The sequence below is a fragment of the Sminthopsis crassicaudata genome, chromosome 1 (assembly GCF_048593235.1).
Source record: "Sminthopsis crassicaudata isolate SCR6 chromosome 1, ASM4859323v1, whole genome shotgun sequence".
Classification (NCBI taxonomy): domain Eukaryota; kingdom Metazoa; phylum Chordata; class Mammalia; order Dasyuromorphia; family Dasyuridae; genus Sminthopsis; species Sminthopsis crassicaudata.
This window is the reverse complement of record NC_133617.1, coordinates 273,713,334-273,857,512: the sequence shown is the minus strand read 5'-3', so window position 1 is coordinate 273,857,512 and position 144,179 is coordinate 273,713,334. Positions and strand designations below refer to the sequence as shown.

The following is a 144,179-nucleotide window of genomic DNA, read 5'->3' as shown; positions in this document are numbered from 1 at the left end:
TTATGAGAAGATTGGCCCGTGGCTCAGGGCCAGAGAAGCCCAATATATCCAGCTCTGTGTGCCCAGATCTTTGTGAAAATCCTAGCAGGATTTTGCCTGCTGAGAAAACTATTTCTCATTGTAATAAACCCATTCTTGCCACATACCTCGAGCCTGTATTCAGTGAGATTTGCAAATTCTTTCACAAAGCCTCTAAATTGGCCAGGGGACCCCATTGCTGTCAGGGGATCTCTCAACTCTCATTTCATGCCTCAACATTGAGTGGCCCGGTCCGGGGAACCCTGAAATTCTGGCCAACGTAAGCATTCTCTTGCTGTTGTCTGTTCTATAGCTGGGACACCAAATACCTGGGAAGATTTGGGTTGTCAGGACTTCGTGCTCCAGCAGAATTTCTGGCTGGAGGCACCTGGCTCTCGGAATTCCTGTGTTTCTGACAAGACTCTCCTTAATCAGTAAACTTCTGTCACCTCTCTCTCTCTCCCTCTCTAGGGATACCTAGGAGGAGTGGGCACTATAGAAATCCAGGAAATCTAAGACTTGTGGCAAAAGGAGACAATCTACCTCTGTCTCTATTCCTAAGGATTCCCCCTTAGGCTATTTCTTAAACAGAGACAAATTCGGCTTAAAAGATCTCAAAACTAAAAAGCTTAAATTAAAACAGCACCGCAAGATGCTGCTTAAATTTGCTGGAGGAAAATAGAAATTAGATACTAATCTATTAAATAACTTTCTCCTTTCCACTCCTCTAGGGACACCCTTTCAAAACTACCTCTTTGCCAAAGACAGGACCTTATGTCAGACAATATTTCTTTAACTTATCCCCCTCATCTGAACCAGATCCTGAGACTTCCCAGCCCCCACTCCTCAATCCTTCTGATACAAGGAGTGGGACCCCTTTTCTCCTCCTCAGGATACTGATTCTAATCTCTGCCCCCTGAGAGAAGCAGCAGACTCTCAGAGAGAGACACTCAGAGCAGAGGTGTCTTTTTTTTTTTCTTTTTTAAATAGTTTTTATTTACCAGATATATGCATGGGTAATTTTACAACACTGACAATTGCCAAACCTTTTGTTCCAATTTTTCTCCTCCTTCCCTCCACCCCCTCCCCCAGATGGCAGGTTGACCAATACATGTTAAATATATCAAAGTATAAATTAAATACAATATATATACACATGTCCAGATAGTGTTTTGCTGTACAAAAAGAATCGGACTTTGAAATAGTGTACAATTAGCCTGTGAAGGAAATAAAAAATGCAAGCAAACAAAATTAGAGGGACTAGAAATTCTATGTAGTGGTTCATAGTCATCTCCCAGAATTCTTTCGCTGGGTGTAGCTGGTTCAGTCCATTACTGCTCAATTGGAACTGATTTGGTTCCTCTCATTGTTGAAGAGGGCCATGTCCATCAAAATAGAGTTGCCTTTTTCAATGTCAAATCTCTCCCAGGCTGAGGAGAAACCTGGCTATTGCTCTGAGACCCCAGAAGGGCTAAGACTAACGCCCTCCTTGATCTTTCCTGGGGAGATGTTAATATTAAACAATTTGTCCCAGATATAAGGAGGAAGCTGCAGAAGCCAGTTTTAGGTCCTCAAACTTCTCCCACTCAGCTGTTAGAAACAGCTGTTGGAGTTCTTAATAATAGGGAACAAACTGCAGCAGAGGAAAAAGACCACAAAATTAAAGTGAGAAATGGAGAACAGTCCCATATTTTGGCTACTGACACTTCTGGGAAACTTAGGGGTTCATACTTCAGGTGTCATAGACAGGGTCTGAAACTATCCACTGAGGAAACTCCCCAGTCCTTGCCCTGAGTGCAGCCAGGAGGGGCACTGGAGGAGAGACTGCCTACAGGGGACAAGCTGCCCCCGCAATGCCCTGTCCTTTGGTAGGAGTTTGGGGGTCAAGCTCCCCCTTGCTCCGCCATGACAGCCTAACACAGGGATGTGGCCGATAAGACCAGTGAATCTCTTTTTGCTAAGGGGACTTCTTCCCTCTTGCTCCGGCATTCTGGTCTCACTTGCCTCTCCTCCCATAAAATGAGGATTGAAGGGAAACTTAAGAATTGTTTGGAGACTTTCCCTCTGCCTTACAAGTTCCATGACCTGCTATTTAAATACTTGTTTCTTACTTCCCTTCCTATCCTTCTCCGTTATTGAGGCCTGATTTAATGGTGAAATTGGGGACCCAATTTTCTCTTCTTAGACCTCCCAGATGGTTTTTTTTGTGCTGCTCTCAAAGCCCTCCCAAATTCCCTCTGAAATCTGGGATTTCCCCTATGAACAGGAGGGTGGAGCCCTTCCCAGAAGGGTTTGAGATTTCTAACCTAGGACCACCCTTCCCCCCCAAGATCTCAGTTTATATCAGACATGCTAATGTTATGGCTTAGATGTACAACTGAGGAATAGTAAGAATGGGATAGTTCTCATCATTGAATTCTACTGCTTACTGACTCACAGAATTAATAATAAATTACTACTATTGGCCAGCATTGTTTGTGGCACTCCCAAGGCTGGCTAGCCTTAGAGTTTCTCAGACCTTGCCACTTTCTCACACCTCTTCATCAGGACTCCCTTTACACTCAAAAATTACTGACAACCCTCCAAAAAGTTTTTGTTTATGTTGGTTATCAATGGATAGTTTTCATATTAGAAATGAAAACATCTTAGCATCATTGTGTAAAGTTTTGACCTCACAGACTTCCCCAAAGAGTCTCAGGGATTCCCAGATCCCACTTTGAGAACTAATGGTATAAATAATTCCAGGATGATGCAGGTTGCAGCTTCTGCTCTAATATGCTGAAAAGCTAAGTTTCTGCCCAGATTCACATGTCTTCCCTGAGTTTGAGGTGGTATTGAGGTTGGATAGGAACCCAAAAAAGTTGGGGTCACAGACCAGTGTCAAGAAGTGTCTCAAAAGAATTTGCAGGCTTGAACATATTTCTAAGTTAAGGAATAAAGTTTATGGTCATTGTTAACTCCAATTAAAGCAGTCTAAATTCCAAGAGAATTTCACAAAGAAACAGAAGCAAAGAGACACATTTATGTAGTTCTTCATGTTATAGATATGCTAATTTTATGGTCTAGAGGGAGAACCAAGGAGTGATTTCAATAATTTGGTTATCACTGACAACAATCAGTAATGTTTGTAGGACTCTTCTAAGGTCAAAAGACTTGAAATCATTGATAGATTGTTAGAACAATAATCTCAGGATCACTAATATATCTTCCCTAAAGTCTAAGGGAAGAAACATTATTATATTCCTAGGCCAGAGGACTTTTATAAGCATTGACAGAACAATAGCTCAGGATCACTGATTCCAAAGCCAGAAAATTTACAATCACTGACTTATTATTGGAATAGAAGCCCCCTAAGGTCAGGGGACCTTAGAATTATTGTTGTGTTTCCTAGAAGATGTATTATTACATCAGTGGGACTGGAATTCATAACTTATTGACTTTAAAGCCATGTCTTTCTCCATCACACCAACTTTGCCAAATCCCACTAAGTACCAGCTTCTATGTTCCTTTTCAATTTCTTTGTTGTTTTCCCCCTATTGGATCTCAAGCTCCTTGAAGGCAGGAGCTATTTTTTTGCTTTTATTTGTATTTCCATTAATCTGTAGCAGTGTTGCCACATAATAGATATTTAGTAAATGTTTATTGATTGATCAATCACTGATACTATTGATGGGAATCTGACAAGGGAAATGACTCTTTTTGGGGTTTCCAGCCTCAGTTTCCCTTGTCAGATGAGTCATATACTCTATATAATTCCTCGGAGAAGATGACCCATTATTAGAAAAATCATTCATAATTTTAAACTACCTATTGTTAGGTTCTTACTAAGTGCTAAGTCGGTACTTAACAATTCTCTAGTTCTGGCCTTTACTGGGAGTTTTACCCCTTCGCACTTCTGGGGAGGTGCTTAATGTTTAGGAGGAGCAAGTTCATTGGTTGAAGTATTTTTTCCCAGAAGCCCCTGAGTTATTCCATGCCCATTCTCTGGGAGGATAAAAGAGGGCTGCTCTCTGGAGGAAAAAGAGAGATTGAGTTGAGACAGCAGATCTCCTCCCAGAGAGCAATCGGCAGTCTCTAGAGATAACAGGACTTTACAACCTATCACTTTGGGTTCTTTCTATTCCATTTTGTGAAGTTGAATAAAATGTATTCCATATAATAATAATACTGTGTGCCAAATCATTGTTTGGGTCCTGATTGACTCAGATTGAATGTAAGCAGCAATCAGGCCAGAAACTCTGAGGGCCTTCTTCTCCCAGATTTATTTATTTATTCATTTAGTTTTTTGGGGGTTTTTTGACTAGGTGAAAGAAGAGATTCTTTGCCTCCATTGCTACCTAGCCATAATCACTGAATGGGTCTGGCCTAAGTCAAACTAAGACTTATTGAAGACCATTGCTTAAAAAGGCAGAGGTCTCCTATTGCATCCAAGGACATCTTTAGTCATCCTGATCTCTATCTGGCCATTAGGTACAGATGATTCCAGAGGAGAAAGTGAGGTAGGTGACTTTATTTTGATTCTCAAGAGAGGCAGGGCAGGAAATCCAATTTTACAGTAATAAGGAACATAGTTACATAGTCAAGGTTTACAGAAACTATTCGCCCCACCCATCTCCTGTTAATCCTTTTAAAATCATTGGCAAACTCAATCTTTATTTGTTGTCTTTAGAATACAGATTGGCTTTTTGTGGTACCAGGGTTTTGGTTAAGCAATAAATGTTTCAAAATGTTATTAAGAAAATGGGGTCTATTTTGTTTCAAAGATTATTAATCAATTAAGCAAGAGGGGTTAAAGGTTTTTAAATTACTGAGCTAGTAACTAAGGAGAATTGGTCTATTTTACTTCAGGCTTTTCTCAATCAATAGATAGAGATAGCCATTTTGGAGACTTCTCAGATATGTCCCGGCCCTTAAACAGTTGGTCAGGTTTTTTTCTTTAAGCAGTTGAACAAGGGTCAAAAGGGATTATCTCAGTTATTTTCATCTTTGCTCTTCTCCCAAGACCTTAATAATTAAACAAATCCTTAATGGTGATTTTATACTACTCAAGGTTATTATTTTAAGAAGTCTGCAGTTTTCTGTTTCACTCAACCCTGAAAAGTGCTATTACTAATGTTGGGGTTCAAGGGAACCCCAAAATGTGGGGGTTCCAGATTGGTGTCTCGAGGTATTTCAAAAGAATTGCAGGCTTGAACCCATCTCCAAGTCAAGGGACAAAGTTTATTGTAATTCTAACACCAATTGAAACAGACTAAATTCCAAAAGGATTCTGTAAAGAATCAGGAGCAAAAGCACCAATTTATAGAAAAAGACTGAGATCTGGTTCTTCTTGTCACTGATATGCTAATTTTTATGGCCCAGAGGTAGAACTGAGGAGTAGTCTGGTCTGAACTTCAGAAACCCTATTATCACCAACCAGCAGATTGTTATCTGGCACTTAGCAAAGTTTCTAGGACTATACTATAGTATTCTTAAAGCCCAGGAAACTTTAGGATCATTGACAAACAGATTGTTAGAACAGTAACACTCCTAAGGTCTGGGGGTCTCAGGATTACTGCTATATTTTCTCATCAGTTGATGATGGAGTTGAGGGGTGGTCTGGGTTCTGACTGTGCACAGATGCAATACCCATAGTTCTCTGGGCAGAGCTCAAGGGGAACGTTTTTAGTCCTGAAATGCCACTAGATCAAGTGGCAGGACACCCAATTTTATTCTGCACCTATGTCAACTTTAAGCACCTCATTATTGTTGCTCATTAGTCTCAGAAACTCTGTTATCACTGACCAACAGGCTGTTTTCTAAAGCATCCTGGTCATATAGAATTTCCTGGGTCAGGATAACCATACAGTCACTCCCAAGGCCAAGTGGCCTTAGGGTTATTGCTATATCCTTCCTGAGGACTGTACCACATCATTAGTCCTATTTTATAGAGGAGATAACTGAAGCAAACCAAGATTAAGTGGTTTGCCCAAAATCACACTGCTAATAAGTGCCTGTGGCCAAATTTGACCTCCTCTTCTTGAATCCAGACCCAGTTTTTCCCACTTTTACAATTATATAGCAGCCACAATGTGATGCTAAATAAATATAGAAAGGGTTGTTGTTGGGATCAGATGATATCTTAGTTGTAAAACACTTAAGTGTAGTCCCGGCTCACTGGGAAAAACATTAGCATAGTGGTGAGATTGTAGGCACCAAATGCTGGGTTTTGCTTATATGAAGAATATACAATGGCCATTCTCTTTGGCAAAAGGTACCTTTATTTAGGAAAAGAGATTACAGACAAAATGAAGAGATACAATAGACACAAGGAGTGATAATATGGAATAAAATTGGGATATCATATTGATGGGAGGCAGCTTCTCTGGAAAATGTGGCAGTAACTACTGGGTCTCCACAGTGCAGTAGTTCTACCGATAACCCTGGCTGCCAGATAACAATTTGTTGGACTGTGATAACAGGATTTCTGAGACAAATGGTGAGGTGCATACCAGACCTCTCCTCAGTTCTACCATAAAATTAGCATATCAGTGACATGAAGAACCAGTTCTCTCTATCCTTTTCCTCTACATTTATCTTCTTGTTCCTAGTTCTTTGCTAAATGCTTTTGAAACTTAGCCTGCTTCAAATGCCAATACAATTACAACAAACTTTGCCCCTGGATTTGGAATTAGGTTCAAGTCTGTAATTTTTTTTTTTTTTTTTTGGTGATATCTTGCAATACCAGTTTGTGACCCCAGTTTTTTGGAATCTCCTTCTGAACTTTAACATTATAGTTAGCAAGGAAAGGGGTTTTATTTTATTTTATTTATTTATTTAGATTATTAAAAAAATTATAGCTTTTTATTTACAAGATATATGTATGGGTAATTTTTCAGCATTGACAATTGCAAAACCTTTTGTTTCCTTTCCCCCACCTCTTCCCCCAGATGGCAGGTTGACCAATACATGTTAAATATGTTAAAGTATAAATTAAATACAATATATGTATACACGTCCAAACAGTTGTTTTGCTGTACAAAAAGAATCAGACTTTGAAATAGTGTACAATTAACCTGTGAAGAAAATCCAAAATGCAGGTGGACAAAAATAGAGGGATTGGAAATTCTATGTAGTGGTTCATAGTCATCTCCCAGAGTTCTTTCCTCCATCAGAACTGATCAGCATATAGTATTGTTGTTGAAGTGTATAATGATTTCCTAGTTCTGCTCATTTCACTCAGCATCAGTTCATGTAAGTCTCTCCAGGGCTTTCTGAAATCATCCTGCTGGTCATTTCTAACAGAAAAATAATATAAGGAAAGGGGTTTTAACAATTAATGATGGAAAAGACAAGTTCCCTAGTGGGAGAAAAAGAACACCCCAAGATGCTGGCAGACTAAATAGCAAAAAAGACTCAGTACCCTAGAAGAGTTAGACCTGGTTCTTAGATGATCTGACTGATGAGAGTGAAACTAGATATTGGGACTCCAAAAGTAGTGAGAAAAAGCGTACTTTCCCAGACAAACCTCTTCAATTAAGTGGAGTCATTCAATTGAAGATCTTGGTCAAATCACTCTCCATTGATCTTTTGGGGGTGCCCATCCTCTTCAGGAAATTCCAGAAGCCTTCAAAATAATTTCATTCAATAAACTGAGCTGCACCCCCTCCCCCAAATGCCAAGATTTGCTCATAAAATAAGTTTCTGTTTACACACTCTTTGCAAATTTCTTCATTAAGAATTTACCCACTAAGAGAATTCCCTCTTAGTGAACAATAAAACTTCCTTTAGCCACAGATTTCAGGGTTTGTGGAATTCTTTCCCATTTTGTATCTGTAGCTCCTAACAGAGAGGATCTCTCCCCCTTATTCCCACACCTCATCATGACTACATTTGAACTCAGATCTTCCTGATTCCAGGCCCAGGGCCTTCAAGGCCTGTTATCTTTGTCCTTTGTTCTTGAAGAGACCATGACTTTAGGGAGGTAATGACAAAACTTGCCAGTGAATTGGATTTAAGGGAGGGAAGGTTGTGCAAAGTCACCTGCCTCACTTTAACCTCCAGAGTTGTCTGGGCCCAGTGGCAAGATACAAATCAGGATGACTAGAGATGGCTCTGAATAGGGTGGGAGACCTTGGCCTTTTTAAGCTAAGATCTTTCCCAGGTCTCTGTTTAAATGAGCCAATGCCCATTCCATGGTGAATCATTGAATTAATAAAATTCTTGTATTTTGTCATCAAAGCAGGGTCACTGTATGCCCATCCATAGTAAAGTCCATTTCCTTCAGCTTGTTTCCTGAAATCCTACTGTTATAGTGTTTGTTTTCCTAATAGATCATTCCATTCAAAAACAGTGTCTTACTTTACTCCTGAACAGTTTTACTAAAAATTTAAGTTTGTGACTACTTTACCTGTCCCCCCTCTCTCTTTGTGCTGACCAGAAAATCCTTCTCCTCCCCGTACCAGAAGTCTCCTTCTGCCCTTCTAGTAAATCAGCACAACTCCATTTGGGATTTACCTCTGGTTCTGGGTAAATTGTTTGTATTTCAAAACCCCTCATTTACATATTATATAATTAATTCACTTTCACAGGCCTCTCTTATTCACAATAATAATAATAAAATAATAAACACTTTTTTTAAAAATGAAGGAATTCTTAATAAAATAATAACTGGGAGAGGTTCAATGAATTTTCCCAAGATCACCCAGAAAATAAATAGCTAAACCCAGACTCTAAAATCGATTCAATTCCACAAACAGGAAGAAGCCGGTTTGAGATGTCTGAAAGGTATTTGGAGATGCAAGATTAGAGGTCAGCAGAGTGATTGGGGCAGGAAAAATGGATTTGAGAATCATTTACATAAAGATGACATATGAATCTGTGGGAGCTGATGAGATCACAACCATGGGGGGGAGGGGCAGCGCCAGGCGAAAGGCTTCATATACCATCCACCTTTCCCATCTTAATTTTGTTACTTAGGTCTACTTCTGGGAATTTAATGTTTTCTGATTGGTCTGTCTTCTTTCTGGATTTTTCTCCTTTCTTCCTTATTTTCTTTCTCTTAACTGACCCCGATATAGAATTGAAATTTTTTAAAAATTTTCATACAGTTTTAGGTTTAGGGGTGGAAGGAAATTCCTTCACTGATGAGGAGTCAGGCCCAAGCGGCCAGGTAATGAGAAGAGGCAGAATATTTCTGTTAGAGAAAATAAAATGTAAAACTATATTCAGTTATTTTTGACTTCAACAGCCCTTGAATCACAGATTTTTTTTTTAAAGTTCCCCATCCATCTCTTCCTCTTATTAATTTAATTTAATATTTTATTTATTAATTATTTAAGTTATCATTATTATTTATTAATCATTTAATTTATTATTTACTAATCATTATCTTTATTAATCATTTATTATTTACTAATCATTATCTTTATTATTTAATTTATTATTTATTAATTATTTAATTTGTTATTGTTATTATTTATTCATTTAATTTAATATTTATTAGGGCCAGACATTGCGCTGAGTGGAAAATCAACTTGGCTTTGGGAGGGTAGGATCCAACGCGGGGCCAGCTGGCTAGCCCGGCCTACGGAGAAGGGAGAGAAAGAGGGGTTGTCCCCTGGACATTTTTCCCATCACTGGGCACCTGTTGCCATTAGATACTACCTTCCTCCCACTCCGTTGATTATGCCCTATTTATTCTGTGCTTGACTTGTTTTGTATATATTTATATGTACGCCTTCTCCCCCAATAGACTGAGGGCAGGGGACTGTCTTTTGCCTTTTTGAATCTTCAGTGCTTAGCACAGTGCCTGCACAGAGTAGACACTTAATAAATGTTGATTAAATTTATAATTTGGATTTATCTTGCAATAAAAAGTAGGGACAATGTAAATTGTAAAGTTTTTGAAACACAAAGTAAAGCTGTATTGTCAAGTACCGCTAAAAGGACGGGGAGTTTTTAAGAGTCAAAAGGGAACTGGAGAATGCGGGCATCGATCCCGCTACCTCTCGCATGCTAAGCGAGCGCTCTACCATTTGAGCTAATTCCCCTACTGGAGAAGCGGTTTTTAGCGCTTCCCCTAGGGAGTATGAACAACTGCTAGAGTTGTCAGACTTCCTCCTCTAAACTACACCACCTTTTTCTTTTTCCTCCGGAACTGGCTCTCACCAAACTTTAAAAAAAAAAAAAAAAAAAAACCTTTAAAAAAATAACAATTGAAAGCAAAAACTTGAGCCTTTCCTTCGAGCCGGAATCGAACCAGCGACCTAAGGATCACTAAGTAGCATTCGCCTCTACAGTCCTCCGCTCTACCAGCTGAGCTATCGAAGGAAGCTGCAGGGAAGGGCCCAGGACGACTCTATAAAGCAGCTCCTCGCTTTTTCCCGTTACTCTAGCTGTACCCCGTTATGTTCCGGGAGAGTAAAAGCGGCTCCTATTTCTCTCTCTTCCCTCCATTTCTTGGGCTCTCTTCCTCATCCACCTCCCTGAAGATTAGAAAGGTCCCAGAGTACCTTTCCACAAACTTCCCTTAGGCTAAATCGAGTTGATCGCCCACCCGAGGGGTCCAGGTACAGTGAGAGCAGCGGCTGGAAAGGGAAGGGTCTTTTAATTTGGAAAAGGCTCTTATTCTGGAGGGTGTGGTTTTCCAACTCGGGGTTTTAAGAAAATGGATTGAATTTTAAAAGGGCTGCTTGTGGGCCCCAGTCTCCACGTCAGGTTTAAGGGTTGTACTTTTCTCTCCAGTCCCGTATACCTATCTCTTCTCTCCATGGTTTCCTGTCTTTCTGTCTCTTTCTTTTCTCACCGTGTCTGACTTTTTGATCTACTTTTATTTTTTGACTCTTTTTTTGCTCTTTTTGTTTCCCGTTTGTCTTCTTCCTTCTCTTTTCTTTCCTTCCTTCTTTTCTTTCTCCCCTATATGTCCTTGCCTCTTTTGTCTTTCTTCTGTCGTTGCCGTCTGGTCTCTTCTTTCTATTCTCTTCGCTGTCTTTGCGCCTTTTGTCTATTTCACTCTCTCCGTCTCATGTTTTTCCCTTTTCCTCCTTTTTTTCTGTCCCTGCCTCTTTTCTCCTATCATTGCCTCTTTCTCTCTGATCATTCTTTTTTTTTTTTTTTTCCCCCTTCTTTTTCTTGTCTCTTCTATTTTTTCTTTGTCTTCTCTCTCTCCTGGTCTCTCCCAGAGAAACCTCTCTGTCTCCTCTCTTTCTGCCCTTTTCTTCTGTCTTTTCTCTCAATCTTTGCCTTTTGTTTCTTTAGTCTGTTCCGTGCCGCCTCCTCTCCCCGCTCTTTTCCCGGGGTATGCGCGTTTTCTGTTCCTCTCTGTGCCCCCCTTTCTCTCTCCTTCCCTCGGGTCTCTCAGCTTCTTTCTGTTTCTAGGTTTCCGTCTCGTTCCTGTTCCTCTCTCTGTCACTAGCCCACTCTCCTTTCTGTGTCTCTCCCTATCTTTCTGTCCCTGCCTCTCCCTATTTTCATCCCCTTTTCGTAGCGTCTTTTCTATGCTGTCTCCCTGCCTCAGTCGTTGGAGAGGTGGCCCTGATCATCCTTTTATAAATTAATGTTTTGAATGATCAATCATTCATTTTTCTCCGCTCCATCCCCCGGAAACAAAAGGGGAAAGGGGTAGGAAGTGCACCCAAGACTTGACTGACCTACAAACCGGAAAATCTCCCTGCCTTCAGGGTGCTTCTATTTTGCTGGGGAAGTATATAAATACAGTTAAATATAAGGTCACTTGAAGAATATGTAAGTTGAAAATTGTAAGTCAGGAAAGGAACGAAATCTTTCCCTTTAATTTCATATAAGAAATCTAAACTTGCATGGTGTCGAAGGGAAGAAAAAACAGTCTCCTTCGAGCCGGAGTCGAACCAGCGACCTAAGGATGTCTCACACGTGTTTCACACTACAGTCCTCCGCTCTACCAGCTGAGCTATCGAAGGGACACGGTTCGTGCGTGCGCCCCCGTGAGATTCAACAGCTAACAGCGGGGGTTGACAAGTTCCTTGTGTGCAGACGGAATTTTTATTTTGCGCCTGCGCATACCCAATTACTTACCTGCACTTTGGATTCAAAAGACCGACCTAAGCAAAGGTCCCTGAGTCCCTGCTCAAGAGCACGCTGAAAGTTCTTACCCTGATCCTCGCTCCAGTCCAACTCCAGACCACTGCGGTAATGGCGGCAGCTTGGCACACCTGCACGCCCTATCCACGCGGCAAATCTATTGGTAAATAGGGCGCGCCACCGCCCTTCTAGACTTTGTGTAGACACCCTCCCCCGCCCGATTTGCGCAGGGCCAGTGGCGCAATGGATAACGCGTCTGACTACGGATCAGAAGATTGTAGGTTCGACTCCTACCTGGCTCGTCTTTTTTCACCAAGGCTGGAACTTTTGAAATTTTAATTTTTTCTATGGAATAGGATGGCATGGTGGAATGGATTGTAAAATTGGAGAATGTGCCTGGCACATAGTAGGCGTTTTGCAAGCATTTGCGCAGCAGACAACGTTGGACTGTGTTTGGTCCAATCATTTCAGACCAAAAACAGATCTAATTGTCTCTTCTTCAAAACCCTTTTGTTTGACTTAAAGGTTTTTGGGTCCTCAAATATAATCAATCCATCCTTGAATTTACTTTTGTGTTCACTACTAACAATCTTGGCAATGGCTGAATGAATACAAGTTCTGAGTTTTTCTACATTATGCACTTTATCTTAATTTTGTAATAAGTGACATGAATTATATGTTAAGGGTCAGTTTCTTTTCCTTAAAACTTTTTTTTTTTTTTGAGGGCAATTATTTGAATTTGGAACGAAATCTTCCATGTGTTTAAAATGCACATATTTAAAAGTAATTTTTTTAAATCTTGTCTATTAAAAATCACAATTTAAATTTTTCCATTTTTCTGTAAATTGATCCTAATGAACATTGTCTTCGATTTTTAAAAGCAGAGTTGGTAAATCTGGCTTCTTTTTTCAAGACCAAAAACATCACTAAACTTCAACTGATCTTTCTGTGTCAGAGACTCCAGGCCTTTCACCATTTTGGTTTTCTGCTTTAGCATCATTTTCTTCCTGCCATTGTCCTGACTCATAGTTGACTAGGTCACTGAACTTGACCTTTGAATCCTTTGCTCTGATATTCCATCCCATTCATTCATGCCTTGCCAACCCCTACCCTTGAATTACCCACACCCTCCACCATTGGCTGCCAAGGAGGCTAGAAGTCACATTCTTCTGTACAGACTGGCTCCACTTCAGTCTTATATTCTATAAGCTAAATTTGGTCGTCCTTGCTGGGGAGCAATAAGTTTTTTCTTCCTTGATGGACACTCTCTGAAATGGCTATTCTAAACTAAGCTAAAGAAGAGAACTAATAAACCCTTCCCATCACATCCCCTTCCCCTCCTTTTTAGAAGGAAACATCTCCTGACAAAAATGAAAGCCACCTGTCATGAGTTCTCTCTTCCTCATTCCTCCTCTTGAAACCTCTCTGCACAATTCACTGTCATTCCTTGGCTTCTTTGATCCAACCTAAGAAGGAAGAAAAAATTGCCTTACTTACCAAGGCCTCATGCCTGTACTCTCATCATTTAAAAAAAAAAAAAATCTTCTCTATGACTCATATCATCTTCACTCTTTCTCATTTTCAATATTGCCTGGCTGCTTCCCACTAACTAAAAACATTATTAGGTTTCTCCTCTTTCCCAGACCTTCATTTGACCTTACACCTCTGCTAATTTGTTTATGATATACTTTTTTAATATCTAGGTCATGGATCCATTTGGAACTTATTGTGCAGTATTGTTTGGAATATTGGTCTAAATCCAATTTTAACTGTTTTTAGAATTTTTGCAATAGTTTTTATTCAATAATGAACCCTTAGCGAGGGTCTATTAATTTATGCTATGTTTTTTCACTTTGTTTGTTTCTGCTTTTTGATGTTTCCTATTTTGTAGTATATAGTTTGACATCTGGTACTGCTATAATCATAGAAAAGCTTCCTTTTTTTTTTAACCTTCCTTCTTGATTTTTTACATTTCTTTTAAGAGTCTTGAATTTTGTTATTTTTTTTAGCTTTATAAAATAAACCCTTGATAAGCTGATTAGTATTGTATTTAATACATTTAGTTATTATTGTCATATTATTGCCATTAAATTATTACAATCCAACCATGAGCAATTAATATTTCTCCAATTATTTAGGTCTGTTTTTATAAGTATATTTTTTGAACTTACATAATTCCCATATGCCTTATTGACTGTTCTCCCAAATATTTTATATATTCCCTATGATTCTCCCTCTTCTTGCCAGATTTAATTGATAATATAAAAAGATTAAGATTGTGGGTTTATTTTGTGTATTGCTATTTTGTTGAGATTCTTAATTGTCTTAATTAATTTTAGTTGAATCTCTAAGTTCTCTAAGTAAACTATGACATCATCTATAAAGAACAATAAATTTGTTTCTTCTTTGCCTGTATTTATTCCCTCAATTTTGCTTTTTATCCTTGTTGGAAAGGTCGCTGGCATTCCCCACAGAAAATGCTAGTGTGTGATTTTAGACACTGTTAATTATAGTAAGGAAAGGTCCATTTTTTCTGATGCATTTAAGTTATGTGCTTTTTAAACAGGATTTCTAGTTTGACAAAAATCTCTTTACCATCTATCAATTCGTGTAATTTCTGTCTTTGTTATTAATTTAGCCTATTATATATTATATTTAAAAAAACATTAAACCAACCTTACATTCCCTATCATATAAATCCAACCAAATTATGTTTTATTATAGTTTAAGATGTTTCTTCAGGGTTTTTGCTAGTATTTTACTCAGTTTTTTGCATGATATTCATTAATAATATTGCTTTAAAGTTTTCTTTATTTTGTTTCTCCCTTACTAATAAGATCCCTTCTTTTTCTACTCTTGCAAAAAGTTTAATATTATGCATATACTATGTGTTTATGTGTGTATACATAAATATACACTTATATTGGGTTATAATATGAAAATAATTAAATTTTTTGGAGATTATCTTATCTAAATTTTATTATATTTACCTGAGTGTTTTGCATTTTTCTAAATTTCCATCCATTTAAATGATAGTTGAATTGGCACATAACAGGATGAAGTATTTTCTAGTAATTTCTTTATTGCCTTATAATTGTTATAAATTCTCTTTCATGTTTTCACGTTTTTCTCACACACCCCATTTTTTTGAGGGCAAGTTCCTTCTTCTTTCTCACATTTTCCTAGTGTTCCTTTTCTCCCTTCCCTTTTATTTCTTTACTTAACACAAAACAAAAAATATTTTTCTTAATTCCTCTCTTACTTAAATATTTTAGGATTATGAAGATAATTGTCATTTCCCTCACTAGTAGAATGTAATCACTTCATTGTGGGATAATTTTCCCCCAACCTCTAGGAGAGGCCTACCTACTGACTGGACTAAAGAAAGAAAGTCAAACTGAAAATAGGGCTTTATTAGCATGCTAAGAGATATGCTAATTAGGAAATTCAGATTCCTGGTGTACAGATAGGATTTTCTTACCCTTTTAGGCCTGCATGGAGCCCACAAGCCATTAGAAGCATTTTGCAACAATTTAGGATTAAAAAGTAAACTATTTCATAAGAAAGAAAGGGGGATAATCCAAGGTAGAAAAGGAGAGTACTTGAAAAGCTAGGGCTATGCTTTATTTTCTGAAAAGAAAATATTTTTTGTTCAAGAGCAAGAAACAAGGAGAAGAGACCAGATACTTTCCCAGTTAGGAAACTGCTTTCACTTATGGTAAATTCCCATTTATGTTAAATAGCACTGAACTTTAAAGCATTGAAACAAGTAGATTTTTTTTTTTTTTTTTTACTAAAGTAGTATTGTGGTTAGGGCTGTCCCCCATTGCAACATGGGGGTGTCATGGCTCTAAGGAAGACAAAATAGACATTTCTAACCTCTTCTCCTCCTCCCCACCCTTCAAGGAGAATCTCATTCCTTCCAGGAGGGGAAGGAGATGGAAGGCTGAAGCTGGTTGCCCTGCTTTCCTCAATCCAAGGGAGTACCAGGCTAGAATTATATCATAAACATATGTATATCATATTTATATATAAATATACATGATATGTTTATATCATGTATAAATACATGACATATATTTATATCATAAATTATATCATTATATCTTAGCCAAGTACTAGTCTAGAATTATGTCTATCTACTCCCTTAAATATTATTTATCTGAAGGAGCAAAGTTTTCAGGTTCAGTCTAACTTCTGATCACTTTCATTATTGGGAGAAGCTGGGACCCCCAAGCTTCCCATCCCAAACTTGACCCCTTTCCAGCCAAGTATCACTTCCACAATGAACCCTCATATAGCAATTAGCCAAGAAACACATCTCTCCAAATCATGGCAATGAAGAAATTGGAGGAAGTATGCACATAGAATATATATCAGAAAATACAAAATGAAGACACTCATCGGAAGCAAGCCCCCTCAGCCCAACCAAGAGTGTCCTACATCTTACCCACCAAGAAATTATTTCTATCAACCGGATCTTTCCCCCCCCCCCCCCAAGTCTGAAGAGACAGTGACTCAAAGGAAGTTTGAATAAAATTGGAGAGATTGCTCTCTCTAATCTTGGTAACTCTAGTCCACCCCTGAACTCTACCAATAAGGAGAGAGCTCCACACCACTGGATTTTAGGACTAAGGTTTCATTATATAATTAAAATAAAGCACTAGTTTTAGACAAAACTCAGTCCAAGGACAGCAAGTCGTTGTTACTATAGTGAATGAGTCCATCTGTTTTACATCTTGCATAGAATTTTAAGACTTTATAGTATTAGGCCACATGGTAATTGGGAGATTTCTATATTGTTAAGTCATTAGATGTAGAGAAATGACTATCCTTGGGCTTCCTAGTTCCTTCTTCCCCTCCCCACTTCTATTGCTATTTAGCTCTAACCAATTGAACAAATCTATTTACTATAATAGGTTTCTCATAATTCTATTGATTTCATTGCAAGGTTTTTATTCAGCTCTAGCCTTTTCATAAGGATGCTTAAAGTCCTTTATTACAATCAATTTTTCCACTCTAAAATCGTATCCAATCTTGCAGGATAAGTTATTCTTTGTAATAAAGATTTATCTTTTGCCTCTTGTAGAATATTATAATTCAAGATTTAATCTTCTTTATAGCAGATAGTGCTAAATTTTATGTGAACTTGACTGTGGTACTGATTCCTCTGTACTTGAACTTTTTCTGGATGCTTTGCAATATTTTTGTCTTTGACATGGAAGTTTTAGATTTGGGCTACAATATCCCTATTTTTAATTTGAAATTTTTCTCAAGAAGTGATCAATGGATTTTCACTTTATCCTCTAATTCTAATAAACATTTTTCTTCTGTGATTATTTTGAAATATATATATATATATATGTATAGATAGATAGATAGATAGATAGATAGATAGATAGATACCACAGTTTTTGTTGTTTGGTTGTCATTTTTGGAGAGCCTAATGATTCTTAGGTTTTCCCTCTGCAACTCATTTTCCAAATCAAGCTAGGGACAACTTGTTAACAGATACTTTACATTTTCAATTTCTCTCATCTTTTGACTTTTGTGCTTATATTTTTTGTTGTCCCCAGGATCTGTTTGCTTCATTCTCTCTTTTGGAGAGTCTGCTACCTACGTAAGGTTTTCTACCTTCTGTTATCCAATTGTTTCTTACAGAGTATCTACTTAAAATGTAATTTACATTTTACATTATTCCTTATTTTTTATTCCTTGTATTCACAGAACTTTTTACTCCCAGAGATTTTGCTTATACTTGTAGAAAAATTCCTCTCTTATTTTGTGCTTACCTCTTGGGCATCATGTCTTCTTGTTTATTTGTATCATCAATCTAAGTTCTTAGTTATTAGGTTTTTTTTAATATCTTGAACATCTAGTGCCCTTTTTCTTTATTTTTTCTCCTAGTTTATTTCTCATTTTATTTCCTTTTTCAAATAGCAAACATTTATTTTCTCTCCTTTTGAGGCAACTGGGGAATGGTTCTCATATGTTGGAAGTGAGATATTTAACAGAGAAACTTGTTGCAAGGATTTCCCCCTCCCCTCATCCCCATGTTGTGATACATAATCTACAAAAGTTCCTCCAGTCTTCCTCAAAATAGATTAAGCCAGCTCTTTCTTCCTGAAAGAAGATAAGCTATTATCAAACCCTTCTTTTTCTAAGATTGTTTTAGTTTCAAGCTATACTTTATAGAACTTTATGGTAACTTTTGATCATATTGAAGTGAGTTCCTAGTTTATCAAAGCCATAAAAAGGTCCATATATATGGAGTTAAGCCCTTTCAGACTTGATAGATCCTCCCAAATATTGTATTGACCAGTTGTTTTTCTATATGAAGACAAGGGAAAGGGAGTTGTATCAATCTTTTTTATGCTATTGCTAAGTATTTTTTTCTGTGGATGACCTTTGAGGACTTAATTTCATTCCAACATCAAACTTAACTAAGAGTTATCAGCTTGAGTCAGACCTGTCTTAATACCAAGTTTAATTCTGACCTTTTCATTTTACTTTGTTGAATTTGTTTGTGAAAAAAGATTTCTATTTTGTTATAATCAAAATTGTCGGATCTTATGCTTTGATCAAAAACTCTTTCCATACTCATAGGTCTGAAAGGAAATGTTTTTGTTCCTCTTATTTTTTTATGATGTGACCTTTTATATTTGTCATATATCCATTTGGAATTAATCTTGGTATATGTTTGAATGTTGGTCTATACCAAATTTAAGCCAGACTTTTTCCCAGTTTTTCCAGCAGTTTTTGCTGAATGTGGAGTCCTGACCCAGTAGCTGATGTCTTTAGATATAGCAGTAAGTGATGAAAAATAAGACCAGGTAAATCTTCAAGCATTAAGTTCCAAAAAGAGAAAAGAGTTTGAATCACAAAGTTCTAATTTAGTGAGGATAAAAGACAGTGGATTCACTTTGGAAAGTACTTTGTAGTCAATAGTTAGATATGCCTACCCATCCAGAATTGTGATCAGTCAGAAAGTTAAGCAAATCTTATCTTTGAAACTAAACTAAAGGAATAGGAAGCAAAAAAATAAAGGCCGATTTATTTGCTTCTATATATTGTATTACTAATCTATTCTATAGACCCATCTGCTTTTTAACCAATATAAAATTTTGATGATCACTGCTTTATAATATAGTTTGAGATTAATTCTGCTGGGCCTGTTTCTTCCTTCTTTAGATTCTTAATCTTTTATTCTTCTAGATTTAGTAGTGTTTGATTTTCTAGTTTTATAAAGTAAATCCTTTGGTATTTTAATTGATAGTTACTGAATAAGTAAATTGAATTTGGTAATAATTTTATGTTGGCTTAGTCTACCCATCCAATTATTTAGATCAGATTTTACATAAAACAAACTGTTTCATATATTTATATGAATATAAATTCATATATTTCTTATGTCAAAATGGGTAGATTCCTAAGTGTTTTTTACATTATTTTAAATGTAATTTCTCCATCTCTTCCTCCTGAGTTTTGCTAATATGCATTAGTACTGATGATTTATATAGATTATTTTTAATCCCGTAACTCTGCTGAAATTATTGTTTCAATTAATTTTTTAGTTGACTCTCTAGGGTTTTCTTAAGTAAACAATCATTTCATCTGCAGAAAGCAATACTTTTATTTTGTCTTTGCCTATGCTCATTCTTTCAGTTTCTTTTTTCTTGTCTTATTGCTATCATTCACATTTCTATCACAATATAAAATAGTCGTGGTGATAATGTACATTCTTGCTTTCTTCATCTTTTATTGGAAAAGCTCCTAGTTCATCTCCATTGCATATAATGCTGCAGTGTCTTTTGTATAGTAGGAAAGCCAGGCTCCTCCTTTTACCTTTTAACCCAAAATAGTAGTTGTTTTTAAGATTCATAATTATTTCATTATAATCAATATCACTTATGTCCTCTTCTTTGGGAGATAAGATATTAGTCCTCTGACACTAAGTTCAGTACCCTTGAACAATGATGCTTCAAAAGGACAAGTCATATGGGAAGGAGGAAAGATAACGGATGGACAATCTGAACTGGGTACTGCTCCTCAGCCTCCAAAAAGGTTAACTTTCTGGAACATTGAATAAATTTCTTACAGAATAGTTATGGAAAAATGTGGATAAAAACCATACAGCAGAAGAAAGTGTGGCAGTATTATTATCTGAATTAGTAGCTTAAATATAAATTAAATCATGAATTTGCTGAAATACCATTTGTAGGTGTAAAGAGAGAAAACCAGGATTCCTGGCAAATGGTGGGGAAATAGACATCTACTTTTCTGATTTCATCATCTAATGTAAGGTAAATAGGTTGACAGTAAGCTGGAGGGAAAGAGGCTTCTCACACAGTCATCATCATCCTCACCACTAATTAGTAGTTATTAAATGTCACAATCCAAGGGTGTTATTTGAGCATTACTCATATGTGTTAATGAATAACTCTCTTTGACTTCATCCAATAGTTCAAGCAAATGAACAGTCTAGTACACAGCCAGGCATGGAAATTATCTGTTGCCTCAAAGACTGGCCATTTGACTGCTTGACTGTTCCCTGAGTGGACTTAGTGGAATATACAAAGACAGAGAAAGGAACTGGAGTTCTTACACAGAGGCAGCCTTTATTAGCAGCATTTATCAACAACAATAAACGTTGATTATACAAGTATATTTAAAACATACAGAAGGCCTTCAGCAACTGGCCAGAGACAAACATTTGAAGTGTTTATTTATATCAGGTATTTAACACTACAGTGCTCAGCTGAACAGGCATCCTTCTTACAGTCTCCCTCCCCCAAACTACAAAACCATCACCATCACCACCACACTTCTCCAGGCAAAGAAAGTCATTATCCCTCAGCTGACAGTGTGGCCCTTCATCCCACCTGCACCCTAGCAGAATTCCCAGCTAGGCCTGCAGAATCTCCAGGAAAGAAAAATGGAGCTACTGTTCCATCTTCAAATTTAGGGAATTAAAATCAGATTAATTTACATTTAAACGATGATTTAAGTTTTACTAGTACCTTACCGTCTTGCCTACTTCTGCATAAATCTACCAAAGCCTTCCAGAATTAGACTAGTTCCATAAGGCAATAGAAGAACTTCAGAAGGATGGGTGTTTAATGTTTGACTGACTGACTTCATTGCACCAGAAATAAACTGTTAAGTGGAAGCTAGGGCAACTTGGGCCTGGAGTCAGAAATCTTCCCGCTTTCAAATTTGGCCTCTGAAAGTAGGCTGTGTGACCCTACACAAGTCAATTAACCCTACTTATCTCTGGCTCCTTGCCTGCAAAATAAGCTGGAGAAAGAAATGGCAAACCACTGAAGTATCTTTGCCAAGAAAACCCCAAATGGGGTCACTGAAAAATGACTAAAAGCAGTAAGTAGAAGTCATGGTCTACCTCATTCCTGGAAGCAGGACCACCTTTATGCTTTAATTTGTGGGTCAAATTTTCCTCTCCGCCTACCATTCTGTCTTCCTACTCTGTGCGCAGAGAGAGAGAAGGATCTGTCTACAGCAGAGATACCCAGATGAGATGTAACGCAAGAGCTTGAGTTACATTTACCAGCAGGGGGCAACATGTAACCAAATTGCTAACTGGCCTTTATTCTTTCCCTAGAGACAGAGTGGAAGGGCTGTGAGTAGCCGAAATGACCGGGAATTAGGCAGCCTATATAACCTTGTGAGCCAACAATAGGAGGAACTAGCCACTTGTTTACTTGGAAGGTCAGCAATGAATTGTACTTCTGATGGACCTGCAGCACTTGCAGGAGCTGTGAAAGCAGTATGATTCAAGGGTATAATGTGCTTTTAAGGGATTTTTGTATTTTTCCAGGTAGATTTCATGTTACACAAGAAGTATGTGTTTGTAAAATCTCATTACATTTATGGATAGTAGCTCTATATACAGATATAAGAAGATATGCTATGCTTAGATAAGACCACTAATTTTCTCTTTTGTTCTGATTCTTTTTTCTCAACATGACTAATGTGGAAGTGTTTCATATAATTGTGCATGTACAACCTACATCAGATTGCTTGCCATCTTGGGGAAGGGATAAAAAATTGAAACTCAAAATCTTATAAATATGAATGTTAAAAACTGTAACATTTTCATGTCAGTGGAAGAAATAAATACTATTAAGTGAGGGGGAAAGTGTCTTGACTTGGAAAAAACGAGGTAACACCATTAATTTTCTCAGACACCAGAGGAGCAGGGCATTGGGACGGAAGGACAGAGAAGGACTGTGAATATTTGGATTTGAGTTTTGGCTTGGCCACTTAGTAACTATTGACCTTACATAAGTCAATTAGCTTAATAGGGCCAGTTTTTCATATTTATAATGGTAAACACCATGCCTTGCCTACCTAACAGGATAATTGTTAACATTGCTTTGCAAACTGCAAAGCACCACATAAAAGTGAGCTATTTCTATCTTATCTATTATCAAATCCTCACTTGATCCTGCAAGTGGGCAGAGACCTTTTGACTCCCAAGCCCAAGGGCTTTTTATATTATATACCTTACCTGAATTGAAACATTTCCCAGAACCTTATGAGCCTAGAAATGTAACAATATGTATTTAGCAATTGAATGTAGTTCCACTGGGAAATAAGAAATGATAGCAAGAGAGATAGTTAATGTTGAAAGGAACAATTTCTTTTGAGAAGAAAAAGAATGAAAAAAATTTTAAAACAATACATTTTTATTCCTGTACAATTTTTGAGATATTTTTGACCCCTACTCATTACTTCTCTCCCTCTTCTACTGAAATATGAATGAAGTAATTGAATCAGAAAATGGACCAAATTTCACCTCCCTCCTCTAATGTATGTATAGCTGAGCTTTTTTTCTTCACAATGAAACCAGTTCCAAAAAAAAAAAGAGAGGTCTGTGAAATTTAAGGCCTGAAAGTTAGTGTTTCTGGCATGTCTTTCTTATTTCTAATCCAGCTAATCTAAGATGCAAAGCCCCTGCAACATGGCCAGTAGCAGGTAATGAATTTACAGAAAATTCTGAGTTATGGCTCAAAATAATTGCCTCAACTAGGTCTAATGTAGCAAAATAATTGAAGGAGTGAGGAAGGAAAGAGAGGAGAAATCTAGCAGCAAAGAAATGTTTTGCAAATCCCAATTTTTTGAATGGTGATTTAGACCTTTCAAATTACAAATTTAAGAGGATGCTTTGTGAAGTGCCCTTTAACCTTTTCCTTATATTCTTCTGCTGCTGGAAAGTCAGTGAAAGCCAGCTATCTGCTGTGTATGTACAAGCATAAGTTGTTCCCCACCAACAATCTGCAGTGATGTTGTTAACACAATGCAACCCAAACCACTAGGAGTGAGTTGGGAAATCTATCTGTCTGCAAGGGGTCATGGGAAAATTCTCCCTGTTGATAAATGTTTCTTAAATTCTCCCCTAAATATGTTTTTTTGTTTGTTTCCTTTTTTTAAACATCAGCGATTGTTCTTGTGACTTCTTTTAGTTATTAGAGGAAAAGAGAGATGCTCCCATCACCGATTCCCATTTTTAGTATTGGGACTGGCCCATGAGGGCACATTGGTCCTTAAAATCTGCTAGGCCCTGATAGTATCTGGGGAGAGGGGAAAAGTGAGGGGGAACACAAGGTACATTCTGCAGATCTTAATTTGTCTAATTGAATCTCTTTCATTAGAAAGTCTACTCAAAGAGAATCTGCATGCTCAGAAAATTACATTGCAACCACCTGTGCCTAACCTCAAAATAAAGTGTAAATGGGAAAGGGATTCCTGGGGTTTTGCAACATCATTGGGGCTCTTTCCTTCAGGTATCCCTCCACTTGCCAGGCGCATTGCTGCTATTTCCAGAAGGATCCATGAATTTGAGCTTGCTGGTCATCTAGGAGTCTGTAGTATAGCTGCGGGATTCTCTGATTAGTTGGGTTTTCTCATTTGCACTGGTAGGCTGGAGAGTGATGGGGAAGTCTGCCTCTGAAAGAAACAAAATAACATCCTCTTCATTATATTGTCTTTTAAGAACAAATGATAGATGCACTTCAAGAAAAATGAACCAGATAAATCACTAGATATATACAAGTACATATATACATATATGTACATATAAAACACATAAAAACATGTAATATATAATACATATGCAAATATATGCACACAGAGACATACATAAATTATATAGAGGGGCAGCTGGGAGGTGCAATGGGACTGGAGTCAGAAAAATCTGAATTCAAATCTGACATTTACTTGCTGTGTGACAATCCTGTTTCTCTTAAGTTTCCTCATCACTGTAAATTAAGCAGGCTCTATCCTAGTTTCTTTGCTAAGAAAAACTCAAAAAAAGAGATCATGGAGAGTCCACAACATATTATTTATATATATCATATCATTTATTTCATATAAAATGTATGTATTTTACACTATCCATCTATCTAAAATACATTCTGGGTTTTCTTCTATTTGTTGGCTTCCTATAGGAAAAACAATATTTACTGACAATTTGTTCAACTATACAGCTCTACGTTTTCCTGTTGTTCTCATTCTCTAACCTTAAAGCTCACAGAATTTTAGAAATGGCTATATATATATAGTCTATTCCCCATGTCACCTGATGAGAAAACTGAGATTCGTAGAAAAATGACTCGCTCTAGGTGGTTAGAGTCAAGTGAACAAGCATCAATTAAGAACTTACTATGTATTTTACTAAACCCTGGAAATATAAAGAAAGGCTGAAGCAGTATCTGCCCTTAAAGAGCTCCCATTGTAATGACAGAGACAACATGCAAATAATCCTGTACATACAAGATCTGTAGGATAACTGAGGAATTCTTGAGGAAAGGTACTAGTAATGGAGTGGAGTGGGAGAGGAGAATTGAGAAAAACTTCTTAAAAAGTATGAGCTGAATTTTGAGGAGAGCTGGGGAAGTCAGGAGGCAGAGATGAATACGAAGAACAAACCAGGAATGGGGGGCAGATAAGTCAGGGAAAAAGAATGGAGTCTAGATATGGAGTGTCCTCTTCAAGAAACAGCAAAAAGTCACTGAGTAGAACCAAGTTTGGAAGAGAATTTGTCCTGAGCTATACATATTATCTTTTTAGATTCTTAACACAATTTATTTTATAATTCTTTAGTTCTTCAGTAAGAACTTCACCCCAGTCATCAGCATTTTCACTTGGGATAGAGTTTTATCCCTCCTGCTCTTCTTCTTCCAATCTTTTGGCCACTCTCCATGGTAGCTAGACTAGTTGAAGTGCAGATATTATTCTCAGTTTAAACCCTTTTTGATTAGATTTGTGAAACTGCAGGACAAACACAATTTTACCTGCCCTTATTAAGTATATTCTATCCCTGCCAAGCATCTGCCATGTATATATTTTAGTTCCTGGTCCAAAAATCCAAATTATGTTCTAGGATGCCATTTTCTCAACCAACTGCTTCTCAAATCTGCCTTTGACTTTTGAAACATTTGTTTTTGAATAGCAGCTGGGATGAAAATACCACCTGTGTCCCTAAAACCTTTAGTCTTTTTGCCTAAGACTTCATAATCCCTAACTGTGTTTTCTAGATTTCTTCTGGCAATATCATCAAGTGTGACTCACCAGAAGTTGATATTAGTCATCAGGTTTGACAAGTCTTGGGAAGCCCTGTCACATCCTGTGTAGATCACTTGAGAAGATAGCCCACTTCTGTATTGTTAATCAACAATAACAGTACCCTTAGATAAGGAATCAGCAATCACCCAGCATTTATTTCTCTTCCCCCTTAACTGAGGATTCTTAACCTGAGATCCATAAATATTTTTTAGCTCAGTAAACATATTTTACTTAAAATTGGTTTTCTTTATTTTCCTTTACATTTTATTTTATGCAATTGAAAACATCATTTTGAGGACCATAGGTTTAACCAGACAAGTCTAACAACTATTATCCCAAACTTAACTGTATGATTTCTCAATTTCTCAGGATTATTCCTTGGAATTATTATTCCAGCTGTTTACTTCCCAGAGTCTAGTTCCCTCCTCATATTTATGCAGCCTTGTCTCTTTAACTGGGGCATGGTTGGGCTTGAGGACAAGAGAAGAATGCTAAATCTGGGGAAAGAGTGAGTGAGCATGGCCAAAATGAGAGGTGACATAGTTGTTTAGTTGTGTTGAACTCTTTGTGAGACCCCCAACTTATGCTTATGCACGCTGTCTCTATCTTCATGTAAACAAAGTACCAAACCATTGTAATAACTGGTTTTTTTTCTATTCATGAAAGGCAGTCAAACTGTACATACCCTTTGATCCAGCAATACTACTCCTAAGTCTGGTTTATATCCTAAAGACATCAAAAAGGCAGGGGAAAGGCCTATTTGTACAAAAATACTTATAGCAGCTCTTTTTGTGGTGACTAAGAATTAGAAATCAAAGAGATGCCCATCCATTGGGAAATGGTTAAAGAAGCTGTGGTATATGATTGTAATGGAATATTATTATGCTATAAGAAATGATAGATAGCAGGATGATTTCAGAAAATCCTGAAAGAACTTACATAAACTGATGCAAAGTGAAGTAAACAGAACCAGAACATAGTACACAATAACAGCAATATTGTGCTTTGAAGAATGGAACTAGCTATTTTTAGCAATACAATGATCCATCAAAATCCCAAAGGACTCATGATGAAGCATATCATCATCTCCAGAGAAAGAACTGTTATTGCTTGAATAGAGCTTGAAGCATGCTATTTTTCACTTTCTTTTATTCTTTTTTTTTTATTTGAGGAGTCTTACACAAAATGGAAATGTTTTACATGATTGCACTTATATAATATTTCAAGGAGGAGGGAGGAATAAAATTTGAAACTCAGAACTTTAAAAAAACTATTAAAATTGGTTTTTTTAGCATATAATTGAGTGGAGAATTAAAATGATACCATTTCTTAAATGATTGCTTTTTCTTCTGCTGGCAAGGATCTGTTCATTTATGTCTATGCTGAATGCCAGTGGTAATATTACTAACAGCTCTCTCCTCTTCATGCAATAATAAGAGGAGGAAGTAGCAAGAACCACAAAAGAAATAGTTCTTAGTGGGTGCAACTACAAGTCCAATGGATACAAGGGATTAACCCTAGACAAAGCTCTTAAAGAATTGAAATTTATCTTTGTGGTCACACACAAACATAACAAACACACTCTTTTTTTTTTTTTTTTTTTTAAACCTCTCTACCCTCTGTTGATATTCCCACCCTAGGTCTTCTAGCACCCAGAAATTTTTCCCTCTCCCCTTCAGTTTGGTACAATGGAAAGCATACTAGTTTTGGAATCAGAAGACCTGGAGTCAAATCCTGTCCCTTGATTGCAGTGTGACCTTGGAAAGGTCACTTACCGTTTCGTAAGGAGACAAGTTTATTTATAAAATGAAGGAATTGACTTGATGGGGCTCTAAAGTACTTTGGACCTCTAGATCTATAATCCTGCTCTCAGGTCCTTCATTGATTGGAGTGAATGATGGTAGTAACCTTTAAAAATGTTGATAAAGACTTAAAGAGACAGACATAAGTTTCTTTGTGCTCTATTAAACTGGAATCCTTTGGGGAAATTTTTCCTGCATAGTTGGGAAGACCATAATGAAAAGTGACCCACCAAGCCCTCCTGATTTCTCCTAGCTGCTGATCACCTTTGTCTTTGTGAGAATGTCAGCTAATGTCTAGCTAAGACACTAGGTGAGAGCAGTGAATCAGTTTGCTCAACATAGCTTTTACTAGATTTTCATGAGCTGATAAGTCCTCACAGATGTTCCCCCAGACAGCTGAAAGCCAACATGAGGTTCTTTCCATTTCTGACCCATTTGAGCCTCCAAGAACTCAGACCAGAGTTCTGATTTTGTCATTTTATTAGCACTTCTCAGTTTTTTCTTTTTACAATTACTTGGAATTGAATAACTCTTTGTCCTCTTAGTTTCCAGGGGCAAATAATAGAGGATGCTGGAGAGGCATAAGGAAAAGAACACTAGATTTGGATCTGAATTTTAATTCTGGCTTTGAACTTCCCAGGTATATGACCTTGGAGAAATAATTCTGTTTCTATGGGCATCAGTTTTTGTTTCTGCAGGATGAAGAGTGGGACTAGATGATCTTTGAAGTTCCTAAAATTCTAGCTCTAAATCCTCTCATTTATGACCTATGATTGGTTCTATAATGCTAAATGTTGGGATTTTTGCCAAGACTTTCCTAAAGTGTGAAAACTTTGGGTAGATGTGGATATGGCAATAGAAAGGGAATAATTGGCAAAATGGGAATGGAAAAGGATTTTCTAACCAAGGTAGCTTCCATCTTTGAATATGCACTGCTCTCCCAGTAAGCCAGGGGTGATCAATAGTAAGAAGACAGATCTTCAGGTCTTCTTTCCAGTGTTTTGGGAAATGCTTCCTTAAGCTTAAAAGTCGTACTTTCTCTGAATTCTGAGTATATGGGGGACAAGTTCAGACTCCTATCTTATTCTCAGAGCAATAAAATGTCATGATGAGCCTCAAATATAAAATATAGAGAGAACTTAGTATCTTGGCCAAGAGCAGGAGTCTAATTACACACCATACGGCATGACCTCAGTTTGGGTTCTTTCCAGGGGGAAAGGCAAGAGTGAGTAAGCTGTTAACATATTTCCGTGTGCTGCAGCTGACATCTTGGGTACAAGGTCACACTACAACTGCTTCTCCATTAGAGACCATATTTAAAAAGTAGGGAGAGAGGGAGTAGAGTAGAGAGGGGAGGGTAGTGACTCCAAAAAAATAGTATTTTATTGAACTTTGAGCATTTTTGTTGTCTGATACTTTCCCCTTTGGAAGCTCAATTCAATTCTACATTTATTAAATACCTTCTGTGTGGAAAGGACTGTTCTGGATGTTGGAGATTCAAGGATAAAAAGGAGGAAAAAATGGTAATATCTCAGGTTGCTTTCAAGGTTTACAAATCACTTTACATGCAGGATCTCTTGAGTCTCATTAACAAGCCTGTGGAGCAGTTTATCCCCGCTTTAAAAATGTTTTAAGATGTATTCCATTGATTCTGAGTCAACAAGATTCATTTTTATAAACTAATGATGGCAGGGTAAAAGATGACTGCTCCCTAAACCAAAATCCTTCTTTGTATATCTGTTGTATCCATGATAACTTAAGACTCAAATTCCTTCTCAGACACTTCTAATTGAATGACTATTGGCAAAACACTTAGTCTACTTTCCTTCAGTAATGGGGGTGGATCATCTCTAAATCATCCACTTATTATCCCTGGTCCCTTCCTATTCAACAGCATGACTTCAGCTTGGCAAGCCAAGGTAAAGGAAATAATGTGCGTTTGGTGGAAGGAGTCCCTCACTGTGTGAAGCTAGATGCTTAGTCCTGGGACTTTGCCATAGTCTTCCCCACAAAATCAATCACAAAAATGCACGCAGGCTGGTAGCACAGACACAGGACTCCTGATTCCCATTCCAGCCCACTTTCTATTATAATAAATGTGGAAGCTTAAGGAGAATCAGCTCAGGATTGCTTATGAATCCTAAAATTACTAGGCCAGTGTCCCCTACTGACCAGACTTACTGAGGTATTTAAAAAGACCACAGGAACACCTGAAGATACTTTTATAAAGAGATCATTATATTACATTACTCGCTAGGTGACACACTGTATGTCACTTAACCCTGCCTGTCTCAGGTTCCTCATTTGTAAAATGAACTAGAAAAGCGAATGGCAAACCACTCCAGTATCTTTGCCAAGAAAATCCCAACTGGGATCACAAAGAGTCAGATAAAACCGAATAACAACAAGTAGCATAAGTCTTCCTTCCCTCCCCAAACAAATTATAAATCAATTAAAATTAGAAGCTTAAGGAATCTGGAAAATATTTCCAGTTGTTTTATATAAGTCAGTGGAGGAAACATAGAATTTGATATCCAAACATTGATTTGTATGGATTGAGAAGTATGTATTACAGTATATTCCATCATGTCTTTAGCAGGAAGATGTCAAACATCAGAATTCAAATTAGAAACACCTATTTATGGTTAGCTCCTATTCAGCCTTGTATGGCATGGACAAGAACTCATCCTTTTTGGACTTTACTTTTGTAGATTGGAGTTCCGAATAACAGATAAGCTGAACACACACACACACACACACACACACACACACACACACACACATACGAACGTACATATACTGGTTGTTTTTTCTTTTTTCTTTTTTTTCAAAATTATTGCAAAGTATAGAAATGAAATTATCCATGGTCATTACAGGCAGGTAACATTTCCACAGCATAAGCAAAGTGTGATTTGTAGTTGTTATATGTACTCAAGACAAAATCCCAGGCTTCATTTGAAGTAATGAGCCAGATAAAATCACATAAAAGCATTCCAGACCTCCCTTAGGAACACTCCGTATTCTGATGGAAGTCTCTTTTCTCTGGTAATAGACATTGATTATTCTGTTCTTGTAACATCCTCACCTAATGTATATTATAAAGGAGTAGTTTGAAGGGAGAAAAAAAAAAAGTGAATTTAAAGTATTAAATTTCAAATAATAGCCCATCTGGAGAAATCTCTTTATACAGGACCTCCAAATGACCATCTAGATGTCATTTAAACTAAAAATTAAAAAAAAAAAAAAAAAAAAAAAACAATTACGGCCACCAAAATCATGCAGTGGAGAGACTGCTAAGTTTGGAGGCACCGGCCCTGCCACTTATTAGGAACTTGGAAAGTTCACATCAACTTTTTAGGCCTCAGTTTTGTCCATATATAAAGGGTACTTGTTTCTGTCTTTATGCCCACTTTGTCTAGTATAATGGTTGGCACATATACTTAATAAATGCTTACTGATTGAGTAGGTGACCTCAAAAGTCCCTTTCATCACTAAATATATGATCTCAGAATATATATGTAGTAGCTGATTGACTAGACAGATGTACTATAGAAGAAACTTCTGTACTTAGTGAGATTTTAGACTCTATGCCATCTAAATCCCTGCCAATACTCAAGAGCCTATGTTTAACCCAAAATAAAATGAAAAGAAATACTGTTAAATAGAAAATTCATGTTTTCCTGCCTTTTTCCCCCTTTCCTTTCAGAGTTACTAAAGTAAAGTTTCTCAGTCAGAATGTCAACATTTTTTGAGGGGAAGGAGTAAAGACTATTGCTCCCTATCTCATGCAGTTGGAAAATCAGTAGCCATTCAAAGGTCTAACACCCCTCTACTGAACTACTGATTGGTAGTGAAGCTTTAATGTGCTGTTTTCTAAACTGGGTCAATTTGTTCCTCCCTAGGCAGCCTCTGGCCTTCTGCAAGCAGGGACTCACCTTATTAGTTGCAGATACCCACTGGACTTTAGCTCTACTGCAACTAAGAACTACTGAGCTCCTGTGATCCAAGAATCTTAGGCTCCTTAGTAACCAGGACTACAGGGTGTGTGCCCCCAAGAACTTTCTAATGGATTCACTTTTTAATCTATTCTACTCATCACCAGTTACCAGAGGTAACATGAAAGTTGCATTCCTGATTATCCTTTTTCAAAGTCTCCTAAATGCCATCTGGCAGGATTCATCTGATACTATTTCTATAATGTGATCCTGAGCAAGTCACTTAACTCTGCCTCAGTTTCCTCATCTGTAAAATAAGAAGGAGATGGACAACCAATCCAATATCTTGGCCAAGAAAACCCCAAATGGGGTCATGAATAGTTGGATATGACAAACTGTTTAACATTGTGGTCATCCACCTTCTGTTTTCAATATTCTAGTGAAGAAGGAACTATTAACCCTTCCAGTTTTACTTGAAGAAAGCTCAACTTTCTTAGATTTTCCTAACATAAAGATTTTTTTTTTAAGTTGCTTCTTTATAATATTTATTCATTACTTTTGGTTTTGGTCTGTAGGATCAAAGGAAGTAAATCCTTCTCTTTTCTTACATTCTCTCTTTATATGATAACCCTTCTCTTCAGGGCCCTTTGCCACCTTGGTTGTCCCTTATAGATGTTCTCTGATTCATGAATATTTCCTCCTTAAGCAGCCTGCTGACCCTTTGCAACCAGAAGCTCCCCTTATTAGTATTGGACTTTAGTGCAGATAACCAATGGACTTTAAACCCCATGGCAATTTAGAACTCCTAAGCTCCTGTGATCCCCAAGCCTTAGTAACCAGGATTACTGGTGTGTGCCCACAAGCACTTTCTAATGAGTTCATTTTTTAATCTATTCTATTCATCATTAATATCTCAGCTAAATGGATTGTCTCGAAGACAAGAAGGGAAAATCTTAACTAAAGATAAAATAAAAGTTATTCACACTATATAACATAGATATTGTCAACAAAATGTCCATTTAAAAATACTTAGAAAAAGGAATGATCTTTTCCTTATGGGCAAAAATAATAACAGACAAATGGGACCTGGTTGCTCTTTCAGTCTACAATCTGACCTCTGAAACCAAATTGTGAGCATAGTTATGCTAGGTCAGAGAACAGTGAGGGGTACACAGATTAATTAATGGCTAGTCTTTCCAGTCACCCTGGAGGCAGGAAACCTGCAATGAATTTGGCTCCTGCTATGAATACCTGTTCCAGGAAGAAATCTGCCACAGGGACACTTACAGCAGGGGCCATTCAGTAACCTGGTGGAAATTTAAAAAACAAACCCACAGCAAGAAGAAACTGAACAAAAGGAAAGAACATGGCTTTTCAGAGAATTCTGTACTGCACCATTTACAATATGCAAGTTAGATTCACTGACTTTATTATCCCTACTGCTAGAGGGGAGTTTAAGGTGGGGTTTACTAGTGGATGGCAACCACCTTATTCTTCTAGAAACTATTCTTAAATATGAATCAAAGGCTGAATAGGAGTCAGATAGGCAACTGGAATGAGTCTGCTGACTTAGGTATTTCTTATGTTTGAACATATTTTAGGTTATGAGGTAATCATGTTGGAAAGAAGGAAGCAAGGGAAAGAAAGGGAGGGAAAGAAATGAAGGATGGAGGGAGGGAGGAAAAGGGGAGGGAAGAAGGAAGAAAAGGAAAGGAGTAGGGAAGAAAGAAGGAAGGGAAGAGGCAGGGAGGGAAGGAGGAAAGGAAGGGAGAAAAAATGAAAGAAGGAAGGAAAGGAATGAAGGGGAAGTAGGAAAAGAATAAAAGAAAGAAGGGAAAAAAGGAAGGGAGAAAGGGAGGAAGCAAACATTTATGAAGTCCCATCATATGCCAAGCATTTTACTCTGCACTTTAAAAAATGATCATTTGATACTCATAATAGCCCTCAAGTAGTACTGATATTGTCCCCATCTTACAATTGAAGAAATTGAGGCAGGCAGGGTATGTTAAAATTGTATGCTTGCCTTCCTTCCACTTAAGTATAATAAGGTTCTAATTAGCCAGTATAAAGGAGCAGTAGCAGAAAATAAGGGGAACCTGGCAGCCATGTATAAACCTCCCCAAAAATCAAAGAAACATAATTTACAAATTGTAATATATATTGGTCAAAAGTCACATCCTGGTAATATGTACTGAATCAACAGAAGCCATCTAGTATTGCTTGTCAAGGATCTGATCCTATAATATGTGAATTCCGGACAAAATCAATATCTCCCCAATTCCAAGGCAACAAAACATCAAAAGATACTGATAAATTTATAGATGGAATTTTGAAGTTTTATTGATAATTTTGAGATCGATTTGAGTATACTAATGAGCTAACCCCAAAGTGACCCAGATAGAAGTTGGTTCGTTTCTCTCCTCACTAAAATCTTTAAAAATGAGAACTTAAGCTCCAGCCCTCAGAAAGCACTGATGCATTGGATCCATGCTGCCAAGTGCTCCCAACTCTAAGCTATGATTTATTTTGTTGTTGTTGCTATTTAATAGTGTCCAATTCTCTGACCCCTTTGGGGATTTTTTTGGCAAAAATACTAGAGTGGTTTGCTACTTCCTTCTGTAGCTCATTTTACATCTAAGGAAACTGAGTCAAATAGTCTTAAGTGACTTGCTCAGGATCACACAGCTAGTTTAGTGTCTAAGGCTGAATTTGTCCTTAGGTTTTCTTGACTCCAAGTCCCGTGATATCTTTTTTCTGCAAGGAAAAAAGTCCTAATTATATCAATATTGTAACTGTAAGAAAAGCAGGGGTGATGAAAAACTAAGCTCATGTTGTTTATTCAATGGGGATTATCTGGGATATGTCAGGTTTTCTTAGCTTGAGTTTTTTGAGATCCTATCTAAATTTGAATGCTTTGACACTGCAAAATCTAACTGGGATGAGCCTGAATGATCAGGTTATTGATGCATGCAGGGAGAGTGGTTTAACAAAGCAATTTAAAGTTAATTAGATATATTTATTCCTGTATTCTTTTTTATTTAATTTAATGCTGGGCTAGCTCCAGGGGTGTGGATCCAGATTGAGAGAGGTCCTGGGGAGGAGTCCAGGTTCTAAGAAATCTTGCCCTCCCATGGGTTATCCTAGGAAATAAGCGTTCTGAGCCTCCTCTCTTCCTGAATATATTCTTTTACAGTCTTCATCCCCTGAACACCAGACTGTAAAGAATACAGTAGAGAAAAAGGATGGTGTCTAGATGACATAGAGAACTTCAATATCTTTCTATTTTGTACTGTTAAAGTCTGAAATGGTGCACAGTGGATAGGAAGAAGAGGGGTGAGAGAGGGAGGAGGACAGACCTGCCTTTGAAATTCCTCAGGGAAAACCATTTCAGAAACTTATACAAAAGGAAGTGCTAAATCTGGGATTTCATGAGGTCCCTCATAGTTTGGCTTCTGTGATCTAGACAGATGCCAAAATACTTTTACAGCACTTCCTGCCTTCCATGGCCAGGGACTTAGTCAGAACAACCCCAAACTGGAAACACCTCCATCAAGGTTTATGGTACCTTTTTCCATGTCACTCCTGATCTGCTCCTCCAGGTCCTCTGGGGACACGTAGACTTCTCCTTCTCCTCCCCTTGGGGACTTGGGCCGACAGCGTCCACAGCAGCAGTTACAGCAGCAGCAGAGGCAGCAGCAAAAGTAGCAGCCCGTCAAAATGCCAAAGAGTACAAACAGAGTCTGGATGAGACAAAAAGAGAGAAGGAAAAATTCCCCAAAAGATCATTGAAGAGAGCCACAGGGTCATAAGGAAAAGATTTAGAGCAGGAACTCAGAACTCAGAAGTCATCTAGTTCAATCCCTTGACTTTATAAATAAGAAAAATGAGATCTAGATAATCATCATCGATGTAGCACCTACTATGTGCCAGATATTGTGCTAAGTACTTACAAACATTCTCTCATCTCATCTTCCCAAAAACCCTAAGATAAGGGCTATTATTACCCCCATTTTACAGTGGAGGAAACTGGGGCAGACACAGATTAAGTGACTAGTCACAATTATTCCTTCCACACTGAGATCCCCTTCAATCTGGAAAATCCACATATAATTTTTGGCTTCCCTTCATGTCAGAGAAGAAGTCTGAATTATTATGGTATTAAAAGACAAAATATATTGATATTATAAAATACTGTACATACATTTTATGTATTTCTGAGCTTCTAAACTTTCTCTGTATTGTCTGCTCATCTTTAAGTTTTCATCTTTGACTTCCACAAAACTCCCCCAAAATTCCCACTTAATTGTTCATGCTTACCTGTGATATAGTGAAACCACAATGGGAAGTCACAATGTGAATGAGATAACTAGTAGTTAGCATTTACACAGGATGCCACAAAAGCTAGAGACATCCTGTTGAGCATTTTAAGGTCTTCAAAGTCCTTTACATGTTCTCTATAGGCACTATAATTATTCTTTGCATTTTACAGATAAGGCTTTGATATTCTTGACTTTTTATTCTTTCAACTGAATGTCATTATTATTTTTTCTAGTTCAGTAAATTTTTTTGGTAAATTGGTATGGCATTGAATATATAAATTAATTTAGGTTAAATTGTCATTTTTTATATTGGTCCTGCCTACCCATGAACAAGGAATATTTCATCAATCATTTAAATCTGATTTTATTTGGATAAAAAGGTTTTTTTGTAATTTTATTTATATAATTCCTAGGTTGGTTTTGTCATAAATAAATTTGAATTTTTAACAATGTAATCATAAAGAAAATCAAAAAGCCCATTTAAAAAAAATTAAAGTATGTCTTAGTCATTACAAAAATCCATAGGCTAAAATGAGTCAACCAGCCCATCCTAAAACCTTAGGATTACTTAATACTTAATATTTTTCCTCTCTTTGTTCCAGACTTGTGATTACATCTGTATTGGGAACTCTTGCTGTTCAAACTTCTTCTCCACTCAAATAGAGAATCCCTATGATTGTTGGAGAGTTGGCTGAAATGCCAATAGATTGTGACTCTTTCCCTCACACCCAAGCCCCAACTAATATGTTTTCATTAGCATCGGACTTGAAATAAGAATTTCCTGACTCCAAAGGGCTAAAAGGAAGTGGGGCAAGGAGAGGGTAGAGAAGAGAAGAAATGGGAGAGGGAAAAATCATTTATTGAATATTATCTTTAAAAACACTATGAAAATAGTTATTTTGATTGATCCTCACAATCCTAGAAAGTAGAAGTTATGATTATTCCCACTATACAGCTGAAAAAACTGAGACAGGCTTATCCACTATAGCTCTGACCAACATGTTGTCTTATTTTATTATAATTACTACTTTGGGAATCTTTCCTAAATGATGATACATTATACAATTGAACCATCTTTATTGACAATTGGTTTTTCTGATTTTATAAATTTCTCTTCCCTCCCCTAGCCCTAGAATCTTTTGAAGTATGGAAAAGGGTTGTCAAGATTCCCTTTTCTAAAGAAAGAAAAGAGGTAGAATGAATATAGTAGTGAACTGTCATTTGAAAAGAGAATAAACTTATATGTAGGGCAGAACTGGCAACAATGAAGATAGATTTATGGGGGAAAATTAAGATTGCTCCAAAATGAAATGATCTGCCTTAGAAAATATTCAATTCCAATATGCTCAAAAAGTAGTCAAACTGTGCATACCCTTTGATCCAGCAGTGTTACTATTGAACTTATATCCCAAAGAGATCTTAAGGGAAAGGGACCTGTATGTGCAAGAATGTTTGTGGCAGCCCTCTTTGTAGTGGCCAGAAACTGGAAACTGAGGGGGTGCCCATCAATTGGAGATTGGCTGAATAAATTGTGGTATGTGAATGTTATGGAATATTATTGTTCTGTAAGAAATGACCAACAGGACGATTTCAGAAAGGCCTGGAGAGACTTACATGAACTGATGGCTGAGTGAAATGAGCAGGACCAGGAGATCGTTGTACACTTCAACAACAATACTATATGATGATCAATTCTGATGGATGTGGCCATTTTCAACAATGAGACAAACCAAATCATTTCCAATAGAGCAGTAATGAACTGAACCAGTTATGCCCAGCAAAAGAATTCTGGGAGATGACTATGAACCACTATATAGAATTCCCAATCCCTCTATTTTTGTCTGCCTGCATTTTGGATTTCCTTCACAGGCTAATTGTACACTATTTCAAAGTCCGATTCTTTTTGTACAGCAAAACAACTATTTGGACATGTGTATATATTGTATTTATACTTTAACATATTTAACATGTATTGATCAACCTGCCATCTGGGGTGGGGGAGGAGGGGAAAAATTAGAACAAAAGGTTTGCCAATTGTCAATGCTGTAAAATTACCCATGCATATATTTGGTAAATTTAAACTATTATAAAAAAAGAAAGAAAGAAAATATTCAATTCCTCATCACTGGAGGTCTTCGAGTAGAGGCTAGATGACTATTTGCCAAGGATGCTGTAATTCCTGTTCAGACCCAAGCTAGAAAAATTGGCCTCTAAGGTCCCTTCCAAATAAACACAATAAGAACAGCAACAATTTTAATAGTGTTCCACAACACTGTTTTACAGCAGTGCAAAATTTATTTTTCCCCTTTTAGTGAAAGAGCACACTTACCTAACTTTTGTGATAACTTAGAAGAGATACTATAGATATCAGATTAGGTTTTAAATATTTAATGAATCTTTTAGAATGCATCAGACATGTACTCACTAAAGTACAAAAGATAACCTATTTGCCATCAAGTGTATAGAAGGATGGTGTGGTCTTGAGGCAAGAGAACTGGAGTCTATAAAAACTTGAGTTCTTATACTATTTGCTATACATATTAGTTGCTTGAGCATAAACAAGTCACTTGCCTTTTTGATGCATTAGGAAAAGTGTTCTTTACAGGGATATCAACTGGATTCGAATCCCTTTTCTGCCAACTTATCTGTGAGACTTGAGTACATATCACTTTCCTGAATCTCAAATAATGAGGGGATCGGACTTAATGACCTCAGAGGTTGGGGTTAGAATTCCATCTCTAAATCTGTAATCCTATGTTTTTAGACTGAGGAAAAATAATTAGAGGAAAGAAAATAATTAAAGATGCAAGGGAGAGAAACATGATGGAAAAGTTCCCATAGCAATCTTGAGAGAATGGGATCAGGAATACAGATTAGCCTTGCCTCTTTATGAGGCAGAAAGGAAGAAAGGAAAGACAAAGAAACAACATCTTGAGTCAGAGAAGGAAATTGAAAGCATACTGAATGGCCCCAATCTCAATCTCATTAGATTAAACCGTGAAATTAACCCATTTTCTTCATTAAACTATAAAGTCAGTCCCTAATTTACAAATCAGTTGTGTTTCAAATGTTCATTTATAAATCAAGTTGTGTGGCATGTTTCCATTCACAAGAAAAAAATATTAAAACGAGTATTTTTAGTAATGAAATAATGTATGTAATGCTTTTCAAACACTTTAAAGATCCAAATAAATGTTTTTATTATTATTCTCTACAAATCCATTTAAATTATAATTTAATAGAGCCAGAATAGTACAGATTTTGTAACATTATTCTATGTGAAACTTTATAAAATTATTGCTATGTAAAAATGAATTTAAAAGTCTACTAAGAGATGTTAAGAATTTACAGTATATGTCCCTCTGATGCAATTCCATATGTGTATACTAACCTATCCTCTCATCTTCAAACTGTATCTTCTTATTGGGACTCAACAGGTTTCACTTGCAGCAGAAGGGGAGGGTTCCAGGTATTCTCCAACTAAGACAGTAAGGGGTCTGAGATCCAGAAGCATTGGGAAAGGCATCATAACTGACATTTATATAACACTTGGAGATTTGGGAAGCATTTTACAATTATCTCATTTTCTCATAGCAATCTCATACACTAAATATTGTGGATATTATTACTATCCCTTCCCTTTTATAGAGGAAAAAATGGATTTCCTAAATGTTCATGAACCATGCCTTGCCTACGGTCATACAACTAGTAAGTGTCAGAGGCCAAGTGTTTTGAGACTCCATATTTTGTTTCTTCCACTATGTTATACTGCCTCTATGGTGCCTAGAGTGATATCCCTTCCTGGGGTGTAAAACTATTCCGTTTAGTGGGAGTTTAATAAGTCCCTTCTCATATGCCAGGCAATATGCTAAGTACTGGAGATACAAAGACCAAAATGATACAATTGCTTTTCTTCAATTGAGGGCTGTTTGAATTTCTTTAAATTAGCCTTTTATCCATTTGCTCATTTTCATTTGTGCAAGGTTTGTAGATAAAGGTAGGAATGGGAACCGCATCCAGAATGTGAAATTTGTTAAGACTCGTATCAGTTAGACTTGATCCCTGTGTGGATAAAAGCCATCAAGGACTTGACTAATAATAGTTTAGCCTACACATAAATATACCTATCATGACTGTAGCTATACCTAGATAGACAACCGTGTACATACGCAAGTATATAATGACCCAAAGCAACCATTATTACTTCTATTAAGAATACTTTGGAAATCAAACTTGGTGGCTGTGCATACAAGTGGATCCTAATGACATAAGGTTCCTAAAATGCAGATTCCCCCTCCTCCTGCTGTCTGTTTTAGTTCTCACTATACACACATATATACCTTTCACTTCCCTGTTTTTCTCTACTTCTTAATTCTTACCTTTCCTTCACTTCCTTTCTCCCATTCTCTCAAAGAGGGCTCAAGGTGAACGTATATGACACAACTACCACATACCATCTCTTTGATTATTGTTGTTTTTGTAGCCTGTGCTATATATAGCAAAGTACACAGCTAAATTTGTTCTAAAATAATTTATTAAGCAGTTGTCACACAAATGGAAATTTTTTTTTTTTTTTTTTTTGCCTTTGAGCGATGATTCACTTTTTATTTAGTCATTACTGGAGGGGAAGGGGGAGTCTGAATTAACCCAAAGCTCCAACTTCAAATATAATTAATATCTTGAAGTGTTACAAGACATGCTGTGTATTTTAATTGTTTGATCAATTAAAGCAGAAAGGAAAATTCCTCAAATAGCACCTTTTCAGGAAAGTGATACCTATGTGTGTTTTTGAGACTTGAATGACAAATATAGTTAAGCAAAAAGATTTAGAAATTAAAAAAAAAAACTATACACATCCAAGATTTTTCAGGAAAACTCTTCAAAGAAAAGAAATAGTTAGTCTCACCTTAGCCCACCAGCTGGACAGCATGAAGTAAGTGTTAACATTTTCCTCTCCAAACTGTTCTGCCACATAGAGTCCCAGGGACCCATACTTATCATAAATATTTCTCTTTGTCAAATCTGTCAATATAGTGTGAGCATTGTTGATCTCTTTAAACTTTTCAGCAGCCTCTGGATTATCAGGGTTCTTATCCGGATGGTGTTTCAGAGCCAATTTTCTTAAAAATGAAAAAAGAAAGAAGTAAAGATTCTATTTGATGAATCAACTCATAAATGGTTTATTTAATGGAAATGTTTTACATAACTAACACATGTATAACCTACATTAGACTGCTTGCCATGTCAAGAAAGGGGAAGGGAGGAAGAAAAGAAGGAAGGGATAGAACTTGGAACTCAAAACTTTTTTTTTTTTTTTTAAATGTAATGAATTGTTTTAATATGTAATTGGGGGGGGGATCCATTTTATTAAGAAAAATAAATGTATTTAAACAATGTGTTCCAAATAATTATATAGTCAAGACAGTATAGGACTACTATTGATATGTTTATCAAATATTTTACATATTATCTAATTTGAACCTCATAGCAATCTTTTAAGGAAGTGCTATTATTATTCCCGTTTTACAAATAAGGAAACAGAGCTGAGAGAATTTAAATAATTGAATAATCATAGAGCTAGAAACCATCTTAGAAGGTCATTTAGCCCAACCCCTCATTTTACATACAGGAAAACTGAGGCCCAGGGAATGAACTTGCCTGAAGTCATATAGGTAATAAGTGACAAAGCTGAAATTTGAACTCAGATCCTGTCTTTTTTGTTGTTGTTGTTATTGTTTTTAGTAGGGAAGGTGTGGGGAGAAGCATTGGAGGTGATTTCCCAGAGTCACATATCTAATAAATATCTGAGGTGAAATTTGAACTCAGATCCTCTTGATGCCAGGAAGGGTGCTCCTTCCATTGCATCACCTTATTGTCCCCTGTCAGCATTCTTTCTATTATTCTACAATCTTTCCCAGGATTACATATCTAAGAAGTGTCTAAAATGACATTTTCACTTAAGTCTTACTGATTCCTAATTCTAATGCTTTATCATTTTACCAAGATTTTTCTCTTAAAAGGAAGGAGTTAATGATTCTCTGAGGCAGAGGGCATTATCCGGCTTTGGCCCATAAAAAGCCTGGGGGAGTTAGCATGGTACATGTCCAGAATGTTACTTCTAAATCCAGACCCTTTGGGTTCATACTCTTCCTAAAACAACCTAAACCAGTCACTCAACCTTCCTTGGACCTCAGTGTCCCTTCCAGCTCTATATCCATGATTCTCTGTATTACAGGGACAGGGGGGAAGAGAACAAGGGCTACTATGTGTCCAGCATGCTAACAAATACATTTTGTAAGGTAGGTAGTTATCATCCTGATTTTACAAATGAGGAAATTTCCAGTCACAGAGCTAATATTTAAGGCTGACTATCCACTGCCTAGCCAGCTGTCTTAGCAAGAAGAGAGATCAGATTTATGGGGGATTAAAGAAGTGAGGGATAAAACTCAAATCTTTTGGCTCTCTCCTCTCACTCCCCGTACAATGGCTTCTCCCTTGATGCTCAGGGTCTCCTAAGTTCTAAGGATGGTTGAGAGCACATTTCCCTTGCTATCTCCCCATATGCTCCCCTTCATGAAAGTATTTTCTAAAAGATTAAGCAGCAGCCTAACAAAAGATCCTTCTGCTCTTCATGCAGCACAGCTGAAGTTATGTGGAGGATGTTACCTGAAATGAAGTGGCGTCCCAACAATATCATACAGACAGTTGATTCAACCATCAGTTAATTTGAGGGGAAAATATATCTATTAAACTAGGGTCTCTGCTCCTGATCCCTAGACTTTTGCCCGACCTCCCACCGTCTTGTCACTAGACCTATATGTCTCTGGAGGAGAAAGTGAGACTAGTGATTTTGCACTGTTCTCTGTCACTTAAATCCAATCTACTTCCATGTCAGGCCATTATCTCTCTGATGTCAGAGTCAGGATAAACAAAAACATCACCTTTTATTCCACAACCACTCCTACAGATTAGCAGATCTCCAGATTTTTGTTTTCCTATGAATTCAGATGCTTTCTCAAGAAGGTCAAATGAGTGACTTTTATTTCTCCTTTTCTTTCACTGGCAGCACGGTCGCTGGTACCATTCTGGTTCCTGATATTCAACATGAGGCACAATCCCATGATTTTTTGTTCTTAAAAATTTATAAATGTGCATAGAATCAAAGATAGCATATTTATTTATAAATGCAAAACACAGAATGAACAGGGCTGGTTGAGGGGGCCTATTGCTTGAAATGCATCATTTTGGTTACACTATAAAACAATCTTCTACTTTACTCATGATGAAAAATGCTTTCCAGCTGGCAAACAGCTGGGGTGAGCAATAGGGCTTCCTTTTACCTTTCCACTCTTGAGAGCACTGCTGTTGTGCTCATGGCAAGCTACTCAATCAATTTCTGTTGAAATTGAATTTGTAGAATTTTGCAGTGATTTTCCTGCATTTGAATTGATTATAATTCTTTGAAAAACACACATTGGATCCAATTATCCCTGTGTCCTTAGTTCCTCCGATTCTATTCAATACAACAAACATTAGGCATCTACTCTGAGCATAACCTGTGCTAGGAACAGGGAGAAATGCAAAGTTTAGAAAAGACAAAGTTCCTGCCTTCATGGAGTTTAGAGTTTAACATAGAAATGACATAGACACAGATAATTATAATGTAAAAAATAATGTGGACATTACATGGAAGTAAAGTAAGTCCAAGGGAGTTGACATTTTACCACTTAATCCTGAATATATTGTTGCCCCGTGGAACCAAGCAGCAACCCATATGCTATTAGTAGCTTGTCATACTGCACTTGCAGAGCATTAATTATGCTCAGAATCACAGAATTAGAAGGCACTTTAAGACCCATTTAGTTCAACCCAGACCCAAATAAGAATCTCTTTTATGATTGTCCTCTAGGTCTTGATTAGTGCTAATAATGAATCCTATTGGAAAACTGCATTATTCAGATTTGTACTTTTCAAATACATAATCATATGTAATATAAAAAGTGCTTTACATATATTATCTCATTTGATCCTTATAATATATAACATATATATAAAATATACATGATATATTTTTATAATTGGTCTCAGCCCAATGAAATATGCACTAAAATTTTTAAAAATACTTTTTAAAAGCTTCTTTATTTATGCAACAACATCAAAGGATTAAATATATATATATATATATATATATATATATATATATATATATACATTTCTGATTCAAGCTCATTACAAAAGTAATAATATTTTTAAAAATTTAAATGACTAAATATTATACTTAAAGATGATAATATAAAGGAAACATTGCTTTTGTCACTTAAATAGTTTAATAGTATAAACCAAATTGTTTTCTTTTTCTTTAAATCTTCATATGTAGGTTAAAGATAGCTTTATCTACATCCCAGCAAATTCGAATACTTACATTCTGATACAGCTCATCAAGCATAATTCGATGACCTGAGGCATTATCTAAAATCAGTAATGCTTTAAATGCAATATTGTTGTTGTTGCTATATTTTTTCAATAGATGAGCTAAAAATAAAGAAAATCATTCTTGAAAAGCAGCATTATTTGTCTGCCCAAGAACTGGAAGGGATTGGTATTGTAGCCTTTCAAAGTAAGGATTTTAAGGCAGATAAACATCAGTTTTAATTTAAAAAACTCCATTTTTCTTCTCCATTACCTCCTAATAAAAGTATTAGGTGATCTTTAGACACTTTAAATCCAGGTTGAGATTTTTTTCTTTCTTAGAAATGCAAATTCTAAAAGGAATCATTTCCCAGAGTAAACCTGTTTCATGAACATTAAAAAAAATTAATCTGTGTTTCCACCTTCCTCAATTATTTTCCTCAAAATATCAAGATATTTAGCTGCTTTACCTGAACTGGCCACCTCTGGTATATTAATGGTAGTATTTCTATCTAATCATTTTTCAGGATCTGTAGAATAAATAAGACAAATACAAGGCATAGGGCCTGTTCCTGAAAAGAATATGAATCCTTATCCAACTTCTTGATGTATATATACCTTTCCTTCTTATGCCTCTGCTATAAACTGACATGTAATTCTAAAATCTAATAGAGCATTGGTTTTCCTTTACTTTTAAACAGTTTGGATCTCTACCAGCTCAAAATGCAGAGAAAATTCAATTTTTTTCTTATGTTCTTTTAAATAAAGAATTGGAGGAGAGGAACTGATTAGCACTGTGAAATTTGGCTAACGTTCTGACTTTGGGACCTTCAGAAAGCTTTCTCATAGAAAATCATTCTAACAGAAATCCATGTTGAAGATCTGTCTCTTTATTTTTTTTAAGTTCAGGTCTACAATTTCCTTTATATGAGGAGTTCCTGATGTGAAAACTCCCTTCACCAATGCCAATCTGGAACTTAAAGTCTTAGAGAATTACTGGGGGAGCAGGGTGTATGAGGAGGGGGCAGTGAGAGTTGCCTACATAATCATATCTGTGCCTATCTGTGAAGATGGAAAATAAGTGGATATATTTAGTGAGAAAAAATGTTTTGAATCAAACTCCAAACTGACAAATTGCCATTGAGTTTTGAAGATGCTTTTTTTGTTTGTTTGTTTGTTTTTGTTTTTTGTTTGTTTGTTTGCTGAGGCAATTGGGATTAAGTGACTTGTCCAGGATCACACAGCTAGGAAATGCTTAGTGTCTGAGACAAGATTTGAACTCAGGCCTTCCTGACTTCAGGAATGGTTCTCTATCTACTGCATCACCTAGCTGCCCCTGAAGATCCCTTTTTCAACAGGGTCCCTTGTAGTCAAATCAGCAGCAAGAAAATGCTGAGACAAAAAACCGACCTTTTGCTTCCAGATTTTAAATGTTTATGCCCTTAACTACTGCACTGATCTGGGCTGGCTAAAACTGGCATCTTCTCTACCTTTACTACATACTACTACTTTTATTTCTCCTTCCGAAATTCAGAGATACTCTGAGATTACATGTGGTAACTAGTGATGTGGAGCTCAATATTGTATTGAAGGCACCATTATGACTATTTTTCTGCTGTTAAGAATGCTAGTTTTCTGAATTCCTATCTCCATTCTCACTGATTCAACTCTGAACTGTGCTTCTCCCCAACCTAGATCATATTATTTTCCCCTTGAAACAAAAGTGACAGAGACAAGATCTCTGTTTGCCATGTCCTGATTATGCTATTTTATGAGGTTCTTTGGCAATTCCTACTTCTTCCTTCCTAAATAAAGTCCCCATTTCTGCTCATCTGGTGCCATGAGGACCTTTCTTATTTCTGTTTGGTTGCTTCAAAAAGCCTGTTATTTTCTGCTAAAACTCTGATTTTTCTCAAAATTTCTCTCTTAGCAATTTGGAATTATGCCTAAACTGTGCATTTTCTTTGATCCAGCAGTGTCTCTATTGGGGCTGTATCCCAAAAAAATTTATAAAAAAGGGAAAAGGATCCACATGTGCAAAAATGTTTCTAGCATTCTTTTTTGTAGTGGCAAGGAACTGGAAACTCAGTGGATACACATCAGTTGGAATGGCTCAACAAGTTATAGAATATGAATGTTATGGAATATTATTGTTCTGTAAGAAACAATCAGCAGGATGATTTCAGAGAGGCCTGGAGAGATTTACATGAACTGATGCTAAATGAAATGAGTAGAACTAGGAGATCATTGTACAGGGCAACAGAAAAGTTTTGTGATCAACTTCAGGCCACTTCCAATGGATTTGTGATGGAGAGAGCTATCTGCACCCAAAAAGAAGACTATGGGGACTGGGGGTGGATCACAACATAGTATCTGCATCTTTTTTATTGCTGTTGGCTTGCTTTTTTTCTTTCTCATTTTTTCCCTTTTTGATCAGATTTTTCTTGTGTAGCATGATAATTGTGGAAATACGTATAAAAGAACTGCACATGTTTAACATACTGGATTACTTGCTGTCTGGGGAGAGAGGTGGGAGGGACAGAGGGAAAAAAAACTCAAAATATGAAGTTTTGCAAGGGTGAATGCTAAAAACTATCTTTGCACATATTTGAAAATTAACAACTTGTAAAAAATTAAAAACAAAAAAAATTAAAAGTTCCTTCTTTTCAAAGTTATTCTGCTACTATCTCAGGAAAACCCCTCTCTGACCTTCTTCCAAGGTCTGAAGTTTCAGGGCCTTGTGTGGAGAATCTATTAGGGAGCTCAATCAGAATGTCTATCCCATTGTGGTCATGGCCTCTGTGATTCTAGGAAGCAGTGGGAAAGGAACGTGGTAGCTGCTGCCAATAGGGGATCAAAACTGGACTTTTGATTTCATTGTTAAATGGAACTCCTAAATGAGAAACTTCCTCTGCCAATTGTTATTCAGTTTTAGTTGTGTTTTCTTAATTAGGATACTGGAATGGTTTGCCATTTCCTTCTCCAGCTCATTTTACAGATGAGGAAATTGAGGCAAATAGAGTTAAGTGACTTGTCCAAAGTCACACAATTAGTAAGTGTCTATGGCTGAATTTGAAACTCAGGTCCAGCAAATAGAGTGACTTGTTCAGAGTCACACAGTTAGTAATAAGTATCTGTGGCTAATTAGAGCACGGAAGAACTAGCAACAATTTTTGGAATATTGAGCAAAGGATTCTAGTGGCTAATTCCCAATATTAGAAGTTTTGGGGGAATTCATTTACATCAATCTTTGGGCTTAGCAGTCAATCTCCAGAACATGAAGCTGCTGGGACATCACCCCCATTACAAGAGAATACAGCTAGAATCATATTACTGAAGGCTCCCCACCTAGTTCCATTATTCTTTATGCATTTCATAACAACTTCTATGTTTCTATTAGAATATAAACCCTGTGTTATTTATAGTCTCATCCATTTATATTCTTGTCCTTATGAGAGCCCTTCATTCATCTTCCATTTGATTCTGGGCTGGACAGTGGGGAAGATGGTATGAATGGAGACCACCACCTGGAGACCACCACATTCCTTCTGTGCTTCTGATCACACATAATCAGTTGAGTAAAATTAGTGTCTGGTACTCCTTATTCCACTCATTCAATGGTCAATCAATCAACAAATATTTAATTAAAAGACAGATACTGTACTGAAGTATTGAAGACACAAAGACAAATTAAATGATTTAAACAAATTCTTAAGTCAATGAAAGGTAGTTAGGTGAACTTGTAATTAGGAACTCATCTAAATGAGTTCAAATTTAGCCTTAGATATATACTAGCAGTGTGGTCCTAGGCAAGTCACTTAACTGTTTACCTCAGTTCCTCATTTGTAAAATGAGCTGAAGAAGGAAATAGCAAACCACTCCAATAATTCTGTCAAAAAAAACACCTCTTCACCAAAAGAAAAAGAGCTGAACTATGAAGTGCTTAATAGTGATGAATCAAAATGTGTGTGTGTGTGTGTGTGTGTGTGTGTGTGTGTGTGTGTGTGTGTATAGGTGTCTAGTCTTTACTCCTGACAAAATCAGAATATTAAATGATATTTTCATTGCATCACTATAATCTGATAATTTAATAAAATCTTACTAATCTTGTATTTTATGTCAAGGTCAGTATGAAGAAAAAACAATTCAAAGCGATGCCATTAATGACTCTGTAATTGTCATAATTTTGTATCTATGTATGTGAGTTGGTTACTAACTCACACTTCTCTGTCCTTGGGATGGTAGAATACATACAATAGATATTCAATAAATGTCTTCTGAGTGGAATGGGCTTCCCTTCATATTAAGTTTTTTTAAAAAATTATTTATTTTTTAATACACATTGATTTATAAATAATGTTGTGAGAGAAAAAAAAATCAATGCAAAAGGGAAAAAACCATGGGGAACATTTTTTTAAAAAAGTGAATATATTGATTTATATTCAGTCTCCATAGTTCTTTATTCCAGATGTCCAAAGTCTATTAGGATTGTTTTGGATCACTGAACCACTGAGAAGAATCAAGTCTTTCATTCGTTACTGATCATCGAGTATTTTTGCTGTACTGTGTACAATATATTTCTGATTCTGCTTGTTTTGCTTAGCATCAGTTCATGTAAATCTTTCCAAGCCTTTCTAAAGTCAGCTTAATCATAATTTTTTATAGAACAAAAATATTTCATTATCTTCATGTTTAGTCATTCCCCAATTGATGGGCATCAACTCATTTTCCAATTCTTTGCTACCACAAAAAGATGAGCTTCCCTTCAACAACTGGTGAAATCAGTTTATAAATTAATAGAATGGGAAAGGAACCTTAGGGGCCATCCAATTCAATTCTCTCATTTTACAGATAATAAGGGCCTAGGATTGGACTGTGAAGGATGCTTAGGGATTTAGTCTGACTCCCTCCCATTACTTTTAAGGTGACTTGTCCAATAATACAAAGCTAATGAGGGAACTGGCTTTTGAACCCCTGTCCAATGAGTCCAAATTCAGTGATTTTTCTGCTACTTTGATTACTGTTTCTAAAATTCTATCTTGCAAATTATTCTTGGGATTAGGGATGGAGTACAGAGTAAGGACAACCTATTTAAGAACCAGTTTTCCCCACAGTACAGTTTAGTCATTTGAGAACTCCTCTGAATTCCTCAATAGAAAACTCACAAAAATGCATATTGTCTTAGAAGAAAGAGAAGGAAGAAAAGAGGACCCTGAACATCTCTTTCTATTCTTCTCTCTTTAGTATAGATCCATATTACATTCATTTTAGGGATAAAAAAGAACATAGGAAAGCTTCAATGTGAAGTAATAGGACTAACTCTGGGCCTTGAATAACCAGGAGATAGTTTGGTAGAGAATACCCCTTAACCCCTGAGCAAATCCACCTTTTAGTCTTTGCTCATTGTTACCCCTCCCCTTTGCCCTCAGTTTATAAAGGTTTTATTCTTTCAAAATTAAATAGAAGTTTTACCATTAAAAATCATCAAGACTGAGTTTGGAAGAAGCCTAAGAGACTCATTTATTTACAAGTTATTCCTTCCCTATTGCAACTTTCTCCATGGTGGTTTCAGCTAGTTAGCAAAATAAATTAAATGGCTATTTTTGAGGAGTTTTGTAAGATGCTGCAGACAATATGTGACAGTCAGTGGACAACATAAAAAAAAAAGTTTAGAAACTAAGAAATTTACATAAGATAGTATTATATAATATCAACATATTTTAATCTCTTAGCACCATAATAATTAAGACTTCTCTGGCACAAAGGAAAGGGCAAAAAAATTCACATTTTTTTTGGGGGGGAAGGGGTGGAAAACTGAGGGGGAGGGCAATAAGGAAGGGATGATTGTATTCAAATAGCATTTTTTTCAGCATCTTCAACTACTAAGTATTAGGGATACAAAAACAGAAGTTAAAAAAAAATTCTGCCCTACCTTGCAGTAACTTGAGACCACTGATAATATACAACACATTTACTCAGATAAGTAAATGCAAGATACTTATAAGAGTGAAAGAAAACTAAACCAGGAGCATAATATGAAGAGAAAAATGGGAGTCCAAAAGAGGTGACATGACTTGCCCACATAGATCAGCTAGTGACAGAGCTGGAGTGAAAACTTCCATTTTTTACCAGACTCATGAAAATTCCCCTTCCTCCCCAAACTGCATTGATCCCTTCCCCTGAGCTCCTTTATCAAGTATTGTCCATATTACTAACTTAGCATTAATATAGCCTGTCTTTTGTTATTATTTACTTTTGCCCATGTGGCCCATCTTCCCAACTATATCAAAGACTCCTCAAGACAGATTTTCTAGCTTTTTTCATAATTCTACACAGAGCAGACACTTCATAACATCAGTGTTGATGAAGATAGAAGGCCTGGGAAGGGAGCTTATAAGGAAATGGTTAGCCAAAACTGGGGGAAAAAATATCAGCCAAACTATAATCAGATCTGGATCTAATTCCAGTTGCACTGGGAGGAGTTCTGGTCTACTCCCTCTCTTACCTTTATAGTTTGTTATTCCAAAATTAAATCTCCCAAACTCTCATACTTATTATCTCTGACCTTGAATAAACTAAATTACTTCTCTGGTAAATGGATACTAACTGGGTAACGATGAACCTTTCACTTCATCTTTCTGAGACTCAGTCTATTGATCTGTAAAACTGAAGATTATAATAATTATAATCTCTACTTCATAGAGCTATTGTGAGGATCAAATGAGACAATCTATAAAAACTACTTTTTAAACTTAAACACTCTCTAAGTATTTGTTACTAATATTGTTATGTCATTATAGTTATTAAGGTAAGGGGATTGCACTATATAATCTCCAATTCTAATTTTATGATCTCTTTATTCTATGATAATCTATAATCTATTCACTGTATCCATAAAACTCTTAGGGTTAAACTCTTTTGCATCTCTCTGTTGTTGCCACTAGATTATGCCTTGTTTTAGCATCAATGCCTCCTGCTTTCCCTTTGCTTACCTACAAAAAAGAATTGGATTTTACAAAATGTTTTAACTAGCAACTCCATAGAAAGATATAAAAACATTACAGAGTCTCACAGAAAGGTCAGGGTACAGAGGATAGAAATATGATCCTGGGATGCTCCTAATCTCCCACAAAAGGAATAGCAAACTATTGGCTAAAGCAACCTGACCTTTGGTCTCATTCTCACATGGAGCTCTCAACAAGTTATCAAGGGATACTGCTTCGGTCAAACTCATAGTCAATACAAATCAAATTCTTTCCTCTTCTCTCTATGAAACTACCTTTAGTTTTTGCTTGATCGCTATGATAGAAGACTGCTTCCCACTTGATTTAATGAATATTGTATATAGCATAGTTTGTTCTCTATCTCTCTACCTCTCATTTCTCATGAAGAAGCAAGATTTCATTGCCCTTCTCCAGGACCACCTTTCTTTTTTTTTTTTTTTTCTTTTTGTTTTTGTTTTTTTATTTTTTAAGCCACTCAGAGTTCTTCCTCTTAATAATGATATTTGCATTTATAATGGGCAGCTAGGTGGTACAGGTGGATAGAATGCCAGGCCTGGAGTCAAGAAGACCTGAATTCAAAAACAGCTTCAGACATTTAGTAGCTATGTGATCTTGTGCTTAAGCCAGTTTGCCTCAGTTTCTTCATCTGAAAAGTGACCTGGAGAAGAAAATGCTAAAACACTCCACTATCTTTTCTAAGAAAACTCCAAATGGGATCGTGAAGAGTCAGACACAACTGAAAATGACTGAAGAACAATATTTACAATGCTGTAAATATTAACATCGATTGTTCTTAGTTGTACAAATTTTACTTATTTCACCTTGAGTCATACAACTCTTCTTGTGCCTTTTTGTATTCTTCAGAATACAGGTATCATATTGTACTGAACACATTCCATTACATTCATATGTCATCACTTTTCCAACTATTTCCCGACCAATGAATACACATTTTTTTCATACTTTGCTATACCACCCACTTTTCTAGAGTGATAGAAACTCTTTTGATATCAGAAGGATATCAGACTTAATATAGACACGCCAATTCAAAAAATTTTTAAAAACTACTTATTTTCAATAATTTAGAGATACTAAAGAAAAAAATCCCTGCCCTCAGGGAGTTAACAATTTATGAGTTTAAATTCTAAATATATCTGAAAATCGCAAGGATCCCAGTCCAGTCCTGAGTAGGGATAGGGATGTAGGAGAAGTACTAAAAAGGAAAGAATTCTTAAGGAGTCTTAGCCTAGTAAACTGCCTACTTCTAAAACCTGATTGGAACCACATCTTGATTATGATATTATATAACAAACAGATTCCACATAATCTATAAATTGAGAATCATCATGGAGCATGTAAAATATACTTCATGAGATCCTTATTGCCCACTTATTTCATCACATTTGCAAGTAGAATCCTTCAACAGTATCATCCCCAGTGATGATTAATATCGTCTCTGGGTATTGGGTGTCCATATATTTATGATTTCAGTCTGATGAGTTAAATGTGCACAACAGAAACAATTCTGTCTTTTGAAAAATTACTTTTTTCCTGATGTATTTAGTATCAACTACTGACCCCTAGTGGCAATGAAGATGACATCTCTTAATTCCATTAATTTTCTATCTCCACTTTCCCAGAAATCTACATAATCCTCTTAAAAAGTCACTTTGTTTAAAAATGTAGATTAGTATATAATAGTATCCAATGTAATCACCATTTAAAAAACCAAATTGTACTTTGATGCTTGGCTATCTTGTGATTTCATTGAGTAGGTATTCCCTCAAATGATGAGACTTAAAATTCATTCCCCCTTTCTCAACTTTAATGATTCTTGCCATGTCCTTCTATAAATCTTCCAGAAAGGGTTCACCCAGTATGCTAGAGGCATTCTTCTAGAAGTCTTGACACTGCATAGAGCACATAACCTTGATCATGCTACATGATTGGTACAACTCCTTGTCTGAATAGATATATTCCTCATGGAATTTTTTAGTCTCTTCTAAACAGTTTTTAAGTGAGTTAATATTTTGTAGTCTACTAATGCCCATCAGCATTGTAGTCTACTAATGCTCATCACCTTTTTACTTCCTTTTGGATGATGTTCAGTTTTGAGTCTGGTATTCAATGAATCACAGTATAACATAAATTGATTCTTTCTCTACTTCCTTAAGGCTAGGTCTGTTATATTTTATTCCCACTAGAGGTTATATGCAGTTCCCCAGAGAGGTTGAAAAGTCTCTTCTCTGTCATTTGGCTCAAGTCAATGATTTTCCATGGGCAAAGCCTATATTATAGTAGCCATTCAACATCCCTTGAAGAATATTGATTTTTGGATGGTAGGCATTCTACATCCAATGAGTTTTTCCAAGTGTAGATAGGTCAAACTCCTTTGAGTGATTATGTATATATTATTCCAAGCTTTGATAAAATCAGTACCATCTCATCTGTAAAAATGAGAAACTAGGGGAACAGCAATAGATAAGAGCACCAGCCCTCAAGTCAGGAGGATCTAAGTTCAAATGTAACCTCAGACACTTAACACTTATTAGCTGTGTGACCCTGGGTAAATCACTTAATTCTAATTGCCTCACCAAAAAGAGAAAGAGAGAGAGAATCATAGCCATCTGTCAAGAATCTCACTATGATATGGACCCTGTACTAAACATCTCTTAGGCTAGAGAAAAACACTATTTTTTGCCTTGTTATTTATAATCAAAGGGTCATCAAGCAAACTTATCCTTGTTGCTACAACTTACAGTGAATCAAATTATTTTAATGTGTGTATAAGAAAGTTGGAGCACAGGCCTTAAGGCACTTTGTTCCTTCTAAGCAAATACTTTTTAATAATTAATGATAACTAGAGTGGGATCATATATTTTTCAAAGCTTTTGGTCATTTGTGTATCTGTAATGATATAATATGCTATTGAATGCCATTTGAAAAAAATCCCAATTATTTCCATTCATCAAGGATGACCTTAATAAGTACATATACTGATCTTTTTAACATGTTGTAAAATTAGGAAAGTAGGTAAATGAGTTGGTGGTAATATTTCCTTGGTTCCTTTTCTTTTTGTTAATAATAAGGTTGAACATTTTATTCTAAGTCTCATATTTTCCCTTCTTTCAGATTTCTTGAGAATCATTTCCTTGAAACCTTCAAAACTGAATTATCTCTAGTACAGACTTTTGTTTTATATACTTGGCCTAGTTCAGCTGTGCTCATTTCTTTCTTCTTCTTGTTCTTGTTCTTGTTCTTGTTCTTGTTCTTGTTCTTGTTCTTGTTCTTCCTTCTTGTTCTTCCTTCTTCTTCTTCTTCTTTCTTCTTCCTTCTTCTTCTTCTTTCTTCTTCTTCTTCTTTCTTCTTCCTTCTTCTTCTTCTTTCTTCTTCTCCTTCTTCTTCTCCTTCTCCTTCTTCTTCTCCTTCTTCCTTCTCCTTCTCCTTCTCCTTCTCCTTCTCCTTCTCCTTCTCCTTCTCCTTCTCCTTCTCCTTCTCCTTCTCCTTCTCCTTCTCCTTCTCCTTCTCCTTCTCCTTCTTCCTTCTCCTTCTCCTTCTCCTTCTCCTTCTCCTTCTCCTTCTCCTTCTCCTTCTCCTTCTCCTTCTCCTTCTCCTTCTTCTTCTTCTTCTTCTTCTTCTTCTTCTTCTTCTTCTTCTTCTTCTTCTTCTTCTTCTTCTTCTTCTTCTTCTTCTTCTCCTTCTTCTTCTTCTTCTTCTTCTTCTTCTCCTTCTTCTTCTTCTTCTTCTTCTTCTTCTCCTTCTTCTTCTTCTTCTTCTTCTTCTTCTTCTTCTTCTTCTTCTTCTTCTTCTTCTTCTTCTTCTTCTTCTTCTTCTTCTTTCTTCTTCTCCTTCTTCTCCTTCTTCTTCTCCTTCTTCTTCTCCTTCTTCTTCTCCTTCTTCTTCTCCTTCTTCTCCTTCTTCTCCTTCTTCTTCTCCTTCTTCTTCTTCTTCTCCTTCTTTTCCTTCTTCTTCTTCTTCTCCTTCTTCTTTTTCTTCTTCTTCTTCTTTTCTTTATATAACACTGAAATTTTAGGGACTAAATATTTTATTTCCATTGATATTTATAAGAAACTATTGTAAAAATTTTTGTAGATCTTTTTCATTTTTTGTCTCCTCATTATTTTACTTTGTGTTTTACTCTTAAAAATCTTTGTGATAGTTGACTTAATTGACCAAAAATTCACCAAGCTTTCTATAAAATTTTCCTTCCATGCTACACCATACTTTTTTATAAGGTGATGATGCTTCTCATATTCTTTTACCACTTTTCTTCATGGAATTTTACAAATGAGTTTGTATTCAAAGGTACCATTACTCTTAATTGCTTTATCTTTCCACTTAACAAGGAGATCGAGTTTCTAGCACATATTAGGCACTTTAAAAATGTTTGTTGATTTTGACTGATGAGCAATTTCTAGGTACTTTTGGTCTTACTGTAGGAATTGACTTATATCAGTTAACTTCCTTAGGAAATGGGGCTATTACAAATTAATGAGTCTTTTTTATTGACTTCCTTTTGGGGATGGAGCATCTACAACTTGTTTAAATAGATCAAGTTGAAATTACCTTAATTAGATAGCATATGTTCTCATTTTTAGTCTTATCATTTGGCATTGATTTTGCTTTAACAAGTCTATTATCTGACTATAATCCATACAAACAGCTGTCAGAAATGATCTCACATTCATAAGTAAGCATTTTTAATTTCTTCAAATATAATCATTTTCATTTTTATTTATGATTTTGTACAATATTTATCATATCCATTGACTCCCAACTCTATTCTCAAAGAAAGTATTCATAATAATCAACTAGAAGATTTCTGCTTAGTTTATAAATAAGCATTTGGGATTCCTCATTTCCTCTCTTTGGATTATGATTTTCAGCATATCTTTCACTGTACTCTCAGTGAAATATTCACATCTGTACTGAAATCATCAAACATTTAAGTGCATTGATTGATTTAATTTAAATATTTTTACTGAGTTCCCTGCAGAATTTCTCTGCCTTCTTAGTCTGTGCAACAGATGTTGGTGCAAAAGCCACAATTATTTTCAAGGTAGTCTTTTTACAATCATATACAGTGTAAGGCAACCAAGTATCCCATGAAAGACGCTTCTTTTTCCAACACATTTTAATTTATTTTGTTAAATATTTCCCAATTAAATGCAAACGATTGTTAACATTCATTTAAAAAAAATTGGTTCCACTGGGAAATGAGTGTGAACTGTTTGCATTTTTGTTTTCCTTCTCAGGTTATTTTTACCTTCTGAATCCAATTCTTCCTGTGCAACAAGAAAACTTTTGTTTCTGCACACATATATTGTATCTAGGATATACTATAGCATATTTAACATGTATGGGACTGCCTGCCATCTAGGGGAGAGGGTGGAGGGAGGGAAAGAAAAAGTTGGAACAGAAGTGAGTGCACGGGATCATGTAAAAAATTACCCATGCATATGTACTGCCAATAAAAAGCTATCAAAAAAATTGCCCTCCTTTGAGAAGGCAAGCAATTTGATATCAGTTTTACACATGAAGTCATGTAAAACATACTTCCATATTAGTCATGGCTGAAAAAAAAAAAAAAAAACTCAGACAAAAACTCCCAAGAAAAATGAAGAAATTTAAAAGTATGTTTTAATCTGCATTTAGAGTGCATCAATTTTCTCTTTGAAGATGGCTATCATTTTTCATCATGAGTCCTTAGGAATTGTCTTGCATCATTATCTTGATCAGCATAACTAAGTCTTTTACAATTGATCAGAAAGGATGTTTCTTAATGGCTTTGGATAAAACCAACTCCACAAACTCCTTGATATGCCTCTCTAAGGAAAACTTGAGAGCCATATTTCCATTTAGCTATAGCTTTCAGTGTCTTCTTACAGCAAGAATGTCAGCATTCATGTGACTCAATTCCTCTAAGGCTATGTCCACTAGGCAAGGATCTCACACTTAAAGAGAACCAACAGCTAAGCTAATGCTTATAGAGTGCCAGGAATAGTGATTCTTATCACTTTTTTTGCCCATTTTCCTGCCATTTTGTAACTGTCACCATAAATCGTAGGAGGGTCACCTAGAACTGAGGAACATTTTGTATTTGTTTCATGGTTTGCCATAATCAGGGAATTAATCGATACTTTCTGATGAGTCTCTCTGCACTCACCTATGCTTATCTTTAGAAAGTATTAACAATTATAATAATGTATGAAAAAAGAGTGCCTCAAATGTAGGAAAGAAGACCACATGTATGGCTCAAAGGGAGGAAGAAGAGACATCTCTATTCTTTTTCTCCACCCCTACCCTTTCCAGTTTTCTCCAATGGAGACAAATTCCTGCCAGGAAAGGAAAGCGGAGGCTGCCCTGGAGAGCACCACTATGTTCTCAGAGACAAGCTGGGATTATTGGCTAGCAGTATTTCTATCTGCTTTCTCAAATGTTTTTCATTTATGGAATATGATTGAGTGGAAGGTAGGATTCCAAGCTAACCACATACCAATTCCTCCATGAACACATGTAGCAAAGAAGCCAATTTATTCAAATCATAGCAAAACAAGAAATCAGGAAACATAGGCATAGAAAATATACACCAGACAATACAAAATGAAGAAGCTCTCCCATTGGGAGCAAGATTACTCAGCTTAATCAAGAGAGATTGTCCTTCCTCTCACCGAGGAAAACTCCCCAGAGTCTCTAGAATAGCAAGTTGGAAATAGGGACATGATGAAGACTTCAAGATCCTTTCATGTCTTCCCAGATTCTTTCCTTTAGCAACTTTAAGTGGGATTAGTTACTCTATTTTCTCTCTCAAAGTTGAAAGCTGATGCCACACTTGAAGATTTTTATTTGGGGAGTCCCAAAAGGGAATTTCCTCTTGAATCACAAAAGGGGAAATGACTGAGAACTGAAATTTTTCTACCAACAAATCTGTTTTGCTTCTCACAAGGGCCAGGGCTTTTATCTCCAGCCAAGAAGTCTCATATTAATGGGCCTTAAGATAGGAATTACTTTAATAATAGCTGGCATTTACATATATTCTAAGATTTGCAAAGCACTTTGCAAATAGTACCTCATTTTATCCTCACAACAGCTCCGCAAGGTAGGTACCAATATTACCCCCATTATATCAGGAAACTGAGGCTAAGAAAAGTTAAATCCAAGACTCTATCCCACTGTAAGATGCTGCCAGGACTGTGTTTATAAACATCAGCCTGATGAATTCTGCCAAACTTTATACTTTCTATATATAACATTTGGGAAGCCAGAACCAACTCTATGACAAAATCTTTTGAAGTAGAACTTTGTGTAGACAAAAATCAACTCCAAATTTTGAAAATCTTAAATGTCAATAATGGAGGTTGATTTCAAGTAGTTTTCACCAATAGTCACTAACTAGCCCTTTGGGAATGTCCTATCCTAGATTTTATTCAACTATTCCCATAGAATTATAAGAGGGAACTATGAAGTTCCCTGAAAAAAAATGGACATTTTATTTATAGAAGCTTCATTAAAATATCCATTAATATTTCAATGAAATATAACTAATTGCATAACAAAAAGATATGTTGTAAAACTCCTCAAACCAATGAAGATTATTTCTTTGTAGAAATATAATGAATGTTATACTCAATATTTGAAACATAATTTTAATTCATTGGAGGATGGAATCCTAGGTTGGAAAGGCCATGAAGAGGTTGCCTGGTCCACCTTTTCTACACCTTATAAATGAATCCTCTCTATAGTATGCTCATATTTTGTTTTCCCATTTTGAGTAGTGGGGTCCTTTTTTTCTCACAAGATGACCTATTCCATTTTCAGATAGAATATATCCAAAGTCTAATTGATAGGGAATCTGTGCCTGGTAATGAGCTAAAATTGGGCTCCTTTTAATGTCTACTTTAGAACCTCTCTAGAACCAAGCAAAGTCTTTTTTATCTCTTTTGTTCATGAGGATGATTAGGATTTATGAGTTGTGACACTGATCTACCATAGCTATCCTTTAACAACGCCTTTTAGCAGCTCTTAAAATCTGTATCACTGGGGATTTGTCCAGCCATAAAGCTTCATTCAGGAATAAAGTGATACATATCAAGTGTCACTCTATGTGATTAAGGAGACAGCTTTTGGCCCCGCTCTGATATTTTACTGTAGAGTGGAGGTGTTACTGGAATCTCAGGTGCTATGCCATCTGAATTCAAGATCTGGTATGTTTTGCCAAAAGTGAAATGTTTCAAGTATGGGGCTGGTGGAAGATTGTGTACCTGTTATCTAAGGACCAGTCTAGCTAAGTGTAGAGAGAGCTTTACCACCAGAGGATTGGTTGGCCGTGCATTAATTTTTTTTTTTTTAATTGTGGCAACTCATGAAACATGGAGAAGCCACAATATATCCAAAAGAAAGGATATCTATAGCCCCATTCTTTCAAAATATAAATATAACAATACTTAAATGTCATATATCATGACCATTTGGTTTTAAGATTATGGACTGAGCTATTTTGCCTCATAAAACATACAAACACATATACGTGTAGAATAAAATTTCATCACAATAATAATGACAATTATAGTGATATAATAAATAGCATTTATATAATATATGGTCTGCAAAGCACTCTACAAATATCATAATTTTTTTATCCTCACAACAAATCTGGAAATATGTGCCATTTATTATTATTCCCATTTTAATTATGAAGAAACTCAGGCTAGGAAGTTAAAATATTTGTTCAGTCACACAACTAATAAATGTTTGAAGCAGGGTTTGAACTCAGGTTTTCTGGACTGATAGTCAAGTGTTCTATTCACTGTATCACCTAGCTGTCAAAAAGTCTAAGAAAGCATGCCCATTTGATATGATGTATATTTTGACTAAAATTTTGCTTCAAAATGCTACAAATCAAACATAAGATTTGTTTTATTAATTTTATAATTATAATTTTTTAACAGTACATATGCATGGGTAATTTTTTTACAACATTATCCCTTGTACTCCCTTCTGTTCCAAATTTTCTCCTCCTTCCCTCCACCCCCTCCCCTAGATGGCAGGCATTCCCATACATGTTAAATGTGTTACAGTATATCCTAGATACAATATATGTGTGTAAAACCAAATTTCTTGTTGCACGGTAAGAATTGGATTCATAAGGTAAAAGTAACCTGGGTAGAAAGACAATAGTGCAAACAGTTTTTACACTCAATTCCCAGTGTTCCTTCTCTGGGTGTAGCTGATTCTGTCTATCATAAGATTTTTAAAATAACCTAATAGATTCAATTCCAATTCTGTATCCAAAAATCTTAATTCAACTATTAATTGACTTGGACATGTATAACTTCTATAACAACCAGGAATACAAATTATGATGATGGGCTAGTAGAAGCAACTTAGAAGTTATATTAGATTTATGACCAGATGACTTTCTACATTGTCCAGTAAAATCACCAACAAGTAGAGAATTCTGTTTTATACATGGAGTAACTCACATCTGTCAGCCTCTATTCTTCCAGACACAGAAGGATGCTTAAAATCCTCCAGAAAAGTCAGTCACATACCCAGATGCTAGACCCAAGTCCCTCACTCTGGGGAATCCTTAAACACTGTTGTTGTTGTTGTTGTTGTTGTTGTTGTTGTTGTTGTTGTTGTTGTTGTTGTTGTTGTTGTTTGTGTGTGTGTGTGTGTGTGTGTGTGTGTGTGTGTGTGTGTGTGTGTGTGTGAGAGAGAGATTTGAACTTGACCCATGCCTTTACAATGTGAGTATATCCTAGTCTTGCCCAACTTGGACTTCTGAACTTTGAATCAGAATTATAGAATCTTCATTAAGACTTCAAAGCCTATCTAGTCCAAACAGAATCCTTCCTACAAAGTCAGCCCTGACAGCAAAACTTTGGCAAGAGGGAACTCTTTGATACACATATAAGATACATATGTGGCAATTAGAAGATAGTCTCACAGGAAACATGGACGATGTGGGAAAAATGGGAAAGGTCTTTTTGAAAAGAGTGGAATTTGAATTAAATCTTAGGCGAGAAAACCAAGAGGCAGTGGGGAGGAAGAAATAGGAACAGCCAGTATTGGAGTCAGAAGCCATGTGTGTTTGGGAAACCGCAAGAAGACCAGTGAATTGTGGAAGAAAATAAAGTATAACAAACCTGGAAAAGTTAGAGAAAAGATAGGTTGTAAGGAGCTTTAAAAACCAAAAATAGAATTTTATTTTGATCTTGAAGGTAATAGGGAACCATTGGAAGTTTATTGAGGGATATATGTATGTGTGTGTGTGTATGTGATAGACATAGTAGGGGTTAAATAAATATTATTTGAATGAATAAATGCAAAAATCATTGAATATATATGCTATAATCTTATAATGATATATATATATATATATATATATATATATATATATGTATATGCTATAAACTACAACTGTGCTTAATTGATAGAAAGGAATGAGAGTGGCATTGACAGGATCAAGGACTTGAACTCAACAAGACTGAGCATGTGGTACCATCCTTCCTTCCTTAATAGAAATATTTAAGATTCAGGAAACAAATTAGTGTTTGATAAAGGATTAATTAAAATTAATCTCTGAGTTTGAGTCATCATTTGATCTTGCAAATATTTACCCTTCTCCCACTGGATATGAGTCCCTCTGACACTTCTATTTTATTCATGAACAGCCTCTGACTTTACCTGTAATGACTGATAAATATGGATAAAAACACCTCAGACTACATTTATTTGGGGGCAGGGGAGGGAAGGTGCTATGATAATTGAATTTCTTCCTGCTCAGGGTAAAAGCAGAATTTTCTTCACTTTGCGTGGTTTGGAGGCACTTCAGAGAAGTTTTGTTTTGTTGTTTCCAGAAAATTCAACATGAAGCAGTGAAGAGTGATGAAATGAATTTGAAACCTTAGAAAACTGCACTTCCTACTTTAGATCAAAAAGGGAAACAGAATAGTATTTTCACCATTTTTTGGGGGGGGGTCCTTTCTTTGCTTATTTTTTTTCTCATGGATTTTTTTTCCCTATTGATCTGATTTTTCTTGCACAACATGATGAATATGGAATATCCTTAGAAGAATTGCACATGATATAAGGTTAATCTATATTAAATTGCTTGGTATCTAGGGGAGGGGGAAAAGGTGAAGGAGAAAAATTTGGAACACAAGATTTTGCAAAGGTGAATTTTGAAACTATTTTTGCTTGAATTTGGAAAAATAAAAAAATAATTAAAAATTAAAAACAATAAAAAATAAATTACAATTTAAAAAATTTTTAGTGAAAAAAATTAGCCTCATAAACAAGGTAACCTAGATGTCACTCTCTATAAACCTTTTCAATATCCTGATACCAAACAGGAAAGGGCCAAGATTTAGAACAGGAAAGGAGCTTTACAAATGAGAAAACTAGGACCCAGGAAAGGAAAGTGATTTGCTTCAAGATTCTCCTGGTAACAGAAGCAGAATTTGAGCCCTGGTCTTCTGTTTCTAAATCCATTTTTCTAACTACTATCCTATGCTGACCTAGTTGAATCCCTCTATTTTATAGATGAAACCTGAGGTAAATGGCTTAAAGTCAAGTAGCATTTCAACCATTCTTTCTATGGGAAGAGCAGCAGGCAGGCTTACCTCCTAGCTTACCCAGGACCAACATCAAAAGTCCTAACATTATGTCATACATCATAACATTATGTCATTATGTCATAAGACAAAATAAACATTTATTATCTTTTATCTCAAGTTGAAATGAAATAAAGGTCCTCCCTTAATTCCCTTATTCAATATCTCCTAAGGAACAATATGCCTAGAGTGATATGGGAGGCCATGTGTCAAAAGGGGAAAAAGCCTTGCTTTTAGTGTGGGATCTGAGTTAAAATCCTGTCTCTGACACTAATTACCTTGGTGATGTTGGCTCCTTGAGCCTTACTTGTCTTATCTATATAATGACAGAATTGGATTAGATTGTTTGTGAGGACTTTTCCTGCTTAAGAACTGTGATCCTACAAAATAAACCCACATAAATCCTCAACATTTATACATCACCAACAAAATCCAACAGCAAGAGGTACAAAGAGAAATTCCATTCAAAATAACTGTCGATAGCATAAAATATTTGGGAATCTATCTGCCAAGGGAAAGTCAGGACTTATATGAGCAAAATTATAAAACACTTTCCAACACAAATAAAGTCAGATTTAAATAATTGGAAAAATATTAAGTGCTCTTGGATAGGCACAGTGAATATAATAAAGATGACAATAGTCCCCAAACCAATCTATTTATTTGGTGCTATACCAATCAGACTCCCAAGAAACTATTTTAATGACCTAGAAAAAATAACAACAAAATTCATATGGAAGAACAAAAGATCAAGACTTTCAAGGGAACTAATGAAAAAAAAATCAAATGAAGGTGGCCTAGCTGTACCTGATCTAGAACTATATTATAAAGCAGCAGTCACCAAAACCATTTGGTATTGGCTAAGAAATAGATTAGTTGATCAGTGGAATAGGTTAGATTCACAAGACAAATAGTCAATAACTACAGCAATCTAGTGTTTGACAAATCCAAAGATCCCAACTTTTGTGATAAGAATTCATTATTTAACAAAAACTGCTGGGAAAATTGGAAATTAGTATGGCAGAAACTAGGCATAGACCCACACAACACCATATACCAAGATAAGATCAAAATGGGTCCATGATTTAGGCATAAAGAACAAAATCATAAAGAAATTAGAGGAACATGGGATAATTTACCTCTCAGACTTGTGGAGAAGGAAAGAATTTGTGATCAAAGAAGAACTAAAGATCATTATTGATCACAAAATAGAAAATTTTGATTACATCAAATTAAAAAGCCTTTGTACAAACAAAACTAATGCAAACAAGATTAGAAGGGAAGCAACAAACTGGGAAAACATTTTTACAGTTAAAGGTTCTGATAAAGGCCTCATTTCCAAAATATATAGAAAATTGACTCTAATTTATAAGAAATCAAGCCATTCTCCAATTGATAAATGGTCAAAGGATATGAACAGACAATTCTCAGATGATGAAATTGAAATTATATCCACTCAGATGAAAGAGTGCTCCAAATCACTATTGATCAGAGAAATGCAAATTAAGACAACTCTGAGATACCACTACACACCTGTCAGATTGGCTAAGATGACAGGAACAAATAACGATGAATGTTGGAGGAGCTGTGGGAAAACTGGGACATTGATGCATTGTTGGTGGAGTTGTGAAAGAATCCAACCATTCTGGAGAGAATCTGGAATTAATGCCCAAAAAGTTATCAAACTGTGCATACCCTTTGACCCAGCGGTACTACTACTGGGCTTATATCCCAAAGAGATACTAAAGAAGAGAAAGGGACCTGTATGTGCCAAAAGGTTTGTGGCAGCCCTTTTTGTAGTGGCTAGAAGCTGGAAAATGAATGGATGTCCATCAATTGGAGAATGGTTGGGTAAATTATGGTACATGAATGTTATGGAATATTATTGCTTTGTAAGAAATGACCAGCAGGATGAATACAGAGAGGCTTGGAGAGACATCAACTGATGCTGAGTGAAACGAGGAGAATCAGGAGATCATTATACACTTCAACAACAATACTGTATGAGGATGTATTCTGATGGAAGGGGATATCTTCGGCAAAGACAAGATCTAATTCAGTTCCATTTGCTCAATGATGGACAGAATCAGCCACACCCAGAAAAGGAACACTGGGAAATGAGTGTAAACTGTATGCATTTTTTTTCCTCCCAGGTTATTTTTACCTTCTGAATCCAATTCTTCCTGTGCAACAAGAGAACTGTTCGGTCCTATACACATATATTGTATCTAGGTTATATTATAACATATTTAATATGTATGGGAGTGCTTGCCATCTAGGGGAGGAGGTGGAGAGAGGGAAAGGAAAAATTGGAACAGAAGTGAGTGCTGGGGATAATGTTGTAAAGAATTACCCATGCATATGTACTGTCAATAAAAAGTTATAATTATTAAAAAAAAAACCTGTGATCGTATATGCAAAAGAAACTGAAAGGGAGAAAGGGCAGGGAAAGATAGATAAGATACCTATACAGATGAAATCCCAGATTCTTGAAAAATGAAGCAGTTTTTCTTGCTATTCACTCAATATCCTGAGCTGTCTTGGACTAAACAGTAGCAAAGGGGTATCATTGCCCTATCACTATATACAACCCAGAAAAAGATTGGAAACAAGATTTTTTGCTTTGAAATTGTGATATTCTTAGAGAAACTAGGACAAATCTCGTGATTGCTAGGTACTCAGATTCTTTCTTAGAGAAACTAGGACAAACCTAGTGACTGCTAGGTATTTAGATCTGCCTAACCAGCTTCAGCTATAATTAGGTAACAGCAGGTGGTATATATTAACAACTTACTAACTTTGGAATGAAAGCACAGCATTCCTCTCCATATGTCCTGTCATTTAACAAGTATAACAGCCATTTAATCAAATGCAGCCAAAGTGTCCGGTGATCCATATATTGCTAAAGACCTGCCAGCTGATACTAGCTTGGCTCAGATCAACTTCTTATGCTGAATCAAGTCATATGCTTGAATATTAATCACATAAATAAAATGAATTCCAAACTTTGTATGCATTGTACTGAATAATCACTATGTGATTAGCTCAAAGGCAAGTTGAAAATTGATAGCAATCAAGTCGCAATTCTTTGGTGCTTCAGTTTTGGTCTCAATATGACAGGGAAAGGGGCTAAGCAAAATTGAGAAATAAGTAAAATTATCTTTGGTGCTTTCCCACTTCCCTTTTCTTGTTCTTTTCTCATCCACTGTGTTTTCTGTCCTCCAACCTCCTGGACACTTGGTGTGCACAAAATCTCTCATTTTAACATTCTATCTTCTAGGCTTTTCAACTCTTCTTCAGGATGTTCCAGGCTTCAATATAACTTTCCTCTCTCCTATTGTCTCACCAATCAAAGATCTGAACCATAAATCATAACTCAATAATTTTAGAAGAAATCTAGTTAAACCAAGTAAAAAGTGTGAATGACTAGTGGGCCTTCATTCTCTCATAGGTGTTTGTCTTATGAAATATTTGTACATTAAGGATTCATTAACACAAATGAATTGCTACTCGGTAAAGTTTAAAACTGTCAAGTGTCAAGTGAAGAATTTCAATCAGAGAGACACTTAAAGGAATTTCTGTGTTCCCATGTCACATCCACTAAGCCCAAAAAAGGGACATGGTATCTGCTTCCACTTAATTCCACTGTTAAGAAGATTAAATGAGATGATGCTAATAATGAGATATTGGGGATCATATTAACAATGGGCTTAAGGGACTTGGAAATATAGATGAGGAATTTATTTCATAATTAAGTCTTCTAGACTATGAACTACCTAACCATCAGAGGGCACATGACATTGAGTACAAATGCAGCCTTACTGCATCTGCAATGTTGCAAAACTACAAGAGATCATAGTAATATTATACAAATCCATTCAATATCTGATAGCTGTCTTGTGCCAAGGCTCTTTAAATACATTCTCTCATTCTTTTTATTATCCCTTTGTTCTCCTCTGTGGAGAGCAAGCAGGCAGACCTTTAAAATAATGCCCCAAGAACTGATGCATTACGAGCATGATATGTTCATCTCTATAAGCTAAGCCATCTGAGGGAAGGGAAGAGATCCATGTGCATTAGATGGCTCATCAATTTAATCTTGTTTTAGATGAGGTGGAACAGAAGAGATTTTTACTCCCCTAGAAGATTCTCCGACAATAGGAGGGTTTGAGTTTGAATTCTAGATCAGGTCCTTTACCAGCTGTGCAATCTTGGGATTTTTGTTCTTCAGTTTTATCATCTGTAAACTGATAACATCTAAGATTACTTTCCCCTCCAATTCTATGAATCTATAAGAATTCTTGAGTAGATAGGCTAGCTCCCTAAAATAAATGAAAGGTAGGGACATTGTTCTCTAGCTAGGTAAATTTCCTGAAGAAAGAATAGACACGCCTTTTTCTTGTTCTGTGAAAACAGTTTATGGAGAAGGCCTTTAGAAGTTGAGGGAAAAGTAAAAGAATGGAAAAATCTCTTAAAGTAGGGAAAACTAGAATATTTGGATTCAGGGACAAAACAATCTTTCAGAGAATAAAACATATATGATATTACCTAAAAAACATTTAAAACTTTATCTTAAAAGTATACCAAAGAGGGATTATGAGATATAAAGAATAGTAGAATTTAGATTTGGACAGGAACAACCAAAATATGGATCTTTTCTACTAAAACAAACTTCTTTCAGTTAGAAATTTGAATCTCCTTTTGAATTTCTTCTATTTCTCCATTTGCTATTTTACAGAAGCCCAAACAGAGTTGTAAGGGATAATCTATGGATCAAACAGTTGGCAGTTTTATTCTATTTGCTTAGCTTTTAATTTTACTATATTGCAACTGCTTTATTCCAGATCCCTGAATGTAAGACTGATATTCTCAGTGGATTTTCAGCCCCCTCATACATTATGAATACCTGATAGAATACAAATGTGTCACTTAGGCAGATGTGAATGCCTTTGGCAGCATACTATTATCCCAATCAGTGGAAAAAATAATATTTGTGTGATATTAAAACAAAATTAATAGCAAGATGTGAGTTACATGAAAAGGCTTTATATTATAATTAATAAAACTTGTAAACAACCCAGCACAATTAGAACCTTAATTAGGAAATGACCCATAATTTTTTGATTAAAAAACAGTAAGAAAAGCTATTATAAGTCACATTCACTTGAACAAGATAGATTTTTAAAAGATATTGTTCAATAGAAGTGGTTTGCTGTTTGAAGCAAGTTGGGGACTGTTGTTGAAACATTGTCACCTACATAATGTTGCTTCTTTGGGTAGGAGTGATTTGTTGATATGAAAGGGTGGGCAAAACCAAGGATTTGGGAGTCACTTTTAATGAGTCAAGACAGGAGATTCATATCAGACAGGTAACAATACCTCCCTCTCAGTTCCTCCTCTTGCAGCTTAAGGGAATATTTGCTTTGGAAAAATATAGCAAAATACAAAGAGACAAAAATTTTGTCTTCATTAGACACTCACGTGGAACAGGAGATGAAAATCCCTTGTCATTTGGACCATCATTGCTATCGTAACAATTTTCTATAACCAAATTGGCACTTCTGTATCATGGTGGAAATCTCAGTTTGCACCATTTGTGATGGTGGGCTGAAACATCCAGTTTAGGTCAAAGACTCTTTGGAAGGAGTTTCTAAATTGTATTATATGTTTAGTTTCTTGTTTGAGTCATTTATCCCATATAATTACAGCCTAATTCATTGGTTTTTGGACTTTTGGCTAAGATAAAAGTTTTTTGGGTTTTTTCCCCCTTTGAATTGGTCAGACCAAATCAACAGATTGTTCCTTCCTTTTAAGATGTATAAAAATAGCCTGGAAGGCAGAGAATTTCCTATTTAAGACAATATGGTGTAGTGGAAAGAATACTGGTTTGAGAGTCAGAAGGTCCTGGGTTCCAAGTCTAATTCTACAACTCACTCTCTGCAACCTTCAGTAACTCATTTAACTTTCCTGTTTGTTTCCATTTTCTCTGCTATAAAATGGGGCCAGAACAGATGGCTTTTTTAGGTCCATTCCAACTATTGCACTATGATCCTTCTTTCTTAGAAGTGGAAAAAGCAAGATATAAATGGGCTAAGTTCCTCGCTTATGCCCACACAGCAGGTCAGCAGAACCATACTGCAAGAATTTTTTTTTAACAGTAGACAGACTTTTCCCCTCAGAAATGAAGCTTCTTAGATCTCCTTTGGCTAAACATGCTCGATTCTTTGTTATTTACTCTAGGTCCTTCCTTTTAAATAAACTGAAGAAAAATAAGTTTAAAATTAGTATAAGGTAATTAATGTGAATTAAATACTGAATTGTTACTTGGTGAATAAATCGGTAACTGCCAACATGAGAGTTGTAGAGAAAGTGTAGGTTTCGGACTTGAAGAAAGAAATTAACACCATCATAGAAGTTAGGTACCTCAGACATCATCAAATTCATTTAAAAAACAAAAAACTGAAAATGTTTAAAAATGCTTTATAATATTTAATAAAAAGCATGAATTGTTTTAATTTGAAAATAACCTTTCTAATTAGTATTTAATAAAATGTTGGTGCTAGAAAGAACATGAGAGTGAACCCTCCACTTTATAGAGGAAGGGCTTATCCCAGTTCACACAAGATTCACACAAAGAGACCTTGAACTTGGGTCTTCTGACTCTGACTACATTGCTTCTTCCCATGTAAATATAAATATATATATATAACTGAGCTCTGGAGCTCCCAAGCACAGAATATTGCATTCTTTGCTTAAGATAGAGCTAACTAGAAAACCAGGCAGGTGTGAGAAGATAGAGCTTTTAAAGCTTAAGAAGAGCTCTGCTATAAGATATAGGTAAAAATTATTAGTTACCAATTCTTAGATTAAATTATTAAGTACTGAATTATAGGATTGTTAATTATTTCATTGTTTGATTCTAACTTTGCATGACAAGAAACCATTCATGTTAGATAATTAGACTAAATGCTTGACTGGGACCCCAGCTCATAATTACCACAGAAAACTTCAAGAAATCCAAAGATTGATGTTGGGAAAGTTCACTAAATTTTGGTTTTCTGAGAAGCACATTTTAAATTAACCTATGTGAAGTTTAATGAACCTAAGTGCCTTATTTGGAAAACTTATTATGTTTTAACCAATCAGCTACTTTCTTTTCTCCTTTATTGTATCCTATATAATATGCAACTTGATTTGGGGTCAACAAGCCACTTTTTTTTCAGCTCTCCTCTCTGTTGGGTGACTTAACAAACTTCTTCCTAAATTACTTTTATTCAGGAATATTTTATTCTCAGCTCACACTGTCAAACAAGGCCTTCTATTCTGTGCCTTCCTCTGCCATATGCAACAGATCAAATCATGATTCCCTAGCATACTATAGAGTCTTTCTGTCTCATTGTTATACTGAAAACTTAAGATACCTATATTATTATCCTTGTCCTCTAAGCTTGAGATTATAACAGAATTCCACTGTGAGGCCAGTTCTTCTGGATAAATCAATCAATCAATCAAGGAGTACTTCATTAAATGCCCAGAACAGCAAGTATTCTACTAGATCCTGAGGATGCAAATATTAATAAAATGAAATAAACGGTCTTACTTTTATGGAGTTTATGTTCAATCTCCAAGACCTACATTTCCAAATATCTTAGAACAGATAGGTCATGAGGTCCTAAATGATCTGGTATTGGCTGGAGATGTATTTTCTTTCATCAGTGGCACCAAATCAATCACAAAATAGGAGTCACTAGCCCCACAGGAAATGCCATCACTGCACTTTATCTGTACCTGTAGGTTTTCTTAATTTCTTCTTGTGATGCCCCCTTCTGTAGACCAAGAATTTCATATAAAGCTTCTCCAGATGTCGACAAAGTCCGCTGTCTTTGGTCAGCCATCTGACTTGTATATTGCCCAGACTGCAAAACCGGAGAAAAAATAACCACAAAAGTTACACACACCGGGTTCTATGTTCTGAACAGGGATGTTTGGTTTTTTAAAATCCCTTTGCAAAATCCCCTGGAATAGATTTTGTGTGCCAGTTGCAAAGCAGCCGTTCAAAAAGCCTGGCGGGAACCTTGAAACTGCATTAAATGAAACATGTGGCTCTGCAAATTTCATCGGCCTGAGACTGCATGTAAAGTAAGAGACTGCATATGTGCAAATAAAGGCCCAGTGAGCACAGATTATAAAAAATCATTCCTAATAAATTAGGTAAAAGTAGATTTTTTGTTGTTGTAAATTTTTTTACTGGACATTGAAACAACTCCAAATTAATCAGGCATTAATTAATCCTCTACTTTATTTTGTCTGTGGCTTTAGAGATGCAGTCATTAATAAAGGGATCACTTAAAAAAAATCTATGCTTCCTTAGATAACAAGGAGAGAAAATATCCTTTAGTATAGACCTACTAGGGAGCCAGGTCAGATTTTCTCTAGAGGTTTGGAATCTCAAGATCATAGCCATAACTAGGTTGGGGTGACTGAAGCTTTGCCCCAGGTTGCTGAATTTAGAAAGTGACTATTTAACTCATATATTTAATAGGATAGTACTTACAGTAGGTCAGCAGTATAAAATGGCAGAGCTAGCTAGAACAGTTAGTTAAAACAGAAAGCTGTCAGATGACAAATTAGCAGTGAACTTCTTCACCACTTGGCATTGCCCTTTACATCCTGCCCCTTTGTGGTATCGTGATTTATCCTGGGGATACCAGGGATCTCTCTCCTTCCAAATCTTACCCAATTTTTTCTCCACCCCCTCCCTACTGAGGGCAAGCTTTTGCCCCTTTGTCCCATGCATGGATTATAATGACAATACTTGCCCAAGATGCACATGGAATTTCTAGCTGAGTCCATCTCCCCACTCCTGTCTCCATTTTACAGATGAGGAAGCTGAGGGCCAGAGAAGTGATTGCCTCAGAGGTCACACAGTAGTCACTTTCTGAGGTAGGATTTGAACCTAGTGCTTCCTGATGCTACTCTAAGCCAGCTCTGCCAGGGTGAAGAAGTGACAGAGAGGAATGACCTTGCAGGGCAGAGGGAGGAGAAAGGAAGAGGAGCCCTCTTGGGGGAGGGGAGTACCAGAATAGCTTTTCTGGGCTTACAAGTATGGGGGGGGAGGGGGACCAGGTCCTGGCAGGGGAGGTGCTGACAAGCTTGCTGTGCAACTTTGACTTTGGGTGGCTGGTGAGGGTATCAATGCTGGATGCTTGTGATCCCTGGGGAACCCTTGCTATCTGGGGATTCTTGCCATGAGGAAGCGTCCTTCCTACCAACTTCTTGGGAGGATTTGAGCACAAGCATGAGACACTGTCTTAGGCACATTGGAGATCGCCATCTCAATTGCACCCCTCGCTGCTGGCTGGAGGAGCCTTGGGTCCATCCTTTTCTCAGAGCCCTGGGATGGGGGGACTGGAGCTGTTACTCCATTCCTCAGACACAAGAGCATAGATTGGGAGCTGGAGGGAAAGCCCTCAGGTCCAATCCTTTCATTTTACAAATGAGGAAACTGAGGTCCCAAGATGTTCTCAGGGTCATTTGAGGCAGGATTCAAAGCCAGGTTTCTTGGACTGCAAGTCCAGAGCTTTTACCTGCTGCACTATGCTGTCTTAGGAACAAAAAAGGGATGCCCATGTTCCCATTCTCACCCTCTATCTCCATTCCCACTGCAGGGCTCTCCAGTAAACTGCATCTCAGACAGTTTACATAATTTTGCCCAGTGCCACATAAGTACGAATTAGCGGAGCTAAGATTCAGACACAGGCCCCTTGAAAAAAAGGGGGGGCTCTTTCCACTACATAAGGGGTTTTAGTATCTTAAAAACAAATCTATCCTTAATGAGCCCCAGCAGCTCTGATGCTGGAGCTATGGAGTTCCCTGATGTGCAGGCAATAGTCATTTTGGGGCATCTGAGATCCTGCAATGGAAAACCAAGGATTTCTCTGGGGCTCCAGGAAAGAAGACTTCTGAATTAAGGATTTAAAACTGGAGAGTTCTTCTAGTCCAGGGACTCTTTATCTTTTTCTTATTCATGGCAGTCTGCTGAAGCCTTTTTATGGTTCCTTTCTCAGAAGAATGTTTTTAAATATATAAAACAGACTCACAAAGGAAACCAATTATATTGCTTTTTGGGTTTTTTTTTTCCCTGAGGCAATTGGATAAGTGACTTGCCCAGGATCACACAGCTCAGAAGTGTTAAGTGTCTGAGGGCAAATTTGAATTCAGGTCCTCCTGACTTCAGAGCCGGTGCTCTATCCACTGTAGCACTTAGCTGCCCCAACTAATTATATTGTTGTATAGTACCAAAACATTTTTTAAAAATTAAGTTTATGGACCTCAATTAAGAAACTCAGATCTAGTCTACCTCCTTTCATTTTACAGATGAGTAAAATAAGGCTCAGTGGGTAGAGTGCTGGGCCTAGAGTCAGAAAGCTTCAAAATTCAACCTCAGATGTTTCCTAGATGCTTGACCCCACACAAATCACTTAACCTTGTCGCCTCTGTTTCCTCAGCTTTAAAATGAGCAGGAAAAGGAAATGGCAAACCACTCTGGGAGGGAGGGATCATGAAGAATTGGGCACAACTGAAAAAATGTTTGAACATAGCAAACTGAGTCTGAGAGAATTTGTGATTTTATCCATTGCTACACAAGTAGGAATTAATGGAGCCTAAGATTCAATCTCAGATTCTTTGATTTCATCTCCAGAGCTCTTTCTGCTATATTAAGTGTTTCAGTATCTTAAGGTTATATAAATATTGGGGGTCCCCCAAGCCACTGGACACCATGGCTAATTACAGCCACAGCAATGTTACCGTGCCTCCATGTCTTCAGGATTCCCCTTGTGAGCTCAGGATAAGCTGTTTAACTTCTTTCCTTTCTGCCTCCGTTTTCCTGTTCTTTACAATGAGGTTCTAGTCCTAGGAATACAGAATCACAGAACTTAGAGACAGAAGGGCCCCTCAGAGGTCAGGGGTCTCCTCTACAATAGCCTTGTTTTGGGGGGGTCATCCAGACTCCAAGAGACTTCCAGTGACAAGGAGCTGATCAAGACATTTCATTTCACTGCTAGATAAATATAATTGCAGGCAAAACAAAAATCTGTTAGATTGCAAGCTCTATTAGGGAAGGAACTGTGCCAGTTTTCTAACTCTTCAATCAAAATATTTTGCATCTAGTAGGTGTTTAAGGAAGTGGTGGTTCGTGGTGTTAGTTTTGCCTTTTGTAGTAATAATGAACATAACTGTCCTTTGAACATGATATTAGGTCTCTTCTTCCTCATCTGTAAAATGAAGTTGAACACAATGATCTATCTCCACAGTCTAGTTCATCTTTTTAAGTTCCATTACTCTGATAATGGAGCAGCTAGATAAACAGTGGAGAGAGTTAAGTCAGGAAAACTCATCTTCCTGCACCTGGGAGATTTAATGAACTGATGCTGGAGTGAAATGAGTCGAACCAGGAAAACATCGTGCACGGTAACAACAAAATTATGTGATGATCAACTGTGATACCTTAGCTCTTCTCAATACTACAAAGATTCAAAGCAATTTCAGCAGATCTGGGATGGAAAATGGCATCCACCTCCAGAGAGAATGTAGGTTGAAGCCTAGTATTTTCACTTTTTGGGGGTGTTTACTATTTTCAATCTGGCCTCAGACACTAACTGTGTGACTCTGGGTAAGTTATTTCCCTTGTGTGCCTCAGTTTCCTCATCTGTAAAATGAGTGGAGAAGGAAATGGTAAACTATATGCAGTTAACTACTGCAGTTATTTGTCAAGAAAATCCCATATGAGACCACAAAGCATATGACATGACTGCACAACACTAACAAGGTGCCTTTCAACTCTAACTTGCTATGCTTCTATGAATTTAACCTAGAGTAGAAATAACTAAGGATTATTTGATATGAGAACTGTATTCAAATATTTGAAGTATTATCAGAATTTGTTATTGTTCAATCATTTTAGTCATGTTTGATGCTTTGTGATCCCATTCGGGGTTGCCTTGGCAAAGATATTGAAGTAGGTTTGCCATTTCCTTCTCCAGTCATTTGACAGAAGAAGAAACTGAAGTAAACAGGATTAAGTGATTTGTCCAGGATCACACAGTTACTCTGAGGCCAGATTTGAACTCAGTAGAATGACTCTTCCTGAATCCAGGCCTATTGCTCTTTTTACTGCCCTGAAAGGGACCTTAGGGGTCATCCAAGTCAAATCCTAAATTTTTCAGATAAGGAAACCAAGTTTCAGAGGAGGCATCCACTTTGTCTAAGGCTATATAACTAGTGACAGAATTTCTGGACCTCATTTTGAGGTATTCCAATTTATCAATGTTTTTCTTAAAATGTGGCACCCTGAACTAATACAATACTCTAGATATGGTCTGGCCATAGACCAGATTGAGTGGTACTAACCTTAATTTGAATGCTTTATCTCAATGCATTCAAAAATTGTTAGCTTTTTAAAAGAATTTATCACAATATTGGCTCAAAATAAGTTTTTGGTTAATTAACCTCCTAATATTTACTAATGTATTTTAAATATATAATTATATCTCATTTTACATTTTTTAAAAGTGTTTTGTTTACCACCTTATGGGATCTGTAGGTCAAATATTACTTTCCTTGAGTGGATGCCCATCAATAGGGAATATCTGAATAAGTTACAGTACATGAAGATAATGAATTATTGTTCTATAAGAAATGATGAGCAGGCTGGTTCCAGAAGTCTGGAAAGATTTACATGGACTGAGGCTGAGTGAAGTGAGGAGAACATTGTATACAGTTACACCAAGTTTATGTGACCATCAGCTATGATAGACTTAGCCCTTATTAACAATACACTGATTCAAGACAATTCCAGCAGACTTGACAAATGCCATCCACTTCAGAGAGAACTATGTAGATTGAATGTGAATCAAAGCGTAGTATTTTTGCCTTTTTTTGTTTGTTATTTATTTCTCTTTTTTTTCCTTTTGGTCTATTGGGGTTTTTTACATGAAAATATATTTAATAGGAATGTACATGTATAATCTTTATCATTTTGCTTGCAGTCTTAAGGAGAGGAAAGGTGAGAGAAAGGGAAAAAATTGGGGAAACAAAGTTTTACAAAAATAAACATTGAAAACTATCTGGATTAGGAAAAATAAAATATTATTGAGAAAAAATACTATTTTTCCACTTTGTATATTTTAGAAAGCTGAGTCTCAGAGAAGATTAAATGATTCCAACAAGATCACATGGTGCTAAGTTAATAGAAAAAGAGACCATATTATCTCTTTTATATTTGAATGCCTTTTATATGAATTGCTGTTAGTCTGGTTTCACCCATCTTGTATTTTGCAACTATTATGCTGGTTTGGGCTGCATATTTCAGGCTTAAATCCTGACCCCAGATTGTTTTGAGAATGAGTTGACTGAAACTGTCCCACCACTCACCCTACACTATTTTTTTCAGGATCCTATTTTGGTGATCCAAAGTAAAATGCTATACAAACCATTCTGTAGCAAAAATTTAAAAAAATAAAAAAAAAACATTATTTGAACCAGTTTAGAATTAAGAAGGAATTTTTTTTAACCAGTTGTTGAATGATAGAGGAAAGGTATCAGAAAATAATCAGAAATCCTGATTTCTAAAAAAATATTATTTTTAATATGGTCATAAGTCTCTCCACACACATCCTTACTATCTTGGCCCTACTATTGATAAGCCAGAGTCAGCTGAATGAAGGAAAAAAAGAGATGAATTCCTGAATATGCTCCACAAAAATTAATCATCAAGAGTAGGCCATAGGTCATAGAATCAGGTAAGAGACTAAAGAAATAATCAGACAGTTCTATTCTCCCCTTTGTGGCTGAAAAGAGATGAAAATGTCATAGGATCTACATGACTCTCTCTGGTCTTCCTGATTTTTGCAAGCCAAGTGGCTCCTAGATAACAAGGGCATTCGTTAATTGTACACTGATTAATAGAATCTGATTACCTTCCCATCCCCTCCTGGAATATGGAGTAATCATGGAGAATAGCACCTAAGAGTTTCTCTGGTTTCTTTCTATCCCGTAGCTTGACTCTCCTTTTGCTTGGGGCTTTGAACCATTGATGTGGCAGAGTAGTGTTTATATCTGTCCTGGATAAAAATGTCCTTTCCTACATAAATACACACTGACTATTTATGATACACTAATCTTATTGACTCAGGGGAAAATAGGGCTGTTCTAATTTCTCAGATACTATTTAATTATATTAATAATGCTGAGCTACTGATATTCTAATTAATATGCTATTGATATGTGTACATTTTCATCTTCAGAGAGATACATTAAGCAGCTAGTTCCTTTTTTTTTTTTTTTTTTTTCAATTCCTAAAGCTTTTTCTTCATTTTAAAACCATCTTAGATGATGAGGCAGTTCTGTTAAACTGAACTTAAAAATTAATTACTGTTTTATAATGGTTTTTTTAAAATTTTATTTATTTATAATTTTTTTTCACAGTATATGTGCATGAGTAATATATAAAATGACATATTAGTACATTGGGTAGCTCCTCTACAGGAAATCTTACTCCATTTTCTGGGCATTTTTCTCTAACTATCTCCCAATTCTGGGATTGCTCTCCCTTTTCATTGTTTCTCTTGGCTTCCGAGGCATCCTTCAAGACCTACTTAATACCTCCTACCTTCAATTGGAAGCCTTTCTTAATTCTAGTCTCTTTCCTCTGTTGATTATTTCCAACTTGTCTTGGGTATGGTTTGTTGTCTCCTCCATTAGGTTGTGAGCACCTTGAGAACAGGAAGTGCCTTTTGTCTTTCTTTAGATCTCCCGTGAGTGGTAAATGCTTTGGTACATAGTAATCACTTAATAAATGCTTATTGACCTGCAGACTGGCTGAAAACCTGAATTATCTTACAGTCACTAGAAATTCTGTTTGCTGCTCATATCTAAGGATTTTTTTTGCTCTGGTTCCTAAAATGTATTTCTTTTTATTCAGATTACTTCTCCATGGAGCAATGAGTTATCTCCAAGGAAAGACATATTAAAAAACTAAAGGGCTGTCTTGTGAGTTGAATAAAGTCAACTATCTGCTGTCTTCTGTCTCCTTGGTGCTGCACTGGAAACCAGACCCTTCATTTATTATTGATTTCAATTACATTTCGTTTCAGATTCAATGGAGTAATACATTAGAATGCTATAGTTATTTCATTAAGTTATAGGAGAGAGGAATATCATCTCTGTGAGGACACAGGTACTATTCAATCATAGTTGAAAGAATCCACAAAAACCATACCTGGATGGATGTCTATTAAACTAAAAATGTAATCATACTCATTTTTAATTCCATAAGTAAAATGTATTTTTCATGAATTCTTTCTTTTTGGTCGGTCTAATCCTAGCAATCCAATGCAAAATTAAAGCCTTTATCATTTATTCATCATCAGTTATCCAGAAGCCATCTAGCCAAAATAAAATGTCGTAATTCAAAATCACCTCTTCTTATACTGGAACACAATTTTGTTTCACTGAAACATACATAGAAGCCACTTTGAAATACTTAAGGTCTTCTCTTAAATAATTTGCCATCTGTGTTGCCATGCTATTAATGAATTCTATGCCTTGGTGATATAATTGTTGATGTTAACGCTCACTTCCAAACCAGATCACACCACTCTGTCTCTAGAGGGTAATATAATTGGAAGAAGGCACAGAGCCCTGAGAGTTAGCTGCTTTGGCTTAAATCATAATTTTTAAGCCCTGGATAGTAAAAGAGTTGTCACTTCAAAGGCCCTAATGATGTTAACAAACCCTCCTCACATTTCTTTAAGGAGAAACCAAAATTTTTCTTACAAAGCAAGAGAATCCATTTTTTTTAACCTATCTGAAATATAAAAAGGCCCAAACCCAGTTTCTCTTGACAGAATCCTTTCACAACTTAAAAAAAAAAAAAAGAAAAAAAAAAAAAGCTGGGGGAGGGGAGAAATAATGAATAAAACACTTCCTAGTTCCCTTTAAGAGACGAAATTAACTTTTCCCTTTATGCAGTTATTTCTGGAAGAACCAAGACCCCTCAACTCTTGGAGTCTTTCCCAGGACAGAAAGTCACATTTGATTTCATCTATCTCCATCTTTTCTACTGAACAAAATTCTCACATTTAAATAACATTGCACCTCACAGCTAAGATCAGATAAAAACTGCTAATTTTTTGTTAAAAAAATGATTACCTTACCATCGAACAACATTATCTCTATCTTCTCTGCAATCATTTAATTTTTCCAGAATTGCATATGCACTCAGGTAAACAAATTGCAAAGACAAACACACTAAGGTGTCAACAGAGATCCACAGTACCTGTTCCTAAATACTGATGAAGGACCTTAAACCGGTAATCCAGTCTGTCAAGTGTTGCTGAGTTTTATGCTGGTATGGAAATAACCATGCCAAAGAAATGTGGGACAAGGATGATGGAAGAAAGACTTTCCATACCTGTCGCTCAGTTTCAGAACAAATGGCTGCTCTTTTCCATCCTTCCTGTTCGGGGTTAAGCAGGTCAATGGAATCAGGTTACTTTTCATTTGTTACCCTAGCAGCCAATTGGTTAAATCCCTCTGGAAAACCTAAGAAAGTCTGAATAAAACATGCAAGACCATAATGGTTGCTATTACAGGACACCCAGTGACACCAAACTGTATATCATTTCTAGTGTTCATGAATGTTCAAACCATTGTTTTACACAGTTCTGCTGCTAATGGTTGGTCAGATTTTCTCCATTGGTGTTTTCAAACACCAAAATATGCTGCATTTTACATGACTTAAATTTGAAAAGTAAGGGCTCTTTTATTTTAAAATATACATTTAATCTCTTTTTAAAACACTTAAATAGTTTCTGCAGGTGCACAGGATTTGGAAATAGAAAGCCTTAACTCAGACTCACTCTGCTACTGCAATGCACACAGAAGGATCTTGGGCAAATCATTTCACATATCAGGGTTTCAGTTTCCTTATCTGGAAAATGGGTGCACTGGAACAGATATCTACCAGCTTTAAATTTTATGATCCAAATGGAAACCAAGACTATATTATGAAAAATTCTCCTGCTATTCCTGAATGATACCCCCTGCCGATGGAATCTGGCTGCAAAAGCTGCAGGGAATCTGACCAGTTGCCAGGGTACCAAGGCCATCAGGAGGCATCAGGTTGGTTTTTCCTCCCTTTTAGTAAGAAGATAACAAAAGTAGAAGATGCTGTTTCCAACAGATAGGATCATACACTTGGAGCTTGTAGAGATCTTATGGATAATCTAATTCAACCCCTTAATTACCAAACTGAGGTTCAAAGGGTTTAAGTGATTTGCCTCAGGTCACATACCAGTAGATGACACAGCCAAAAGTCCTCTGATTCAAAATCAACCACTCTTCCCATTGCAAACAAATGAGTGTTTTTGCATTCAGTTTTTGTAAATCCTATTTTTAAAAATACACTAAGAGAGTTGGTTATTTGAAGGATTCTGCCATGAATCCTTCCCTTGACCCATTTTTCTTTTTTTTTTTTCTTTTTTTTTTTTTTTTTACAATAAACCCTATAAAGCAAATTGTTATTCTGTTGTTTGGTACTATTCTATTCTTTGTGACCCCATGAACTATTGCATATTGCATATGGCCAAAAAAATGAAGTGATTTGCCATTTCCCTCTTCAGTTCATTTTACAGATGAGGAAACTGAGGCAAACAGTGTTAAGTGACTTGCTTAGGGTCATACAGATAGTGAGTGTCAGCACATTTGAACTTGGGTCTTCCTGACTCTGGATTCAGTAATCCATTCCCTGAGCCTTGTAACTATCTCACAGGGGAAATAGCCATCTTTTCATTTGTCTGCTTTAGAAATTCAGGTTTATACTTAACTGGTTTGCAAACCACAGAAAATCATCTTTATTCTTTTAAAGAAATCAATTAAGATCTGTTTGAGTATTCCTAAATTCTGCTTTAGGACAAAACTATAATTTCGGGTACCACTGAATTCACTCAGCTATTATTGTCATGGTGGTCCTGAAATCAACTGTATATTAAAATCATGAAAAGTATTGCACTCTGGTTAGGGACATTGAGCTATGGTGGGCCCTATAACATTACAAAAGCAGGAGAAAATACAATTTCTGTTCCTAAAGACTTTACAATTTAAACAGTACACAATAAGTAAATAAATACATTTACTCTAATATATGAACACTCCTGAGATCGCACTAATGTAGGAATTCCCTCCATCCATGCCTAACTATTAAACTCAAGTTCAGAACATTAAGTCTATGCAATGTTTCAGAGATTTTCTTATTTTTTTTCCCTCTTAACACCATGTAGATATCAACAGCATCCAAGTACTATTCATTCATTGCTTTCAGCATTGACCATTTTCACCAAAACATTTTTTTGGTGACATCTTTGTAATTTTTTTATAATATGGTGGAGCCCACTGAGGCCCATTAAGTACATCTCCATGGTCCTTAGGGCTATTCTCCATTTCAATTCTTTGGCAAATGTAATTTCCTAAGGTCCTATGACCTACAGCTATATAACCCCACTTGAAGAGATAGCAGTTATTGAAATAAATACATGCCTTTGAGTCGGGAAAGTTTATATTCCTTTCAATAACTTTGCTATTTGCCAAAAGCAACGTAGTTTATTTTCTTGTTCAATTCTAAACTCAACTCACATCCATTTGCAATATCTGTGCAAGACATATACTGATGGATGAGTTCTGTAGGAGATCTATCCAACTTTGTATCATAGCCCCTACAATGGTCAGCCTTCATCCACTTAAGTTTTTCCTGAATAAAGAGTTAAGCCAAATACTTCATCATGATTGTGAATCTATTTAGGAGTGTCTGCAATGTTTCAGTGTTTAAGGCAATCAACACAAGCTAATTCATAAATAAGAGTATCTCAAGAAACTCACCTACTTCAACTCGTACTCTGATTGGATCTCATTGCTGAGAGTGTTAAATACCTTTGGCAAGTATACATCTCCCTTTTTTTTAATGCTTCCCTTGATATTAATGAACAGAGTCTTACTGTGCAAGGTATTCTATGCTTTTTCAGGAGGCGTCAGTCCACAGACTAAGGGATAACAGAGTTGAACAGCTGAGGAAGGACTCTGTTGCTTTAGCACACCAGAACTTAAAGCCATAGTGGAGTAGGGACTTTCCTCATAATTCCAAGCAGAAAAGAGTGCTTGTAGTCAATCAGACATTCTTCTCTTTACATCATACCACTTTGGAAGAGCTGAAAACTTACAGGCTCCCAGAAGGATCTCTGAAAACAGCTGCATAAAACCCCTGAAGCCTGGAACATTATACCTGCCACTCTGGAAACAAAGCCCTACTTTAACAAAGAGATAAAAGCCAATTAATAGGATGGGAAAATGAATAGACTACAGAAAAAATTTCTGACCATAGAAAGTTAATATGGCTACAAGGAATATCAAAGCACATATTCAGATGATGATAAGAAAGTCAAAGTGCCTACATCCAAAGCCTCTAGAAAAAAAAATAAGAATTGGTCTCAGGCCATGGAAAAGCTCAAAAGGGATTTTGAAAATAAAGTGAGAAAGATAAGAGGACAATTTGGGAAGAGAAATGGGAATGATACAAAAGGAAACAGAAAAAACTAATGAGAATGCCTTAAAAAGCTATATTTTCCCAGGCATTTTGTATAATTTTGATATATTCATGGAAGACAACTTATTAGGAAAGAGTTATTCAGGTAATGTTTTGTTCTTCTAAATCAAATGCATTTTAAAGCAAACAAAAAATAAATGTACTATGTTCTTGCATTGTCTTCATTTTAAATCAGATATGTGGTGATAAAGCTGTTTTCTTCTGTGGGATATCACTTGTGAAGGCTTCCTATACAACACTTTCACTAAGGATGCCCTCAAGTTTGTGGATCATGAAAAATTTATATCAATGTGCATATAGACATAAGTAATGTAGAACTATGTGCATGTATTCTTATATATTCCAGTGAAAATACAGTCATCATCCTGCAAACGATGTGATCCTAAGGGACTTATTAGTATAGCTGATCTTGGAGTCAGGAAGACCTGAGTTCAAATCCTCCCTCAGACACTCAACTACCTATGTGACCTTGAAACAGGTTTCTTAACCTCTGAGTTTCAGTTTACTTATTCGCAAAATGGTAATAATAAAAACACCTATCTCACAAAGATTGTTTTGGGAATCAAATGAGAGAATATATATAAAGCAGTGTATTCATGCCAGCTATTATTTCTACTTAATTAAGGAAAGTCTCTTAGAAAGTAGAAGGTAATACTCATGATAGTCACTTAGATAATTTTTACTTGCCATTTATTTTAAGTAAAAATAGCTAATGTACTGTAATGGGGGAAAATGTGAAAATTGAAAAGATAATATCAAGGTTAAATTCAGTTTTTTGGTTTTGTTTTTGTTTTTGTTTTTTTTTGCTTATTGGCAAGAACAGAGATCATTCAAGGAAATATAAATGTCAAACAAATTATCAATACCCAGGAATAGTACGACAATAATACTTCCATCTCTGTATGCTTTATCAGATTGCATAGATGAAACAGCATTACATATTGTTAGATGAGCTGACGAAGAGCATAGCACTAACCCCAGTGTGGCTTAAATGTATTCAGATGCTCATAGCCATGAAACATTCCTTCATTTCATGGGTTGAACACAGAAAAATGATCATGGGAAAGGCATAGCTTAGGCACTTATTGTGTCCCTTTAAAGTTTTTAGGTGGTACAAAGGATAGAGTACTAGACTTGGAGGCAGGAAAACCTGAGTTCAAATCCAGCTGCAGATATTTCCTTAGCTATGTGACCCTATGACCCATGGCAAATCCCAAATTCTTTATCTGTCAAATGATGAAAACAATTGGAGCTACCCCTCAGAGTTGTTCGGAGGATCAAATGAGGATTCAAATGAAACCTTTAAAGTTCTATATACATGTAAGTTATTATTATTGTGATGATGATGATGATGATTATCTATCTCATCTTAAAAGTCTGTTTACAATATAGTATCTGCCATCACCCCTCTCTGTCTACTATCTGTATTGGCCCAGAAAACCAGAAGGGCAGATTAAGCTATTTCAGAGTATCATTATATTAACAGGAAACTAAGAAATCATTGGAAAGTTATATACCAGAAGGCTTGGTAAACTTATTTCTGGACATGCATATAATTGAAGAAGCTCTTTCCTCACATCAGAGCATGAGCAGATATCCTGGCTATTTTTTTCTATTTGCTTACTGGGTGGTAATTAAATATTTTAATTATTTGGAGAGCTTGCATCAATTACATCTACTGATACAATTTAAAAAATAATTTTCCCATAATTTTCCCATCTGTGCAAATATACTTTAAATATAACAATGATAAGAAGATATTATTTCACTAATAAAATCTTTTCTTATATTATCTCCAGTATATGCAAATTCATTTATTGGCACAGGTTTCCCCTACAAAGTATTCTTAAATTCTTGTCCCTCAAATGACTAGGAAATTGATTATTTGTAGAAAAGGTATAAATTAACAGAAATTTCTTCCTTAGTAACCAAAAAGGCAAGAACTGATATAAGCAGTTGGGGAAAAAGGCAGCAAGACTAGTGTGAAATGGTGGAAAGAGCTCCCTCCAATACTCAGGCCCAGAAATAAGGTCACCAAACTTCCACCATAACAGGCAAGCTATATTGCACATCTTCTAAGTTCTAGATTCTCATTGGTTAGTGTCTCCCTCACTTCTACTCCAAAACATTTACTAAAGAGGTCATGGCAGTATGGAAATATGGAGCACTAGTCAAAAGGAGCTAGGTGATTTTAGAGAAATGATTTTATCTCTTTAGGCCTCAATATCCTTGTCTGTAAAATGGAAATTATACCTGTACACACTTAACGCATAAGGTCATAGTGAGAATCAGATGAACTAACCATTCTGGAAATTGTGGAGCCCTATGTAAATATCAGATTTTATTATTATAAATAAAAGCCAAACAATCAAATGGACTTTAAATAATCTGATAGCAAGGTATCTGTCAGATCAATTAATGACTTTAACCATTGAGAATAAAGAAACTATACCAAGCCTCTTCTGTTAAAAAGCAATTTATCATTGAGTGGCTGCCCATCAGTTGGGGAATGGCTGAATAAGTTATGGTATATGAATGTAATCGAATATTATCGTTCTATAAGAAATGAAGAGCAGGCTGATTGCAGAAAAGCTTGGAAAGACTTACATGAACTGATGCTGAGTGAAGTGAGCAGAACCAGGAGAACATTGTACACAGTAACAGCAAGATTTTGTGATGATCAACTGTGATGAACTTGGCTCTTCTCAGCAATACAGTCATCCAAGACAATTCCAATATATACTTGGGATGGAAAATGCCATCCGCATCCAGAGAGAACTGTGGAGACTGAATATAGATTGAAGCATACTATTTTCAACTTTTTTGTTTTTAGTTTTTTCTTTCTTGCATTTTTTCCCCTTATGGTCTGATTTTTCTGGTACAACATGACAAATATGGAAATATGTTTGAAAGAATTGCGCACATTTAACCTATATCAGATTGCTTGCTATCTTGGAGAGGGGGGAGGTAAGGGAAGGAGGGAAAAAAATTTGGAACACAAAATCTTGCAAAAATGAATGTTGATAACTGTCTTTACATGTATTCAGAAAAGTAAAATACTATTGCAGGAAAAAGCAATTTATCACATGCTAAATGAACCCCAACATAGAAAAGACAGATCTTTGCCTTGTCTTTTGGGGGGAGGTCCTAAATCAAAGGATATAATTTTTTTTTCATTTATGATAACAACTGCTTAGTTCCCTTATTCTTAGATTCTTAGTCTTTCTCATTTTATTGTCTTTTTTCTTATCAAGGAGAGCCACCTGCAACGTATCACACCATTTGAGATCACCTCTTTATATCACTCTCCACTTCCTAGATGAGAAAGTTATATTGTACCCTTTCATTAAAGCTCGTATAAAGAAAGCTCTTCTCTGGGCTTAAATTTTTCCTTTTTTTAATTTTTAAAATATTTTCTTAATTTAAGACAAGTACAAAAGAAAAAAGAAAAAAACTGTCATATTTGCAGCAGAACATAAAAGTATTCAAAATGTAAAACAATTAATTTCTATTTCAAGAAAGCCTATATAATAAATATTATATATTGTGTTCAAAGCTGTCTGTCTTGTTTTTGGTTTTTTGTAGGTTTTCTTTTATCCTTTTTTGTTCACTTTTTGCTTTATTCTTTTTTTCCCTTTCCTTCTCTCACAGGCAATTACAAATAAACCCAGATATGTTTATATATACATATACACATATATACATATACATATATATCTATAATCATACACATATATATTCATATACATCTGTGTAAAATCATACTACATTTATTTGTCCTCTGATTCTCTGAAGATAGGTACTCTTGGGCTTAATTTGAAGAACTGAATTGTATTTTTAAAGGTTGACAGATGAAACTGTAAAGACTCCTGTCCTGTACTAATGACATTATAGGATTAGCCTAGGCCATAAAATCTATATGTTATTTCCTCCTACAGAGAAGCTACAAGATACTCTTATCAGTAGCTAAAACCATATAAGGACAGGAGAAACTTTCAACCACATGATCCTATTTGGTTGACAAATGCTCAGTCTGGTTTTAAATTTTTAAATTTTTATTTAATTTTAATTTTTCCAGTGCATTTTGTGAATATATCATGTGATAGGAAGTAACTGGTTATTTCAAGAGGCAATTTCTCTGACTTGATTTAAAAAAAAAAGAATTTGTTTTATTTCTTTTATGTATAACTTACTATGTACTAGACCTGTGCTAAAATACTTAACAATTATTATCATTTGATCCTCAAAACAACCCTGAGGGCAAGATGCTATATTTATCCTCATTTTGGATGTTATTTAGTCTTTTTTAGTCATGTCCAACTCTTCACAATACTACTTAGGTTTTTCTTTGGAAAAGATATTGAAATGGTTTTTTGCCCTTTCCTTCCCCAGCTCATTTCACAGATGAAGCATAAACAGGCTTTAAGTGACTTGCTCAGGATCACACAGATAAGTGTCAAAGGTCAGATTTAAATTCATAAAGACAAGTCTTTCTGACTCAATACTCCATCCATCTTACCACCAGCTGCTCAGGCCTTATTTTGCAAATGAGAAAACTGAGGTAGATAGGAGTTGAGTGATTTTCTCAGGGTCACACATTTCTGAATGATGGCTAGCTTAGAAGTCAGATTTTCCTGGTTCTAGAGTTAAACTCTTATCCACTGAACAGCTTAGCTGCCCCTATTAAACCATACACTATCTTATGAGGGTTCAGATTTGGGTGAGATCACTTCTGAGTGTAACATGGGTGGAATCAGGGAAGGCTTTTCAGAAAGGAGGTAGCATTGAAGTTGTCTCAAAGAATGGGTAGATTTTTAGCACACAGAGTTAGGGGAGAGGGAAATTCCAGACAAAAGGAGCTATGGGATCAATGGTATGATTTGTCCAGAAAACATGTAATCTGCCTGGAAGATAAGGCACATTAGTAATTATCAATGTATGGTCTAAGGACTGAACCCTTTCAGGGGATCCTTGAGGTCAAAATTATTTTCATAATAATAAGATGTTTTAATTTGTAATAATTATTCAATATCAATAAATATCAATAACTATAACTCAGATAAAAACTCTTAGGAGAGCAGCCTTAATAATTTTTAAGAGTTTGAAAATCACTGAGGTCCATTGTGGGGCAAAGTATAAGACAAAGCTGGGAGGGCAGTTGAAGGTTAGACTCTGCAAGTTCTATGGTGGGAGGATAATGAGCTCAAGTAGCCACTGGCTTGGCAACAAGTTGGTACAGGAAATATTGTGAGCCAGGGAGTGATATGATCAAAGCCCCAAGTAAGGGAGATAAACCTATTAGTGGATTGGAGGAAGAGAAACACTAAGGTTGAAGAAACATTTTAGAGGCTGTTTTCTCTAAGCCAGTGGTAATGAGGGAGTAGATCAGAATGGTAGTCGTGGGAGGAGGAAAGCAGACACAGGAAGAAGGGACCTAGGAAGTCGAACTGAAAAGATTTGTTGACTAATTGGATGTGGGAGATGGGTAGGAGTAAAAAATGACTCAGAATCTTCAGGCCTGGGTGATTGGGAACAGTCTGCTTGGGTCAACTAAACCTGAGAGAGGGAAATACTTGATTTCTTAGCTGATGGCAAGAAAATATGTCCAATATCTGTTGTTCTTTATGGTGATGCTTTCCACTAAGCTCCTCCAGGTGGGAACTAAAGGGGAAGGAAGAGACAATAATCAAGAAGCCAACCAAATAAACATTTATTAAGGACCCACTATGTGCTGGGCTCTGTGCAAGTGTGAGGCAAAATGCTTTTAGATTAATGGGGGAGTTTTCAATCTAATGTGCAAACAAGTGAGCTATATATCAGCTAAATAGGAAAGCATTAAAAAGAGGAAAAGCACTGGAATTAAAAGGGATTGGGAAAGTGTTCTTGTAGAAAGTGGGAACCTAAAGGAAGCCAAGGAGGTCAGGAGTTGAAATGGGAAAGGGAGAATATTCCAGACCAGAGAAAATGCTCAGTCAAGAGATGGAGTATCTTGTTCATGGGACAGCAAGGAGACCATTGTCATTAGATCAAAGAGTATATATCAAGGCATGAGATGAGTTTTTTATTTGTTTCCCCAAGAGGAACCCAATGTAACATTCTCCCATTGAACTGCGTCTTCTATATGTCTAATTTTATTTCCAGAGAGAATGTGGACTATTGATATTTTAATCCCAGTGAGAATGTCACAATTGATATGATTGGGCTGCTTCAGTATGTCAACTTACTTTTTAGAAGAGGACTCATATTTATAATACTGGTGGATAATTGATAATAATGATTACTTACAATATTTAAAAAATATTATTCTTTTGTCACAAGATGGATTGTTGAAACTCTGTTTACAGAAACCGGGAGAGAAACAAAACAAAAACAAAAAACTGAGTTTGGAATCAGAGGACTGGGTGAGAATCCCAACTCTGCTATATTCTAATATTCTGATTTTGAATAAAACCAATATCATTAGAATAAAACCTTAGTAGAAATTAGGCCCCTTGAAGCAGGGACTATTTTGCTTTTGCATTGTTTCCCCAGTTTCTGGCACATAGCACTTTGCAAGTGCACTCACCTCCACAATGGTTAGTGGTTTCCATCTCTTCAAACTAACCTGTTTCTACATATCTGGGCACAGATTGAAGCCCCTGATGCTGTGAAGAGAATGCTAAATTTGAACTCTATGCTTATTTCTACCCAAGTATTGGCTATTATTCTGGACTTTCTGTGAACTCTCCCTATTTCATTACAACAAAGAAAAAAATTGTTTTAATCAACAAAAACTTTCTCTTTTTACCTAGCAGGCTTGTATGGCCACCAAGAGCAAAGCTGGGGCTAGTTTTGCCTTCCTTTGTATGCTGGGCACTTAACAACTTGAGAAGCACAGAAAATGCTTAATAAATTCTTATTGACTGGTTTTGAACATAAAGCTATTTGCAAAACACTCTGGGTGAAAGATGTAGTCAGAAAATCAATGGAGGGGAAAATAAATCTGCATAAAGTTTAACTTAAGACCCATCTACACTGGCTCATAAGGGCATTTACAGATGAAATTAAATAAACACACAAATATGAAACAAATCTGTCAACAATTTACCGAACATCATTTGGTGCAAATGAAATTTACATTCGCCATAGCTAGATTCTAATACCTTCATTCATCATGGTCATCTAGCATATGAGGGAGCAGAAGTAGTACTAATAAAGAAGACTGGAAGAATTGTTTAATCAGACGAAACAGACCCAGAAGTGTTGAAGAAGAAATTTGTAACTAGAGGTGTCACAAACTTGAATGCTCTGAGAGACAGATTTTCAACGTATTTTAAAAAGGAGAATATAATGAACCACTAGGAAGAAAAACGCATGCTAGGGTTTTTTTTTTTAAAAACCAAAATGTGGTGAGAAAACATCATTAATTACCTATTTATAACTTATTCTCTCATCTTTATAAAAATCCTTATGAAAATAAATATAAGATTCCTTGATGAATATAAGAAGGAATAAATCTACTTTAGGGAATAATTTCTACAGGAGGTCACATTCTCATACAAATGCTTGAAAAGTGTAGAGAAAACAAGAGTGTTCTATGTTTTTTGCTGGTGTTTTTTTTTTTTTAAGTATTTGGTTTAGTAGAATGAAAAATTAGTCTTAAAGGCTTTCCCCCCAAAAAATTTCTCCAATGCATAATTTAAGATAATATAAAATTGCTTAATAGGTGCAACTACAGAGATAAATTTCTTCAGCAATCATCTGATTATCAATATCAAGGGCAGCATAAAACAGATATTTTATGAACATTCCAAATCTTTTAATTCCAAGCCTTATAATGACATTATGTAGTAGTAAATAATGGAATACCATGATTTTAGTTTCATAAAACATTCACCAGTGTCACAGTGGATATCCAAATGGAAGTGGGGTTCCATGTAGACGGTGGTATCCCTCCGAATGGTCTAATTTGTCTTTATGTTAATTATATCAAGTCCCCAAGTATGATTGGATCTCTTTAATGAACATTCAAAAGAAATCAACATTTAACAATCCAAACAAAAAGAACCAAATAGATGGAGATTGTATATTATTACAACTATGACAAACAGTTCAATAGATAGCCCTTTAAGTTAGTCTATCAGCATATTTTGGACAAGTACTGCTGTAGACAAAGAAAAGAGTTCAGAACTGAACAGGAGAAAAAATTGAAATTGTTATCCATCATCATCACTCTTCTATTTTTCTCACCCTGTTGGAATGTTAGCTTCCTTAAAGCAGGGACTATCTCATTTTACTATCTCAATGTTTAATGCTTCTTCATTAGTTTGAGAATAATAAGCACTTAAATGATTTTTTTCTATTCATATATATAGTAGGGACCTCTCAAGTCTTCTGGTATGAAATGTAACTGAACAGGAGAATCTTTTATACAATACCCCAGGCAAGTAGCCATGAAGTCTCTGCCTGAAATCCTTTAGTAAAGATCTGCCAGAGATATTTAAGCATATCAAGTGATCTGAAGAGAATTGAGAGAGGAAATCTTTATTTTTTTAATTAAACTTTTTTCATTTTCAAAACATGCATGGATAATTTTTAAACATTAACCCTTGCAAAACCTTGCATTCCAATCCCTCCCCCTTCTCCCTACCCCTTACCCTAGATGGCAAGTAATCCAATATATGTTAAACATGGTAAAAAGATATGTTAAATCCAATATATGCATACATATTCAGACAATTATCTTTCTGCACAAGAACAATCAAAAAAGAAAAAAAAAAGAGAAAGAAAATGAAAGCAAACAACAACAAAGAGACTGAAAATGCTTGTGATCCACACAGTTCCCACAGCCCTCTCTCTGGGTGCATCATCAGATGGCTCTCTTCATCCCAAAATCATTGGAACTGGGAAAGGAAATCTTTAAAAGACAAGGACAACTTTCAGGTGACCTGATTTTATAAAGATCCTCTTTAGGACCTAGCCAAGAAATGTATTACAACTCACTAACGAATGTACCACAGAGCAAAGGAACTTTCAAGGCCCAAGGAGGGAATGGGCAGTATGGCAGAAGGATAGAATGCTGAAACCCCCTCATGCCATTGAATCAGGTCTCACAGAATCTTCTCTGAGGGTTATGCATTGAGGAAGAGGAAGGGAGAAGCATAGAGAGCAATGTCCGGTCCTCATGAGGACCCTCCACTTCCTGCCACTTAAAAAAATAACAGTTTGGTTGAAGTTTTTTTCCAGCTCTCCTCAATCTGTTTTTTATTCATATTCACAACTCCCACACCCTGAATTCAGACCTATTGCCTAGATTCTACTATAGCTGTTTCCTGACTGGCTTTAGTTTATTTTCTTCTCTAATCTGTATTGCATTTGTTGTTATTTAGTTAGGTCCAACTTCTTATGACTGCGTTTGGGATTTTCTTGGCAAAGACACTGGAATGATTTGCCATCTTCTTATCATTTTTCAGATGGGGATACAGAGGCAAACAGGATTAAGTGACTTGTCCAGAATCACACAGCTAGTAAGTATCCAGACCTGGCAATTTATGCACTGTGCTACCCAACCATTCCAATCTGTATTATGCAAATGTAATTTATATTTTACAGTTTAATTGGGAAGATAACAACATATATATTTTTTTAAAATACTTAAATATATAAGGTAACATAAGATGGTTTAATGAGTGATATAGTCAGTATGTTTTGAGGGGTCAAAGAAGGGAGAGATAATTTTGAGCTGGGTCACACAGAGAAGACTTCAGGAAGGAAATAGAAGGCAAAGACCCAAGACAAAGGAGAGGGCTTTCTTTGCAAATACCCATATTTTGAGATTCTTCCAGAGTTTATTTAACAGGTTAGAAGCTAGTTTTTGTTTCTCTCCAAATATCTTTCTCATATTCAGTAGAATTCTACTTTTTACTGTTTCCCATCTAAACTATCACTATAATATTCATGATCAAAACTGTTTTTAAAAATTAATCTGAGATTTAAGATCTGCCTGAAATAGGGCAGATTTGACTATTTTATATAATCTTACTGCCCTCTGGTGGTCACAAATAAATTTATTCTAAATCTAGGAGATTTGTTTTCAATTTTTCTGACTATAAAACATCCTTCAATTCAGTTTCATTCCATTAAATTTGACGATCATTTATTAAGCCCCTACTATGTTTGGGATCTTGAGTCAATCAATTATGTTAAAAAGATGTAAAATAATATGGTGCTTCCTTGATTTCTTTATTTCTGATGTTTTGATCTTAGGCTATGATGATAATGGAATTTCTAGGAAAAAATCATTTGGGATAGTTTCTTGGAAAGGGGACCATTTATTTTGTACATTCATATGGAATTGAAGTTTCACATAGTTCTAAAAGGCTGAACATACATGGTTTAAATTACATCTTTTAAAATGCTTTTTCCATACTTCTGGCTGAATCAAGAATTGGAAATAGAGCCTTCTGAGGCTGCCAATTCAGCTGGTCAATGGCTGAGCCAAGAAGTCCTCAAGAGCTTTGGATTACAAAGAGCTAGTCAAGCCTTTCCCCTATGGATGAATTTATAAATATTTATTGAGTACTTTTGTTGAAAACACTGTGCTAGATATTGCAGGGAGCACTTGCCAGGAAAGTTGTTTTGCTAAGTCATAGAACATTCATCATCAGGATGTGTCAATCTCTGAATGTCTCTTATATGTTGGAAACTCAGTTGCCAGTTTGTAATGGTGGAGAATTGTATTCATGCAGAATTTGGGCATGAAGTTCAATTAGACAACCTCTAAGTTCTTCCATCTCTAAGGTTCTGGTGATTCTAAACCTTACAATCTAGTTGGGAAGACAATAATGTATGTATTAAAAAAAATACTTGGGCATATAAGGTAATATATAGATGGATTGAATATGTGGTATAGTCAGTATGTTTTGGGGGCTCAGAGAAGGGAGAGATAATTTTGAGCTGGGTTGGTCAAAGAAGACTTCATGAAGGAAATAGGAAGGCAAAGACCAAAGAAAAAGCAGAGAGTGTCTTCCTTGCAAATAGCCATGTTTTGATTTTTTGAAAATATTTTGAAAATGCCTTTATTCAGAGATTAACAGGTTGGAGGCTGGTTTTTGTTTCTCTCCATATAGAATATCATTACCAAATCTCATCTCTATGTCTCTCTGTGGTTCAGGAAACCAGCGTCCTACTATATTCCCTTTCCCAATGTCACTATGTCCATACTTGTCCAGCTATATTCTACTAGATCCAACTTCTTGTGTGAATTGATAGGGATAAAAAATGAAAAATGACATAGAACCTGACTCCTTGATTTCATATGGATGCTGAATTTTGCTTGAGTGAGCTTCTTCTCCTACCCCACACCATGCACAAACACCCTTCTCTGTCCCCAAATGGTTTTGTTTCATTTCTGTAACACTAAAGTCTTACAAGACATTATGGAACATTATGGAGTGATTTTAGATTTTTGTTTACAGAAATACTAAGATTTTTGGTTAAAAATAAAACACTTAAAAAAGTAAAGTCATAAACGATTAGAACTGTGAAGGAAGTTATTCCAGAGCCCTGTTAATTTTATCTTCACAACCACTCTTCTGTCTCCTTTCCTTTCACACATCTGTGATCATAGATCAGGCCCCCATCATCTTTCACCTGAGTTATTACCACAGCCTCTGAATTGGTGTCCCTGCCTCAAATCTCTTCCCTGTCTAATCCATTCTTTACATCCTGCCCTATTGATATCTTAAATTACAGGTCTGACCTTGTTGCTCCCTTGCTCAAGAAGTTATGATAGCTTCCAATTGTCTCAGCAATGAAATTTGAATTCCTCAGGCCTTTAATATCCTTTACAATAGGCTTCCAACTTATTTTTTTTCCAAATTGATTCCACAATTAGTTCTCCTCAGACATTCTATATTCTAGGCATATTGTTCTACTTGATGTTCCTCTGCACCACAGTTCATTTCCCCTCCATACTTTTGCATAGTATACCCTACATACTCATAATGTTGTCCTTTCTTCCTCATAGAATCTCTAGCTTCTTCATCAGTGGCTTAGAGACCATTCCCTATAGACTATTTTTCCCAATTATAATATCAATGGTCTCTTCCCAACCTTCCCCCAAATATTTTTTATTTATTCAATATGCATTTTATGTATATTTCTCTGAGTCTATGTTTGCCCCAGGAGAATAGAAGCTCCTGGAGGAGAACAAGTACTATTTAAAAAATCTTATCTCTGTATTCCTAGGTTCCTAGCATAGTGAACATTAATATGTAATTTTAAATAAACATTGAATGTTTATATTGAATTGAATTTTACAAGTGAGGAAATTGAGTAATATAGTGTAATACCCAAATTCAGAGGATGGACAGTAGCAGAACCAGGCTTAGAACTCAGAACTCCTATCTCCCAGGCCAGTGCTCTTTCCATCATAGATCACTGCTACAAATTCTGATTCAAATTATGTAAAACAAAATAGGAATTGTGTTGCTTAACAGATTCAAAGTAATTTTCATTTAATAATAACACCTTACATTTATTTAGCACTTTATAGTTTATATATTGTCATAGATGTTGAATTTCATCAAATAACCCTGAGAATTAAGCGTTCTTTTCCTCATTTTATGATAACTATAAACTGAGCCTCAGGAAATTTAGCTCCATTGCTAGCTGTATAGCCTTGGGAAAAATCACTTATCTTTTCTGGATCTCAATTTCCTCATCTATAATAAGGTGAGGATTGGACAAGATTATTTCAATTGTCCCTTTCCATTTAAAATTAATAAATCACAGGAGCAATATAAGAACCTAATGTTTCCATTAAATTATACTTTGCTATTGGTGTTTCAGTCCAACTTTTTGTGATTCCATTTTTTCGTTTTCTTGGCAAATGCACTAGAGTAGTTTGCCATTTCTTTCTCTAGCTCCTTTTATAGAAAAGGAAACTGAGGCAGAGTGAAGTGATTTACCTAGGGTCACACAGCTAGTAAATGCCTGAGAATGAATTTGAAATCATGTCTTCCTAATTCTAGGTGCAGTTCTCTATGCACTAGAATAACTAGGTACCCCATGTTATGATACAAAGCAGAGTTTAGAGACTAAGTTTCCAAGAATTACAAAATCAAAATAGCAGTATCTCTGGAGCCTAGTTTAAAATCCTGCTTCTCCCTGTGATCTTGGGAAAGCCATCTAATTTCTTTGGGTCTCATTTTCCTTCTCTGAAAAAGAGGAGATTTTCCAAGAAGGCCTCTGGATTTAAGGCTCCAGCTGCATAATCGCATGATCTTATGTTTCATATGCCTTTTATCACTGCTCCCTTCTAGGAGTCAGCCTCAGATCTAATGGTGAAATCACTGACCCACAGTCATTGAGCTCATTAGTGGCAAACCTAGTCTAAAGAGTTCCTCCTGACTCAGTTTAATGCAGATTGTACTCCATCAGGCAACTCTTTTGTTGCTTATTCCAAGCTTGGCCTCTAGGGTGTGGTATTTTCTTAGTAATTAGTCTGACTTCGCAAGACTAAAACATTTCCTTCCAGCTCTGGGACAAAAAACACAGTGGATTAGAAATACAGAATGAGACATACATTTTCATATTTGAGCAATGAGTTGATTTGCTTGGCTCTCCTGCAATTATTTGTTTTAAGAGAGTTCTGTGATGAGCTGGAGAAGAGTCAGTAGGATATGAGTGTTTTGTGTTTGGGTTTTTTTAATACTATTAACAAATTTGTAATAAGTCTATCACCTTATTTTTGTATTTTTGTTTCCAATATCATAGCAGTTGTATTTATGACTCTTTATCTTAATTAAAGAGTAACCGAAACGAGAAAAATGGGGAAAAGACACTGTCAAGGCTTACATTTCTGATTTTTTTTTTTTTTTTTTTAGATTTTAAAATACCCCATTTTCAACATTTTAAATTTTTTTTTTTTTTAAATCGGCCTTATTAGAGTTGGGAAAGGATAGGAAATAAAAATCAGGGGAAAACCTACCTCACTGACAGCCACTCTAAGGGGGCTTAGATTTGGAAAATTCCCTTAGTGTAGCTAAAACAAATGTTAGCAAACATAGGTGTGTCTAGAGGCAATCTTATGTGAATCCCCTCCAGCTGTTGGATGGACTGGTTTTGTGGTAAACAAATTATATGAACCAAAGTTCACATCCTTCCCCTAAAAACCCAGTGAAAAGCTGCACAATACTCTTAGCACTTTCTGAAATTTGCTTGTGATTCATATTAACCTGAGTTTTTAAAAACCAAATGTAAAAATTCGTTTCTGGATTCCCCATGTTAACTAACATGTAAGGAAAGCTCACTCAGTGTCAACTTCTAAAGGTTCTCTGTATCACCTTTCACTTGTCCATTTTTCCTTTTAATATAGGATTCTTCTGAGATCATCATGTCTACTCTGCTGATAAGATCAGAGATGTTTTTCTCTCTGGGAAGATAGGACATGAAGGAAGGGAAAGCAAGTAAGGTTAAGAGAATGCAGATGTAATTTTAACTTAGAGATTCGAATTCATTTGACCACTCTACTTCAGTTTGTTTAATTTGTCAAAAGAAGCCTGCCATCCATGGAATTCCCCTACTCCACTATGAAGAAATTCTTGCTACAGCACAGAGAAATGAAGCATTCACATAGTCCCTTATATGTCAGCAGATGTTCTCACGTGTTAAAGACCTGATTTTTTAAAACTAATTTGAACCTAGGTCTTCTAAGTCCAATGTGCTATTTATTATGTCATACTGTTTTTCATGTATTTAAGAGATATAAAAAAAATGAATAAACAGCTCCAAGAACAAAAATGCTCATAGAAAGCCGCAGATTTAGAAAACCACAGAACTATTCACTTCTACCTATAATTAAACAAGAAACTCAATTATAATACCCCAATAGGAGTCATCTTCCTTTTTCTTGAGAATCCCTTGTGAAAGAAAGCCCACTATCTTCCAAAATATTCCATTTAACTCTTATATAGTTTTCATTTTCAAAAAGTATTCCTTTTCATCAAAGAAATTAGAAAATAAAGGTATCTTTATAGATATGGTTATTTATTTGTTCATTTGACTATATTAATTTGAAGAAAGAAGAGAGTCAGTTAACCTTAAGAGGATGTTATAAAAACCAAATAAAATAATGTATGCAATATGTTTTGTTAATCTTAAAATGTCATATAAATAAGAACTAATATTCTCAGCAATGCAGTGATCCAAGGCGATTACAAAGGACTCATAGAGAAGCACATTATTTGCCTCCAGAGAAAGAACTGGTATTACCCCCAAAAGATAGAAGTATGCTATTCTTTACCTCGTATTTTTTTACTTGAGTCTTCTTGCACAAAATAAGTAATATGAAAATGTTTTACATGATTGAACATATATAACCTTTGTCAAATTGCTTACTATCTCAGGGAGGGAGTAGAGAAAGAAAGGGAGGGATAGAATTTGGAAACCAAAACTTTTTTAAAAAGTTAAAATAATTATTTTAATATATAACTACAGAAAAAATATTACTTAAGAAATAAAAATAAATGTGAGTTGAATTTGCTCCTTTGCAACTTCAAGTAGTCCTGGTTCTGCCCTCTTGGGCCAAGTAGAAATCATTAGATCTCTTCCACATGACAACTCTTTGAATATTTGGAGATAGTTATCATGTTCCCATTTCTTCAGGCCAAACATCCATAATCCCTTCAAACAATCCTTGTATGTATGGGGTCATCCTAAGACCTTCCACCATTAGTACTCTCTAATAGTCACTGTAGCTCATTGCCTTTAGAATCAAATATAAACTCCTGTTTAGCCTTTACATTCTTCCACAATCTGTTCTCAACTTAGCTGTCCATGCTTATATATTATTATCCTTGTCCTACTCTGCCCTCTAATCACAATTGTCTACTAGCTGTTTTTCACATATAACACTTCATTTTCCATCTAGGTAGTTTTGTGTTGGCTATGTCCCCAACCTAGAATGTACTTCTTTCCCCCATTCTACCTCTTGGAATCCCATAGTTTCCATGCTCAGCTCAAGTCCCATATGAAGCCTTTCTTGGTCTCCCTAGGTGCTTCCTCCCAAATTAACTTGTTTTGTATATACATATATGCATGTATATATGCCTAGAACCTAGCCATACACCTGGCAGATGGAAAATAAATAATGCTTATTAATTGATTTCTGTCAATAAAAAGTATATTCATATATTATTCCATCAAACTCTGCATAAGCAGATATTTAATATTTGCTAAATTACACACCCACATCCCATTCATCAAACAGTACCTAACCACTGAAGAAGCAGACTTCTATCTACCATTCCTTGCTGCATCTGTTGTCACTCTATGTGGCTTCCCCTTAACACCTGTTTCTGAGCAGTTCCTGTTGCTTCTATTTTTGATAGTTAATGGTGCCTTCACTACAAAGTACTTTTCACTTGTATAAACTGTCTTGAAATTCAGATTTCTTTTTTTTTTCCAGTTATGTCTTTGTGACCCTGTTCGTTGTTTGTTGATGGATTTTTTTTTTTTTTTTGCAAAGATAATGGAGTGGGTTATTTCCTTCCCCAGTTCATTTTATAGATGAAGAAATTGAGGCAAATAGCAATAAGTTTTGCCCAGGATTTCACAACTAGTAAATTACTCAATATTAATAATGTAAATGAAAGAAAGACACAGGACTTTGATCTATAGTAACCAATAGTAATTTGATAGATTTTGTGATAAGAATGCCTCTTTTTTTCCTGTTAGAGAGATCTTGAACCATAGGTATGGAGTAATGTGTACATTGTCAGATATATGCAATATGTTGATTTGTTTAATTCTATTTTGTCACAAAGGAGGACTCTATTGGGAGGAGAGAGGAGTAATTGTTAAATTGAGTTTCCTAAAAAGAAAAATAGCACAGCTTCCTCCAAAATTAGAGAGTATAATAGCTTGTAAGTTAAATGATGGAAAAAACAAAGATTTGTGGTCAGGAACTCTTCAATGAATTAGCTAGGTCACCTTAAACAAATCACTCTATCCCATCTGTAAAATGTAAAAGTGACATTAGGTTATATCACTCCAATAGCTCCTAAAATACTTGTGGATCCATGAAAAGGGTAGCTTCCCTAGGCACATGATGAATGAAATTGCTTCCAAAAGAATATGCTGAAATGAAAAAGCTTTGAAACTTTTGCTTTAGGGATCAAATTTTAAAGTCAGGAAACTTAAGAAACAATAGTGAAAGATGAGGTGGAACCAATTGGAGTGCTAAGTCACTGGTACCCACACCCTGATATGTTGCTAGCTTGCCATGAGGTTAATCTCCACTCAGACTGCTGATGGAAATGGGGAATAAGGAGCCATGTGTTTGCCATACCATGAGGATCAAGCAAAAGAAGGGAAGGTCCCAGCTTGTTGCCTAGGTGAATCAGCAGGCAACACCTACTTGCAGCACTCTTGGTTTATGACCTCTGGAGATAAGTTTTAGGCCAAATACTACAGACAGAATTTTGGGAGGAGTTGGACAGGATTGAACTCGTTCACTGAAACATCTTGGGGAATTCTTGTTGGCTCAAAGGAAAGGTAATCATTGTTCTGTACTATGGTCTGTATCAAGTTCACAGAATCATGAATTTAGGATTGTAAGGTATGTAAGAAAACATCTTTTTCAAACACTTCATTTTGCAGATGAGGAATCTTAGACCCAAAATTTACCCAAGATCATAGAGGTAGTAAATGGCAGAGATTGGATTCAAATCTAGAACCTCAAACTAAAAACCAAGTATTTTTTGCTAGACCATGCTGCCACTATCCCAGAAATTCCCCAACATCCTGGTTTGCTCATTTGTGTTACTCATTCTCCACGACAAAGAAAAGAGAGAATCCACCAATTTTGTCATGTCTCATGCAATCCACTAACAGGGTGATATTTTGCTGCTGTCTGCAAGAATTAAGTCATAAGAATCTCACTCCCTCCACTTCATTCCTTACCATCAATCAAATCCAGAAGCATTTATTAATTGCCATCAATATAGCTGTTCCTACAATGTAACTGTTCCCCTGAAGCTCTCCTTCTTGAAGAGTAGTCTTTTGGGGAATATAGCTGCAGGTTTGTTAGCAGAAGGATGTCAGTATTACAAATTTTGCTACTGTTCCCTTGGATCACATGGTAACAAGGAGAGAAAAGACCCTAAGGCAGGAAACCTGGGGGGGAAAGGGATTTCCAAAAACGTGTGTCTGTGTGTGTGTACATATACCTATTAAGAAATTCCCTCAGGCCTCTTTTCAACAATGAGATGATTGAGGCCAGTTGCAATGATATTGTGATGAAGAGAGCCAGAGAGAGGACTGTGGGAACACAAAATAGCATTTTCACTTTTTCGTTGCAGTTTTCTTGCATTTTGTTTTCTTTTCTTTTTTTTTTTAATTTTTTGATCTGATTTTTCTTGTGCAGCAAGATCATTGTATAAGTATGTATACATATATTGGATTTAACATATTTTTACCATGTTTAGCATATATTGGATTACTTGCCATCTAGGGAAGACGATGGGGAGAAGGGGGGTGGGAAAATTTGGAACAGAAAGTTTTCCAAGGGTCAATGTTAAAAAAAAAAAAGTATCCATACATATGTTTTAAAAATAAAAAGCTTTAGTAAAAAAAGAAATTCCTTTTAAGCTATTAAATAATATAGTAGTTTCAAGTACAAATCAAATGCAAAGATTTCATGGTCCTCAAGGTATAGTGAAAAGATGGGCACACTAACATACAGCTGATTTGGTAATTGTTTGTGATCGATGTTTGCGATTCAGCCATTTTGGAAAGCAATAATATGGAGGAATGCTAAAAAAAAAAAAAAAAAAAGGGACTTTAGATGTCTATAACTCAGAAATTCCACTCATTGTTAGGCATATGGGCAGCTAGTGGTACAGAGGATAAAGTTCCATGTTTGGAGTCATCTTTTTGAATTCAAATTTGGCCACAGACACTTATTAGCTGTGTTACACTGGAAGTCACTTCACCCTGTTTGCCTCAGTTCCTTATCTGTAAAATGATCTGGAGAAGAAAATGTCAAATTATTCCAATGTTTTTGCCAAGAAAACCCCAAATGGAGTCATGAAGAGCTGGGTATAACTGAAATGACCAAATAATGACATTAGAAAGGAATAGATAGATATAAGATAGATAGATAGATAGATAGATAGATAGATAGATAGATAGATAGATAGATAGATAGATGGATGGATGTTCTCCTAACTCATCAATAGGTCTGAAACTGTCAGTTATCCTCAGTCTAGTTTAACCCACTCACTGAGACAGTTTCCTGGAGTGTGGCTGTTATGCGTGCTACAGCTTCTTGGAGTCCTCAGTGAGAGTTGGTTGAATTAAGTGGATACCAATGGTTGATGAACAGTTCTGAAAAGGACTTACACCAGATGTACTAATCCTCCTGAACACCCTATATGTATGTGTGTGTGTGTGTGTGTGTGTGTGTATGTGTGTGTGTGTGTGTGTGTAAGCCTCTGGGTTGTGGAAGGTCACCATAACTAAATAGACCCAGGTTGGAAAAAAACAAACATATTAGGGCTTCCATGACTTCCCACCTAGAGGAGGAGGAGGAAGGGGGGAAGAAAGAAGGAGGAGGAGGAGGAAGAATAAGAGGAGGAAGAAGAGAAAGGGAGGTGAGGAGAAATAAAAAAAATCATAAAAGCAAAAGAATTACCAAAGAAAAGCACTCTTTCTTTGTCAAGGATAATCCCTTCAACTGAGTCATTGATTCCATCTTTTTCCATTTTATCCAAAACTTTGTTCTATCAGTCATTTCTTATCTTTTATGCATTTTAAATGTTTCCTTCTTTGTAGTCTCCTTCCAATCTCTCCATATTCTATACACTCATCTCCTCAATCTTAATTTAAAAAACCAGAAATTTATCCTTCTACTCCATTTAACTGTCCTCCAATTTGAGTAGAGAAATGGTGGCAGAAGCCAGTTTATAAGAAGTAGAAGTAAAAATGGAAAAATGGATGGTAAGGAAGTGAGAACATTGGATAAAGACTTTTTTTTTTTTTTTTTAAATATGCCTTTGATAATTAAGGGGAAATCTTTACCCAATGTTCCTACTTCCTCACTACCTACTTCTTCCTCAAGGTTACCCCATGACCTCCTTATTGCCAAATACAATGCTTTTTTCTCAGTCTTCATTCTCCCTGATATCTGTACGATACTTGACACCATTAATTTGACTCTGCAAACTTGGCACATGTAGAGTGAGACCTAGCCAGTCCCAGGCCATGTTTCACATTCTATCTGTGCCCATTGCAAGCTATTATTGGACTTTGCCATCTCCACAGCCACCATATGCACATCTTTCTCCTTCCCTCCCTCCTCAGGACCCACTTTTGAGCTCTAGAGTCTTACTCAAATTAGTCCTTCCACTGCTACTAGAAAGTGAGAAAGAAATCAACTCGTCTCTAGTTTCATTTCCATTCCTGTGACTTCCCAAACCAAAACACTCTTTCATGTCCACAATTGCTTTATATAAGTTGGCTTTTCCACTAGAATGCAAACCTCTCTCTTTTTTTATTATAACTATTTATTTACAAGATATATGTATGGGTAATTTTTCAGCATTAACAATTGCAAAACCTTTTGTTCCAACTTTTCCCCTCCTTCCCCCACCCTCTCCCCTACATGGCAGGTTGACCAATACATGTTAAATATGTTAAAGTATAAATTAAATACAATATATGTATACATGTCCACACAGTTGTTTTGCTGCATAAAAGAATCAGAAACAGTGTACAATTAACCTGTGAGGGAAAAATGCAGGCAGACAAAAATAGAGGGATTGGGAATTCTATATAGTGGTTCACATTCATTTCCCTGAGTTCTTTCTCTGGGTGTAGCTGGTTCAATTCAAGAATGCAAACTTCTGGAGGACTTGTCTTGATTTTGTATTTGTGTTTCCAGTGTCCGGCACAAAGTAGATTCTTAATGTAGAGGGCAGGAATTCTGCAAAGATATACTTAAGATTCAGTATGATTGATGTAATCTTACAACAAGATATTAACTTGGTAGAATTGATGAGATAATGGTTCCCTAGTGATGAATGATTGGTTTATACTCAGTATGATGAATTGATGTAATTGTAATAGAGTATTTAAGAGGTCAGAGTCAGACCAAAGTCAGAGACTGAGATGTGCAGATAGATGGCTGACTGGCTGGCTGACTGAGACTGCTGGCGCAGATTGGGAGACTAAAGGAGACAATAAAGACTTTGGACTTTATTCCTGACTAGTCTCTAAGTGATTATATTCTGCTGAGACCAAGGCCCAGTTCGGAGGACCTCCAGAAAGCTAGCCAGAACATTACATCTTAATATGTTTTTCATTCATTCATTCATTCACTACTTATTCCAATCTTACTTCAAAAAAACCACTCTTCTATTTTTCCTCATACCTCTCTAGAATCACTCTTTATCTTATTTGCTTCTTCTGAATATCTTAAAAGTAGATTTTTCGAAAAACATTTAGTCATTGATTCTCCTCTTTTCTCTCACTGTACTTTCCTCCCTTCTCAATCTCATTAAATTCATTAGATTATGAACTCCTCTAGGGCAGAGGCTGTCTTTTGGGTCTCTGTATCCTGGATGCTTATCATAGTCCCTGTCACATAGCAGGCACTTAAGATTGATTAATTTACTTCCATGGTTTTACCTATTGTCTCTGAAAACAATTCCTAGATCTATATCTTCAGCTTTGACCCATCTATTAAATACCAGATTCATACATATAATGGCCTAATATCTCTACCTACAAGTCTTACCAATACATCAAACTAAACATGTTCAAAACTGAAATCTAAAACACATCCTATCAATATACCAAACTAAACATATCCAAAATCAAAGTTTTATCTAACTTCTGTCCTACTGTCACTGAAACTCATTCACTCCAAGGTTACAAACCTGGGAATACAATATAGTTACAGTGTTTTTAGTAGAAGTAGGAAAATTTCAAAAAAAAGACAAGTTGGAGGAAAGATCTTGAGTTTTTGGATATGTTGAGTTTGAAGTGCTAACAAAATATTTTTGTGTTGGTATCTGTCAGATAGCTGACACAGTTGGAGATGCCAGAAATGACACAGGTGAAATCATCAAGAATGTGGAGAGAAGTGAGCTTTGGGGTACAACCATACTTATGGGGCAGGAACATGATGGTGATTCATCAAAAGGTACTAATGAGAAATCATCAGGCAAGAGGAGAATCAGGGAGAACAATGTCAAAGAGACTAAGGGGAAAAAAGAGGATATAAAAAGAAAGAGTGATTAAAAGTTCCAAAGGATCAAGGAGAATAAATGCAGATTTAGAAATTGAGATCATTCATGAAAATAGTTTCTGTGAAATAGTAGAATGGGAAGCTAGGCTACAAGGAGTTAACAAATGAGCAGGAGGATAAGTAAGTTGAGGCAACACATGTGGATGGCATTTTCTAGGAATTTCTGAAAGGGAGAAGAGATAGATTGATAGCTTGAAGGAACGGAAGAACGGAAGATCAAGTGAAGGTTTGTTAAGGATGAAGAAAACTTGGGCATATTTGTAGACAGTGATGAAAGAGCCAGTAGATAAAGAAAAGTTAAAGATGGGAAAGAAAAAGAAGGAATAATGGAAAAAATAAATGTTTTAGGGAGATAAGAATGTTTGGGTTAGGATCAAGAGCACAACTGGAAAAGAAGGCAAATTCTTTTCAGAAATTGGAGAAAAGGAGAAGAGAATGTGGGATGATATTTTAGAGTGGGCAGTATGGGAAAAATAGGAGTTCCTAGTGAATGGACATACATTTTTCAGCAGAAATCCTTTGTTGAATGTGCAGTGGTGGAAAGGGGGCTAATATAGGAAACTTGAAAAAGAGCAAAGGAGATTTAGATTAGCTGCTTCAGTGATGGCTAAATAGAGAAAAGAATCAATGATGGAGACTTAGGCCATAGACCACGAAGAGGTAGTCTGGGAAGGAAGCAGGGGAGGAGAAAATGTATTCTGAGGGTACAGGAAAATTAAAACCAGAGTCAATAGGAGGAGAAGTCAAAGAATGTGACACAAAAACAAAGCAAGTTAGCAACACTCAAACAAAAGTTATTTCTAGGGTGGAAATTGAGAAATAGAGCCAAAGAACATATATTAAAGAATAACAAGAGGGAATCAAAAGCATTAGCCAATTAGAGAATTATTTTATTATCTCAGGAGGAAGAAATCATACTAATGGTTTTTTACTTTCTGCAAGGAGAACTAAGAAATAGATACTGTGCTATCTTCTTCACTTCCTTCACTGTCTGGGTATCTTCTCCAGCCACCATCCAGTACTGCAGAAACTCCTACTCTGAAACCCTGAAGTCCCAATAAATGACTGCTCTGAAAGAACCACTGTTTCAAGATGGGCCTTAAAAATATTTTACTTTACTTACACTTCTTTGAAGATCATCAGGTCCCCTTTCCTTCCCAACCCTTATTTTTCTAAATTCCCTGTTTGGGTTACCTTCTGCCATTAGAATGTAAACTCCTTGAGCATAGGAACTGTTTATTTATTTGTAGTTGTATCACCAGTGGTGCTTAATAATTTTTTCTTTCTCTCTCTGTCTCTGTCTGTCTGTCTATCTCTCTCTCTTGATATATCTATCAATCTGAAGTGTGACATCCTGCAAAGAGGCATCAAAATCATTGTCATGAGGTAACTAGATGGTGCAGTGGGTACAGCACTGTTCTTGGTGTCAGGAACCTAAGTTCAAATCCAGCCCCACACACTTAATGCTTACTAGTTCTGTGATCCTAGGCAAGTCACTTAACTCCCAACTGCCTCACTAAAAATAAAATAAACAAAATGAATCATTGCTTTCTCCCCACTTCTGTCATTAACATGGGAATAAATGTTACAACCAGAAGAAATTTGGATTTCTACTGACCTGGATGTTCTGAGTAAAACACTGATGAATTTTCAAGAATAGAAGTATAACTAGGCTGTGTGCATGTATAGATAATCTAAGATAGAGGCATCTATATGGGAGTCAGCAGAGACTTGCTTGTGAGAGAATTCATTCTGTGTTCCCCTACTATCTAAGTGGGTGAAGCATCTTTCCATTGGATGCTGCAACTAGTATGAGGCAATTTTTTTTCAACTGAATTCAGGGATAACTATGCACCATGCACTGGACTGAATGGAGAGAAGAGCCACCTTCCCTCTCCCAACTTCCAAGCCATTTTTGCTCCTAGTACTTGACAATCAAGTCTGTCTCATTTGCCTTCTAGCTTCTAGGCACAGTCAATGAAATCACACAGTGACCTTGGAGGCAGGATTCTAGACCAGTTGTTACTGCCAGCCCAGCAGAAAATCCCTTTAACGTCAGGATGCCAGAGAAGGGAGGAAGGAGTGTGATTTATATTTGGAAATTGGTGATGTTGTGCTATAAAGGGACTGAGTTAGGCTATGAAGCTACTATCCCTCCATTCCCCATAATCTAAGGTGCTTATTGCCACTTCTCCAGTGGTTTGGAGAGAATATTTGCATGTTTTCTCTAAACTTTTGAAGTAGTTATTCCTTTGTAAAAATTTGTAAAAATTAATCTGGCTATTAAATAGTTAAATGAAACTGGTATTCTAGGGAACCCCTAAAATTGGGACAATAATTGGTGGGAACTTGAGCTAATGAAAGAAACTACTCACTCTGAATCACTTTAAGGATGTTAGAAAACTCTGGGAAAAGGGTTAAATATAATATATCTGACCTCCCAAGCAGTGGGGGCCAAAGAATCACTATTAAAGCTGGCATTTTAATTTTTTTAAAAAGATGAAACCCATAATCCTGGGAGAGAAAGAAAGCTAAGGGAAGCAAACAAATGATATCAAAGAAAAGGATATGATATATGGTCTAAAATTTATGATACAAGAACAATGGATATCTGCCAAGCTATCTTTTAAAGAACAGGGAAAATTTTTGTAAGAAATGCATTGATCTAATCAAGAGTTTCAAATTTGAATTTTGAAGATGAAAATGATAGGAGAGAAGTTCAAAAAAGCCTCAAAACAGGAAGTTATAGAGAACAACTGTCTGGACTTCATGACTGCAACAGATTCGGGAGTGCCGATCAATAGTAGCAGCCCTTGAACCCAAGAAGCACAAAGGGCATGCAAAAGTAGCCATTGTCAGTAATGAATCTTGTCCCGTGATTTTTACTGTGACTAATTCCTAACTATCTTGATTTCTTGACTCTAGTTCCTTTTATTGCTTTTTAGTACCTTCCTTATCAGACATTCTTTCTCAATTCCCCTTCTCTACACAGCTGCACTAATCTTTAAATATAACTCAGTTCCAGAAAAAAAACCATTGCTCTATTAGATGAGTTAACATCCTCCAAGGTATCTTAGAGTGATTGAACTATGACTCTATTCATTTCACAAAAGGAACACATAGAAAGGAGAACAATGGTGGAGAGAATACCAAAAGAGAAAATAACAGGGAAAAGCATCAGAGACAAAACATATGACCTTATATGTCTGCATTAAAATGCATAGAATATGAGTAATAAAGTAAAGTGAAAGGTGGATACAAAAGAAAAAGTAAATATAATATCAGAGCTGTTATCACCAAGACTTGGTGGAATGGAACTAGTTTCCCTTCAAATAATTGATTTAGAGTTAGAAAATACCTTTGGGGTAATTTAATCCAACCCCCTACCTTTCCAGAAGAAGAAACTCAGTCTCAAGTAATGAGAGCTACAATTTTAAACCTAAGTTTCTGACTTTCAGTCCAACAATTTTTCCATTATGCTAAGCTCTAATAACTGAGATTTTTATGAATCTATCAATGTGGCAGTGGAAGAGTTTATCTTATTCAAAGTAAGCTTGATGGAATAGAAATGGGAAAGCAACTTTGCATGTTAAGAGAGATCTACAATTATATAGAACCACACACAATATTGTAAGCATGATGGAACACAATTTGTTTAATGGGAAGAGGAAAGGGGGGGTATTGTTATGAGAATATAAAAGAGACCGCCCAACCAGACAGAAGATGAGTCCTTCATCTTTTCTGTGTGTGTCATTGACTTTTCTTTTTCTATCCTCATTTCTACCTCTAGACATCCTTTAGGTTCCAGTTAAAACTCTGACTTATAAAATACCTCTCTCAAACTTCTTTAATGCTGGTGCTCTTCCTCTATGATTGTGTCCAATTTATTATCTGTATACACCCACATATTTGTAAAAAGTTGCTTTTTTTCTTTCTTTTTTGGTTGACTCTACCCCTTTCCCCCAATTAGTCTCTTGAGAGGCAGGGACTTTTTTGTTTGTTTTTTCATTTTTACATATCCTGAGCACTTAACACAGCACATATTAAATGCTTAATAAGTGCTTGATTTTTTTTTCTTCTCCTCCTCCTCCTCCTTCTTCTCCTCCTTCTCCTCCTTCTCCTCCTCCTTCTTCTCCTTCTTCTTCTTCTTCTCCTTCTTCTCCTTCTTCTCCTTCTCCTTCTCCTTCTCCTTCTCCTTCTCCTTCTCCTTCTCCTTCTTCTCCTTCTCCTTCTCTTTCTCCTTCTCCTCCTCTTTGGTGAGGAGACTGGGGTTATGTGACTTGCCAGGGTCACACAGCTACTTAAGTGTTAAAGTGTCTGAGGCAAAATTTGAACTAATGTCCTTCTGACTTCAGGGCCAGTGCGCTTATTCATTTTGCCATCTAGTTGCCTCTTAAGTGCTGTTGATTTGACCGGTGTAATAAATGCTTGATGTCTTGGTGACATCTGAGACTTTAAGATTCAGGATTTAGGATTTATAATGTTTAACATGCATAAAATAAATGGCATAGGCTTGCAAAAGGGATCAATTATATTGAAATAGTTATTAAAAATTAAACCAGTATAGATGCAAAATATAAGAGAAATAAGGAAATTCAACCAGTCTATCAGTGATAATTTATTAAGTCCCTACTATATGCCAAGCACTGGTAATATAAAGGCAAACTCTCAAGAAGCTCTATCTAATGGAGGAAATGACAAGCAAACAATTATATACAAACAAATTATATATAAAGGATAAGTTTGAAATAATCAATAGAGGGAATGCAGTAGAATTAAGAAGGATCATGAGAAGGTTTTTTGCATAAAGTAAAGTTTTAGCTAAGATCTAAAGAAAGCTGGGAAGATAGGAGACAGAGATAAGAAACACAGCATTCTAGACAAAGGGAACAACCATTGAAAATACCCAGAGAAAGGGCATATTATATTAAAGAAAAATCTTTGGTGTCAAGAAGAAAAATCTCTAAAAATAAGGAAAATGACCAGAGTCAGGAAATGGACTATCAGAATAACAGGGAGACCAGAGTCACTGGATCAAAGAGTATGTGAGTAAAGGATGGGGAGAAGATAGGTGTAAGGAGATTGAAAAAATGTGTGTAAGAGGGCAGATTATAAACGGCTTTGAGCACCAAACAAAGGAAGGGAAAGGAAGCCTTCAGAATTTACTGAGTAGGGGATGACATGCTTAGACCTATACTTTGAAAAGATCACTTTGACTGCTGAGTGGATGATAGACTGGAGTAGGGAAAGACTAGAGGGAGAGCAAATTATTGCAATAGTATAGATTTGTGTTCAAAACTTACATCAGGTGGCAGCATTCCAGGAAAGAAAAGGATGTATTCAAGAGATTTTACAAACATAAAATTAGCAGGCTTCAGCAACAGATTGGATCTGAAGGGTGAGGGAGAATGGAGAAATCAGAGATGACATCTAAGTGAGAGAGAATGGAGAAATCAGAGATGACATCTAGGTTTCTAGACGGATATTTAAGAACATGCTCTCCATAGTAAAGACCAGCATTATATAGCAGCGTTCCATGTCTATATCTCCATTTCCTCTATTACAAAAAACTGTTGCTATAAATATTTTGGAGTACATGGGAGGTTTCCTTATCATTGATGATCTCAGGATACATCTAATTTGTTGTTGTTCAGTGATTTTAATCATGTCTGATTCTTTGTGACCCAATTTGGGGTTTCTTGGTAAAGATGCTGGAGTAGTTTGCCATTTTATTCTCTACCTTGTTTTACAGATGAGGAACTAATACAAACAAGGTTAAGTGTTTTGTCCATACAATTGGTAGTGTCTGAGGCTGGATTTGAACTTAAAAAGATGAGCCTGACCTTCTATCTGTTGCACTACCTAGTTGACCATATACCTAACAGTGAGTGGGATTTCTGGGTTGTAGACATCTTAGTCACTTTCTTAGCATTTTTCCAAATTGTTTTCCAAAATGGTTGGAACGATAAACACAGACCACAGTTGTACCAGCTATACATTAGTATGCAAATCTTTTCACCACACCCTAATGACTGAGACATTTCCATATGATTTGCAGTTGAAACTTATAGATGTATTATCTACTCATATGAGCTCCTTGAAAGCAGGGATTGTCTTAATTTTTAATTTATGCTTTTTACATAAATGTTTTTTATTCACTCATTGGAAATCTTTCTAACATTAAGTATTTCCATATTTTGTCATCTTTACCAATTTTCTGGATGTGAGGTAAAATCTCAGTCATTCTAATTCACACTTCTCTTAGTTTGCATTTTTTGAATATTATTTATTTCTTTTGACCACTTCAAATAGAATATTATTAATAAAAAGAAAGGACACCTATTTAACTTGAATTTAAATTCTATTTTTATCCCATCAAAATAAATTATTTTCAAATGAAGAGAAAAAAACCAATTTTATGAGGGAATTAAAGACTAAGGTTAGTAAAGAAACAGTAAGAAAATAATTAGCTAATTTAAAAGAGTTTAGACTCCAAGAATAAAAAATTTCATCTCAGAATATCAATAGGAATGGAAAATGTGTTCATGAAACCCCTGTCTTTGAAAAATTATAGTGAATAGACAAGGGACCAAAAGACTAGAGAGTGATAAATGTTATCCTTGTTTCTAAAGAGAAGGAATAACAATTCCTGAAAAACATATTCTGGTAGCTTGCCATTAGTACTTGACAAAATTCTGTGCAAATTATTAAACAGATGGTTTATGAGCATTTAGAAATGAAAGTAGCAATCACTTAGAAACCACCATAAGCTGAATGAGAGCAAGACATGCCAAATTAATTTTATTTTCTTTTTTAAAAAATAGAATTATTAGACTGGAAGGGCAGAGGAATGCCACTAACACGTCAGTGTATCTGGATTTTAATATGATTGAACAAAATTTTTCATGACATTCTTAGAGACAAAATGGAGAAATGTGAGTTGGATAATTGTTTAGTTTTTCATATAACTATATACATTACTTAAAGAGAGCTGACATATTCATGGATATAAAACAAAAGGTCTTCAATGGTGACATGCCACAGGACTTTGAGGTTAACCTTGGTTTGTTTACCATTTTTATCAACAATTTGGATACAGATATGGACCTTCAAGTTGGCAGATGATACAAATATAGCAGAAATAGCTTATGTATTAGATGACAGAATATAGATTTAATAAAATCTCAAAAGGATGGAATGATGGTTTGAAACTGACTAGATAAAATTTAACAGATCTAAAATATTATATTTACTTTCAAAAAGTTAATTATACAAGTTCAAGGTAGAGGAGAAATAGCTTAATGTTAAAAAAAAAAAAGACAACCCAATAACAAATAACTAACAGTGTCCATCATTCAAAAATTTAAATGCTGCTTATTATATAGGGGCTAAAAATGTGACCTAAGTCTGTATTAATGGAATTATGGCACATCAAGGGAAGTCATAGTTCCAATTTATCCTGCATTCAGGCGATAAAATCAAGTATGAATTTCTTTTTTTTTTTTAATTTTCAATAGTACTTTATTTTTCCAAATATGTTAAAGATAGTTTTTAAAATTAATTTTTGTAAGATTATTGTGTTCCAAATTTTTGTTCTCCCTCCCTTACCTCTCCCCTCACCAAGATAGGAAGCAATTTGATACAAGTTAAATATGTCTTTTAAATATTTCCATATTTGTCATATTAGGAAAGAAAAATCAGAACCAGACCCAGTAGTGAGATTGCTGTATTAAAAAGTGTACGCACAGTTTTATAGCCCTTTGGACATAGTTCCAAATTTTAGAGGAGGACTTCTTAAACTTTTTTCACTTATGATCTCTCTTTACTCAAGAAATTTTTATGTAATCCCAGGTATATAGGGATATAAAATAGACATACAAAGCAAACACTTGCTGACAATAAATCATAATTTTATAATCCCCACATTGAGTTACAAAATCCCATATAGTGTCGTGAACCACAGTTGAAAAAGCTGGGGTCTAGAGTTCTACCTTCAGTTTTATGTTCAGTTTCACATTTTAAAAGGGTTTTGACAAATGGAAGAAAATCCACAGAGGTCATAATGGTTTTTAAAAAAAAACTCAAAAAGGAAGAGTTGAGAAAATTGAGGATATTTAGCTTAGAAAATAAAATATTTAGGGGTGAATGTGGTAGATGTTTTAAATAGTCAAATCATATATGTCCAGTTATATTTTATACATCAAATACATCATATAAACCAGATTTTTTAATACAAAATGTATATGCAGACACATTATTCAGTATATATGTAAATCTAGAGTGTTTTGCATAGGGCTACACATGCAGAAGAAGTGACTCGATTGCCTAAGAGGTAAACAGATAAGATACTTCATTTCTAGAAAATGAATGGAGTTGGTGCTAGAGTTTCTTGAGGTAGACATTTGTGGTTCCAGAGGCTCTTTGAGGGAGAGAAACGTGCAAATAGAAGGCATTCTAGAGAAGAAGAGGGAAACACACGTAGGAGAAGCCGGCTCTTCAACATATCCTTAATTTCTAAGTTATCTCCTTCAAGACTTTGTAGAGAGGCAAAGCTTCAGAAACAAGGTTTTTAGTGGTTGTGGTTCAGATCCAGGCTGGACTATAGAGGCTGGTGGCTTTGGCTATAGTCCAAAGTTTCAAGTTCTAGTCTAGAATACATGTGCATAATTATAACCGATCGACATACCAAAACAAATGGTTCCTAGCTGTACTAAGGTAGGCAGCTATACTCAATGCTACAAACTCTGCAATTATGCATATTTTCTACTCTTTCTTAAAAAAAAAAAAGTCCAGAAAGGTATCATAGCAAAAAATGATATTGCCTATATCTTAATATTCAGCTCTCTCCATTGTGCCCTTACTGCTCTGCCTAGTTTCAGTTCTACTGAACAAGACATCCCTCCCAGGATCCTCATGGCTTCTAAATTCACCACCTTGGTGCTAACTCTAGCCTTTGTTGACTTCCGCTTGCCTGAGTCTCTCTTTCCCTCTGAATGAGTTTAAGGATAGAGTATCAAACTCCAGCCTTCCTTTATAGAGGGCAGAAACTGGACTCACTTCACTCCACTCTATGTGTGCTACCCTCCCTTGTTTAAACTTCACAGAACAAGGTGCCCCCAAACAGAGCTCCATGCCAGATAATCTCTGATGTCCTGCCCTTTTCACTTTCCTCCTTCCTTTTCTGTGTTGTTTCTACCTTTAGATTTTAAACTCCTTGAGGGCAGGAATTTTCTTCTTAGTATACTCCAGCTTTTAGCTCAGTGTGTGACACATTTAATAAATGTATGTTGGATTGGATTCGTTTAGCAGACGAGCAATGTCTGATTGTTTTTTTTTTCCTTTTTTTTTTTATTAAAGCTTTTTATTTTCAAAACATGCATTGATAATTTTTCAACTTTGACCCTCACAAAACCTTGTGTTCCAAATTTTCCTCTCCTCTCCCCCCTCCCCTAAATGGCATGCTATACATATATATTGTTATATATATGTTATACATATATATATATATGTATATATATATATATACGCTTAGTCCAATATATGTAAACATATTTATTCAATTATCTTGGTGCACAAGAAAGATCAGATAAAAAAGGAAAGAAAATGAATGAGAAAACAAAATGCAAATGAACATCAACAAAAGAGTGAGAATGTCTTATTGTGATCCACATTCAGTTCCCACAGAGCTCTTTCTGATTGTAGATGGCTCTCTTCATCACAAGATCATTGAAACTGGCCTCAATCATCTCATTGTTGAAAAGAGTCATGAACATCAGAGTTGATCATCATATAGTCTTCTTGTTGCCATGTACAATGATCTCCTGGTTCTGCTCATTTCACTTGGCATCAGTTCATGTAAGTCTCTCCAAGCCTCTCTGTATTCATCCTGCTGATCATTTCTTATAGATCAATATTATTCCATAACATTCATATACCATAACTTATCCAGTCATTCTCCAACTGATAGAAATCCACTCAGTTTCCAGTTTCTTGCCATTACAAAGAGGGCTGACACAAATATTTTTTCACATGTGGGTCCCTTCTTTAAGATCTCTTTGGGATATAAGCCCAGTAGAAACATTGCTGGATCAAAGAGTATGCACAGTTTGATAACTTTTTGAGCAATGTCTGATTGTTGATATAGGAATCATTTCAGAATTTACTACCTGTGTATTTTTCATTATCATTTGATTAATGTACAGATCAGGAGAAAGAATGAATATGAAAAATCATTACATGCCATTATAATAGTTCCATCATGACCTATTTAAGTAAATTGTTGACTCTGGCAAATGGGAAATTGATAAAATTTGAGATATTATTTTATTATTACCATTTTTAGAGAATTTTAATTGACATCAAATAGATCTATGAGAAGACCAAATTAGTCAAGAACTCATTTTCACTCACAAACACAAATCCTCATCCCCAAGCTGAAAAAAAAATGACACCCCAGGTCAACCCTGATTTAGAGTACAAACTCATTTGCAAAACATTCAAAATGAAGTGATTAAAGATGATAACACTAGAGCTGTAAGGAACTCAGGAGTCATTTACTAGCAATTTTGCTTTACAATACAGCACAAAGCAGTAGAGGGAGACACAAGTTTATAGGAAGCTTTTTAAAAGAACCAATTAGTGAAGGTTATTTTGAGACTACTCTTAAGTGAAATCAAAAAGAGATAACAAATAATCACGAAATGCAACAGATCTGCCAACATTTCACTAATTATTCTGATCAATACATTTTTTTATTTATAATTTTTTTTCACAGTACATATGCATGAGTAATTTTTTAAAATAATATTATCCCTTGTATTCATTTTTCCAAATTATCCCCTCCCTCCCTCTACTCCTTCCCCTTGATGACAGGCAATCCCATACATTTTACATGTATTACAATATAACCCAGATACAATATATGTGTGTAAATCAAATTTTCTTGTTGCACATTAAGTATTAGATTCCGAAGGTGTAAGTAACCTGGGTAGATAGACAGTAGTGCTAACAATTTACATTCAATTCCCAGTGTTCCTTCTCTGAGTGTAGTTGTTTCTGTCCATCATTGATCAACTGGAAGTGAGTTGGATCTTCTTTATGTTGAAGATATCCACTTCCATCAGAATACATCTTCATACAACATTGAAGTGTACAGCAATCTGATCAATACTTAAAGTGAAATCACTATAATTAGTGTCCCAGACCTGATCAATGATGCTGTATGAAAAGTGAACATAGCATTTAGGAAGATGAAGTTAGGAATAACATCTGGATTTTACCAAGTCCATATATAAAAGTCTGTGATAGAGATCATACAATTTAAAAAGCATCCAGGGTCTGCTTTTCAAGATATTTAAAATTGGGGAACATTTCAATAGAATAGAAAAGATCTTGAAATTTGATACCTATAATAATACATAAAAAACTGCTTAACTTTTCAGGGAATGTGAACAATTTTCAAAAGAGGAATATTAATTACTAATAATCACTTAAAATTCAGTGTTCTGCTATTAATCAGAGAATCAAATTGATATAGCTTTGAGGAACCATCTTAAATCCATTGAACTGGCAAAAATAATTAAAAGCTATACAACTCTGCTAGCAAGGATATGGAAAAACATGTGAATTCATCAATTATTGGTGAAATTAAAATTTTTAGAAGCCATCTGGCAAAATTAATACAAGTTTAAAATGATTTAATAATTACTTTTATATGTGAATATACAAAATGTTATCAGATTTTTAAAGAGTTATACATTAAAGGATTTTCATAGCAAAAAGATTTTTATAAAAAAAGGATAAAAAACTGAAAGCAAGCTAAATATTTAATGACAAAGCAATAGTTAAGTAAATTGTAGTATATTAATATAATTGAATATTATAATACAATTGTTTGACAAATATGAGCAATACAAAAGGAATCTAAAAAGACTTTTATAAAATATTTAAAATAGTCACTAAATAAATTTAGTTGTTTGTATTGATTCAGTGTTAAGTTTCTGATAAAACATTTCATTTTAAAAACTAACATAAAATATATTTTGTCTATGTATGAATGTATATATTTATATATGTTGTCTCTCTGATATAAGGAAAGGGACTGAATTATTTCATTTCTATCTTATATCCCCAATCCCTAGCACAGTGCCTGGCACATTATAGGTGATTAGTACGTATTTGTTGGTTCACTGATTGAAATAGCAGAATTCCAGTTTAGAACCAGGCCTTCTAAATCCAAATCTAAGGCTTCACCCATGAAACTAGACTGTCTCAGTATAACAAAATGAGGTGGAAAGAGTAACACTCAGAAGGATTTTAAGAGGCTAGGAAAAGGCAGTGGAAAAAATCTGTAATTGTTTCCCCTGGAAATATTGTTAAATCACCTGGGAAACAGAAAAATAGCTTGATTTGAAGTACATTTTCAATTTTACATGGTGAAATAGGTTGTTTGTAAATCTCACCATTTGGATGCTCACCAGAATTTTCTTCAGTGGCCTGATATTGGGAAAACTACCCAATTTTCTCCAAATAAGTAGTCTAGCTCAAATTTGGAGAAGGGCAGGATTCTTATATCACTCCAAAGCCTCAAGATCAATGTGCAAGGCCTTATGAAATAATTTTCTTACAGAATAAACTTAGATTTCCTGCTCTGACCTAGTGATATATGTTAAATATATTCTTAGGAGGTCAGGAGAAAAAGGAGATTTATTTTGGCACCTTAAGAAAACTATAGAGTTTCTACCTGGAAGGAACCTTAGAGAACATTTGGCTCAAGCACTTCATGTTACAGATGACAAACCTGAAGTCCAATGAAATGAGAACATGCCGGTATTAAGTGGCAGAGTTTAGATTTGAACCCAAGGGCCTTCTGCCTCCAAATCCAATGTTGTTTCCCCTATGAATGAGACTAAGATCATGCAATCTCCAACCCAAAGATTCTTACATATAAAACTTTTTTTTATCTATTCAGGAAGTTTTTCTGCTATTTGGCTCCTGCCCTACCATTTAACTGGAACTACTCTCTTTAAAGTTACCAGTGATCTCTCAGTGAAGGAATATGATAGTCTTTTCATAGTCCTTGTCTCTCTCAACTTCTCTATAGCATTTCACATTGTTCACCTCCTAGATTCACTTTCCTCTTTGGGGTTTTGGGATGCTGTCATCTGCTTGTTCCAACTACTTGTCAGTTTTCTTTACTGGTTTTTCATCCATATCATACACACTAACTATTGTTAGTGTGTTAGTCTCTCCCAAGACTTTGTCCTGGTTCCTCTTTGTCTCAGTGTGACCCCATGTTAAAATCTCTTTGCAAATGATTTGCAGTTCAATATACCCACCTCTGGTCTCTCCTGAGTATATTACATTAAACTGTGCCTTTTGGATACCTTGAACTGTATATCCCATAGGTACCTTAAACTTATTTTGTTTGCTCCTTATTATGTTGTTTCTCCAGATCTAGTTTAACAAAAACAATGAACCTATATTCACATTTTGAAACGAAAACTACAATATGAGATAATGTTTAAAATAGCATAATACAGAAAAACAGTTACAAAGGAATATTTTAAAATGAATGAATGCATGCAAAAGCATTTATTAGTTCTTTACTGTGTGTTAAGGACTGCACTAATCCCAGGGACATATGTACAAAAACAAAGACAATGTTGACTTCAAGGAGTTTATATTCTCATAGGGGAAGGCCGCACAAATCATGGAGTGGTGGCCAGAGAGGAATATTTTGGTTTGGGAAGTTGCAGAAATGATGATTAGAGCCATATGGGGGGAAATTGTCATATTATTTCCAGGAACAATAATAGAGATGATTTGATTGTGGTTTGAAAATAGTAATGGAAGGAGGGAGGGGTCCAAGAATAGGCTGGTCAAGAGTTGACTGAGGATGGTTCTATCAAGGCCTAGATTTAGTGTAAGATTGAGGCAACCACCAATCTGGATAGCTAGGCCCTAGGGCAGGAATTCTGGGCATAAAAAGCTAACATCCTCCAGGGAGTTGTTTCTATTCAGCCAGGGAGTGAAATGAAGCTTGACTGGAACAATAGGAACTGGAATCATAATAGGAACTTTTTTCTTCTTATATTTAGTAATTATTTTGAGTGCATAATTCAATCAATTGATGCCTTTTCATCCCATGCAACTCTTGTTCCCATCTTCCTATAAAACCTCCATGTGGACACCATCTAATCCACTGAGGATGTTCCTCTAAGTTTTTCAATATAATATTGATACATAAGAAGCACATAGGTTTTCACTGTTTTTCTTCCTTCTTGCCACTTGATTGACCTACCTCCTTTTCTGGTAATTCATTTCTAGGGAAGTAATAGAATCTAAAGTTTTGGAAATTTGCTACAGCCTACTAACACACATTATTTTTCTCTGACTACTCTACCATGTTTGATTTTTGGAGATGGTATTTTTCTTTGTTTAGTAACCATATATTGAATATTTGGTTAGATTAATGGGCCTATTTTTCTTGAACCCAAGGATGAAGAACAAGGATTAAAGTTTCAAAGAGATAAATTTAAGTTTTACATGAGTAAAAATGTCCTATTATAAGAGTTAACCAAAAGGGAAATAGGCTACCTTAGGAAGCATTGAGCTCCCTTTTACTGAAGTCTTCAAAGGCTGAGTTACAATTTGTCAGATATAGTGCTTGGGAGATCCTTATTCATCTGTGGTTTAGTCTTTGAGGTTCTTTTTAATATTGAGGTTCCATAATTCTATAATTGTTAAAATACTTGAAAGGAAAATTTGGATACATCCTTTCTAACCATCAAATTAGTTGCCCACTGAACCAAGTCCAGTGTTCATTTCTCTTTGGATGGTCACTATGTAATCGAGGTCTTTGGTTTATGAAATGGTGGTTGGATGAGGTAATATAAATTTTGTTGTGAATATGTGTTAACATATTAGGAGATACTCTGTTTTCCATAGCTAAGATCCAACAAGTAAACTGTGCTCTGAACTTGGCGTAATGACAATCTTTTGTGCTCATCTTTTGGATGATCTTAGTCACAGCAAAATTCCAGAATTATTTCTGGTCATGAAGCCTTGCTAGGAATCAAACTTGTCTCATTGTTGTTGTTACCCCTCATTGTCAGGACTACAGCTCACTATGTAGTCATAAATATAAGTATTGAGGTACACTTACGCTAAAGCAGGTCCCTCTTCCCACTAAAGGTGGGGTCCTGGTACATGTGTCCTTGCTTACAAACCCTTTCCTTCAGTTTGATTTAAACTTATATTTAATTCCTGATTCACCTGTTTTTAGCCTGCTGTGTTCAGCTACAGCCACCCACAGGCTAGAGGCCATTTTTATTCAGTTGATATTAAATAGTGTCAGAAGTGAGATTGGAAAGAGAATTGGACCATTGGACTCTCTGGTACCAGTAGGAATGGACCAGGCACTCCCAAGATTTATTTCTCCTGAGACATTGCTACCTACTCCCCCAAAATCTGAGGAGTCCTCTTGTCCTTGGTCTTGCTCCAATCTCTGAGCTCCAGCCTTGGTTGAGCTTTCCATTTTGGGGAGGGAAACTCTGGGGCCCTTCAGTGACTGGATTTGTCTAAGGTTTCCATTTTGTTTCAGGTGTCTTCGGTGAAGATATCTGCACCCTCTGTTCCCCTTACAAACTGCTCCTGCCTACTCTTTTTGGCTCTGCTTCTGCAGACCAGGAGGTTTTTTCTGCTCTGTTTTAGCCTCAGTCCCTCCCCCCACACACACACCATAGGGTAAAAGAATATTTAGTTAGCTGCATGTCTCTATTAAACTGGTAAATGCATGCCCAACTATGGATTATAACTGCATAATTTGTTAGGAACTGTTTGTGTCTGTTTGTGTCTTGTTGCTTTGTCTAGATTTTTGTCTTTGTCATATAAAATGCCTGTGTAGATTCTGTTACCTTGAAAGATTTAAAATGTAACCACCCAGAAAAAAAATTTCTAAGGGCTCTAGCCAGAGAGTTTAGAAAGATTAATGAATTCTCATACTTGAAGCTACTGTCCCAGTAAGCAAGAGTAGCTTCCACTCTAGGTTTTCCTCAGGATATTAGGTTTTAAGAAAAGGGAAAAAAGAAAACAAATCTGCAAGACACTTTCCTCTGTCCTTTCAGCTTTGGTTGTATTGGAATTATAGAAATAAAGTCAGATAATCAAAGTTGTAGAACTGCTAAAAAAAAAAAAAACACATCTTAGCTGATTAAGGAATTTGGAAATCAATGATTTTAAGATTGCAGAGGAGAATTCCTGGGACCTTGGAGTATTGCAGAAACTTACTTCTGAAATATCTTAAGTTGTAGAGTACCACTCTGTAGAATTTAAGGAAAAATAAGAATTAAATTCTAAAAGTTTTAAAAATAAATGGCAAAATTAATGGCTAGGGAAATTAAAAGAAGATAGCTGGTTTAGGAGTAATTCCAGAGTAAAGAAAGAAAAAAAATTAGGTAAATGATTTGTATCTTATAGTAACCTTTTGTTAACCCTTCTTTAGCAATTGTTTAAACCAAAGAGACTTCTGTAACTCCCCCAGGTCAACAAAGACCCTCTCATACTAGATCAGATTTCCCAAAAATCAATGTTGAAAAAATGCTGGAAAAATGAGAAATTTAAATTACATTCTAGTTGCAGAAGTATATTAGCTGTGTAAACTTAGGCAAGTTATCTTATCTCTGGTCCAATTTCCTTATCCATAAAGAGAAAAATAATAATGGCATGCACCTGCCAGGATTGTTGTGAAGATCAAAAAAATAAAATGATTGTACAGTGCTTAACACAGTGATAGACATGAGCTAAGCATCGTATTATTATTATTTATTTAATTGAATATAATTGTTCCATACTTGTTAAAATGTCAAAGGTAAAAAGATCAATGATTTCTATATGGGATAATTTGGAAATGCAATTGATGTATCTGAAGTTTTGTCTTGCGTTTTAAATATATGATATTATTTGTGTTATTATTGTATTTCTAAATTCTCTTATTTTGTGAAATTTGAGAGACTATTATAGTAAAAATTCTGTCAGACAAAATAATTTTTAATCTGAATGCTGTTATAATGAATTGGGCTTTTCAAAGATGTAATAAAATAGATATTTGAATATTGTTAAATATTTAACGAAGTATAATTTGTTATAAAGCAGATAATAACACATAATAACAAATTTTCATTTGAAAATTCTTGGCTATTGTGAAAGTATATAGAATGGTTTAAAGATGTTGCTTTAACATATTAATGATGAGTCAACTATCAGGTATTTGCTATATATCTAAAACCCCAGAATATGGGCAATTTTAATTTATAAGTAAAGGATTAAAGAAATGTTAACTGTTAGGGAAACATCAGGAGAGATATTCAGGCCTTAAGTTGTGGTTAGTAAAATTTTGCTATGTAAAGTAAAAATTCTTGGGACTGTGAATTATTATTTTGAGTTTTGATGACAGAGACTAAATTGTCATGAAGCCAGTAGTAGAAAATGGCATGTGATGCAGACTGGGAACTGCTAAAGGGAGATGTCTGTGCCTGGGAAAAGTTTAGGAACAACTGGAGCACAGCCTAAGAAGGAGCCTCCTGACTCTATTTCCCCATTGTGCTATTTCCTTTCTGAAAAAAGATATTTTCCACTGTTTAATCCTGAGCCTTGCCTCTAACACCCTGTGACTACAGATTAGTCATATCTGACTCATAACTGTAATCAAAGCCAAGGAAGTTTTTCCCTCTCTAATGTTACAGGACATTGTTATAACTATGTCTCTCTCTTTTTCTTTTTAGAGCAAATTTCTACAATAAAGAAATTTTGTAAATACAATACTAAATCTATTAAATAATAGACATACTGGAATATCTCTGAATTGCTATAATAGGATACAAAAATGAACATCTTACAATTTTAAACTTAATTTGTGGTCAAATTATAATACAGGAATGATATCCTCCTAAGAGAGAAATAGTCAAAGTAGTAAATCAAAGTAATATTAAATGTTTTTAGTTAAATGGAATAGTAAATTTTGAGAAAAGCAATAGGATTAGACTGTTTTCTCTAAAAACTATATATAGATGCATTTGACTGGCTTCCACAACTAACTATCATGGAAATTCAGGGCTTTGAATATGTTTTAGTAATAAATTCTGAAAACTGGATTAAGTATTTTACACATAAACTGTATTGATAATGATAAAGAAAGTGAATTTTTAAAAGTATCTAATAATTTTAAAAGGAAGAAGAATTCATTTTATAGTTGAATGCTCCATAAATGCACAGGATTTAGATAAGGATAGAAATAGCAAATGATACATATACTGAAATTCTCTGAAGTTTTAAGATAGAAGAGGCAAATTTCCTAAATTGTACTAAATGTTATTATCAGAATTATCTAGAAATCTCTTGTTTTAGAACAAGAGAAGCAGACCCCTTTCTAGAACTTTTTTGAGGGTAAGCATTGTCCTCAATTGGCCTTTTGTGGAATTTTGGCTTATACCTGGCTTTTCTTTATTGTCCAGAAGGGCAGGGTTCTTTCAAACTTCCTTTCTTTTGCCAAAAGGGAGAAATGTTAAGATATTAGGAGATACCTGTTTTCCAAAGCTAAGGCCCAGTAAGCAATCTGTGCCTTGAGCTTGGCATAAAAACCAATCCTTTTCACTCACACTTAGGATGATCTTAGCCACAGAAAAATTCCAGAATTGTTTCTAGTCATAGGTATAAATAGTGAGATCTTCCTATCCTAAAATGGATCATCTCACTGAAGATGGGGCTCTGGGACATGCATCCTTGATTGCAAGCTGTATTCTTCACTTTGCAATTAAGCTTCTCTTTGATTCATGACTTTCCTGCGTCCAACCTGTTCTGTTAAGCTTCTGCTTACCCACAGGTTAGAGGATGATTCTGTCTGGTGGACCACAACGTATCTCATTTAAAATTTAAATATACTTGACCCTTTGTCCATGATGTCATTAGGGGGATTCTTCTCTTTGAACAGGAAAACATTACACAATAAGAATATTTTTCTCCACCACTTAGTCCTGAAGATGACTAAAGAAGAGTAGACTTGTGTGTGCTATTGTAGTATTGTACCTGCCTTACTAGTTATGTGACCCTGGATAAGTCACAACCCTGTTAAGTGTGAAGGAACTCAGTTTCTTCATCTGAAAAATGAGCTGGGGAAGGAAATGGCAAATCATTCCATTATCTTTGTATAGAAAATTCCAAATGGGGCACTGAAGTGTTAGACATGACTGAAACAATTTAACAACAATAAAGTGCCTCCTCTGATGACTTACCAATGAAGGTCCGCCATTCCTAACATTAATGTTGCCCCTTTGTCATCATTGGAGAATAGATATTGAGAGAATGTAGCCCAAGAATTATCATCTTAACAGAGGAAGAGAGTCAGTAGGATGAGTGTACGATCCATATCTGAATGAGACTGTGCCATATGATGGAATTCTAAAGTCAAGAGTTCCCATTAAAGATCCTGAATGTTGGGAAATAGGGAAAAGATCTCCCATTTCCTATTACCTAATTGTATCTGTGGCTGAACTTGCTCCCTTTAATCAGAGGCTAGCTTATTTCTTGTAGGGATACTCATAAGTCATAGAAGGGTCAGCAGGAAAATTTCAGCTTTGCTCTTGGTGGCTCCACCTGGGATAATATGGGCTAGTCTGAGGCTCTCCACTTCTTTTCAGCCTTCACAGGCTTCATTTGTCACTTGGGCTCCATTGCACAAACTCTGGATGAGTGAGTGAGTGTTTGGGTGGAGATAGGGAAGAGTATGAGAAGGTAAGACTTTTCATGGCCAGGATCATGGAGGCCTCAGGGGGCAGAAATGATAAATTAGAAATTCGCTAGAGTCACCATGACTGAAAAACCTCAGGACATCTGGGAAGGTAGTTTGGAGAGAAGGGAAAAAGGAAGTTGTCATTTTTTTTTTTTCCTTTCTTCTTCTCCACGGCTGTTTTGTACAAGATCTGCCTCTTCCCAGTGGAAGAGAAACTTTGAAAAACTCCTTTAGCCTGAGGGAGAGAGGGATTTGAAAGTTCTCAACCTCAACTAGAGAGTCTGAAAATAAATCCCATCTTTGTCCATTTTCGCAATCATTCCAACAGATTAATACCATAGGATGTGAAGAAATTGCTCAACCAATTACACAACTTTTGAAATGAATGCTAAAGCTGAAAAATATTACAACAGTATGTTTAAACTATGTGCCATGAGTGAGAGTTCTTCTTGGCAACCTTTGAAAAAATGTTGTATTTTTTTTTTCCAAATAGGATCTGTCTGGAAAACCAAAAACATATGGAAGTACCTTCTGTTGCATGCAATGTGTACATTATACACTATATATTACAAAACCTTATAGTAGGTTTAAAAAAACTATCAAACTGCAAGAGATTCACCTGAATCATTGATATATACAAGGAAATAGATGGAAATGTTTGATATTTCTGACTAGCTTAAATATTTAAAGGGCTGTGATATACAAGAGGGACTAGTTTTTTTTTTGTTTTGTTTTGTTTTTTGGTTTGGGGTTTTGTTTTGTCTTGTTTTAATTTTTTGGTTGGCCCTGCAAAGCAGAACTGAAAGCAATGAATGGAAGGGAAAACTTACCAATGATTAATAAGAACCATCCAGAAATGAAATGAGTTATCTCAGAAAGTACTGAGTTCCCCTTCACTGAAGGTCCTCAAGTGGATGACCACTTGACAAAGATATCGTCAAGAAAATTTCTGCTCAGATTGGATTGGATGAACACTGAAGTTTTTCTGTCTCTGAGGTTCTGTGATAGCTTGAAATGACTCGTACCATAAATAAAGAAAGCCTGGTTTCCTTTGGTCTTTTAACCTTTGGGCTCATGCTAGCTTGCACTTGTTCTGATTCAATGAGTATTAGTTAAACCCTGATTGTGTTAGGCAATGTAGATAATAGCAGAAGACACAGTACCTGTTTTGTAGAAGCTTAAAAACTAGTTATAGAAACAAGATGTACTTGAGACTGCCATGCCCTTTATATACCCAGCAATAGTTTGGAAAGCCTTATAAGAAAGCTTCTGAGAAGTCTCAGAAAGCAATGTGGCAAAATGGAAGGAACCCAGGACCAGGAAAAAGGAGTTCTAATCTCAGCTCTGCCAAGAGCTCTGAAAGTCAACTTAGATTTAAACTTTTTGAACTTCATCAGAATGAGGGAGAGGTTTTCTTTTATCATTTTTAGCCCTAAAAATACATGAAGCTACGGTTCTTTATATGGCATCATATTAGGGAACATTTCTAAAGCCATGCAAATTCAAAACCATGGCAGGGAAGAGTTAGTCAAGGAAGCAGCATAAAAGAGGTGTTAGGTAATGTGGGTAGGTCACTTGCTATGTGTAATAGCCCCACACCTGCTTGGTTAAATGTGAGCATATACTTATTCATATTCATATATTATATATATATGTGTGTACTTGTGTATATGGACACAATAATGTTTAACTTTAATAAAACTTTCATGATTGAAAATTTATAAAGAATTATCTTTTGTACATTTATGTCAAAAGAGAACTACTGAGAGGCAGAATGTCACACTAAGTAGATTCATTCAAATTCCTCCTATCATTTATCTATTTGATTGTGTATGGCACATTTGATGTTAAGTGATGTGCATAGAGTTAAACTGCTAGTAAGTATAATAAGGCCAAATTTGAACTCATGCCCTCCTGACTTCAGAGTTGGTACTGTATCCACTGTGCCATCTAGCTGCCCTTCCTCCTATCAATTAATATTTAATTTCCCTGAATCTCAATTTCTTCATCTGTAAAGTAGAACTAACAACCTCTGTAATACATAATGCCTACTTTATATGACTTTTGAGGTTCAAATGAGATGATATATGTAAAGCATATGAATGTATGTAAAGTTTGGACTGAATTGGATTGGATTGGATTGATGAGGGAGCTGTCAGCAAGAAATTTCTATCGATAACCTGTCCATCCCACTAAGAATGAATTCTTTGCTTAGTTCTAGGGGGTTTTTTTTATACTATTTTTGCTTTATTTTTATAGTTACCAATTGCAGAGTTTCTGGAATTTAGTTAACTTGACAATATGGGTGGATTGTGAATTTGGTTCAGAAGTGAACATAATAAAAAGACCCAGATGGATCATCTCCAGAAAATTGTGAGGCTCTTTTAATGATCTTAAGATTCCCACAAAAGCAAATGTTAATGAGACCAGGAATACAGGAATCACCAAAGAATTTAAAATAAATATCACATAGAGGGCAGTGGAGAAGCACATGGTGGTTGTGAGTAGACTACAACACATAATCAATGAAGAATTTTGTGGAAAACATGTAAAAGATATTACCAAGCGGCAGCTAGGTGGCACAGTAGATAGAGCACCAGCCTTGAATTCAGGAGGACCCGAGTTCAAATTTGACCTCATTCACTTAATACTTCCTGGCTGTGTGACCCTGGGCAAATCACTTAACCCTAATTGCCTCAAGGGAAAAATATTACCAAGGAATTACAAGATAGGAAAACAAGATAGATTTGTCATATATTAAAAAAGAGGAACAACCAACATGCTCAGCTAATATTCTCACAATATTAGAAGTCAAGAAAGGTCTCTAATATGTTGAGTGAACCCTTCATCATGAACTTATTGAAAAGCATGGACAAGATAGATAAGCATAACTGAGTCATAAATTGCATCATTGGAGAGGGTTTCCAGTATCATAGGGTTGTTGGTTTTTTTTTTTCATCTGTGGTATGCCATTTCCTTCTTCAGTTCATTTTATAGTTGAGGAAACTGAGGCAGAGTGATCTGACTTGCCTAGGATCACACATCTATTAAGTACTTCAGGCCAAACTTGAACTCAGGAAGATAAATTCTTCTAACTCCAGGTCTGGCACTCTTCAATGTGTCACAGAGCTAACTACTGGTGCTCAACGTTTTGGTTTTCTAATGTTTAAAACAAAGAGATTGAATCCAATAACTCTAAAATTCCTTCTAGCTCATAAATCTTTGATCTTATGACCTACATAGAATACCTATGTTTGCTCTTTATCGCCATCATAGCTTATAAGTGAATCTCCTTTATCTTAAATTTAAATCCCCTTGGAATTGAAAATATTACACTAGATCAATTGTAAATCAGCAAATTCATCTCATCACAATTACTCCCGCGGGGAGGGGGGGTAGTGAAAGCATTGCTGACTCCTTTGGATTTGGGTTATTGCTGCATCTAGGTAAATGTGTGACCTGGGCAAGCTACTATCCTCCTCCCCCAGAGACCCCAGTTGCCTCACCTTCAAATGAAGAGACTGTAAAAGAAGGACTTACAACAACAAACAAACAATTATATAGTCCATAAACATAAAGAGAAGAGAGTAAAACATTCCATTAAGGGTGTTTTAAGAATCTCATTTTTGAAAAAAAAAATCTGATCTGAGGTGAGCTCAATTTTCAATCATATATTTAAAATAAATCATTCTGAAGTTTTTTGCTTGTTTCTTGAATGATATTCCCATTTCCAAGGACTAAGGAGAAGAAACATTGATTGAGAGAGTTCTGAAAATAGTGCTCTTCTCCTCAAATGACAGATGAATATAGAGTATAAAGCGAACATATACGTGCATCTTACTTTTGTCAAGCCTTCTAGATATATTTACCTGTTTTGAGAATATTGGATTTATTGCCTTGATATATTTGTTTATAGTATACTTAAAGCCGGAGACTTTTTAAAAATTTGCTCCTGAAGATGAAATCCAATCTCTGTCTCTCTGTCTCTTTGTGTCTCTGTCTCTCTGTCTCTCTGTCTCTCTATCTCTTTCTCTCTCTCTCTGCCTCTCTCTCCTCTCTCTCTCTCTCTCTCCTCTCTCTCTCTCTCTCTCTCTCTCTCTCTCTCTCTCTCTCTCTCTCTTTCTCTCTGTCTCTCTCTTTCTCTCCCTCTCTTTCTCTGTCTGTCTCTCTCTTTCTCTCCCTCTCTTTCTCTGTCTCTGTCTCTGTCTCGCCATCACCTTCTCTCTCTTCTATATCTGTCTGCCCATGGGGTTCACAAGGCAAGTAATCTCTTCCTGTCAAATGCCTGGTTGGGAGCTGTCTGTATTCCAGTGAGTGAACATTACAATAAAAAGTAATCCTTGGAGCTAATCTATGAGTGATGGAGCAGACTGACAATCCTCCTCTGGGGGCCCTTGCACATCAGAACTGCTGTCCACCTTAACCCTCAAGGATTCCAAACAGAGATGAGTCAGGACCTGGCACAGGCCAAGCATTCCCTCCCTGCTTGGTAAACAGAACAGCCCTTTGTCGTCACTCAGATCCTTTTAGTGCCACAAGACTCCAGGAAAAAACAAATACTTTGGAAGCCAAAACCCCAAGGCAGGGTAAGAAAACAGAATTGTGTGCATCCTGAGTGATGATTTCATTGGCAGGAATTTCTTAAAGGAGAAACGCTGGATAGTTCCAGCTAAATGCCCGTTCTTTTTAACTTACAAGCTAACAATTAAGTTCCTCTCTTCTATAGTTTCTAGGGGTGACCTTTTGCTTTTTAACCTTGTCATTTCTAAATAATTTTAGAACTATTCTTTGTAGTTAACATGCATTTAGGTTTATTCTTCTACCTTGTATGTTTTGTTTTGTGTCTCTTGGGCTACCTTCTGATATTATATTTCATTTAAATAATTACTTTTTTTTTCTTTTTTTCTTTCCTCCTCCTCCCTCAATCTTATTCTTTCTAACTGTTCTGGGAAGGACCTGTTTAAAACACACAACACACACAGATACAACACACACACACACACACACACACACATATAAACCTCCTGAGAAAACAGAACTACTTCAGCATCAAAGAGACAACCTGTTGTAGATATTCAAGCATTGTACTTAGAAAGACCTGTGCTTGAAACTTACTTCAGACACTTATTAATTATATAATTCTGGGCAAATCATTTAACTTCTCTGAGCCTCAGTTTCATTCTCTGTAAAATGGGCATAATCATAACACCTGGTTTAAAGGGCTTTTTGTAAGGATCAAGTGAGATGATGTATGGATTGTACTTTGTAAATGTGAAAATGCTATATAAATGTGAGCCCTAGAGTAACATGTAATTTTTGCATAACTACGTAACCAAAATTTTATATTTTACCACATCTCTCCATTCTTTGACCAGAAGATCTCCTCCTGCCTACTGAAAATTTTGCTTAATGGCAAAAGTCAATTTGATTGCTTGCTTTGGGGGGGACAACTCAATCATGTTGTTGAGTATCTCCTTCCAAAGGCTTATGTAGATAGTTCCATGTAGATTCATGGGCCTGCCCTTTTGCCCCAGTTACTCAGAAGACTTTATGTTATATTTAAACATCTTGATTTCCAGTTGAATAGAGTCTTAAGATTCTAATGGTTGCTCAGTCTTAATAGAATTATTTGAATGTTTAACTCTTTTTCCTCCTCTTCCTTTAAATGCAAGTAGTTTCTGTTGTGGACTTAGTAGAAATCACTCACCCCATAGGATGGCATGGCTGGCTAGTGCCTTCGAACTTCCTCTGGTAGAGTCACACCTGTAGTCTACCAATAGCTGAAACTCCTACTAAACCCCACTTTTCTCATGAGTAGAGAGAGAGCCATACTCTGGATATTATGATGTCACAGAGTTCAATTCTTGGTTTCATGAAGGCCCCATGGAGACCCAGAAAATATTGGGCTTCAACTCCTACTAATGTTTAGATAATAACCAACAACCACCATTTCCTTCTTCCCCATTCATAGTTACCCTTTTACTCAAAACCTTCCCAAGAACCTCATAAACAATGGCTTCTCAGGGTCATACATTGACTTACAGAATGATAGAAATTAGTAAGTGCTGGTAGACACCAAACCTCTTATTTTACGAATCAAAGCTAACAAGTTAAGAAACTTGTCCCAAATATCACAAGAATTTAGCAGCAGAGCCTGGATTAGGATTAATGTCATCTGATCCCCAAATCCAACTTTCTTTCCAATTTACTACATTGATTCACTAGCCAACTCTCTAAATTACTTCATCATTGTGGTTTTCTGGTAGGTAGCTCATCTGTCAATCTTTCCAAATTTGTCTCCTGCCAGGGACCATTAGAACAGTTTATTGTATGAACAAGAAAAAAGAACATAGTGAGGTTCAATGAGCTTTTCCCAAACAGATTATTATCAGAGTAAGCTCTGGCTAGGACTTAGAGTTCCTGACCTACAAGAGCCCAGTGCTTGACTAACAAATAATAAAATATATTGATAAATAATAGAATGTATTGACATAAAAGAAGATTGAAGCAACTGGATATATTAAACCTAGACAACAGAAGATGTGGGCAGTTCAAAGTAGCTCTTTTCAGATATATGAAAACTTCAAACATATAAAAGAGAGATTTGTTTTGTTTTCTATAATTTCATGGGCAGAGTCAATGAGTGGAGGACTCTAGGAGGCAGATTTTATCTTTGCCTAAAGGAATTTTACAAGGGTTCAAAATAGTGAAAAATGGAATAGGCTGCTTTACAGGAACTGAGTGTCCATTACTGGAAATGATTAAGCAGAGACTTGATAACCATCTGTTAGGGATGTTATAAAGAAAACTCATTCTTTCCAATGTTAAGATTCTATAATTCTAATATAGTCTCTAAATAATGGACATTTAATTGGGGTAATGACAAATTCCTGCCTTGAGATGCTCTAATATCCCAGGGAGCATTCATGGAGTTGATCTCAAGGTATACATGGCCTCCTAGAGATGGTGCATAGGGTGAGAAGAAGAATTGGATTAGAGCAGGAATAATTTACAATTAGATGTCTTACATAGCAAAGTTTACAATAGTATCAACTACTTGTTCTAGTATGTATGTTTAAATGTTTAAAAGAACATTTTCACAAAAATCCAGCATTTTTCCTTTCTTAAACTTCAGATTGCCCAGAAAATATACATAAACAGAATTCTTTGTGATACAAAAAAGATAGTTAAATTTCAAATGACTAATTATAGTTATGATGCCAAAAAGTAGTGTTTTGGAAAAAAAAGGGAAACAGAGCTTTTACCCTTTTTGTTCAAATTCAGAATCACAGGATATCAGAATTAGAGGAGATTTCACAGAGATTCTAGTTTAAATCCTAACATTTTTCTTAAGATAAAGTGACTTGATTAAGGTCACAATCTGAGGTAGCAAAACTACTGGCTTGAATCCAAGTTATCTGACTCCAATTCCAGTATTCTTTTCCTAACATGATGCTTTCTCTTTTGATACCTATTTTGCTACTTTTCTCAATTTTAATTTCTTATTTAATTCAATCAATCAATAAACATTTTTCAATAAACATTTACTAAACATCTATTATGTTCCAGGCATTGCAGTAAGTACTGAGAATACAGGAAAAGGCAAAAAATAGTGTCTGCCCATAAGAAGTTTACAATCTAATGGGGGAGACAATATGCAGTTCCTATGAAATGAACTGTATATAGTTTATATCATAAATAATAGCAGAGGGAGAGGCTAGAATTATGAGGGGCTAATAAGGAAGGCTTCCTTTAGAGAATGGAATTTTAGTTGAAACTTAAAGGAAACCAGGGAGGTTAGTAATAAAACCAGAGGAAGGAGAGCATTCCAAGCTTAGGGGACAGCCAGAGAAAATACCTGAAGCAGATGGATGGAGTATCTTGTTTGTCGAATAGTCAAGAGACTGGTGTCACTGGGACAAAGAGCATGTTCTGGGGAATAAGATGTGAGAAGACTGGAAAAGAAGGAAAGGACTAGGTTATGAAGGGCTTTGAATGAAAAAACATTTTGTCTTTGCTCTTGGAAACAACAGGAGCTTATTAATTGGGGGACATGATTGGACATATGCTTTAGGAAAATAATTTTAGTGGCTAAATGGAGGATGGATTGGAATAAGGAAGATTTGAGACAGCCAGACCCACCAGAAAGCTATTGCAATAATCCAGACATGAGGTGATGAGAGGTCTGCATCTGAGGGTTAGAAATGGCAGATAAAATAAAGGGACATATTCAAGAGATGTTGCAAAGGTGAAATCCACAGGCCTTGGCAACAGATCAGATATGAGGAGAGAGATAGTGAGGAAGTCTCAAGCCTGAGGGATGAAAGGATGCTTCAGATATTTTCTCTGGCACTACTCTAAGTCGGAATGCTCTCCTTCTTCTGGTTCAACTACTAACCTTCCTGGTTTCCTTTAAGTCTCTAAAATTAACTAAAATTCCACACTCTCAATTTTATTGTTTTGTCCTTCCTTTTTGAAGAGAACTAATGACATGATGAGTGCCGCCTTGTATTGTGTGTGAAATAGATTTGAGGGAGGTAGAGTTTATAAAGTTATCAGTCACACTCTTTCCTCCAGGGTCATAGAAGTCCAAAGACAAAAGTCTAGACAACTACTGATGCCCAGGATGCAGTGAATGACCTTGGTGTCTAACTAAACTCTAAGTGTTCCATAATGTCTGTTTCTGCTGCCTTCATGGTCATTGGAATAAATGCTTCTCATTCACCCATTTCTCCAGGGGAAGTCTTCACCCTTCTAACTCCCTGGCAGGTTTGAGAACCATTGGTTACCCTCAAACTGATTTAGTTCATCTGCCAAGATAATGTACCTGATTATGGCCATTGTACATGCTACAGCTTCTTGGAGTCACAAGTAAGAGTTGAGTGCCAGAGTAGACACCAAAGGTGAATAATCAGCCCTGAAAAGGGCTCTACAACCTCTAACACCAGAGGTGCTAGTTCTTCTTGAATACCTCTTAAGCCCCTGTAAAGTAATAGGAAAGACAGCAAGGCTTAGTGGGAAAGATAATGGGTCATTTTGAATAGATGGAGTTTAAGATGTCCATTGGACATCTAATTTGGGATGTCTGGACAGCTGGAAATGTGAGATTGAAAATCAGCACCAAGTTTGGGAAGAATAAGTAGATTGAAGAATCATCATCATAGAGATAGTAATGAAATCCACAGATATTGATGAAATCAACAAGCGAAGTATTATAAAGGGAAAAGACAAAAAGAGCCAGGATAGAAACCTGAAGGACCCCTACCATTAGAGGGTATGGTATGGTCTGGAGGAGGATTCAGCAAAGAAGACAGAGGAGGAGCTGTCAGGTAGGTAGGAGGAAAACCAGAAGATAGCAGTACCCCCAAAACCTAGAGAAAATATTAAGGAGGAGAAAGTGATCAACAGTGTCAAAGGCTGTATTAGAAGTGAAGAAGAATAAGGATTGAGGAAAAATTATTAACAACCAAGAGATCATTAGTAACTTTGAAGAGATTCAGGAAGACCTGAAATCAAGTTCCACCATAGTCACATCCTGATGAGGTAATCCTGATAAATCATTTAACTTTTTTGTTCAAGACAACAATCTGAATTGAATTAAATTGAATATAAACTGAAGAAAGCTTGCTTAACTTCATGGAAAGAGAGAATTTCTTTTACTGGGTGTTTCTAATATCAGTGAAATCACAGGACTGAAGCAAATTTTCATAATTTAACCTTTCTCTCCAAACCTCTGGGTACTTCTTTTTTGATCTCCTCTGACCAGCTCTGGATACCTTCCCTTGTCTATTTATTTCTTCACAAGCAAAGTGCAGATCTAAGATGGCAATTAGCCAGCAAATTTTGGGGAAAGCTAGACATTAGTTTCTCTGGCAGAGATATTTCTGATTGCTTAGAATATGATCCTTTTTCATTGTTGTAGATGACTCATCCTAATCATCAGAAAAATAAACAAAATGTTTTGTAGCAGGAGAGACAAGACTTACTTGCGGGTTAATTTGAGGCCAGACCTACATGTTTAATGGTAAAAGGAGTTCCCAGTGAGTGGACCAGTGTATTTCTGTATTGATTGTTCTAAAGAATAGCCTTGGGTCCTGAGAATTGTATAGTCACACAGCCAGCATGGATCATTGGCCAAACTAAAACTCAGGTCTTGTTGATTGTAAGACTGGTTCTCCATTCATTCACTAAGCCTTACTGGTGACTCAAATTCCATGGCAGCCAAGCAAGTTCCATCCTATTGAACATAAATGCTGCCTCGGACATGGTTCTACATCTGATTCAGTAGACTAAGGGTTCAAAGAAATAATTTATTTAATAAAAACATGTCCAAAAACTGCTAGCTAAAATCAATCCCTAAAGCAAAAAATATTTCAGAAATTAAAAATCAGGCTAAGAAAGTATAAGCAACAGCAATACATACTGGTTCATAGTCCCCTGTTCTAACAGGAATCAGGTGGGCATACCTTATTTTTCTCTTTTATTATAATTAAGTTTGGGAATTCTTAACAAACTTTCCCATAGGAAAGTGCTTATAGTTGTTGGGGTTTTTTGCTTTTTGATGGGAAGACAAGGTGCAGGTCTAGATCTTTGATTTCACCAAAATGTGAAATCTCCCAGTGTGAAAAGTCCCTTCACTAATACAGAGCAGCAACTTTATAAAATTAAATTCTTAGAGAGCTGACTGAAGCACTTCAGGGCTGAATGATTTGCTAGCAATCACACACTTAGTAAATAGTATTCTGATTTTAATTATCTATTCATTATATTATCCTATTTCTCTCTTAAGCCTACAAACATCCAGTATGCCCAGTACTAACCAGGACATATCTTGCTTAATTTCTAAAATCAGAAGAAATTGGATATTCAGAGTGAATTATCCTAGACATATTGATTTATTAATAAAAGAAGATAGTTGGGAAAAAAGAGCATAAATAAGTGATATAATGCCATTAAGTTAGCTAACATCTTTAACCCTGGTGATCTCCTGATTTATTTTCTCTGAAGCATCATTATATCATAAACATTGCCCCTCTGAACAAAGATAGCTATAATGCAGCAGTCATTTATTAGCTTCACGGGACCCAAATACCCCTTTACTGAGGTACCAAAAATAAATATTTGAAAGAACTGTCTGAATTCACACTAACAGCCACCTTCTAAAAGAAGCTACTCATAATTATAATGAATGGGCATCAATTCCTAGTCAGTCGAACTATAAGCAATATATCTGTGGCTTTTCTGACATGATGAACCAAGACAGCTTGTTTTTAAGTCATCATTTTTGAACATGCTTTGACTCATTTTCAACTCAGTTTTAAGAAAATGTTTACTGACCCAATGCTACCCCGCAAAATGAAAAGCAACAACAAATAACAGCAACCCTCCATAGAAAACATAGCAATTCCCATGAGGAAAAATTAAAGAAGTAAATAGCTGCCCCAGTCCCTTGTCCATGTTTTCACATGCTGCAAGGGATTTAATAAACAGCCACTTAAACAAACATGCCTCAGAGGCCACCCACCAATTCACCAGGGTGTGCCCACTGAAGGGAATAGCCACCAAAAATTGGTTGTCCTACCCTGAGCCCTCTGCCCCAGGCTGATAACTCAGGAAAAACACAATTATGTCCTTTATAATAAATCTTGGCTTAACATTTACTTAATGCTTAACATGTTGTTTATAAACGTTTCAAAAGCCCAGAACACTGCATTGCTGCATAGAAACTTATTGTATTTACAAGAACCTGAGCAGGGAGATGACAGATAGGAGTTTGTTTAGTTTCTTTTTCCTTGTGTGTGTTTGGGGGTGTGGGGAAGAAAAAAGGGAGGATTGCAATCTTGGGTTAGTAGACATTTCAGAGCAGGGAGGGGAATAGCTGTCTTAAATAACTGTCCTCAAAGAGCTGTTAAGCAGAAACAGTTAGAACCTGAGTATGGAGAGGCTCACTATCAGGTTGACCAGAAGATTGTACACAGGTTAGGTAGTGCAATGGGTAGAGTGCTAGACTAAGAGTCCAGCCTCACATTGCTTCATGACCCTGGACAAGTTACGAAACCTCAGTTTCCCCACCTGTAAAATGAGGATAATGATGTCATCTATCTCCCAGGGTTGTCATGAGAATTAAATGAGATTATATATACATGTATACATACATGCGTGTGTATATAATAGATATATTAAACAATTAATAAAACCTTGTTGATTGATATGAATATTTTTTTCTCACAGTGACTCATGAGGAACCATCCAGTAAGACCTAGAAGAACTATCACATTCTCATTGGAGACAATCACTGTACCCCTTAAATATTGGATATTTATTGGATCAAAGACATTACATTAATGCTTTATGATTCCAATGAACAGAACATTTACCAATGGGTATAGAAAAACCGATTTCAGTTCAATATGAGGAAGAAATTCATAAGAGAATTGTCTGAAAATTGAATGGCTGATTCTCCAACACAGATGCTAGTTAGAGGTGCCATTATTTTCTCTTTGGAAATCAAAGTTCTGAGGCGTTTTTGTTTGTCTAACTGAGAATTAAGAAATGGAATGTCCTGGGAAAAGATACACACTAGATCTTATGTTCAAAGGAGAGTATGGGGAGACAATGAAGCCATTTCATAAGCCCTCCTGGGAAATGTCAAATTTCAACTCTGGTTACCGATCTAAGCCTTAGGACAATAATTTATGTCCCAGGAAATTTTTCTGAAAAGTTTAACAGGAGTTTGATTTGAACACTAGCATGCTTGCTATTTCCTCCAAATCAGCATTCTTCAAGGTTAAATCCACTGGTGACTTTTATTCTGTACATTTTATACTTGAGAAAGGTAACAAATACCATTCACTTCTGATTTTCCACTTGTCTGCATTAATTTGATTTTAATGTCTGATCGAGCTACAAAGAGGGTGCATAACAACAGTAACCAGGTGGTAAAGCTGCAAAGTGTTCACTAGTGGATGAACAGGCAGTGTGAGAGAAATTATAATTAAGCATTAGTGACACCAGAGCTGGAGTTTTCCTTTAGTAAAAGATGTGAGAATTGGGTTCAGAAAGCCTACATCAGCCTTGAAAAAATAAATCTAAAACTAGGCATGTTTCCAAACCAAACTACTTAGGCTTAATAGAAATGTAAACATGCTTGTAGAATCAGAAAGATCTATATGGCTAATATTTGTTCCCACGTGAGCCACCATATACATTTGTGAACTCATCAAATTTTTTCTCTCAAAATAAAACACACAAAATCCATTCTAGTATAACTAATTTTTAAGTAGTAATAATGGCATTTTAAAGAGAAACTGTGATCTGTATTCTAGTAGGCCCATTTTTCTCTGAGGATAAATAAAAGTTCTTTGAAAAGTCTAGAAAATAATTGGCTTTGAAAGGTTAGAATAATAAATGATTGCTGATGCAAGAAATACAAGGTTCCAGACATTCACAGAGGTGTTTTTTGTTTCTGCTATAGCATAATTACAGTCTATATGTCACAACTCATTTTTTAGATCTTGCAATGTAAACCTTTGTGCAACCTTGACCTTCAAGTAAAGCTTGAATGGATCTCTAGTCAACTAGTGAGTATCCATGGTATGCAAATAATCACAAATTATGAATAGTCTTCATTCAGAAAACTCGATATCAAGGCTTTTCATTTCTAATTTGGGAAAACCCTTTGTACTTGCTATCCTAGTTTCCTTGGATGTTTAGGGCATGGGTTAAATCTATTGAGATTCAAACTTTAAGAGAATCTAAACTTTCAGGGACACCCTCCTTGGATAAAATAATCCATTGAAGCAGAGAGACAAGGGACAGGGATATATTACTTATATAAAAAGCTTATACAGCAACTAAGGAATCAAAAATAGGATGATTACCCTGAAAATTGGGATTGTCATGGGACCCATTGGAGGAAGAAAGGCATCACCTTAAGCCATCATAAAATAAGGTTTCCTAAAATAATCATGCTAGCTTTTTCAATTTGTCTTTTAGTCTTTTAAGGCTCTTGATAAATCCCAAAGGTTTGAAATCTGGCCGTTAACTACTAAAAAAATTTTATAATTGGCTTTGTAATATGTTAATATTTGATATGGTGGTATCTGATGCTCTATAAATATTTCAAACAAAAAAAATGAAAATATACCATGAAGGCATATCAACTGGAGCTGCAAGGGTCCAACTTCTTTATTACTTGCTACTTCCTTAGACTTCTTTCCTATCTACTCTTGTCATAGAAGTTTTTCTTAATGAAGACTTGGGAAAGTTTGGCAATCCAGTAATTCAGTAAAATGAAAAATAGAGAGTACAGCACAGTAAAGTAAGCCAGATTTATTGGGAAGACATACTTACATTATGATGGGCAATCAGGAAGAATGGAGAAAACAGTTTAAGCTCACTGGAGCCTTGGATGGAATAAGGCACATTCATGTGGGGTCCCAGAGGAAATGGGTTTTTATAGAGTTCTCATCTAGATTTAGTGGAGAAGAGAGTGAGAAGCTTGCACCAGGGGACTCATGATGACTCATGTTATTGATTGGAATATTGGTTACTTGCCTGGAATATTGGTGACTAATTCATATTCAATCACACACACTCTGCCAGGAAGAAAGATCCTATTTTCTGCAAGTTTTACTAGGTTTTGAGCTTTCCCAGGGTTTTCTTTGTTAAACAAAGTGGGAAAGCTACACTCTTTTACCTTTTCAGATAAAATGAAAAAAAAAATGCTAAGAAAACAAAGAACAATAACAAAAAAAAAACTTGTTTAAACTTTTCTTTAATTGTAAACTATTGAAACTTTTCTTGGATTAGAAAAAATAGTACTACATGCAATCCTTTGTACTATTCTCTAGATTCACATAAATTAGGGTTCACTGTGGGAGATTTTTAAATGGCCAATTATAATAATGTATATGAAGAACTTTGCAAACCTTGAAGTCTCTATTAATCTATTCTAGTGAAATCATCTCTCCCTACCTTTACTATGTTTCTTGCTAACTGATCTAGTGAATTCAATTTGCATCATATTAACAGACCAAGTGATGCATATGGATTTAAATAATGTAATGTTTAATCAAGACAAATAAAGTTACAAGAAACAATCTCAAAAACATTCCTAGGGTTTTAGAATCATAGGAATTCCTTGAGATATAATGGACCTCAGAAGACTATCTTCTGGCCCTCACTAAGATCTGGTTTCCTCCAGATGACAATGCATCCCTGGCTATCCTCCTTACTCATAACTCATTGATCTAGGTGGAGCAGTTGGAATATTCCTTGCTCCCCATTGCCACTTTCAAACTTTCCTTTTATCACCATCACTCAGCAATCTCTCTTTCTTTGTCACCCAATTTAGGCTATCCAAGTTTAGTCAACTCCTTCTCTCCCCAAGAAGTGCTTGGTTCACAATTCCTGCCAAATGGAGTTCAGTCCTCAGCCTGCTTAGTGCTCATGAATTACTCTTTCATGTCACTTCACCATAGCCAGAGAGGCTCAGATATTTGATCTCATAGATATAAAGCACTGAGGAAAAAAATTGCAAATAGGCAGATTCTTCCTCTTGCAGTAGTAATATTATTTAAAGCAATAAGAATGGAAAAATAATTGTTTTCACAGATTTAATATATTTATCCATATTTCAGGGCTCTCCTTTCCTCATGTTCCAATTCTGATTCTGAAACTTACTAATTGTGCAAGTCAACCAATCTACTTGAATTCCTTTCCTTATCAATAAAAAAGATAATAATACATATAGTACTTTTTGTTCAGAGTTGTGAGGACTGGATGAAAAAATGCATATAAAACACTGCAAAACTTCAAATGATAGCTGTGCCAGCTGTTATATAAATACATTGGAAGAGATTATTTTGATCTTTACTTGTGTATCTATAGCACCTAGGATAGTGTTACATACATACTAACAGACACTTAGTAAATGTTTGTTGAACTTAATGAATATGTACCTATTTATGCAGCTGTTGTTTCCTCCACTAGAATGTAAACTCCTTGAAGATGGGGTCATTTTCTTTGTATACCTCAGTTTAGTTAGTGCTTAATACATGCTTGTGTATTGATTGGCGGGTTGATTAATAGAACTATTTCAGAGATCTCAGTGGAAAGAGAAAGGACAGAAAAGAACAAATGACTCCAATTATAAATTTTCCTTCTCCCACTTATGGGATAACGCTTCAAAAGTCAAATATTAAGAGGGAATTTCGTCTCTTTTTTTTGCTATTAAAGCCCAGCACATTTTTGGAGTCAAAACCATGGTTATTAAGGCTTTCCAAAAAAAAAAAAAAAGAAGGTAGTAGAATTTAAATACTTCAAGAATCTGTGTTCTCATCAATGTGGGTGCTCTCTTTACCAAACAGAATACAACCCCTTTGATTCTAAGTAGATATCAATAACTATAATTTGATTTTAAACCTTTCTATACAAAACCATTATGTTCCTTGATAGTAAGACACATAGAGAACATCTGGGCACATACTCAAAGACATCCCATTTACCCAAAACCTTCTTACTGACATAGCCTTCAAGAACTCAAGGTCAACTTCATTTTTGCTTGCAGCATTAGAGTAGAACTTTAGGAAAGGGACAAAATACCAATAGTGATGATATTGTCCCCAGAAATTAGCATTAAATATCAGGTTAAAGTTTTGAAACAAATCCACTGGATTGTAAGGTTCTTGGAAGCAGAAATCATGTTTTAGGTATCTTTGTATCCCCAAAGCATCTAGAAGACACAAGAAAAAAAAGTGTTGAGCTTTTTGAAATTAGATCATCATTCAGAGAAGTCCTAGCCCAAAAGAAACACAAGATGTGCAAAATTTGAAATTTGAAAAGATATGTGAATGACTGTGGCAGAGCACTCCGAGTCCATATTGGTCTGATCAGCCAATTGGACACACTACAACTCGACACTAACATAGTGTTGTCATTTTGATCTTCTTCAAAATTGAAGGACAACTCTACTGACCAACCAACTATGGGAAAGTACATTGTTTTAAAAATGAAAACTAAAAATATCATTCAAAGTACTTACATTTCAATCCACTAAAATATTGTGAATATTGGTACTGAGAGACAGCTTGGAATCCTATATGGGAAGATCAGGCTTAGAAGAAGCACATCAGAAAAACCTGAGTTTAAGTGCACAGATAAGGCTAGGTGACCATGGATAAGTCATCTAATCTCTGTTCCCCCAGCTACTCTCTATGTCCTTTCTTACTTTCTTTTTGTAGGAGTTGGGAAGGCAATTGGAACTGTATGACTTGCTCAGTGTCACACAGCTAACAAATGTCTGAGACTGAATTTGAACTCAAGATCCTCTTGACTTAGGCTGGTGTTCTCTCCATTGTGCCATGTAGCTGTCCCACAATCTAATTTTCTAACTTGCTGATTGATGTTACTAGTGGGAGTTTCTTCACTGAGTATTCCCTATACTAGTGAAGTGATAGGTCTGAGCAAAACTTCATTTTGTATGATACTGGTCAATAAAGGGAAAGTTGTTAAAGTCAGTATCTACTCTTCTTTTGGAATAGAGACAAAGACTGATTTTATTCCTATAAGGAAATCCTAGGTGAGGAAACTCCATTTTGCCAATTCAGTTCAACATTTTCTTAAACTCAAGGTTTAAGAGTCAGAGCAACCAACAAAATTAGAAAGTTGCTTAGAGCATTGACAAATTATATGATTTGCCCAGGATCACACATAGAATATATATCAGAAACAAGACTTGAACCCAGATCACAAGCAATTTATTGTCCTTTCACCATAGTTCTGACTCTCAGGACTGAAATTGAAAGCATCAGGCATCCACATCCCTGACTCTAAATAGAAAGCAGAGATAAGAGGATTTCTTGAGGTTCCTTGAGAATTGTCTAGTGCCATCACTGTGAAGTGGAGTTTTTATTTCTTCTACTTTATAAACAATGGATAGAAAGGTTAAATGACTCAAATATAGGATACCCAGAAATTCAGTGGCATAGCTAGAATAACAACTTCTGTATAGGCTTTAACATTTGCAAAGGGATTTTTAAAAATTAATATGGCACAATGAATAGAGCACAGAACCTGGAGTCAGGAACACTCTTCTTTAGGGAGTTAAATCTGGCCTTATATATTAACTAGCTGTGTTACACTGGGTAAATCACTAAACAGTTTACTTCAGTTCCTCATCTATAAAATAAACTGGAGAAGGAAATGGCAAACCACTCTGGTATCTGCCAAGAAAAGCCCAAATGGGATCACAAATAAGAGGATGCAACTGAAACAATTCAACAAAACAAGAATAATCACATTTAGTCCACAAAAAAACTTGTAAAGTAGGACTTGCTGTTGTCCCTATTTTACAGATGAAGAAACTAAGGCACAGAGAGATTATGATTAGCCTAGATTAATACAGTTAATAAGTATCAGAGGCAGGATTTGAGCTCTGGGTTTTCCTGATTATAAACCCAACACTCTAACTCCTCTGCCATTTAGCATAAATCTTAAAATCCATAAATAAGATCCCATCTCCCCATCACTTTCTTCTCTATGTATTTATCTAGAATAAATTTGAGCAACATTTGTAGATAATACTATCTTTCTTTTCATCACAAACACTTCTATACACAGTACCATCCATGCAATTTTGATAACTGGTTGCTCCCAAAGCCTACATTTTACATCTTTCTGCTTTCTTCCATTCTCAGCCCTGATCCCCAGCACGGAACCTTACCTAGAAGTAAGCATTCAATGAAAACTTGTGATATGTCACTGGAATGGAAAGTATTACATGTCTATTAGAACATCACAGATAGCATTGAAGGAATAACTCTTCCATATCTATTTGATAGACTAGCTAAGTTATTTGGCTGTATGAGTTAATTCATTCTTTGTACTTGAATATCCAGCTCAGTAACTTGGCACAAAGCAAATATTTAATAAATATTTGTTCACTGATTGATCTTGTTTAAGGAATCTAGATTCTCTTCAGGGTCTGAAGCAGACTGTCCTTATTAATTTGCTGTTTCAGGAAGTTTCAATTTATTTAAAACCAACTAGGTCTGAGCTTGAGTTATTTTATAAACTGGTTCATTCTGCCACGTTGCAAAGAATTCCATTTTCAAATCACTTAATAAAAGATCTTGTCCAATTTAAGTAGTAAATCTGAATAAGATTAATAAACAATTTAGATTTAACAGTTAATAAAGCATTTTTGTTTCTGCTCATTAAAGATTAGCATCGATGTTGCTAAGAGCTGTTTATAAACTGATAAAAATGAATATTGTCTTTAAAAAGTCAAGCTGCCTTTTATCTGATCTAAAAGGTGAGCTTGTAAAATTAATCTTTCTAGTGTTTGCTTGCCACTCAGGCAGAACTCTTCCTCTCTTGTGCACACCCACCCACTGGTTTCTTTGTTCGGCTCCATCAAGTTTCTGGCAATGGTTCTATCAGCTTCTCTCTGCATGAAAAGCCTGACAGTTGAAAGCAAATTGTATTTCACTGATTGTTTTAGATGATCTAGTTGATGATGTTGAAAATCATAATGTTTCAAGCCCATGGATGTTGATGAGAACCACTGGAGAATTACTTAACCTTAGTCCAGACTTTTAATAACCTCACAAGGTTTAGGTCAGGGAGAATATATTCAGGATTCCTCCCTTTGACCACTTCTTATAGGGATGAAAGTGAGAAGAGAAAAAATTATTTCCTAAAAGGATAGGAG

General features: G+C 35.8%; 1 protein-coding gene and 4 non-coding genes across 6 annotated transcripts; 1 reads left to right on the top strand and 4 right to left on the bottom strand.

Annotated features, from left to right (window-relative positions):
- Window positions 1-9,976: 9,976 nt before the first annotated feature.
- On the bottom strand, window positions 9,977-10,049 carry TRNAA-AGC (transfer RNA alanine (anticodon AGC)). The gene has a single exon. It is a non-coding gene; the product is annotated as a tRNA-Ala (tRNA).
- A 188-nt stretch (window positions 10,050-10,237) lies between these two features.
- TRNAY-GUA (transfer RNA tyrosine (anticodon GUA)) lies at window positions 10,238-10,329 on the bottom strand. Its single transcript is given in 2 exon segments — window positions 10,238-10,273; window positions 10,293-10,329. It is a non-coding gene; the product is annotated as a tRNA-Tyr (tRNA).
- A 1,515-nt stretch (window positions 10,330-11,844) lies between these two features.
- TRNAY-GUA (transfer RNA tyrosine (anticodon GUA)) lies at window positions 11,845-11,936 on the bottom strand. Its single transcript is given in 2 exon segments — window positions 11,845-11,880; window positions 11,900-11,936. It is a non-coding gene; the product is annotated as a tRNA-Tyr (tRNA).
- Window positions 11,937-12,286: 350 nt separating this feature from the next.
- Window positions 12,287-12,359, top strand: TRNAR-ACG (transfer RNA arginine (anticodon ACG)). The gene has a single exon. It is a non-coding gene; the product is annotated as a tRNA-Arg (tRNA).
- An 11,343-nt stretch (window positions 12,360-23,702) lies between these two features.
- Window positions 23,703-130,265, bottom strand: DNAJC5B (DnaJ heat shock protein family (Hsp40) member C5 beta). Of its 2 annotated transcripts, XM_074278796.1 has the most exons (6): window positions 130,173-130,256; window positions 73,538-73,642; window positions 70,517-70,644; window positions 40,604-40,817; window positions 34,944-35,118; window positions 23,703-24,024 (listed from the first exon to the last, which is right to left on the bottom strand). In XM_074278796.1, exons 3-6 carry the CDS (start codon window positions 70,621-70,623, stop codon window positions 23,933-23,935), a joined length of 588 nt encoding a protein of 195 aa, XP_074134897.1. In that variant the 5' UTR covers window positions 70,624-70,644; window positions 73,538-73,642; window positions 130,173-130,256; the 3' UTR covers window positions 23,703-23,932. The 2 variants fall into 2 exon arrangements, with proteins under 2 accessions (XP_074134897.1, XP_074134896.1); XM_074278795.1 differs by lacking the exon at window positions 73,538-73,642 and having other exon boundaries at window positions 130,173-130,265.
- Between the last annotated feature and the right edge of the window lie 13,914 nt (window positions 130,266-144,179).

Excerpts from the sequence above, each read along its gene's own strand:
- DNAJC5B (XM_074278795.1), bottom strand. Across the intron at positions 40,818-70,516 it reads GAAATTAAGAAAACCTACAG|AAAATTGGCTCTGAAACACC; the intron begins GTACAGATAAAG and ends TTCATTTTTAAG. Across the intron at positions 35,119-40,603 it reads TGTCCAGCTGGTGGGCTAAG|ACTCTGTTTGTACTCTTTGG; the intron begins GTGAGACTAACT and ends TGTCTCATCCAG.